The sequence below is a fragment of the Chlorocebus sabaeus genome, chromosome 6 (assembly GCF_047675955.1).
Source record: "Chlorocebus sabaeus isolate Y175 chromosome 6, mChlSab1.0.hap1, whole genome shotgun sequence".
NCBI classification, from domain to species: domain Eukaryota; kingdom Metazoa; phylum Chordata; class Mammalia; order Primates; family Cercopithecidae; genus Chlorocebus; species Chlorocebus sabaeus.
The window spans coordinates 49006834-49139058 of NC_132909.1; the positions used below are offsets into that span (position 1 = coordinate 49006834).

Here is a 132225-nt window from a genome sequence, read left to right on the forward strand (position 1 = left end):
GGGATGACAGGCAGGAGCCACCGCTCCCGGCCACATTATAGATATATATCTTTATACCTATCTATCTGCTTATCACGTTTGTTTCTCCCATAGATGCTGGTCCCAAAAGTACAGGGATTTTTTTTTCTTCTGTTTTGTTCTTTTCTGTGTCCCCAAATGCCCGGAACAGAGCCTGACATACATACAGCAGACACTCAATGTTTGTAGAATGAACAAAAGGGTATGTGTGTGTGTGCGCGCGTGCACGCGCATGTGTGCAGGTGCCATGCCATTTGACCAGTTGACCTGGTCTCACCTTCACCCTGTCCCTTCACCACTCCCTCACCTGCTGTGCCCTGGGTAAACCAGCAGTCTCAGGACTGGGACCTGTGGAAATAAATGTCAAGGGACCCAGAGGGAGAGGTGGGGGCTCTGGGAGGACCCTCTGAGCCTGGGCTGAGGGATACTAGTGAACCGGGGTGTGATTCAAGCCATAGGCAACAGAACAGTGAAAATTAGATCAGAAAAAATCTGGGAAGAGGTATCCCCAGAGGCCATTGAGCTGTTCTCCCTGAATGTGAATTGGACTGATGACGGGAGAGGCAATGTCTGGATGGAAGGCCTTATTATGGGGTGAAGGGAATTCCGGAGGGGCAATGTGGATAGGGAGGAGGTAGAGATCTGAGGTTTGTTTGTCATTGTAATTTGGTCACTTTCTACTTTTGCAATGACAAGTTTGTCTGTGTGTGTGTGTCCCCTAGAGGGAGACTCCCCCCACCCCACCCCCGACCCCAGGCCCGCCCTGGAAATGCCATTCTTGTGTGTAGCTGCTCAGAAGCTCATGTGGTAAGCTGCTCCCACCTTCTGTGCCCCGCCCTGAGTTGGGGAATTCTGTGCCACCCCAAATCTTCCCCTGGGGCCCCACTAGGCGGCTCTGCCCCTCCTGCCCCAACCTGTCAGATCCTGCATCCTGGGCCAGCCTGCCCCTTGGGCCCCACAGAGAAGAAAAGACCCTAGAGCCCGCAGGGCTGGGCCCCACGGGATGGTAGCTGGGTGTGGCTCCTAAGTCCCTCTCCCCAGTTCCACCAGGTACCAAGGTGAGAGCCAGCTGAGCTGATGGAATGGGGGACCCTGGAGGAATTCTGGAGTGCAAGGTGACACAGAAGCGTCCAACCAGCCCCTCCAGTCCCTTGGAGGGCCTGGCCTGCTGCTGGGTACCCCAGCGCCCCCACCCCCAGAGTTACTCAAAAGGGGAGGCTGCTCTGTCACCACCCAAGACGTGGATGAAGAATTGCATCCCTAGCCCCAAGGATGACACCTCAAAAATATTGGGGGCTGAGTGGGAAACGTCCCCCAAAGCAATGCCCACCCCGGTCTGGGAAGGGTCCTGCGGGTTCCAGACCCCCGCTGTGACACGACGGTGGTTGTGGGTTGTGGATAGGGGTCCATCGGCCTGGAGAGGGCAGATGGCAGCCGGACATGCCCAAGGAGATTGGTGTGGTTGCAGAGGGCACCCTGCCTCTTGATCTCAGAGTTTTGTTCCTGGCCCCCCACCTGGGCACTGGGCCAGGCCCCCAGGCAGGGCCTCGTCCTGAGGAACAATGCAGCCGTGTTCCTCCCTGTGGAGGCTGGAGGATGGAGCGGGAAAGACAGGCACACCGGGAAAGAGGGAGGGATTCAGGGAGGGCCTTGCTCCCAGGGCTACTCTGGGAGCCCGGGGAGTTTCCCAGAGGTCCCAGTGTATGGGGGAGGGTGCCAGGAAGCCTAGCGGGAGGGGACCCAGACCCTGGGGCTGCATGGCCTGGGACCAGAAAGTCTTTTCGATGGCAGCAGGAGAAGGTTAGGTAGGATAAGAGGAGGAACTTCCTAAGGCTGGAGAAGGCGCTGTGGAAGTCGAGGAAGTGTGGGTTCCTGTTTGGCGGCATCCCAGGGCAATACCCAGACCTAGGACCCCCTCCCCGGGTGGGGTCTGCAGTGGCCAGTGTGCCCTGGGTCTGGGACCGAGCCCACCCCGCAAAACCGCCCCTCACCAATCTCCATTCCCAGGGGCCCAGGGCCTCCTGGGTTGCCTCTTCCTGGGCAGGGGCAGGCCTTAGACCAACAGGGGTTCCAGAGGTGAGATGGGGGGTTAGACCTTTTGCTCCCACCCTACCCCCGCAGACAGAGCCTTGGGCTTAAAACCCGGGACTGGGACCCAAGTTCAGGGGCCAGAGGGGGAAGTTGGGCTGGGTTTGCGGCCCAGGCTGATTTCGGGACAAGGAGGGAGAAAGTTGGCCTTGAGTTGGGGGACGGGACCGAGTTGGGGGACAGGACAGAGAAAGTGGGGGCGGGCCGGCTCCGGGGGCACATGACGGCGACGCCCGCTCCGCCCCGCGCCCGCCCCCTGCCCGGCCCGGGGAGGGGGGAGGAGACGAGAAGGTTTTAAAAGCGATTCGGCCCCGCGGCGGGCCGGCCAGTGAGTGGGGTGGAGCGCGGCCGGCGGCCGCCCCCGGACGGTCTCGGGCCCGCCGCCCGCCCGCCTGAGCCTCGGCCGGCCCGGCCCGGGGCGGCGGCCGGAGCCCGGAGTGCGCGCCCGGCTCCCCTCCCCCCGCGGGTAAGTAGAAGTCGGGAGGGACCCGGGAGGGAGGCTGGGAGCGATCGGCGCCTCGGCGGTAGCGGCGCCGGCAACTTTTCCGCGCCTGGCTCGTGGGCGGAGTGGGGGTGCGCCCGGCGGGTCCCCAAGAGCGTTGCGAGAAGCGGAGGGCGCCGCCCCGCGCGCCTTGAGCGCCCCGCCGCCCGGGGTGGGTCGGGGATCGGGGACAGTGCGTCTGACGGCGGCGGCGGTCACGGAGTCCCGGGGCGCCCCCTACGGAGCGGGGGAAGGGCGGCCCGGCCTCTGCTCCCTTCCCAGGCCCCCCCCCACCCCGACCCCCCAGGAGACGCATGAGAATGCGGTGGGGAGGGCGGGTGCCCGCGCGACTTGGGCAGGTCAAGGTGGACAGAGAGTTGGCAGGGTGGGAGGGCTTGTGTCCTGCTCGGACATGGGGCTTGGGTTGAGGGGCTTGGATATGTGTATGTCTCCCCCACTCCTAGCCCCCGACCTGGCCTTTGGACGGGAAGAATGGGGTGGGGGGTCTCTCAGAGTTCTTTGGATGGGGGCGGGGGTGGATACTGGTCCAAGTTCTTGACGTGTCACCCAGTGGGTAGAGGGAAGGTCTCTTGTTGGGCAGGGGCTGGTGGGAGCTGGGGGGACGTCTCCTTTCCTTTCTGCTGATCCAGGAGAGAAGCGCTCATTCAAGGTTGCATAGGAAGGGAAGCCAGGTTGGGGACCAGCCCTGTGCAGCTCGGGGTCCCCGTGCCTTTTGGCTGCAGGAGGAGGTTAAAAGGGCCTAGACTGAACCCCGACTCTTCTGTCTTAGCCCCAGACCGTTCTCTGATTTTAGCACTAGATTTGGCAGCCCCTTAAGCCCTCAGCCCTAACTGACCTTCCTGCCCTGCCCAGCTCAGCCCAGCCAGGCCCCAGACCCAGGGGCTTCTTGAATGTTTTGGCTGTGCAACTGGCTCCTTGTCACCTGCCCCTTTCCCAAGCCTCCCCAGCTGGCAGCCCGTGAATCCTGGTCTATGAGGGTGAGGCTGGGGGCTGTGGGACCCCTGGCATAAGGGGTGTCCTCTGGCAGTCCTGCCCCAGCCGGAGGGCTGTACCCAACAGGTGCCTGGGCTTAGAGGCGAGGTGATGTTGGACACACCCTGTCCGCTCGCCCACATGCCCTGCCCGGGCCAGCCTGGGTACATGTGTTCACATGCCGATGTCCTGGGAAGGCACAGGCCCTGGGGCTGGTGCTAGCTTTGTTCTCTGATCCCGTGAGGCACCCATGGCCCTCTGCCCTTGCAGCACGTCCTCTGGGAGCTCCTTCAAGACCCCAACAGGCAGGCCTTGCCCATGGACCTAGAGGGGGCCCTAAAATAGATGCCGGCCTGGCCTGGGGCTGGCACGCGGAGCACATGCGTGACAGGGCGTGTCCAGAGGGTCGGGCCTGTCTGTGCTGGCCTGGCCACTGAGCCTCCGCCGACCCTTGCTTGCTGGAGAAAGACAGCAGAGGCGGATGCTTTAGGAGGGACCCTCATGTCGTGCCCACCCTCTAACAATGCAAGTGGACGCCAGATGTTCCATGCAGACTGCAGCTGAGGGGCAGGCCCCCATCCATCTGCAATCCCAGGATAATTGGCCTGGTGGGTACACTGGGGTGACCCGCTCGCCCTGATCTAGGTGGTGCTTTGATACCTCTTAAGGCATTTTTTGGAGTTTGCCCTTCACCTTGGAAAGCTGGGTGGGGGATTCTGTCCTCCATGAATAACGGCGCCAGGAACCTTAGGCGATCTTGAGAAAACTCCTTCGTGTCCCTCTGTTTTCCATGTTGGATGTGTTTTAGGCCACAGTCAGGCCTGGCTTTTTTTTTTTTTAAGACTTATTCCGTGACCTTAAGTCCCAATCTGAATCTCTGAGCCTTAGTTATTCTAGCTGTAAATGGAAAGCATTCAGAAATGGGATGGAGAGAAGTGTACACTTCCTCCCTGGCCGCCTTCTTCCCTCCTAGTGTCCTGGGTGGACACAGAGGTGTGTCTGGGGAAGGTGTGTCTTTTAGGGCCGGTCGCCTGGGAAGGATGTTGAGCAGAGGGTAGTGGGTGTGGGTGAGAATCCTTGGGCAGAGAAGGGCGCCGCCATGCTGGGCATGGCTGAGTCACGCTCCAGCGACGCCTTGCCCCAGGGTGCTGGAGCTGGCGCCACCCTGGGTGTGGTCACTGAGCTGTGGCCCTGGGCAGAGCAGGGCTGGGTGGTCTAGGATGTGGGGACTCGGTGCCTGCGGAACTGACTTCGAAGATGCCAAGCCCCCGGGCCTCCCACCTGGCCTAGATTCTGGGGTCACCCTCCAGGACCGTGGTGGCCCACACCCTGAGAATGCCTTGGGGACCGGAGCCTTGGGCCTGGGAATTGGTGCGTTGAGGGAGGTGGATGGGGCCTAGACGCCAGTGACTGCATTCAAGGCCAGTGGACCCCCAAAGCCAGGCCCTCACTGCAAAATGTACCTATGTAGGGAGAAGACAGAGGTAGACCTGATGACGGGGTTTACTGCTCTATTAAGGGTTTCCAACATGAAGACGAGGGGCCCCTGGGAATTCTGTGATTGGTTTGGGAAAGATTAAAGTCTAAGGAGGGGTTAGAGTGGACTGGCCGGACGTAATGGGGGCTGGGATGTCACTTTCATGGTTCCCCTATTTATAACAAGTGATTCAGCCCTCACTTACTCACCCCTTCCTGAGCCTCCCCCACCCCAGCCCTGGGTGGGCAGCGGGGCCCACCCACTTGTCAGTGCCCTGACTTTCCCCACCCAGTGCCAGCCTCTGAGGGCTGCCCATTGGGGCGGTTGTTATTGTCGCAGCACTGGGATTGGGGCAGAGGGGCGGGGGGCCTGGTGGTCAGGCGGCGCTTGGCCGGGCGGCCCAGGTTGGCGGCTGGCTCGAGGCCCAGCCCACGGAGCTTCTGCTGAGAGTCTGGGCCCATTAGGCAAAGCGTTAGTGACAGGCTGGGAGGGCGGGTGGCGCGGCGGGCAGGGCGGGGCCTGCAGCCCTTGGTATTTTCCGATCCCAGCTGCTCTGTGAGGGTGGAAAGTATTTGGGGACCAGGCTTGGGGGCGGAGGTGGTGGTGGCGCCCCCGGCGGAAGCTGCCCCTGATTCATTCTTGGAGCATGGGGTTGGGGGGGGTAGCGGTGCACATACATACCCGTGTGTATCTGGTCCATGCAAACGCTGTCTGGAGGGGGTATTCAGGCATACCCACATGCATTGGCTGGCTGGAGTGTCCTGGTGCAGCCTGGGGCCTGCTTTGCTCCCCAGCCCAGGGGCCCGCCCTCTCCCTCATGCCTACAGCTGCCAGGAGCTTGGTCCCCCTCTGGACACCATCTCCCAAGAGCCTGAGAAGCGCACCGTGATTGGTAAAGGGAACCCTGGCTCCTGGGCACCTGCATGGCAGCGCCCCTTCCACTCAAGACCCAGACCTTTTGTGCCTGCGAGGATGGGGAGTGGCCTTGGCCCCGGCCCTGGGCTCTGTGCAGGGGAAACCCCACAGGAAATGAGCCTGGCCAAATGGCCGCCCTTCCCGTTCTCGTCCCTGGGACACGAATGTGCTGTCTCACTTCCGGAGGCGGCCCAGGGAGGCTGGCTGCCCTGCGGGGCCTCGCCTGCTCCCAGTTGGCGCCTCCAGACCCTAAGGGGACAGGGCTGGGCTGGGGCCTGGTGGGAAAGAGTGACTGGTATGCGTGTATGTGCGTATAGGGAGGGGACAAAACAGGACATCCCTCGCCGCCTGTCTCGAAGTGGTGAGCGCCACCAGATCGGGCGGACACTGGGGTCCTTCCTGGTGTGAGACGTCCATGTTTCCGTTATCCTTTGCCTGGCAAAGACAGTAGCAGCTCTGTCGTGATCATGTTTATCACTCCTGGGGTCCTCACCATGACTTATGAAGTCCATACTTATTATTATTATCCCTGTTTTGCAGATGGGGAAACTGAGGCCCAGAGAGGTTAAGTGACTTGCTCAGAGTCACTCAGCTCAGAAGCTGCAGAGCTGGGGTTTTCAAATCTGGGCAGACTTGGGCTCCAAAACTGGAGTCTGCTAGCCAGGTGTTGGGCTCTTATCAAAAGAGGCTCCACTTACTAAAGAATTAGGGCGGACTTCATGCATTTGTGACTCGGGCAGTCTCACGGCACCCCTGCTTGGAGGGACCCGGATGTTAGTTTAATATTGCACTGCCGAGGTCATGAAATTTTTTTTTTTATTATTTTTTTGTCTCGTCATGTTGGCCAAGCTGGTCTCAAACTCCTGGCCCCAAGCGATCTTCCTGTCTTGGTCTCCTGAAGTGCCGGGATGACCCACTGCGCTCAGCCTGAAACCATTTTCTTTTCTTTTTTTTTTGTTTTTAAAAAACTTGTTTTTGTTTATTTTAGAGATAGGGTCTTGCTCTGTCACTTAGGCTGGAGTTCAGTGGCATGATCATAGATCACGGCAGCCCCAAACTCCTGGGCTCAAGCAATCCTCCCACCTCAGCCGCCTGAGCCACTGGGGCTACAGGTGTGTACCACCTTTCCTGGCTGATATTTTAATAAACTTTTTGTGGGCCAAACACTGTGGGTCATGCCTGTAATCCCAGCACTTTGGGAGGCTGAGGCAGGCGGATTGCTTGAGCCCGGGAGTTGGAGACCAGTCTGGGCAACATGGCGAAACCCCATCTCTACAAAAAAAAAAAAGAAAAAACAAAACAAACACTAGGGCCGGGTGCAGTGGCTCACTCCTGTAATCCCAGCACTTTGGAAAGCCGAGGCAGATGGATCACCTGCGGTCAAGAGGTCGAGACCAGCCTGGCCAACATGGTGAAACCCTGTCTCTACTAAAAATCCAAAAATTAGCTGGGCGTGGTGGCGGGCGCCTGTAATCCCAGTTACTTGGGAGGCTGAAGCAGGAGAATCGCTTGAACCCGGGAGGTGGAGGTTGCAGTGAGCTGAGATTGCCCCATTGCACTCCAGCCTGGGCAACAGGGCGAGATTCTGTCTCAAAAAAAAAAAAAAAAGAAGAAGAAAGAAAAAATTAGCCAGGTGTGGTGGTGCATAGCTGTAGTCCCAGCTACCCCAGAAGCTGAGGTGGGAGGATCACTTGAACCTGGGAGGCTGAGGCTGCAGTGAGCTGTGATTGCACCCCTGCACTCTAGCTGTGGTGACAGAGTGAGACCCTGTCTCAAAAAAGAAAAAAAAAATTTTTTTTTGTAGAGATGGGGTCTTGTTATATTGCCCAGGCTGGTCTTGAACTCCTGGCCTTAGGTGACTCTCCTGCCTCGGCCTCCCAAAGTGCTGGGATTACAGGCGTGAGCTACCATGCCTGGGCTGAAATTCTTAGTTTTCAAACTAGAGGGCCATGTGTTCATTTTGCACCAGGCCCTGAAAATTCTGTATCTCACCCTGGTTCTGGGCACTTACTGAGTGACATACACACTCGGTGATATCTCACTGGGCTGTGCAAAAGAGGCTCTTGGCTCCATTTTACAGATGGAGAAACTGAGGTTTGGAGGGTCTCTGGAAAACTGTGGAGCAAGGATTTGAACTTCGGGCTGTTAGGGTGGAGAGACCTGTATCTTGGAGCTTGGATCCTGTGCTCTGGGGGGCAGGGGGTGCGTGTCTCGGAGGAGACGGGGGTGCTTTGCTGCTGGCATCCGCCCTGGTGGGTGTGGGCTAAGCCCTGACCACTGAGGAGACCGGGCCACGGGGGGAGGCCCTGGTGGTTTCCTCCTGCCCTCCAGGCTTCTAGGAAGTGGCGCCAGCTGGGGTGAGATCACTTCCTCACCCGCCTGCCTGCCCCCCCTCGGCTTCCTCTCACCATGGCCCCATTTGGCCTGCCCAGGGCTCAATGAGGGCGGGGAGCTTGGCCATGCAAGTTGCTGTAGCCTCCTTGTCCTGCCTGGGCCCTCCAGGTATCTCTGCCTCTCCAGTGCTGGGGCTGGAACGGAGGGCACAGCTAGGCTCCAGCTCCCCGTGTGGTGGCTCCTGCATATGAGAAAAGGGCTTCCCTGTGATCGAAGGAAGCGTCTGGGGACCTGGAGGGGAGGTGTCCCCAAATCTCATTACCTCCTTTGCTCTCTCTCTCTCCCCTCCAGGTGCCAGCCTCTGGCCCCGCCCGGTGTCCCCCTCACCCCTGTGCCACGGCCGGCTGGGGTTCCTGGGGATGGGATTTGCTTCCTGTCACAAATCACATTGCCAGGGATTTCCAACCGACCCTGAGCTCTGCCACCGAGGATGCCGCCCGGGGACGGGGTGGCAGAGGCCCCGAAGCCTGTGCCTGGCCTGAGGAGCAGGGCTTAGCTGCTTGTGAGCAGGGTCCACACCAAGTCGTGTTCACAGTGGCTAAGTTCCGCCCCCCAGGCCCTCACCTCCTCCGGCCTCGCCGCCTGTCCCCTGCTGCCGCCTGTCTGTCTGCCATCCTGCTGCCTGGCCTCCCTGGGCTCTGCCTCCCGTGCCTACTGAGCTGAAACACAGTTGGTTTGTGCACACTGGCTCAGTTCAGCAGGAACAGGGGTCAAGCCCCCTTGGAGCCTGCAGCCCGTGGGCTGATGCTTGAAGTAGAGATGAGGGCTCAGAATCAGACCTATGTCTGGAGGAGGGATGTGGTGGGTGGGTCTGGCTAGGCCCAAATGTCTACTGCAGGCCCTGATCCCCAACTCTGCAACTGGGGACCCCTCCATGGCCACAGCTCAGGCTGGGCTGTGGTGCCAGCATGGACAAGTGGGTGAGTGGGTGGCCCTTCCATTAAAAGGGAAGCCAGCTGTGTCCTCTCCCAGGAGGCTTGGCCCCTCCTCTCCCAAGCCTGGCAGGGGCACTGGCCTGGCCCACACCTTCCTAGCAGCCAGTTACCCAAGAGGAAGCTGCCTTGGGCCTCCAGACCGTTAAATGCCAACTCCTGGCTTCCGGTATCAGGCTGGGCTGACCAGACCTGGCCCCTTCTTGCTGGGCCCTGCAGTTTTCTAACTTGCGGGGAGGAGCAGTGACACCCACCCCACATGTAGGGCATGGAACAAGGTCCATGTGGACCCAGAAGGGACACAAAAGCGGCTCTGCTTAGTCCTGGGGCGCTGGGAACTAAGCTGGGAATAGCTGATCCTCCCTGCCTTGAGGGAATTCTCAGGGCAGGGAAGAGTTAGGACTCTGTTTTTTTTTGTTTGTTTGTTTTGTGTTTGTTTTTTGTTTTTTTTTGGGAGACAAAGTCTCGCTCTGTCTGCCAGGCTGGAGTGCCATTGCACGTCTCAGCTCACTGCAACCTCTGCCTCCTGTTGGCCAGGCTGGTCTCGAACTCCTGACCTCAGGTGATCTGCCCGCCTCAGCCTCCCAAACTGTTGGGATTACAGGCATGAACCACTGCGCCCGGCCAATTTTTTTTATGTTTTGTAGAGACAGCATTTTGCCATGTTACCCAGGCTCCTGACCTCAAGCAATCCGCTCGTCTTAGCCTCCCAAAGTGCTGGTATTACAGGGGTGAGCCACCGTGCCTGGCCTTTTTTTGTTTGTTTCTGAGACGGAGTCTCACTCTGTTGCTCAGGCTTGAAGTACAGTGGTGTGATCTTGCCTCACTGCAACCTCTGCCTCCTGGGTTCAAGCGATTCTCCTGCCTCGGCCTCACGAGTAGCTGGGCTTACAGTTGCCCGCCACCATGCCCGGCTGATCTTTGTACTTTAGTAGAGACGGGGTTTCACCATCTTGGCCAGGCTGGTGTGATCATGGCTCATTGCAACCTTGAATGCCAGGGCACAAGTGATCCTCCTGCCTTATCCTCCCCAGTAGCTGGGACTACAGGTAATGCGCCACCGCACCTGGCTAAGTTTTTAAAATTTTTTGTAGAGATGCGGGGGGACGGGTCTCACTATGTTGCCCAGGCTGTTCTGGAACTCCTGGCCACAAGCCATCCTCCCACCTTTGCCTCCCAATGCGCCGGAATTACAGGTGTGAGCCACCATGCCTGGCCTCTCTCCATTACCTTGAAATCAGATGGGAGGAGGCTTTTTTCTGGATGGGACTGAGGAGGCACAATGAAGTCCGCCAGGTCATCGGGGCTAGTCCGTTGCCCTTTTCCCCACCCTGGGTAGGCGTGGACAGAAGCTTGCTTGGGATGGGATGGAGAGGAGAGAGCGTGCTGTGTGTCATGTCTGTTGTTCAAGTAAATAAAAGTTGCCCTGACTTCATTCCTGAAGGTCTGGTCTGTGATTCACTCCTGCCTCCCATCGCTGGAGTTTCAGCTTTTGATTGGCTTGGCATGCTGGGCTCCTGCCTGCCCATTCCTACCCCACTTGCTCTGAGGACAGCAGCAGGGTGCCCCGTGCTTGGAAAGGTGACCTTGGGGGTGTCCTGGATTGTGGGGTGACCATGAGGGAAACCCTAGACCGGAGAGATTTTCACATCGCTGATCAAGGGAGGATGGAAGCTGATCTGAAGTGGTGGTGGGGTGACCCTGAGGGAAACGCTGAGCCTGAGGGGTGACATGTGGCGATAACTAGGATTTGAGGGTCTTGAGCTAGGGACATTTGGGGGCAACTTGGACCTACGGGATTACTCGGGCCTCAGGGGAAGATTTGGGGTGCCTGGTATCTGAGAATGCTGGGGGGGAACTTGGGTTTGAGGGATGTGACATGAAGGAAACCCCAGTTCTTAAGGGGGACATTTGGATGTGGCTGGGACCTGCGTGATGCCCTAGGTACATGGAAACATTCGTGGGTGAGTGACACCTGAGGGGCACAGTAAAGAGTCCCCCAGGTCCGAAGGCGGCAGGGACCACAAGGGGGTGCACTCCGGGCTCTCCACCCACCTCCATCGTCCTAGACCTCCAGGCGGCGCCACGGAGCGCGCGGGGCAGTCCCGGGTCCGCCCGCACATACCTGTGGGATTACGCGCGGCGGGGCAGGAGGTGGGGCCGTCTCCGATTGGTCCACTCGAGCGGAGGGGCGGTGCCAAAAGCCAATCCCCGTGCCCAGCGCCGCCAAAGTCCCGCCCCCGACTGTGGGCTCCGCCTTCTAGCGGCGGGCCCCGCCACTCCGGGAAGCCTCTGTCCTCTCCTGCCCCGGCTCTGACAGTGATCCAGACACAGTACTTCCATTCGTCCAAAAGAGAGGAAGGCCCCGAGGAAACTGCTTCTCGGGGAGCCAGGGACTTTACACAACCACGGGCTTTCTCGCCGTTCCTTGGATCCCTCACTCTATTTGGCGATTGGGAGCCTCTTCAGTGGTGCAAGATCCCAGACACGCCCTGGCCACGTCCCCTGGCGAGCGTCCACGCGCCGACCACGCCCACTCCGTTTTTCTTCTCTTGGCCAGCGCCCCGCCCACCGAGGTCGAGTCTAAACTCGGGGTGTCTTCCACATCCAGCTGCACCCAACACTTGCCACAGCCTCCCATGCTCAGCAATTTGGAGACAAGGACCCCCAATATTGGTGTCTGGAGCCAGGGCGCTCCCCACCCCCATCTTGACCCTTCCCAGGGGCTCAAGGGCCCTGCAGCCAGGGGTGGGAAGGGGTCAGTGGCTGCAACCAGGTCCTAAATCAAACGTCCTAGCTGGTGCCCTTTTTTTTTTTTTGAGACGGAGTCTCGCTCTGTCGCCCAGGCTGAAGTGCAGTGGCGCGATCTCGGCTCACTGCAAGCTCCGCCTCCCGGATTCATGCCATTCTCCTGCCTCAGCCTCCCGAGTAGCTGGGACTACAGGCGCCCGCCACCACGCCCGGCTAATTTTTTTTGGTATTTTTAGTAGAGACGGGGTTTCACCGTGTTAGCCAGGATGGTCTCGATCTCCTGACCTCGTGATCCGCCCGCCTTGGCTTCCCAAAGTGCTGGGATTACAGGCGTAAGCCACCACACCCAGCCGCTGGGTGCCTTTTCTTTCCACTTTGCAACCTCAGTTTTCTCATCTGTAAAATGGAAAAGATAATCCTACCAACTCATAGGGCTGTGGTGACAATTAAATGACATCGGTAACGCATTCGGCCCTGTGCTCCCTCATGGTGAGCTGTCCATCCCTGTTTTGAAATATTTACATAAGGCCTGGCGCGGTGGCCTTACGCTTGTAATCCCAGCACTTTGGGAGGCTGACGAGGGCAGATCACCTGAGGTCAGGTGTTCGAGACCAGCCTGGCCAACATGGTGAAACCCCGTCTCTACTAAAAATACAAAAATTAGCCGGGTGTGGTGGCACATGCCTGTCATCCCAGCTACTCCGGAGGCTAAGGCAGGAGAATCGCTTGAACCTGGGAGGCAGAAGGTTGGAGTGAGCCCAGATCGTGCTACTGCACTCCAGCCTGGGCAACAGAGCAAGACAATAAAAAGAGAAATATTTTACGTAAGTACCATGGAATGAAGCCAGCAGTCGCTCCCATGCCACCCCTTGCTTGACGCTGCACCCAGAAATGAGGACTTTTTTTTTTCTTTTTTTTTTTTTTTTTGTGGAGAAAACGGGGTTTGGGGTGTGAATGGCTCTGGAGACACACCCCAGTCTCAACATTAAAAAGAAAAAGCTCTGTTCAGTCTTTAAAAAAAAAAAAAAAAAAAAAAAAAGGACATATAATACACCGTTCAATAAATAGAAAAAAGTTACAAAATGATGTGATCTTTTGTCCTTAATATACAAGAAGGGAGATGTGGGGGTGACTGGGGGGGTGATGTTCTCCCTTCTCCTCCCTGGGTCAAGGTGGGGGAAAGGAAGGATGGCCAAAGAGAGACGGCGGCAGGGACTTAGGTGCAGAGAGAGAGGCAGGTAAGTGCCAGGAAAAATGAAAACAGAGTAAGATGAAGGGGCGAAGCAGAAAGACAGGAGGAGAAAGGGTGAAAAGAGAGCCAGAAAAATGCCAAGATGCAGGTCTCTTTCCTTTCCCGATCAGGGGTGGGGTCTCTGGCTCTCTCTCATTTGTGTCCCCCCACCCCAGGCTGGGAGGGGCAGTGTGAGCCTCGCTCAGTTCCTGAGTTGTACGTCCAGTGACTAGCAGGTGAGAGGGCAGCGATGACTTCCCTAACCCTGAGCCCACCCTGGGACCCTAGTGCCCAAGGAAATGGGGGTCCTGGCCACACAGGAGGATAAGGGGGTGAGGTATGAGCCTGAGGCCTGAGGCCTCTTCAATTCCTTCAGTGGGGGTGAGCCATTGGTCCGGGCTGGGCAGCCACTTTGGAGGTGGCATAACGGGGGGCCCTGAGGAGTAAGGGGTGGGGGAGGACCCCTGGCCACCCAGGGTGGGGTTGGGGGAAAATGTGCTACATTGATTTAGAGGGCTGATTTCTGGAAAGTCCTGCCTCCCAGCTTCCCTCCTGGAGCCCAAGCCAGTCTGGGTAAGGGGAGTTTCTCTATTGCTTTTGGGGGGCCCAAAGTGGGGTCATACCAGCAGCCCAAGGACACACCCCTTCTAAGCTTCTGGGTGGCAGTATGGCTTCTGCTTCTGGAGTCTTGCACACTTGCTCACACACTCCCAGGCACACACGTGGCAGGATGCCCCTTCCCCTGCCCCCCATCTCCAGCCGGGCTCCTTCCCTGACTTAATAATACTGAAATGCCACGTGGGCCTAATTGGAGAGCAAGGGTGGGGGACGCAGGGGCGAGGGGGATCCCCACTCCCACGCACCCCACTGCCCCTCAACCAAAACGCTCCCGCACCAAAAGCATGAGTTTCTTCTTGCCCTTGTAGGTCTGTTTGAGGTTCTCCAAGAACTGTGCGAACTGGAGGTGCCCATCGGGCGCCAGCAGGAAGGTTTCCCGGGCCTTGCCCAGGAATTCAATGAAGTCCCCATAGTGCCGCGGGCTGATGTGCGTGAGGCGCGAGTGGCTGGTGGTGATGTAGGCGGTGACTGCCGCATCCAGGAGCTGGCAGAGCGGCGCCCGATCAGCACCCAGTGGCTTGGTGGCCCGGCGTGCCCCTAAGGGGCCCAGGCCGGGCGCCGAGAGAGTCCAGCGGCGCAGAATATCAGACAGCATTGGGGCACAGTGGATGCTGCGGATGATGAGGGGGACGATGGCAGAGAGCTCGTGCCGGCCCAGGGAGTGGCTGAGCGAGCAGGCCCAAAGCACGTCGTTGACGGCAGGGTGGCTGTCCTGGTTGAAGGCAATGCTGAGCTGCGCCAGGGCCAGCGTCGCCAGCTTGTAGGCCCGGAGCGGCAGCCCACGGTGCTCCATATAGCGGGCCACAGTGAAGAGGTGGGCGTGGCCCAGGCCGCCGGCCGCCGCGTCCAGCACGATCTGGTAAGCCGCCTCGAAGGCCGAGTGGTTCTTCTCACACAGGGTCAGGGCAGGCAAAGCGCAGTTCTGAGGGTCCTTCATGGCGCACTGCAAGGCCAGGGTGCGGGCGCAGGCCCAGAGCTCCTCCCTCCGGGGTGTGTCCAGCTGCAGTCGTAGCAGAGTGGCGTGTGTGGTGCCAGTCACTGCTACGATGGTGGCCGCCTCCACCGGTGTGAACAGGGAATACCAGTTCTGCATGATATTCATCAGGGCTTGCGGGCCTGGTGGGAGGTGAGGGGGGAAATCCGTCAGGAGAGGGGGCAGAGACATGTCTATGTATGCGTGGGTTAACCATGACACTGTCACCTCCACTTCCACCTCCACACCATGCTGAACAGAAACTTCCTTTCCAAATCACCAGGGTGCAGCCGGACCAGGTGGGAATGACCTGTGTAGAAGGCTAAGCTTTGTCCAGCTCCATCGGCTGGCCAGCCATTCCCTCCTGGCCAAGCCCTAAGCACAGGCTGGAATCGGGGAAGAGTCTCTACTTCTTTTTTTTTTTTTTTTTTTTGAGATGGAGTCTCTTTCTGCCGCCCAGGCTGGAGTGCAGTGGCGCGATCTCAGCTCACTGCAAGCTCCGCCTCCCGGGTTTACGCCATTCTCCTGCCTCAGCCTCCCCAGTAGCTGGGACTACAGGCGCCCACCACCTCGCCCGGCTAGTTTTTTGTATGTTTTAGTAGAGATGGGGTTTCACCGTGTTAGCCAGGATGGTCTCGATCTTCTGACCTCGTGATCCGCCCGTCTCGGCCTCCCAAAGTGCTGGGATTACAGGCTCGAGCCACCGCGCCCAGCCGGGTCTACTTCTCTTTCCTTTTTTTTTTTTTTTTTTTTTGAGGTGGAGTCTCGCTCTGTTGCCCAGGCTGGAGTGCAGTGGTGCGATCTCGGCTCACTGCAAGCTCCCCCTCCCGGGTTCAAGCCATTCTCTTGCCTCAACCTCCTGAGTAGCTGGGACTACAGGCATCCGCCACCATGCCCAGCTAATTCGTTTGTATTTTTAGTAGAGACGGGGTTTCACCGTGTTAGCCAGGATGGTCTTGATCCCCTGACCTTGTGATATGCCTGTTCTGAGATGGAGTCTTGCTCTGTCACCCAGGCTGGAGTGCAGCAGCGAGTTCTTGGCTCACTGCAACCTCCGTCTCCTGGGTGCCAGAAATTCTCCTGCCTCAGCCTCCCAAGTAGCTGGTATTACAGGCACATATCACCACACCTGGCTAATTTTTGCATTTTTAGTAGAGATGGGGTTTTGCCATATTGGCCAGGCTGGTCTCGAGCTCCTGACCTCAAGTGATCCACCCGCCTCAGCCTCCTAAAGTGCTAGGATTACAGGCGTGAGCCACGGCGCCCGGCCCTCTTTACTTTTATTAAACAATTTTTTAGAGACAGGGTCTCACCCTGCCACTCAGGCTGGAGTACAGTGGCACAGTCACAGCTCACTGCAGCCTCAATCTCCTGGGCTCAAGTGATTTTCCCACCTCAGCCCCCCCAGTAGTTGGGACTATAAGTGTGTGCCACCACGCCTGGCTTGCCTCTCTATTTTTTCCCCCCAGAGGGGGATTTCCTCTGTCGCACAGGCTGGAGTGCAATGGCACAATCATGGCTAACTGTAGCGTTGATCTCCTGGGCTCAAGTGATCCTCCTGCCTCAGTCTCCCAAGCAGGTGGAACTACAGGCACGTGCCACCATGCCCAGCTAATTTTTAATTTTTTGTAGAGATGGGGTATCACTATGTTACCCAAGCTGCTCTTGAACTCCTGGGCTCAAGTGATCCTCGCGCTTTGGCCTCCCAAAGTGCTGGGATTACAGGCGTGAGCCACCGTGCCCAGCTGCTTCTCTCTTTCTTGTCTGTCTGGTTCTCTCAGTGCCCTCTGCAGAACCAGAACAGCGAGGTGGGTTGCAGGTCCCCTTAGGGGCTCTCACCAATCTCTGTGGCACAGCTGACCAGCCAGCGCACCATCTCCCTCCGCCGCCAGGTCATTATGTTCAGAGTCATCCGCATCACCTGCAGGGTAGGGGTGGGGAGAAGGGGGTTAGCCCGAGTCTTGGGCTGGTCTATGGAGGGGCATTGGGAGATGGAGGACCCCAGAAACACTTGGAGGTTAAAGCTGATCCAATGAACCTGGGTAAGTGATCTCAACTCTCCAGGCATCAGTTTCCTTACTTAGAAAATGGAGATAAAATAGTATCTGTCTCATAGGATTGTTGTTTTGCTTTTTTTGTTTTTGTTTGTTTTTTGAGATGGTTTGTTTTGTGAGATGGAATCTTGCTCTGTCACCCAGACTGGAGTGCAGTGACGCGATCTTGGCTCACTACAACCTCCACCTCCCAAGTTCAAACAATTCTCCTGCCTCAGCCTCCCAAGTAGCTGGGATTACAGGCGCCTGCCACCGTGCTTAGCTAATTTTTATACTTTTAGTAGAGACGGGGTTTCACCGTGTTAGCCAGGATGGTCTCAATCTCCTGACCTTGTGATACACCGGCGTCAGCCTCCCAAAGTGCTGGGATTGCAGGAGTGAGCCACTGCGCCTGGCCTTTTTTTTTTTTTCCTTTTTGAGACAGAGTCTTGCTCTGTCACCCAGGCTGGAGTGCAGTGGTTCGATCTTGTCTCACTGCGTGCTCTGCCTCCCAGGTTCAGGCCATTCCTCCTACCTCAGCCTCCTGAGTAGCTGGGACTACAGGCACCTGCCACCACACCCAGCTCATTTTTTGTATTTCTTTTAGTAGAGATGGGGTTTCACCGTGTTAGCCAGGGTGGTCTCGATCTTCTGACCTCGTGATCTGCCGCCTTAACCTCCCAAAGTGCTGGGATGACAGGCATGAGCCACCGCGCCCGGGTTCCTTTTTTTTTTTTTTTTTTTTGAGGGTCTCACTCTGTCACCCAGGCTGGAGTGCAGTTGTGGTCTCTCGGCTCACTGTAACCTACACCTCCTGGGTTCATGTGATTCACCTGCCTCAGCCTCCCAAGTAGCTGGAATTACAGGCGCCCACAACCACCTGCGGCTAATTTTTGGTAGAGATGGGTTTTCACTGTGTTGGCCAGGCTGGTCTTGAACTCCTGGCCTCAAGCGATCCACCTCGGCCTCCCAAAGTGCTGGGATTACAGGTTACAGGTGCGAGTCACAGCACCTGGCCCCAATTTCTTTTTTCTTTTCTGCTTTTTCTTTTAGAGTTGGGGTCTTCTTGCTCTGTAACCTGGGGGGCAGTGGTGTGATCATAGCTCACTGCTGCAGCCTCAAATTCCTGGCCTCAGGCAATCCTCCTGCCTCAGCCTCCTGAGGAGCTGGGACTACAGGGTGCACCATCACATCTGGCTAATTTTTAAAGTTTTTTTTTTGTTTTTTTGAGACGGAGTCTTGCTTGTCACCCAGGCTAGAGTGCAGTGGCGCGATCTCGGCTCACTGCAAGCTCCACCTCCTGGGTTCACGCCATTCTCCGGCCTCAGCCTCCCGAGTAGCTGGGACTACAGGCGCCCGCCACCACGCCCGGCTAATTTTTTGTATTTTTATAGAGATAGGGTTTCACCGTGTTAGCCAGGATGGTCTCTATCTCCTGACCTTGTGATCTGCCTGCCTCGGCCTCCCAAAGTGCTGGGATTACAGGCATGAGCCACCGTGCCCGGCCCTAAAGTTTTTTCTTTAGAGACAGCGGTCTCACTATGTTTTCCAGGCCAATCTCAAACTCCTGGCCCCAAGCAATCCTCCCATCTTGACCTCCCAAAATGCTGGGATTACAGGTGTGAGCCACTGTGCCCAGCCCTATTCCTTATCTTCTTAGTGAACTTCTGCCACCCTCTGAGGCCCTACCCCCACAGGTCTCTTACCTGTCTATTCCTGCAGTCTCCACCCTCCTCCAGGTCCCATGGGACCCATACCCTACGGATGACTTCTTTCCAGCAAGCTGCACCCAAGATTTGCCCTTGCAGTACCACCCTTTGTTTGGCCCCTGGGGATGACCCAGACACTCAGCTGCAGGCCCTGCATACAGGACTTTTTTTTTTTTTTTTTTTTCTTCCATGAGACAGAGTCTTGCTCTGTCCTTCAGGCTGGAGTGCAGTGGCGTGATTTCGGCTCACTCCAACCTCTGCCTTCCGGGTTCAAGCGATTCTCCTGCCTCAACCCGAGTAGCTGGGATTACAGGCACGTGCCACCACGCTTGGCTAATTTTTGTGTTTTTAGTAGAGAGGGGGTTTCATCATGTTGGCCAGGCTGGTCTTGAACTCCTGGCCTCGTGATCTGCCCGCCTCGGCCTCCCAAAGTGCTGGGATTACAGGTGTGGGCCACCACACCCTGCCGCATACAGGACTTTCAACCACAGACCCCACCCCTAGAGTTGGCTGGCGTCTCATCTTCAGGACCTTACCCAGGGCCAGCCTCTCAGTGGTGAATCCCTTTCCATAGATGGGCAATCCTCTTCAGGCCCCGCCCCCAAGGAAACTCCTTATTGGTAGGCTCTGTCCTACCCTCGGCTTCAAACCCACCCACCCATGATCTTTAACCAATAGCACATCACAATAGCACATCACTCCCAGGCCCCACCCCCAGATTTCGCTTGCTATCCATCCGCTGGCTTGCAGGCCCTGCCTCTCTGCTCCAGTGACAACTCTCCCCTAGACCTCAGTCTCCTCCATAAGTGGATTCTATTAATAATTCACAGGCTTCACCCCTAATGGGGACCCCATTCCCACACTCCCAAGTCTTACAGACCTTGCCCTTCTGTGGCTCTGCCCCCAAAGATGAGGTTGACAGTCAGGCCCCACCTGCAGAGGTGTGGCCCACATGCAGACCCCATCCCCAGAGACACGATTCATCTAATCCCCATTCCCAGGGGAGTGGCTCACTCATGCCACGCCCCCAAGGAAGTGGCCCACTCAGGCCACGCCCTCAGAGGTGTGGCTCACTCACAGCCCCCGCCCCAAGGGAGTGGCTCTCGCTCAGGCCCCACCCCTGAGGAACAGCTCCGGCAAAAGCGGGGTCCCCAGCGAAGTGGCTCACTCGCAGCCCATGGCCCCGGAGGCGCAGCTCACAATCAATCCTGGCCCCAAGGCAGCATCGCCCTCCCGCATCCACCTGGCAGCCCTCACCTGCAGCCCCAGCTCCAGGGCGATGCCCAGCAGCGTGGTGTCCGGTGGGGCGCTGACCGGGGTGGCTGTCTTGCAGGCGTCTTGCGCCAGCTTGAAGAGCAGGGCGGGAGAGTGGATGTTCTGCTGGATGGAGCCCAGTACCGCGTGTAGCCACTTGGGGTCTCCTGGGCGAAGGGAGGGACACAGGACACCGTCAGATACACCCCAGCACTAGCCTTTGACAACCACCCGACCTATTCACACAGATCCTTCCACCCAGGGACACAAGTGAGTGTAGAGGGATGTGTATTCAGACCTCAGCGCCCCCAGTCCTTGCCAATTATCTCCTCTGTGGCCCTTTCCTGTTACAGAAAGCCACCTAGGGGCAGGGCGCAGTGGCTGCTCACACCTGTAATCCCATCACTTTGGGAGGCCTAGGTGGGCGGATCACTAGGTCAAGAGTTCGAGACCAGCCTGGCCAACATGGCAAAACCCCGTGTACAAAAATAAGCTGGGTATGGTGGCGGGCGCCTGTAATCCCAGCTACTTGGGAGGCTGAGGCACGAGAATCGCTTGAACCCGGGAGGCACAGGCTGCAGTGAGCTGATATCGCACCACTGCACTCCAGCCTGGGTGACAGAGCGATATCCATCTCAAAAAAAAAAAAAAAGAAAAAAGAAAAGAAAGCCACCTAGGGATCCTGTGGACCTCTCCCTCATCGCAAGGGCATCAGGTGCACACCCAGAATGCCAGGGTTCAAATTCTGGTCCTGCCACCCACTAGCTGTGTGACCCTGAGTAAGTCACTTCACCTCTCTGTGCCCTGGCTGCCCCATCTGTAAAATGGGTAACACTCAGGCAATGGAACCCCCCTCACAGGGTGGTGGTGGGCCCATACTTGGCAAGGCCTTAACATGGCAAGGAGCTGCTCAAATGTTAGCTTTTATTATTATTTTGAGATGGAGTTTTGCTCTTGTTGTCCAGGCTAGAGTGCAATGGTGCAGTCTCGGCTCACTGCAACCTCTGTCTCCCGGGTTCATGCGATTGTCCTGCCTCAGCCTCCCAAGTAGCTGAGATTACAGGTGCCTGCCACCATGCCCAGCTAATTTTCGTATTTTTAGTAGACACAGGGTTTCACCACATTGGCCAGGCTGGTCTTGAACTCCTGACCTCAGGTGATCCCCCTGCCTTGGCCTCCCAAAGTGCTGGGATTACAGGTGTGTGCCACTGTGCCTGGCTAATTTTTGCATTTTTAGTAGAGATGGGGTTTCACCATATTGGCCAGGCTGTTCTTGAACTCCTGGCCTCAAGTGATGTGCTGGTCTCGAACTCCCGGCATCAAGTGATTTGCCTCAGCCTCCTAAAGTGCTGGGATTACAGGCATGAGCTACCGTGCTCAGCCAATAATGAGGTTTGGATGAGGTCATGAAGTTCAGGTACTCATGAGAGGGTTAGTGACCTTAGAAGAAGATACACTGGAGAAATTTAACTTTTCCTCTCGGTCTCTCCTCTCTCCCTCTTCTCTTTCTTCTCTCTCTCCTCTCTGTTACCTGACTCCTCTCTCTGTCCCCCTCCTACTATCTCTTTGTCCCTCTCTCTCTCTTCCCACCTCCTCTCTCTCACTTTCCTCTCTACTCACCCCTCCATTCCCCCCAACTCTCAACACAGCAAGAAGGCAGCCGTCTGTAAGCTGGGAAGAGAGCCCTCACCAGGAACTAGCCATACTGACGTAGTGATCTTAGACTTCTAGCCTCCAGAAATGTGAGAAAATAAATTTTTGTTGTTGAAGTCCCGCAGTCTCTGGTGTTTTGTTACGGCAGCCTGAACTAAGACACCAGCTACCTGCATGGCTCCACCTCACCTTCCAGTCTCTGCTTAAACGTTCACCTGTTTTATTCCACTCCGTGGTACTTGTTCCTGTCTCATTTACTGCATCACTTGCTTCTCCCCACTAGAATGTCATTCCACAGGGCAGGGGATCTGGGACAGTTTTGCCACCTGCTACATCCCCAGCACCTGAGACAGTGTCTGGTATATATAGGAGGCGCTCAAGGAATGTGGGTGGAATTTCGTGAAAGGATAAGAGGAAGTAGGAAAGTTAAGAGGGAAGGAAGAAGGAGATGACAGAGGAGGAAGATAAAGGAATCAGGACAGCTGCCACCCTCACCCTTGGCGGCTGTCAACATGGTGGAAGCCAGTTCACACTGGCGGGTCTCCAGGTGGCCAAGGATGAACCAGCGGGGGAAGCGGTTGCTCATGATGGAGTCCAGCGGGCTGGGATGAGGTTCTCCAGCAGGAAATGCTGTCTCCAGTACAGGCAGCCTGGGTAAGAGGAGAAGTGAGCCATGGTGAGGTGGGTCTGCTGTCCCTATTCTCTCTAGGAGACAGAGAAGCCTCCTGTCTTGGCCTCCCCACTTCAGCCAGCAGAGCCCTGACAACTCAAGATGATGGAAGATGTGTGTGCAAGATGTTCACTGCAGTGTTGTTTATAAATTGATACATTTACTTATTTTAGAGACAGGGTCTCACTCCGTCACCCAGGCTGGAGTCCTGTGGTGCAATCATAGCTCACTGCAGCCTTGAACTTCTGGGCTCAAGTGATCCTCCCATTTCAGCATCCTGAGTAGCTGGGACTACAGGCATGTGCCACCATACCTGGCTTTTTTCTTTTTGAGACCGAGTTTCGCTCTTGTTGCCCAGGCTGGAGTGCAATGGCGCGATCTCGGCTCACTGCAACCTCACCTCCCTGGTTTAAGCGATTCTGCTGCCTCAGCCTCCCGGGTAGCTGGGATTACAAGCCATGTGCCACCATGCCCGGTTAATTTTGTATTTTCAGTACAGATGGGGTTTCTCCATGTTGGTCAGGCTGGTCTTGAACTCCTGACCTCAGATGATCTGCCTGCCTCAGTCTCCTAAAGTGCTGGGATTACAGGTGTGAGCCACCAAGCCCAGCCTTTTCTTTCCCTTTCTTCTCTTCTCCTTCTCTCCTTCTTTCCTTCCTTCTTTCCTTCCTTCCTTCCTTCCTTCCTTCCTTCCTTCCTTCCTTCCTTCCTTCCTTCCTTCCTTCCTTCCTCCCTCCCTCCCTCCCTCCCTCTGTCCCTCCTCTCTCTCTTTCTCTGTCTCTCTCTCTATAAAGATGGGGTCTTGCTATGTTGCCCAGGCTGGTCTCAAACTCCTGGTCTCAGGTGCTTCTCCTGTCTCAGCCTCCTTGTAAGCTATATTGCTAAGTGGCTCACCATATATGCAGTTTTGCAAGGCCAGGCACAGTGGCTCATGCCTATAATTTTAGCACTTTGGGAGACTGAGGCAGTCAGATTGCTTGAGTCCGGGAGTTTGAGACCAGCATGGGCAACACAGCGAAACCTTGTCTCTACAAAAAATACAAAAATTAGTTGGGGGTGGTGGTGGGCTCCTGTAGTCCAAACTACTCAGAAGGCTGAGGTGGGTGGGAGGATCGCCTGAGCCTGGGAGTTCGAGGCTGCGGTGAGCTGTGACAGTGCCACTGCACTCCATCCAGCCTGGGTGACAGAAAGAGACCGTCTCAACAAAAACAACAACAGCAACAACAAAAAAAGTTATTCAAAGTTGCCCAATGGTGGGATTAACAGCATGCAAGAGGACTCAGGCTAGCCTCATTCCAAATATTACCTAAACTTCCTTGCTGTTCCTGTAGATGGAAAATGAGAGTAAACATACTTATTTTGCTAGGTTGTTTTGAAGATTATATAAGGTACTGCGTCATGGACTCAGACAAGAGGCCAGCACATTTTTTCTTCAAAGGGCTGGACCACTAATATTTTGGGCTTTGCAGGGTCTTTGGTCTGTATTTCTTTTTTTTTCCTTTTCATTTTTAGAGAGTCTCGCTCTGTCATCCAGCTGGAATGCAGTGGCGTGATCTTGCCTCACTGTAACCTCTGCCTCCCAAGTTCAAGCAATTCTCATGCCTCAGCCTCCCGAGTTGCTGGGATTACAGGTGTGCGCCATCGTGCCCCACTAACTTTTGTATTTTTGTTTTTATTTATTTATTTTTTTGAGACAGAGTTTTGGTTTTGTTGCCCAGGCTGGATTGCAGTGGCACAATCTCGGCTCACTGCAACTTCGGCCTCCCGGGTTCAAATGATTATCTTGCCTCAGCCTCCCGAATAGCTAGGATTACAGGCATGCACTACCGTGCCCAGTTCATTTTGTATTTTTAGTAGAGACGGGGTTTCTCCATGTTGGTCAGGCTGGTCTCGAACTCCCGAACTCAGGTGATCCGCCCACCTCGGCCTCCCAAAGTGCTGGAATTACAGGCGTGAACCATGGCTCCTGGCCCTAATTTTTGTATTTTTAGTAGACATGGGGTTGCATCATGTTGGCCAGGCTGGTCTTGAACTCCTGTCCTCAAGTGATCCACCCCTCTCAGCCTCCCAAAGTGCTGGGATTACGTGAGCCACCGTGCCCGGCCGCTGATCTGTATTTCAACAACTTAATTCTGTCATTGTCCTGCCAAAGAAGCCACAGACAATTCACAGATGAATGGACATGGCTGTGTGCCAATAAAGCCATTTCTGGACACTGAAATTTGAATTTCACATATTTTTCATGTGTTATAAAATATTCTTTTGATTTTTTTCAACCATTTATAAATGTAAAAACCATTCTTATCTCATGGGCTGTACGAAAACAGGTGGCAGGCCAAATTAGGCCCCATGGGCTGTATTTTGCTGAGAAAAAAATTTTTGCATAGAAAAGTCTGTTGTCTAAATCTTGGCTCTTACCTGCTGCTCTTTCTAAATATTCTGGAAAAACACTCCCAACTCTGTGTGTGTGTGTGTCTGTGTGTGTGTGTGTTTTAAAGAGACGGGCCAAGATGAGAGGGTCGCTTGAGACCAGGAATTTGAGACCAACCTGGGCAATGTAAAAAAAAATTTAAAACTAGGCCAGGCGCGGTGGCTCATGCCTGTAATCCCAGCACTTTGGGAGGCTGAGGCGGGTGGATCACGAGATCAGATCAGATCATCCTCGCTAACATGGTGAAACCTTGTCTCTACTAAAAATACAAAAAGTTAGCTGGGAGTGGTGGTGGGCACCTGTAGTCCCAGCTACTTAGGAGGCTGAGGCAGGAGAATGGCGTGAACCCGGGAGGCAGAGCTTGCAGTGAGCCGAGATCGCGCCACTGCACTCCAGCCTGGGCAATGGAGCGAGACTCCCTCTCAAAAAAAAAAAAAAAAAAAAAAAATTAAAAACTAGCCATGTGTAGTGATGAGTGCCTGTAGTCCTAGTTACTTGAAAGGCTGAGGTGGGAGGATCCTCTGAGGCCAAGTATATGAGGTTGTGAAGAGCTATGATCCTGCCATTGCATTCCAGCCTGGGCAATGGAGTGAGATTGTCTCTAAAAGGACAAAAAAAGAGAGAGATGGGGTCTTGCTCTGTTGCCTAGGCTGGAGTGCAGTGGCAATTCATAGGTGGGATCATAGATCACTACAGCCTTGAATTCCTGGCCTCAAACAATCCTCCTTCCTCAGCCTCCCAAGCAGCCGGGACCATAGATGTGTACCGCCAGGCCGGATCCCAAGTTGTTTACAGGTGTCTCTGAAGGATGGTTTCAGAAGGCGTGGAATAGGTTTCACCTTGTTGGGCATGGTTTACTATCGAGTTGGCCTTTTCTTTTCTTGAGACAGAGTCTCCCTCTGCTGCCCAGGCCGGAGTGCAGTGGAGTAATCTGGGCTCACTGCAAGCTCCGCCTCTCCAGTTCACACCATTCTCCTGCCTCAGCCTCCCTAGGACTATAGGCGCCCACCACCACACCCGGCTAATTTTTTTGTAGTTTTAGTAGCGATGGGGTTTCACAGCGTTAGCCAGGATGGTCTCGATCTCCTGACCTCGTGATCCGCCCCCCTCGGCCTCCCAGAGTGCTGGGATTACAGGCGTGAGCCATCGCGCCTGGCCCCAACTGGTTCTTTTATGACGTGTCCTTATAGTGGAAGACTACGCAGTGATTCACGTCCTGTGTGATACGACAAATCCTGTAAGATGCAAAGCTCAATGAAAAAAAAGGTGCAAAGAATAGATACAGGATGTACCACCGGTATAAAAGGAGGACCAGCGTTCAATTTCCAGATTCTGGGTTTGCAGAAACCTCAATTCTTGCAGGATAGATACGAAAGTGATAACAATGCTTGCCTCCAGAGAGATCTGGGTAGGCTGAGATAAACCTGCCTAGAAAAGATCTCAGCTTTGTGTACCTTTTCATGTATCATGTGAATATTCTCAAACTCAAAATAATATTACACATTTAGCCAGGTGCAGTGGCTCACATCTATAATCCCAGAGCTTTGGAAAGCCGAGGTGGGCAGATCACTTGAGCTCAGAAATTCGAGACCAGTCTGAGCAACGTGGTGAAACCCCGCCTCTACAAAAAATACAAAAATTAGCCCAGTGCGGTGATGTACACCTGGAGTCTCAGATATTCAGGAGGCTGAGATGGGAGGATCACTTGAGCCCAGGAGGCAGAGGTTGCACTGAGCAGAGATTGCACCACCTTACTCCAGCCTGGGTGACACAGCCAGACCCTGTCTCAAAAACAAAAAACAAAAAACTCACATTTATACTTAACAATAGAAAGCACACCTGTGCGAGGTGGCTCATGCCTGTAATCCTAGCACTTTGGGAAGCCAAGGCGGGTGGATCATGAGGTCAGGAGTTCAAGACCAGCCTAGGCAATATGGTGAAACCCCATCTCTACTAAAAATACAAAAATTAGCCGGGCGTGGTGGTGCATGCCTGTAATCCCAGCCACTTGGGAGGCTGAGGAAGGAAATTGTTTGAACCCAGGAGGTCGAGGTTGCAGTGAGCCGAGATCATGCCACTACACTCCAGCCTAGGTGGCAGAATGAAAAGCACATGGCATCATCATCAAATGCCAGGGTGAGGGAGAATCAATCAACTAGACTGTGAGTTCAGGCTGGCCGGGTGGGGCTCTGAGCTCCCCTCCCATGCCCGCCCCTCTTCCCCCCAGCTCCCCCGCCCTGGCCACCTAGCCTCACCTCATGGCTCGCAGCGCGAGGCGATAGGCCAGGTCGGGGTCATGAGGCAGCAGTGCAGTGAACAGGTAGCGGGCACAGGTGTGCATGGGCACGCTCTCCCGGAACAGCACCTCCCCGAAGCCACTGAAGGGACCCCCTGCAGGAATAGCCTGAGCTCAGTGCCCAGGTGTGGGCTTGCCTCAGCCCCTCCCCAGGTTTCATAAGACCCCAGGCTTTAAGTAGTGGGTGGGCTGGCCCCTGGGTAGAGTGGCTGTGGCTAGATGGGTCCCCAGGGGTAGGGGTTCAGGGCTGAGACTGAGACAAGCTCTGGGTAATACAAATAAAAGACAAGGCCAGGCTGGGCGCAGTGGCTCACGCCTGTAATCCCAGCACTTTGGGAAGCCGAGGCAGGCGGATCACGAGGTCAGGAGTTCGAGACCATCCTGGCTAATAAGGTGAAACCCTGTCTCTACTAAAAATACAAAAAATATTAGCCAGGTGTGGTGGCGGGCGCCTGTAGTCTCAGCTACTCGGGAGGCTGAGGCAGGAGAATGGCGTGAACCGGGGAGCAGAGGTTGCAGTGAGCTGAGATCGCGCCACTGCACTCCAGCCTGGGGGACAGAGCAAGACTCCATCTCAAAAAAAAATAAAAGAGGAGGCCGGGACCGCGGCTCATGCCTGTAATCCCAGCACTTTGGAAGGCCGAGGCGGGCGGATCACTTCAGGTCAGGAGTTTGAGACCAGCCTGGCCAACGTGGGGAAACCCCATCTCTACTAAAAATACAAAAATTAACTGGGTGTGGTAGCGCATGCCTGTAATCCCAGTTACTCGGGAGGCTGAGGCAGGAGAATCACTTGAACCCAGGAGACGGAGGTTGCAGTGAGCCGAGATCGCGCCACTAGAAAAAAGGAAAAAAAAAAAGAAGAGACTCCAGGCACACTCCCAGGTGAGGAGCAGGGCTCAGATGCAAGGTGGGGCCAGAGGGTGGAGGTGGGGCTGCACCTGCCTTGGGGAGTGGGACCAGAGGCCAAGATGAGCAAGTCCGATAGCATAAAGGGCCTGGAAGGGGCAGGGATAAGCGGCTCCCTGCGGCGCTAGGGGACGGAGTATCACAACGCACAGGCCAATAGGGCCAGGCCATGGGCGGGGCCACTGAGGAACAGGCCGGGCCAGGGGCGGTGCCTAAGTTGCAGATGAAGGTGGGACGCCCTTGCTTTAACATCAGCCACTTGGCTCATTGGCTCCCGGGAGGGAAGGGGGCGGTGCCTCAGCACAAGCAGCAGTTACTGGCTGGCAGCACGCATTAGGTGGCGGGAAGAAGAGCCGGATCTCTCCTTTTAGAAACTGCCAAGGTATGAGTGGACAGTATGACCAGGAGGCGGGGCTAGGGGCGGGGCTAAGGCGGGGCCTCCCATCTTACAGCAACCCGGCCGCTACAGGACCAGGGGCAGGACCCTACCTTTCAGGAACAGCCAGGCCTAGGGGCGGGGCCTCACCTTCCAGCAGCAGCCCCGCCTGTTTGCGCAGCACTTGCACCAACCGCTCATCCAATTCCACTTCCTCCAGCAGGGCCAGCAGCTGCTCCTCGTTGCGCACCACCTTGTCCTGGGCGTACAGCCCCTCCGGCAGGGCCCGCTGCTGCCCCAGCCCCAGCAGTGCCACCTCCAGCGCCAGCACCAAATAGGACTCTCCAGGGCTCCCGGGCACAGGCACGTGCTGGTAGGCCACCTTCCGCTTCTCGAGGCCTGAGTCTGGGGGAGACAGGGCCAGGGCTGCTGGAGACAGATCCCCTTCCCTAAGACCCCTGTAGCCCTTTACCCCAAGCATGGAGACTTGGGCACAGGGTAGGTTTTAGAGGGAGCCCAGAAGCTCCCAGCACTCACGAGGTTGGGGGAGCACGGGAGCCCCACCTTCTAGCAGCAGCTAGGCCTATGGTGGCCTCACTTTCAGGAGAAGCTAAGCCTACTGGCTCTGGGCACTGGCCAGGGGAGGTAGCCAAAGGTAGGGGCGTGGCCAAGGGTAAGAGTCTGGGAGTTACCTTATAGGGGTACTGGGCCAGGAGGCATGGCCAGCGAGGAGGGGTTGTCCCACCTCCTCCAAGAGTCCCCCATGTGAGTACCTGGGTAAAGGGTAAGTGTCTCCTCCTCCAGACGACAGGCCTCCAGGAGCGCCCTGCAGAGGCAGCCAATGGGGTCCAGGGGGTGCCCCACCCATCCTTCACTGTTGGTGATGCAGGTGGAACCCTTCTGGAGCAGCTCTGCAGGTGGAAAGATGGGGCTCAATGCCCACACACCTGCCCAAGTCTCTAGGAGGGAGGGGTATTCCTCTTCTTGACCTGCCGTCCAGTCTAGCCCCATAATGCCCACCACCTGCTCACCTGATGGTCACCTTCAACTTTTTGTTTGAGTTGGGGTCTCGCTCTATTGCCCAGGCTGGAGTGCAGTGGCCTAATCATAGCTCACTGCAGCCTCGACCTCTGGAGCTCAAGCGATCCTCCTGCTTCAGCCTCCCAGAGGGATTACAGGCATGGGCCACCATGCCTGGCCATTGGACGCTTTTTAAAACACCCAAAGTGTCATTCCCCTCCTCATTGCCCTTATTCCCTCTCCACCTCTCTGAAGATAAGGCCCCAACAGCCTTTAGGGCTCCCAAGGACCAGTATGAAGTTTTTTCATATACTGGTGACCTATCTCATCTGGAAGCCAGTCCTCCAGCCTTGTCCTCCAAGACACGTACTCTCTTCCCTCCTGGCTCCTGTTCACGGTGTTCCTTCTATTCTGAGCACTTCCTCCACCCCCTTCTCCTGGGTAACTCCTGCACATTCTTTTTTTTTTTTTTTTTTGAGACGGAGTTTCACTCTTGTTGCCCAGGTTATAGTGCAATGGCGTGATCTCAGCTCACCACAACTTCCAGGTACCTCCCAGTTCAAGCGATTCTCCTGCCTCAGCCTCCTGAGTAGCTGGGAATACAGGTACGTGCCACCAGGCCTGGCTAATGTGTTTTGGATTTTTAGTAGAGATGGGGCTTCACTATGTTGGCCAGCCTGGTTTCAAACTCATGACCTCAGGCAATCCGCCGGCCTCCGCCTCCCAAAGTGCTGGGATTACAGGCGTGAGCAACCTCGCCCGGCCATGCACATCCTTAAATACTCAGCTAATGAGCCACCTGGCTAATTTTTAAAATCTAGGTGCCTTTCACTGATGCTGCCAAGCCTGGTCAGAGCACTGCTCGGGTCCCAGGGCCCCCATGTTTCCTCCATGACACGCTTTTCTTTGTTCAATTTCCTGATAGCTGATCCATCAACCCCATCAACCAGCTCTCTCAACTGGTGGCCTCCCTCCTGTCCCCCACCCCCATATTCAGTACACAATGTGGTTTTTGGGGCTCATACAGCCTCCTTCCCTCCCTCCCTTTCTTCCTTCCTCTCTCTCCCCCAATCTCTCTCTCTCCCTCCCTAATCCCCTTTCTTCCTTCCCCTCTCTCTCCCCCCCCACCCGCTTTCTTCCTTCCCCTCTCTCTCCCCCCATCTCTCTCCCTCCCTCCCTCACCCCCTTTCTTCCTTCCCCTCTCTCTCCCCCCATCTCTCTCTCTCCCTCCCTCACCCCCTTTCTTTCTTCTTCTCTCTCTCCTCTTTTCTCTCTTAATTTTTTTATTTTTTGAGACGGAGTTTCGCTCTCTCACCCAGTCTAGAGTGCAATGGTGTAATCTTGGCTCACTGCAACCAACCTCTGCCTCCCGGATTAAAGCAATTCTCATGCTGCAGCCTCCCTAGTAGCTGGGAATACAGGTGTGCGCCACCAAGCCTGGCTAATTTTAAAAATATTTTCAGTAGGACAGGCATGGTGCCTTATGTCTGTAATCCCAGCACTTTGGGAGGCTGAGGTGGGTGGATCAAAAGGTCAGGAGTTCAAGACTAGCCTGGCCAACGTAGTGAAACCCTGTCTCTATTAAAAATAGAAAAATTAGCTGGGTGTGGTGGCGGGTGCCTGTAGTCCCAGCTACTCAGGAGGCTGAGGCAGGAGAATCGCTTGAACCAGGGAGGTGGAGGTTGCAGTAAGCTGAGCTTGCACCACTGTACTCCAGCCTGGGTGACAGAACAAGACTCTGTCTCAAAAAAACAAAAAACATTTGCCAGGCGCAGTGGCTCAAGCCTGTAATATCAGCACTTTGGGAGGCCAAGGCGGGCAGATCACCCGAGGTCGGGAGTTCGAGAACAGCCTCACCAATATGGAGAAACCCCATTTCTGCTAAAAATACAAAAAAAATTAGCCAGGCATGGTGGTGCATGCCTGTAATCCTAGCTACTTAGAAGGCTGAGGCAGCAGAATGGCTTGAACCTGGGAGGCGGAGGTTGCGGTAAGCCGAGATCGCTGTTGCACTCCAGCCTGGGCAATAAGAGCGAAACTCCATCTCAAAAAAAAAAAAAAAAAAAAAAAAAAGAGGAAAAAAAAGAGATGAGGTCTTGCTCTGTCACCCAGGCTAGAGTGCAGTGGCACAATCATATCTCACTGCACCCTTGAACTCCTGGGCTCAAGTGATCCTCCTGCCTCAGCCTCCAGAGTAGCTGGAACTACAGGTGTGAGCCACCATATCCAGTTAATTTTTTTTTTTGTAGAGACATTGTCTCACTGTGTTGCCCAGACTGATGTTGAACTCCTGGCCTCAAGCAATCCTACCGCCTTGGACTCCCAATGTGCTGGGGTCACAGGCCCGAGTCCCCGTGCCCGGCTGAGGCTGACCTTTTTTCTGCTGCTTGTAGCTCTCCAGCTGATGCCGCCGTTGCAGCCGGAGCGTGTTGATGATGGCACTGGCCAGCCGCAGGGCCTGCCGGGGGTATCCGTGGGCACGCAGGGTGTCCACACGGGCACAGGCAGTGGGGAAAGGTTCTCCCAGCCACAGTGGGCGGCCTTGGGGGTCGAAAGTCGGTTTGTCCCCACCCACGCTGCCTGTGAGGCTGGGCCCATAGGAGTCACTGGCCAGGATCCTCTGCAGGTAGGCGTCATTCCAGTGCAGCTCTCCAGCCAGCAAGGCGCGGCCAAATACCGTGTGGCGGGGACTTGTGGCTGCCACCTCTTCCTCTTCCTCCGAGCCTGCAGAGAGGCACCCAACATGGCCCAGTGAGGGGTTTCCCTATAGTAGTTGAGCTGTGGCCACTTTCCCCACCAAGTACTAATTGGGGTTTAGGCCTGGGCAAAGCTATCGGCGTACACCATCTCCCCAGTCCTTGAAGCCACCCTTCGAAGATGCCTGTGTGGGCTGGGCATGGTGGCTCACACCTGTACTCCCAGCACTTTGGGAGCCCGAGGTGGGAGGATCACAGGAGGCCAGGAGTTCGAGACCAGCCTGGCCAACAGGGCGACACCCCATCTCTACTAAAATTAACCCTGGCGTGGTGGTGCACGCCTGTAATCCCACCTACTTGGGAGGCTGAGGAATGAGAATTGCTTGAACCCGGGAGGCAGAGGTTGCAGTGAGCTGAGGTTGCGTCACTGCACTCCGGCCTGGGTGTCAGAGTGAGACTGTCTCAAAAAAAAAAAAAAAGGAAGCGTGTATGTGTTAGGAACTAGTACAGGCCCATCACACTGATGGAAAACAGGTTGAGCAACTAACTGGCTATCTGTCTTTCTCTTCCTACTTGCTATTTTTCTTTTCTTTTTTTTTGAGACAGGGTCTCACTCTGTCGCCCAGGCTAGAGTACAGTGGTGCGATCTCGGCTCACTGCAACCTCTGCCTCCCAGGCTCAAGTGATTATCCCATCTCAGCCTCCTGAGTATCTGGGATTCCAGGCATGCGTCGCCGCACCCAGCTAATTTTTGTATTTTTTGTAGAGACAAGGTCTCACCATGTTGCTCTGGCTGATCTCGAACTCCTGGCCTCAATGAATCTGCTTCCCTCAGCCTCCCAAAGTGCTGGGATTATAGGCGTAAGCCACTACACCTGGCCTGTACTTGCTATACATTTTTTTCCCTCTCTCCTCAATCTCTGTCTTCCCTCCTATCTACTCCTCTGTCTGCCTCTTCCCTCTCTCTATCCATCTCTGCCTCTCTTCACTTGTCTCTCTCTCCTCAGTATCTCACTTTCTCCTGTTTGAGTCCTCCTATCTTTTTTCCTCTCTCACCATCTCTTTGCTCCCATAACTAGTAGGAAGCCAAGCCAGACCAGCCCAGGACTGCAGGTGTTTTAAGCATTTTACTTCACTTGTCCACTTGGGCTGCCATTGCTCCTGCCCTCGGCACTCACTCTTTCCTGGCTGGACAAGTTGGGATTAGTCCTGGGAGGACAGCCAAGGACTGGGGTCCGCTTTGCTCTGCCCCACTCTCTGTCGCTCCTGGGAAGAGTACCATGATGATAAGTGGGGCCACAGTTAGTCGTGATGGTTTTGGGGGGCATGGTAAAGACCCCTCTCTCCTACCTGGGATGGGGGCCACGGTGGGCTGCAGGCTGGGGCCGTCGAAGGAGTAGTTGCCTTCTTCCAGTGGGCACACGTCGAGCTTGTCCCACCTGCTGAGCAGCTGGAGCCAGCCTGCCCTTTCCTCTGGTTTGCAGTGGGGGCTGAGGACGACGCAAACCCACAGGGCCCCTGAGGAGGCACGGGGCAGGCTCAATATTCCTGCCAACAGCGGCAGTGACACACACTTCCGCAGTGCCCACTGTGTGCCACTTGATGATATGCTAACCCCTCACCTCGACCCTTGGAAGTTGCAACCCACAGCCTTTACACCTTACAGACAAGCAAACTGAGGCACGGAGATGTAACACGGCTTGCACAGGCTCACACCGCTGGTAAGTTAGAAGTTGGGATTAGAGGGTCAGGCGCAGTGACTCACGCCTGTAATCCCAGCACTTTGGAAGGCTGTGGCGGGCGGATTACCTGAGGTTAAGAGTTTAAGAACAGCCTGGCCAACATGGTGAAACCCTGTCTCTACTAATACAAAAAAAAAAAAAAAAAAAAAAAGCCGGGCATGGTGGTGGGCGCCTGTAATCCCAGCTACTTGGGAGGCTGAGGCAGGAGAATGGCTTGAACCCGGGAGGTGGAGGCTGCAATGAGATGAGATCACACCACTGCACTCCAGCCTGGGCAAAAAGAGCAAAGCTCCATCTCAAAAAAAAAAAAAAAAAAAAAAAAAAAAAAAAAAAAAAAAAAAAAAGTTGGGATTTCAACCCAGGCCTCTGTAGTCCTAGCTACTTGGGAGGCTGAGGCGCATGAATTGCTTGAACCCAGGAGGCAGAGGTTGCAGGAAGCTGAGATCACACCACTGCCCTCCAGCCTGGGCAACAGAGTAAGACTCAATCTCAATAAATAAATAAATAAATAAATAAATACCAAACCAGGCCTCCAGACTCCTCTCAAGGTGTTTTGGGGTTTTCTGGGTAGCACTTACCACAATCTAACACAGGGGTCAGCAACGTAGCAAACCACTGCCCACGGTGAAAACTGAACCACCCTTTATTTTTGATTAGCCTGCCTGCTAAGATTTATTTTTCCATTTTTATTTGTATTTGTTTTTATTTATTTACTTTTTGAGACAGAGTCTCAGTCTGTCACCCAGGCTGGAGTGCAGTGGCGCAATCTCAGCTCACTGTAACCTCCACCTTGGGTTCAAGCGATTCTCCTGCCTTAGCCTCCCGAGTAGCTGGGATTACAGGCGTCTGCCACAATGCCCAGCTAATTTTTGTACTTTTAGTAAAGATGGGGTTTCACCATGTTGGCCAGTGATCTGCCCACCTCGGCCTCCCAAACTGCTGGGATTACAGGTGTGAACCACTGCAACCGGGCCTATTTTTCCATTTTTAAATGGTCAGGGAAACAAAACCAAAAGATTATTTTGCAACTTGTGGGAATAATATAAAATTCAAATACATTAATAAGTATCCATAAATAAAGCTGGTCTTTAAAAAACTTTTAGACAGGGTCTCACCATGTTGTCTAAACTGCACTCAAACTCCTGGGCTCAAATAATCCTCCTGCCTCAGCCTTCCAAGTAGTTGGAAGTACAGGATCCCACCACTGTGCCAAGCCCCTTTTTGTTGTTTTTGTTGTTGAGACAGGGTCTTGCTCTGTTGCCCGGGCTGGAGAGCACTGGCATGATCGTGGCTCACTGCAGCTTCAACCTCCAGGGCCCAAGTGATCCTCCTACCTCCCTGCAAAGTGCTGGGATTACAGGTGTGAGCCACTGCACCTGGCCTCCCAGCTCTTAAATAAAGTTTTATTGAAATGCCACTATGCCCGTTTGGTATATATGTCTGTGTCTGCTTTTTCTTTACTATAATGGACAGAGTTAGGTTGTCATGACAGAGATCAAATGGCCTGCAGGGCTGAATAACATTAACTCTGCGGCTCTTACAGAAAACATATGTTGGCCGGGTGCGGTGGCTCATGCCTGTAATCCCAGAACTTTGGGAGGTCGAGGTGGGTGGATCACGAAGTCAGGAATTCGAGACCAGCCTGATCCACATGGTGAAACCCCGTCTCTACAGGTGGCACACGCCTGTAATCCCAGCTACTCAGGAGGCTGAGGCAGGAGAATCACTTGAACCCAGGAGGCAGAGATTGCAGTGAGCTGAGATTGTGCCCCTGCACTCCAGCCTGGGAGACAGGGTGAGACTCTTGTCTTGAAAAGAGAAAAACAAAAAAACAAACATATGTCAGCTTGGTATGGTGGCTCATGCCTGTCATCCCAGCACTTTGAGAGGCCAAGGCCAGAGGATCACTTGAGCCCAAGAGTTTGAGGTTATGGTGAGCCATGATTGTGCCACTATACTTCAGCCTGGGCACACAGTGAGATCCTGTCTCTAACAAAAGAAAAAAAGAAAGAAAGAAAACATGTAGGCTGGGCGTGGTGGTTCATGCATGTCATCTCAGTACTTTGGGAGGCTGGGCGAGAGGACTGCTTGAGTCCAGGAGTTCAAGACCAGACTTGGCAAGATAGTGAGACCCTGTCTCTTCAAAAAATTAAAAATTAGCTGGATGTGGTGGTGTGCACCTGTAGACCCAGCTACTTGGGAGGCTGAGGTGTAGGATAACTTGAGTCTGGGAGGCAGAGGTTGCAGTCAGCCGAGATTGTGGCGCTGCATGCCCGCCTGGGCAATAGAGTGAGACCCTGTCTCAAAACAAAGAAAACATGTGTATCAACCCCTGGGCCAATGACATTTGATTGTCTGTGCCTCCTATCAGATCCACGTGAACAGGATTTTCACTCTCTTGTTCTCTGCTGACCACCAGTTCCCAGTACCATGCCTGGCACTTTGGAGGCGCTCATACATGTTTGCCAAACGAATAGAGGGCGGATTCAGGGAACAGACCCTAATCTCGGAGTGGGCCAGCCCCCATGGGAGCCGAAGCCCCAGTGTCCACCACGCACCGGGGTTCGGGCCTCACCCAGCTCATCCCAGAGCTGCCGGCACTTGTCCGTCATGCCGGCGCCCTGCTGCCGCCACAGGGCCAGGCGCGGGTCCTGCAGGAACTGCTCGGTCATGAGGATCAGCATGCGCGCCCCGTTGGAGTCCCGCATTCGCAGCATCTCCCGCACCTGTGCCGGGGACAGGGTGGTGAGGAAGGGCTGGGGCGTCCACCGGGGCCTTCTGCACCCCGTGCCCCGCCGGTCCGCACGGCACCTTGCTGAACATGGAGCGCAGCTGCTGGCTAGCCCCGTAGTAGCCGCCGTTGGACAGCAGTTGCTTCACCTGCTCCTGGATCTGCTCCTCGTCCAGGTGCCAGCAGTTGGCGTCCTCGATTCCTGCGCCAGCGGTGGGGTCTGGGGCGCCTGTGGGGAGGGAGGGAAAGGAAGCTGAGGCTGGGACTGGGGTTGGGGGTTGCGGAGAGATAGCGACTGCCCCTGCCATCTGTCTTTTTTTTTCTTTTTCTTTTTTTTTTTTGAGACGGAGTTTGGCTCTTCTTGCCCAGGCTGGAGTGCTGTAGCACGATCTTCGCTGACTGCAACCTCTGTCTCCCGGGTTCAAGTGATTCTCCTGTATCAGCCTCCCAAGTAGCTGGGATTACAGGCACACCCCACCACACCTGGCCAATTTTTTGGTTATTTTTAGTACAGGTGGGATTTCACCATGTTGGTCAGGCTGGTTTCAAACTCCTGACCTGAGGTGATCCACCCACCTTGACTTCCAAAGTGCTGGATTACAGGCATGAGCCACCGCACCTGACCCATCCATCCGTTCTTCCAAGTCACCCAACCCATTCCAAAGTTCCATCCATCCCACTTAAACCCCACCCACCCACTTGTCCATCCCACCCGAAATCTATTTATCTATTTATCCATCCATCCATCCCTCCATCAATCCATCTATCTTGTCCTAAACATGACTAGCTCATTCATCCATTTTCTCATTCATCCACTTAGTCATCTGATATGGTTTGGTTCTGTGTCTCCACCCAAATCTCATGTTGAATTATGATCCCCAGTGTTGGAAGTGGGGCCTGGAGGGAGGTGATTGGATCATGGGGATGGTTTCTAATGGCGTAGCACCATCCCTTTAGTGTTGTCTCATGATAGAGTTCTCATGAGATCTGGTTGTTTGAAAGTGTATAGCATCTCCCCCTTTGCTCTCTCTCTCCTGCCAGCCATGTGAAGATGTGCTTGCTTCTCCTTCGCCTTCTGCCATGACTGTAAGTTTCCTGAGGCCTCCCCAAATGCAGAAGCCTGTGTAGCCTGCAGAACTATGAGCCGATTAAACCTGTTTATTTTAAATTACCCCATTTCAGGTATGTCTTCATAGCAGTGTGAGAACAGAATAATACATCACCCATCCAATCCATTCATCTATCTCACCTGAAACACAACACACTCACACACCCACCCATCCATCCATCCATCCACCCATGCATCCATCCATCCATCCATGCATCCATGCATCCATCCATCCATCCATCCATCCATCCATCCGTGCATCCATCCATCCGTGCATCCATCCATGCATCCGTGCATCCATCCATCCATCTGTGCATCCATCCATCCATCCATCCATGCATCCATCCATCCGTCCATCCATGCATCCGTCCAACCATCCATCCATCCATCCATGCATCCATCCAACCATCCATCTATCCATCCATGCACGCATGCATGCATGCATCCATCCATCCATCCATCCATCCGTCCAACCATCCATGCATCCATCCATCCATCCATCCATCCATGCATCCGTGCATCCATCCATCCGTGCATCCATCCATCCATCCATCCATGCATCCATCCATCCGTCCATCCATGCATCCATCCAACCATCCATCCATCCATCCATGCATCCATCCAACCATCCATCTATCCATCCATGCATGCATCCATCCATCCATCGATCCATCCATCCATCCAACCATCCATGCATCCATCCATCCATCCATCCATCCATGTATCCATCCATCCATCCATCCATCCATCCATCCATGTATCCATCCATCCATCCATCCATCCATGCATCCATCCATCCATGTATCCATCCATGCATCCATCCATCCATGTATCCATCCATGCATCCATCCATCCATCCATCCATCCATCCATGTATCCATCCATCCATCCATGCATCCATCCATCCATCCATCCATCCATCCATCCATCCATCCATCCATCTTGTCCAAAACACCACCAGCTCATTCATCCATTTGCTCATTTACTCACTGAGTCATCCATCCAATCCATCTATCTCACCCGTAATAATATCCACCCATCCATCCATCCACCCACCCACCCAGCTATCTTGCCCAAAACACCAGGAGCTCATTCATCCATTTGTTCATTCATCCATTTACTTATCCATCCAATCCATTCATCTATCTCTCCTGAAACACTACACATCCATCCATCTACCCATCCTTACCCATTCATTTACCCATCCCACTCAAAACACCACCCACCCATCTGTTTACTCATCTGTCTAACCTGAAACACCACCCGCTCATCCACCCCCACCCGAGTCATGACAGTCTGTATCTACTTGGCCGTGTCCCCCATATTCATACCCCTTAAACAACCACCTACCCCATCAGTCCATCATCCACCCTACCCATAATTCCCACCCATCTACTCATCTTATTGATCTATCTGCCCACTCACCCCTTTTAACTTTCCAATCCACGTGAACCAACCACTCAGAATACCCACCCTCCCATTTGTCCACTGACTCACACAAGTACACTATCCACCCCACCCAATAACTATCATCCAATAACTAATCCTAGTTATCACCCAGTAACTAACCCTAACTCTCTATTCTTCCATTAAACCATCCATTCATTATCAAACCATCCATTCATATGTACCTCTCAAAACACCCACTATCCCATTCGTCCATCCATCCACCCTACACAAAGCGCCCGCCCACTCGGCCCACATACATGAATCTTCCATTCACCCATCAACTCACTCCCAATCCATGTACCCATTGGATCTTTCATTCTTTCACTGACTTCATCTGTCCACCACTATCTGTCTACCTTAAACCTACTAGTTAAAGCCCTCGCCACCCAAACACTTATCCTCACCTCCAATCACCATCAATTCCGTCCTTCCCTTCTTTTTTTTCTTTTTTTTTTTCAGTTAGGGTCTCAGTCTGTCATCAGGTTAGAATTTTAGTGGCGTGATCATAGCTGACTGCAGCCTTTACCTCCCAGGCTCATGATCCTCCCATCTCAGCTTCCTAAGTATCTACAGGCGTGCATTTGCCATCACACCCAGCTACTTCTGTTTTTTTTTTGTAGCTCACTATTTTGCCCAGGCTGGTCTTGAACTGCTGGTCTCAAGTGATCCTCCTTCCTCAGCCTCCCAAAATGCTGGGATTATATGTATGAGCCACCACACTCGGCTTCCAATTCCCATTCACCTAACGGCATTCTTAATATCCCGTCCAGGCCAGGCATGGTGGCTCACGCCTGTAATCCCAGGACTTTGGGAGGCTGAGGCAGGTGGATCACCTGAGGTCAGGAGTTCAAGACCAGCCTGGCCAACATGGTGAAACCCCCATCTCTACAAAAATACAAAAATTAGCCGGGCATCATGGTGTGTGTCTGTAATCCCAGCTACTCGGGAGGCTGAGACAGGAGAATTGTTTGAACCCAGGAGGCAGAGGTTGCAGCGAGCTGAGACTGCACCACTGCACTCCAGCTTGGGTGACAGAGGAAGACTCGATCTCAAAAAAAAAAAAAAAAAAAAAAAAAAATCCCCCACCCACCCATTCGTTTTTCCACACCATCAGTTGCCCCCAGCGCCTGATCATGAACACTTTTTTCTTTTTGGAGACAGGGTGTCACTTTTTCCAGGCTGGAGTGTAGTGGTGTGATCTCAGCTCACTGCAACCTCCGCCTCCTGGGTTCAAGCAATTCTCCCACCTCAGCCTCCTGAGCGGCTGGGACTACAGGCACCCGCCACCACGCCTGGCTAATTTTTGTATTTTGGTAGAGATGGGGTTTTGCCATGTTGTCCAGGCTGGTCTCGAACTCCTGACCTCAACTGATCCACCCGCCTCGGCCTCCCAAAGTGCTGGGATTACAGGTGTGAGCCCCTGTGCCTGGCCAATCATGAACACTTTCTGTGCTCACCCAGCACCTCCCTCGGTCATCCATCCATGCCTCCACCTTCTACTCATCTTCCCCATCCTAGCTAGGCAGCCCAAGCCCCTCAGAACACCCCCAAACCCTCTCAGCCCTCACCACACCTCCTGGTGTATCCCCTCACCCATAACGCCTCTGACACCCACAAATGTCCCACATTCCCTTCACGTCCCCCTCCTCTCCTCCCACACCCAGGATGCTCCATCGATTGACACCCTCAGCCCTGGGGCCAGACCTCCCACTTGCCCTCTAACGCAGGCTCTCCCCTCCTGCCCTCACCCTCTGCCCATAGGCTGATTTGCAACTACTCATCCGTCCGTCCTGTGGCCAGATGATATCTGGGATCTGCCACTCACCAGGTGGATGACCTCAGATGGTGCAGGCCATGGCGCGTTTTCCGCCCCCTGCCCCCACAACTTCCTGTCAGTAAGTGACCAGTGCTGGGCACACAGCAAGTGGCGTGGCTGTGCGCTTGGGCATCCTCTCCCCACCAGACCCCCGGGGTGCCCTTACCATGCACCAAGTTGATCTCAGAGCCCAGCAGGAGGATCTCATCAGCCAAGCGCTGAGCAGTGGGCAGGACCTCAGTGTGGTGGGCGCTGATGAGGTACTGCACGAACTTCTGCAGCTGGTCCCGGTTCATCTGGGAGAGCGTCTCGGAGATGGGCAGCCGTAGCTCCACCTGGCGGGCGTGCCGAATGCGGTACAGGGACAGGGCCACGACGTGGGCACAGTAGAAGAGGTCGCGGTTGTCACAGCCGCAGCTCACCGACGTGATCTTGCAGCGATCAAAGCTGATGGAGACGTGGTAGAGGCGCTCGGGCTCTCCAGGACCGCCCGGCTCGTGGATGTTTCCACTCAAATGGAATCCTAAGATCAAAGCCAAACTGTCCCATCTGTGTCATCCCAGAGACAGGCGGTGTTTGTGACGCACAGCAAGACCCAGTTGCAAAGCTCAGCCAAGTCACTTCACTCTCTTTGTTTTTTTTTTTTTTTTGAGACAAAGTCTCGCTCTGTGGCTCAGGCTGGAGGGCAGTGCTGCAACCTGGGCTCACGGCAACCTCTGCCTCCCAGGTTCAAGTGATTCTCCTGCTTCAGCCTCCCGAGTAACTGGGATTACAGACGCACACCACCACGCCAGGCTGATTTTTTTTTCTTTTTTGAGACAGAGTTTTGCTCTTGTTGCCCAGGCTGGAGTGCAATGGCACAAACTCGGCTCACCACAACCTCCACCTCCCAGGTTCAAGCGATTCTCCTACCTCAGCCTCCTGAGTAGCTGGGATTACAGGCATGTGCCACCACACCCGGCTAATTTTTGTATTTTTAGTAGAGATGGGGTTTCGCCATGTTGGTCAGGTTGGTCTTGAACTCCTGACCTAGTGATCTGCCTGCCTCGGCCTCCCACAGTGTTGGGATTACAGGTGTGAGCTCCCAAGCCCAGCCCAACACTTGCTTTTAATTATGAATAATAGTATCATAGCCATGTCATTGAAGGTGGTTTCCTGAATCCTTGGGTTACAATGAATACGGCCAGGGCTTCAGGAGCCCCTCAATTTCCTGAGACGATGCCAAAGGCCTGTGGCGTTCGGGGCGAGGGGCTGATGAAGTAAGCCAGGGACCAGGTCTCCCCTTCACTTCCCCTGCCCCTCCCTGGGCAGCCTAGGTGCCAGGCTCATCTGACTGGTTCGGCAGCTCAGGCCCAGCCTGGGTCATGCAGGGAGATGGTTTCCTCATACCAGCTGGAGGTGGCAAGGAGCCTGTGGTCAGCCGGACCATGTCCCAGCAAAGCGGCTCCAAGTCAAAGCCCATGGAGGGTCATCTCAGCCCAGCCTCGGCCTCCAGCTGGGAGAAATGGCCTGCTGCTGCCGGAGATCTGGAGTCCCAGGCCTCACTTGTTTTCTGGCTCAGCCTCTATTGGTCCCATTCTGAGTCCAGCTGCCTGAGGTCTAAGGCCCTTCCACTGTTCTCATTACATCTCCCCCAGTCTCTGCAGCCCTTTTGTTTTCTTAGCTTGAGGTCTGAGCCCACCCCTCACAGCTGATCCTAAACTGCTACTTGGCCGGGCATGGTGGGGCACGCCTGTAATCCCAGTACTTTGGGAGGCTGTGGCAAGAGGATCTCTTGAGCCCAGGAGTTGGAGACCAGCCTGGGCAACAGAGTGAGTCCAGGTCTCTACAAAAAACTTAAAAACTAGTCGAGTGTGGTGGTCTGTGCCTGTGATCCCAACTACTCAGGAGGCTGAGGTGGGAGGATCACTGGAGCTCAGATGTTTGCGGCTGCAGTGAGCTATTATCACACCACTGCACTCCAGTCTAGGCAACAGAGTGAGACCCTACCTCTCTCTTTTTTTTTTTTCCTTTTGAGACAGAGTCTCTCCCTGTTGCCCAGGTTGGAGTGCAATGGCGTGATCTTGGCTCACTGCAACCTCTGCCTCCCAGGTTCAACTGATTCTCCTGCCTCAGCCTCCCAAGTAGCTGGGATTACAGGCATGCACCACCACACCTGGCTAGTTTTTGTATTTTTAGTAGAGACGGGGTTTTACCATGTTGACCAGGCTGGTCTTGAACTCCTGACCTCAGGTGATCCACCCGCCCAGGCCCCACAAAGTGCTGGGATTACAGGTATGAGCCACGGTGCCCGGCTGAGACCCTATCTCTTAAAAAAAAAAAAAAATTTGGCCAGGCGTGGTGGCTCACGCCTGTAATCCCAACACTTTGGGAGGCTGAGGCAAGCAGATCACGAGGTCAGGAGATTGAGACCATCCTGGCTAACACAGTGAAACCCCGTCTCTACTAAAAAATGGAAAAAATTAGCTGGGCGTGGTGGTGGGCACCTGTAGTCTCAGCTACTCGGAAGGCTGAGACAGGAGAATGGCGTGAACCTGGGAGGCAGAGCTTGCAGTGAGCCAAGCTTGTGCCACTGCACTCCAGCCAGGGCGACAGAGCGAGACACCATCTCAAAAAAAAAAGAAAAAAAAAAAATTCTAGGCCAGGCATGGTGGCTCACACCTGTAATCCCAGCACTTTGGGAGGCTGAGGTGGGTGGATCACCTGAGGTCAGAAGTTCAAGACCAGCCCGGCCAACATGGTGAAACTCCATCTCTACAAAAATACAAAAATTAGCCAGGCATGATGGCAGATGCCTGTAGTCCCAGCTACTCGGGAGGCTGAAGCAGGAGAACTGCTTGAACCCGGGAGGCGAGGTTGCAGCAAGCCGAGATTGTGCCACTGCACCCCAGCCTGGGCAACAGAGTGAGACTCCATCTTGAAAAAAAAAAAAAAGAATTCTAAACTTCTACTCTACATTCCCACATCAGCCCTGTCGCCTTAGGTCTAAGACCATTGCCCAAAAATAGCTCTAATCCTGTGAAATCCCAACCTCTCTGCCTGAGGTCTAAGACTCTCACCTCTGGCTCTAAAGCTTTGTGTCCAACTCCCACCTGGGCCCCGCTGCCTGAGGTCTAGGATCATTCTTACCTCTGGCTCTAAAGCCCTGACCCAAAGCATCACTGGGTCCCTCAGCCCAAGGTCTGGAGCCTCCTCTCACTTCTGGCTGACAGCTGCTCCTCTGATCCTCACCTGGGACCTGCTCTTCTCCCCGTCTCACTACTTCATTCCCCGTTCCCCAGCTCAGCAGCCTGAGGTCTAGGACTCTAGAAGCACTTTCTACCTTCAGCTCATAATCCCGAACCCAACCCCATCTGGGCCTGAAGCCTGAGGTCTGGCACCTTCACCACCGTGTCTCAACCTCTATCCTCGTCCATAGAGTGGCCCTCACCCATCTTCCTTTTTTTTTTTTTCTTTTTTGTCTTTGAGGCAGGGTCTCACTCTGTAACCCAGGCTGGAGTACAGTGGTATAATCAAGCTTACTGCAGACTCGAACTCTCGGGCAAAAGTGATCCTCTTGCCTTGGCCTCCCATGTAGATGTGACCACAAGCACCCGCCACCATACCCAGCTCATTTTTTTATTTTTTTGGGGGCAGACAAGGTCTCACTGTGTTGCCCAGGCTGGTCTTGAACTCTCGGCCTCAAGCCATCTTCCTGCCTTGGCCTCCCAAAGTATTGAGATCACAGGTGTGAACCACCACATCTGCCCTCACCCCTCCTTTACATAGGCTCTGCTGCCTAAGTTCTGGGATCTCCCCTCCCCTGATTTCTGGTTCACCATCCTCTCCCCCACCCCCTTGTCTAAACCCTGCTGTCTGGGTTCTAGGGTGATCCTTGAGCTTTTGCTCAAAACATCTTGTACAGGCTGGGCGTGGTGGCTCATGCCTGTAATCCCAACACTTTGGGAGGCCGATGCAGGCGGATCACAAGGTCAGGAGTTCGAGTCCAGCCTGGCAAACATGGTAAAACCCTGTCTCTACTAAAAATACAAAAATTAGCCGGGTGTGGGGGTGCACGCCTGTAATCCCAGCTACTCAGGAGGATGAGGCAGGAGAATCGTTTGAAGCTGGGAGGCAGAGGTTGCAGTAAGCCAAGATTGCATCACTGCACTCCAGCCTAAGCAACAGAGCAAGACCATCTCAAAAAAAAAAATCTTGTACAATCCTACCTGGGCCTCAAAGCCTGAGGTCTGTAACCTCCCTTCCCCTGGCCCCAGGCCTCCCTCCAACTCCCCCATTTCCAGGCCTGGTATGGACCGCCTGTCCTCCCCGGCAGGAGCGGGGGACAAAGACTCACCCACTTGCAACACGCGGTCCACGGCCCCGCTCTGGAGCAGGTGCAGCCCTCGGGTAAAGGGCACCCGGGCGTCGTGCTCGCCCTCTGGGGGCGGGTAACCCAGCGACGAGTACATACATATTTCCCGTTCACTGCGTGGAAACGACCAAAACACGATGCGCTTCTGGACCGGCTCAGGCACCCGGGAGAACCGCTCCTCCACCTGTAGGAAGGGCCACTGGGTTAGGAGCCTGGGGTTGATGTAATCTCAGCGCTTTGGGAAGCTGAGGTGGGAGGATCGCTTGAGGCCAGGAGTTCGAGACCAGCCTGGGCAACATAGAGAGGCTCCCGTGTTTATAAAAAAAACTGGCCGGGACGATGGCTCACGCCTGTAATCCCAGCACTTTGGGATGCTGATGCAGGCAGATAACCTGAGGTCAGGAGTTCAAGACCAGCCCGGCCAACATGATGAAACCCTGTCTCTATTAAAAATACAAAAGTTAGCCGGGTGTGGTGGTGCACGCCTGTAGTCCCAGCTACTCGGGAGGCTGAGGCGGGAAAATCGCTGGAACCTGGGAGGCAGAGGCTACAGTGAGCTGAGATCCCACCACTGCACTCCAGCCTAGGCGACAGAGGGAGACTCCATCTCTTAAAAAAAAAACAAAAAAACCTAAAAAAACCCACAAAAAATTAGCCAGGCATGGTGGCATGCATCTGGAATCCCAGCTATTTGGGAGGGTGGGGCAGGAGGGTCACTTGAGGCCATGAGTTTGAGGCTGCAGTGAGCTATGATTGCACCAGCTGCACTCCAGCCTGGGCAACAGAGCAAGATCCTGTCTCAAAAAAAAAAGTCAGGGCAGTGGCTCATGCCTGTAATTCCAGCACTTTGGGAGGCCAAGGCAGGTGGAGCCCTGGAGTTCAGGAATTGGAGAGCAAGCTGGCCAACATGGCAAAACCCAAAAATACAAAAATTAGCCAGGCGTGGTGGCATGCACCTATAATCTCAGCTACTCGGGAGGCTGAGGCACGAGAATCACTTGCACCCAGGAGGTGGAGGTTGCAGTGAGCCAAGATCGCGCCACTGCACTCCAGTCCGGGCCACAGAGCGAGACTCCGTCTCAAATAAATACATAAATAAATAAATACATACATACATACATAAAAATGAAAACAGAGAGAAACCAGGCCTGAATCCTAGTTTTGCTATTTAGGAGCACTGTGACCCCAGGAAGTCACTTGGCCTCAGTGTTCTCAGGTGTAAAATGGGGAGGTCCACGGCACCAACCTCTTGAGAATTGTGGAGAGTAAATATGCATTATGGTTGTAAAGAGCTCACAATAACACCTGGCCCATAGTTAGCATTCTGGAACTTTCTTGCAGTTTCCCTCCTGGATCCTCCTGGCTGCAGGGTCCTGGGATTCTGGTGTAAGATCTTCCCACCCACCAGGTTTTGATGGAGCAGGAAGAAGTTAGGAAAAAGGGATAGGCCGGGCGCGGTGGCTCACGCCTGTAATCCCAGCACTTTCGGAGGCTGAGGTGGGCAGATCACGAGGTCAGGAAATCGAGACCGTCCTGGCTAACACGGTGAAAACCCATCTCTACTAAAAATACAAAAAAATTAGGCAGGTGTAGTGGTGGGCGCCTGTAGTCCCACCTACTCGGGAGGCTGAGGCAGGAGAATGGCGTGAACCCGGGAGGCAGAGCTTGCAGTGAGCCGAGATTGCGCCACTGCACTCCAGCCTGGGCGACAGAGCGAGACTCGTTTCAAAAAAACAAAAAAGAAAAGAAAAAAGTGACAATAATGATTAAGGTGCCCATCTTGACTGGACACCTGTAATCTCAGCACTTTGGGAGGCTGAGGCGGCAGCATCGCTTGAGCTCAGGCGTTCCAGACCAACGTGGGCAACATAGCCAGACCCCATGTCTACACACACGCACAAAATTAAAAATTAGCCAGGTGTGGTGGTGCGCGTCTGGAATCCCAGCTACTCAAGAGGCTGAGGCAGGAGGACTGCTTGAGCCCAGGAGTTTGAGGCTGCAGTGAGTTATGACTGCGTCACTGCGCTCCAGCCTGGGTGACTGAGCAAGACCCTGCCTCAAAAAAAAAAAAAAAAAAGAAAAGAAAAGAAAAGAAAAGAATGCACACAGTGTGCTGAATGCTTTGTGTATGTAATTTCCAAATTCTCACAGCCACCTAGTGTGAGCTTGTCCAACCCACGTCCCACGGCCCTGGCCCATGATGACTTTGAATGCAGGCCAACACAAATTCGTAAGCTTCTTAAAACATTATGAGATACGGCCGGGTGTGGTGGTTCATGCCTGTAATTCCAGCACTTTGGGAGGGAGGCTGAGGTGGGCAGATCACTTGAGGTCAGGAGTTTGAAACCAGCCTGGCCAACATGGTGAAACCCCATCTCTACTAAACATACAAAAATTAGCTGGGCACGGCGGCCCACACCTGTAGTCCCAGGTACTCAGGAGGCTGAGGCGGGAGAATTGCTTGAACCCAGGAGGTGGAGGCTGCAGTGAGATGAGATGGTGTCACTTGCACTCCAGCCTTGGCAACAGACTGAGAGTCTGTCTCAAAAAAAAAAAAAAAAAAAAAAATTAAGCTCATCAGCTATTGTGTTAGTGTATTTTATATGTGGCCAATGATAGTTCTTCCAGTGTGGCCTAGGGAAGCTAAACGATTGGACACTCTTGATGGTGCATTGATACTAAATCATGACCTTGTTTTATAGCTGGGAGAATCTGAGACTCAGTGGGGTGAATTCAATTGTTCAAGGTCTCAGAGCTGTGAGTTCTTTCAACTCCTAAGACAGACTCTGTCGTTCCTCAGTTTCCCTTCCATGCCCCATCCCTGGGAAGGGGCCCCAGGAGGGGAGGGGGTGTCCTGGCCACTGCTGTGGGCTCTGGGCAATGCAATGAGCTGGCTGAGCCTGCCTTCCAATCTGGACTTGCTATTCCCTGGCTGGGTGACCTTGGGCAAGTTTCTCAACTTCTCTGTGCCCCAGTTTCCTCAAAGTGGGAACAAGAACAACTCCCAAAGGATTGCAGAGGATTCCATGAGCTTCTGTGGGCTCGGCTTGGCCAGGGCAGGTTTGTGGGAGACTTGGAGATGGTTTTCAGATTATTCTGTGTTTCTTACATGCAATGAAGGGGCAGCGGACCTCCTTAGCCCCCACTCCCACCTGGGTTTCTAGGGGAAGTGGGAGAGGCAATGACCAGCCCAGGCCTCAGGGACAGTTGGCAGATGACTAAGGAGGGATTTTCCAGTCCATGAATCAGAGCCTGCCCGTCCACACTTGGCCCAAACCCATCTGTCCAGGCCGACTTCCTAACTCCAGAGAGACCGGGCAGGAAAGAACGCCCTCTGAAGCTGGACAGAGGATAGAGCCCGTGTGTGCTTCCTGTTCAGGTCTGGGCCATGTCTCCAGCTCCTTGGGGGCCCACACTGAAGCTGAAAAAGGGGACTTAAAGGGCCCCAGCTCTGGGACATTCTGGCAGTGCCCCCAGAAGCCAAAGAAGAGAGGTTCTAGGTGCACCTGTCCCGGGACCACCACCCAGGCTCCGCCCCTGCTGTTTTCCTCTGGGAAGGGATAGGATAGGAAGGGAGGATGAGTGGGGGAGGAGGAGGGACCCTGGCACTTGAGTAATCCCTGCTGCAAGCCAGAAGCTGGGCAGCCCTGAGAGAGGAATCTGGAGGAGTAGAGAGGGGTCCCCAAGGAACAGGTGGAATCTGGAGGCCTGAGGGCAGGAATGAATGGGGAAAAAAGGGGTGTCTTGAGCTGGAATCTGGAGAGATGGGGGAGTTATTTACTTGGGGTGTAGGATAGGGAGCTGGAGAGCAGGAATGGGGTAGTGTGAGTCTCTAGGGGCTATGATGGAGGGAGACAGGGTGTCCCCAAGCGGGGGGCTGAAGACTGAATGGGGTGCCCTGATTGGAGAATAAATATGCGGTAGGAAAAGAGGGGTACCATTGGGGGATGAGGTGCGAAAAGAGGGGTGCCTGGCGTTGTAGGCGGACCATGGGGGCCGGATCTCAGACATCTGGGGTTGGTAGGAGAAGAAGGAAGTGTCCTGACTTGGGATGTGGGGCGCTGAGGGGCGGAGATGGCAGAGAAGGGATGGGGATGGGTTATTGGGTTTGAAGGACAGAAATAGGAGGATGAAGGGGTATTTCCGGGCAGGGTTAAGGGTCCTGGGGGTGGAATCTAAGGGGGTGTCTCTGATTGGGGTAGCTCTGGAGTCTGGGGATCGGGGAGGAGAAGATAGGCAGGGAAGGCGTTGGGGGTGCGTCCCTGTCCCTGCCCCCGCCCCCTTCCCCCGCGGTCACCTGCTCGAAGGCCCAGCTCTCGGCTACCCGCTTGGCGCTGAGGTCCAGCAGCGCCTCGGGCCGGCCCTGGCCACGCGCGGCCCCAGCCCCAGCATCGCGCTCGTCGGGTTCCGCGGGGCAGCCCCGGCTCCGCTTGGCCGCGGGGGGTTCCATCCGGCCGGGCCGGGGCCGGGGCCGGGGCCGGGGCGGGGCCTCTCTGGGGGGGTCGGTCCGATGCCCGTTCCGCTTCGTCGGCTCCCGCGCCCCCTGCCCGCCTTTCCGTCCGTCCTCTGCTCTTGGCCGGCCCGGGACCCCTGCCGCACCCACCCCCGACCCGCGCCGGGCCGGCCGGGTGATGCGGCCCCTTTAAGACTCTTCACAACAATGAAGCTGCTTCGGCCGCCGCTTTAGCTCCGCCGTCGTCCCGCCCCCGCCGCCGGTCCCCATTGGCACCCCCCTCGGCCTCCGCGGCTCTCCCCCGCCATTGGCTGCGCCGCCAGACCCCTCTCCAAGCCTCGCTGTTCACTCGATGACTGCGATGCCAGTCTTTTCGTGTTTACCCAACCAGAGAGCGAAGCGAGGGAAGCTGTCAATCACGGGGCACCAGAGGCCAATCAGAGCGGGAGTACCCCCGCGGCCCAGGCCTTATGCGGAGTTTCGGGGCGGGCCCGGGGTTCATTCACAACATTCCTCCCCCGCCTCCCTTGGGCTGGACTGCGCGCCCCGGGCTGCTGGAGCTGCGCCCACACACGGCTTTGTTTACTGAGGGTCGCTTCCGGGCGCCGCGAGGGGACAATCAACATAGCCCGGCCGGTGAGCGAGACGGAGCAGCGGGATCCCTTGGCAGTGGCTCAGCCCCTCGTCCCTCCGAGCTGTGCGACCTGAGAAACTCACTCAACCTCTCTGGGCACTGGCTCAAGTTTTGGGTCTGTTGGGGGCGGAGGGGTCGCAGGCTCATTGAGGGAGCTCATGCGGGCCGCGGACCCCCTCTCCAGAAACAGAGCTCGGTTATGGGGTTCATGGGTCATCCCTTGAGCCTCAAAACTAGTACCCCGCCCCTCCTTTCCATGCCCTAGATACTACCTTGGGTCATGTGAAATTGCTAATTTTGTTACCATTTTTGGCCTGTTAAAATGGCAATTCCATGAGGTTCCGTCTAACACTTATCAAACCCCAGCACCTCTGAGCATTTTTTCTGACTCAGCTTGTCTAGGCCACCATCTCTGGCCTGGAAGCCGGCCATGGCTTCCATCACCCGTCCGGTCCCGGCTCCTTGCCAGTGTCCTCAGAGAACCCTGCATTTTCCCTTCCTCATACTTCTCACCGTTACCATTTATTTATCTGTTTTGGCGTTTTGTTTTTTTTTTGAGACCGCCCAGGCTGGGGTGCAGTGGTGCAATCTCGGCTCACTGCAACCTCCGCCTCCCGGGTTCAAGTGATTCTCCTGCCTCAGCCTCCCAAATAGCTGAAATTACAGGCCCCGACCACCACGCCCGGCTAATTTTTCTGTTTTTGGTAAAGACGGAGTTTTGCCATGTTGGCCAGGCTGGTCTCGAACTCCTGACCTCAAGTGATCCGCCTTTGGTGGTTGCTTAATTTCGATCTCTCCCTCTCCACGCTGAGCCTCAGGAGGCAGGAGTTTGTCTCATCTGTGCTTTACTGTACTGACAGCACCTGGAAGGTAGGCGCTCAGCCTAGCTGGTTGAATGCACCAACCAACTCATGCTTTGCCTCCATTCAGTTAAATGATAGGCACAGCAGAAAAAAAAACCCAAAAAACAAAAAAACAGTGATTATCCGCCCATCCATATGGAAGCCCTCACTTTTTCCTGGAGAAACTTGAGTCTTACAGCTGCCCCTCTGGCCAGTCTTCACCCACTTCCCCCGCCACCCCCTCAATTAATTGAACTCCCCTGTAGACCTGCACTGTCCAGTATGGTCACCAATGGTCTCTGAGCCCTTGAAATGGGACTGGCTGGAATTAGGTTGTGCTGGAAAGGTAAAATACAGAGTGGATTTTGGAGACATAGCAGGAAGGGAACGAGGAAAAATGTTCCTTTTTTTTTTTTGAGACGGAGTGATTTCGGTTCACTGCAACCTCTGCCTCCTGCGTTCAAGCGATTCTTCTGCCTCAGCCTCCTAATTAGCTGGGACTACAGGCACCCACCACCACGCCCAGCTAACTTTTGCATTTTTAGTAGAGTTGGGGTTTCACAATATTGGCCAGGCTGGTCTCGAACTCCTGACCTTCTGATCCGCCTGCCTTGGCTTCCCAAAGTGCTGGGATTCCAGGCATGAGCCACCACACCCGGCCTAAAATGTTTCATTAAGAATGTTTGGCCAGGCGCGGTGGTTCACGCCTGGAATCCCAGCACTTTGGGATGGTGAGGTAGGAGGATCACTTGAGCCCAGGAGTTTGAGACCAGCCTGGGCAACATGGCGAAAACACATCTCTATTTAAAAAATAAGAAAATTAGCTGGGCGTGGTGGCACAAACCAGTAGTCCCAGCTACTCTGGAGGCTGAGGCAGGAGGATCTCTTGAGCCCAGGGGGTCCGGGCTACAGTGAGATATGATTTTATCACTGTGCTCAAGCCTGGGTGACAGAGTGTGACCATCTCAGAAAAAACAAAAAACAAAAAACAAAAAAAAACGAGGCCAGGCAAAGTGTCTCACGCCTGTAATCCCAGCACTTTCAAAGGCTGAGGCAGGCGGATCACCTCAGGTCTGGAGTTCAAGACCAGCCTGGCCAACATGGTGAAACCCCATCTCTACCAAAAATACAAAAATTAGGGCCTGGCACAGTGGCTCACGCCTGTAATCCCAACACTTTGGGAGGCCAAGGCGGGCGGATCATGATGTCAGGAGATTGAGACCATCCTGGCTAACACGGTGAAACCCCGTCTTTACTAAAAATACAAAAAAATTAGCCGGGCATGGGGGTGGGCGCCTGTAGTCCCAGCTACTTGGGAGGCTGAGGCAGGAGAATGGCGTGAACCCGAGAGACAGAGCTTGCAGTGAGCTGAGATTGTGCCACTGCACTCCAGCCTGGGAATAGAGCAAGACTTGGTCTCAAAAAACAAAACAACAAAATTAGCCAGCCGGGCGTGGTGGCGGGCGCCTGTAATCCCAGCTGCTTGGGAGGCTGAGACAGGAGAATCACTTGAACCCGGGAGGCAGAGTTTGCAGTGAGCCAAGATTGCACCACGGCACTCCAGCCTGGGCAACAGACTGAGACTCTGTCTCAAAAAAAAAAAAAAAAAAGAGAACAAAATAAAACAAATGTTTAGTGTTATTAACATGTTGAAATTATATTTTAGACAAGTTTGGTTTAATAAAATACATTATTAAAATTGATTTCATACATTTCCTTTTACATAGTATCAGGACATTTAAATTACATACGTAAGCTGGGCAAGGTGGCTCTGGGCTGTAATCCCAGCACTTTGGAAGGCCAAGGCGGGCAGATTATCTGAGGTCACGAGTTTAAGACCAGCTTGGCCAACATGGTGAAACCTGTCTCTACTAAAAATACAAAAAATTAGCCAGGCATGGTGGTGCACGCCTGTAATCCCAGCTACTTGGGAGGCTGAGGGAGGAGAATCGCTTGAACCTGGGAGGCGGACCTTGCAGTGAGCCGAGATCACACCAAGGTACTCCAGCCTGGGCAAAAGAGTGAGACTCCACCTCAAAAAATAATAATAAACAAAATAAAGTAAAATAAAATAAAATAAAATAAAATAACGTGACAGGGCACAGTGGTTGGTGCCTGTAAACCTAGCACTTTGGGAGGCTGAGGGGGGAGCAGTACTTGAGCCCAGGAGTTCGTGACCAGGCTGGGTAACACAGTGAGATGCTATCTCAAAAATAACTAACTAACTAAATAAATAAAAGTATATATGTGTCTCGAGTTGTATTTCTTTTTTTTTTTTTTTTTGAGACAGAGTCTCGCTCTGTCACCAGGCTAGGGTGCAGTGACACGATCTCGGCTCATTGCAACCTCCACGTCTTGGGCTCAAGCAAGTCTCCTGCCTCAGTCTCCCAAGTAGCTGGGACTATAGGTGTGTGCCACCACACCCGGCTACTTTTTGCATTTTTAATAGAGGTGGGGTTTTGCCATGTTGGCCAGGCTTGTCTCGAACTCTTGACCTCAAGTGATCTGCCTGCCTTGGCCTTCCAAAGTCCTGTGATTACAGGTGTGAGCCACCATCCCTGGTTAATTTTTTTTTTTTTTTTTTTTTTTTTGAGGTGGAGTTGCACTTTTGTTGCCCAGGCTGGAGTGCAATGGCACGATCTTGGCTCACCGCACCCTCCATATCCCGGGTTCAAGCGATTCTCCTGCCTCAGTGTCCGGAGTAGCTGGGATTACAGGTGCCTGCCGCCGTGCCCTTCTAATTTTTGTATTTTTAGTAGAGACAGGGTTTCTCCATGTTGATCAGGCTAGTCTCGAACTCCCAACCTCAGGTGATTCGCCTGCTTCTGCCTCCCAAAGTGTGAGGATTACAGGTGTGAGACAGCACGCTTGGCCAATTTTTTTGAATTTTAATAGAGAAGAAGTCTTGTTATGTTGCCCATGGTCTTGAATTCCTGAGCTCAAGCAATCCTCCCGCCTCGGCCTCCCAAATTGCTAGGATTACAGGTGTGAGCCACCACATCCGGTTTGAGTTGTATTTCTGTTAGACAGTGCCCGTCTTGAGAAACCACAGCCTGCCACAGTGACAGCAACAGAAACAGCAATAATAGTAACGTGCTGAGTGCTCATGCAATGCCCGCAGCTATGGAGATATACGCTGACGTGTAAGCCCTCAGTGTTGCAAAGTGGGGATTGTCACTTCCTTTTCTTAGAGGAGGAAACTGAGGCTTGGAGAGGCTGAGCCACTTGCTTGAGGTCACCCAGCAGTAGGAGCTGGACTAGTGGAAGTCAACTGGGGGCTGCTTTGGAGCCCTAGACTTACAGGGGTATCTCCTTGCAAAGGATTTGGGGCAATGATAGACCTATGGGGAAGGAGTAACTGGGGTCAGAGGACACACAGGGAGGAGTTCAAGCAAAGGATGGCCAGGTGCAGTGGCTCACACCTGTAATCCCAGCACTTGGGGAAGCTGAAGTGGGAGGATTGCTTGAGTCCAGGAGTTCAAGACCAGGCTGGGCAATACAGCGAGACCCCCCCCCATTTCTAAACATTTTTTTGATGTTTATTTATTTATTTATTGTATTTATCTTTTATTCTTTGAGGTAGAGTCTTACTGTGTAGTCCAGGCTGGAGTGCAGTGGTGTGATCTCGGTTCACTGCAACCTCTGCCTCCCGGGTTTAAGTGATTCTCCTGCTTCAGCTTCCCGAGTAGCTGGGGTTACAGGTGTGTACCACCACACCCGGCTAATTTTTTTGTATTTTTAGTAGAAACGGGGTTTCACTGTGTTAGCCAGGGTAGTCTCGAACTCCTGACCTTATGATCCGCCCACCTCGGCCTCCCAAAGTGCTGGGATTACAGGTGTGAGCCACTGCACCCAGCCTATTTATTTATTTTGAAATGGAGTCTTGCTCTGTTGCCCAGGCTGGAGTGCAGTGGTGAGATCTCAGCTCACTGCAAGCTCCACCTCCCGGGGTCAAGCAATTCTCCTGCGTCAGCCTCCCGAGTAACTGGGACTACAGGCGAGTGCCACCAAACCCAGCTAATTTTTGTATTTTTACTAGAGACGAGGTTTCACCACGTTAGCCAGGCTGGTCTCAAACTCCTGACTCGGCCTCCCAAAGTGCTGAGATTACAGGTGTGAGCCACTGTGCCTGGCCTAAATTTTTTTTTTTTTTTTTTTTTTAATTAACCGGGTGTGGTGGTGCGCATCTGTAGTCCCAGCTACTCAGGAAGCTGCGTGGGAGGATTGCTTGAGCCCAGAAGGTTGAGGCTGCAATGAACCGTGATTTCACCACTGCACTCCAGTCTGGGTGACAGAGCCAGACCCTGTCTCAAGAAAAAACAAAAATGAAAAGCATCTCTTTCTGGTGCTCCTCTTGCAAACAGGACCTCGGGGCTGGCTTTTCCCAGCAGCCCTCTTCAGCGTCTGATATGTAGCTATGTCAGCTAAATCTAGCCTTGAAAGGGCTCCAGTGTATGTCCTGCAATGCTGAATCAGAGAAGTCACTCTAGGCCACTGGGTAGACTTTAGGGGGAACAGAGAATGGGGTATCAGAGGGTGAGAATGTCTCATTTAATTCTCTAACAACAGATACTAATATATATATACGTGTGTGTGTGTGTGTGTATATATATATAGAGAGAGAGAGAGAGAGAGAGTCTTGCTCTGTTGCTCAGGCTGGAGTGTAGTGGAGCGATCTCGGCTCACTACAGCCTCCGCCTCCCGGGTTTAAGCTGTTCTCCTGCCTTAGCCTCCTGAGTAGCTGGGATCACAGGCCACACTCGGCTAATTTTTTTATTTTTAGTAGAGACAGAGTTTCACCATGTTGGCCAGGCTGGTCTCCAACTCCTGACATCAGGTGATCCACCCACCTCCGCCTCCCAAAGTGCTGGGATTACAGGCGTGAGCCGCCAGGGCGCCGGGCCTCTAATATTTAACATCAAGCCTGTCTCTCAGGTGAGAAGACTAAGGCATGGAACGGTCATGCACCTTGCTCAAGGTCCACAGCTGGAAAGGGTAGGGTCTGCACATTATTTGGAAAGCAAGAATATTCTACTCACCTCCTCTGATTTTACAAGCAAGGGAAATGAGGTCAAGAGGGGTTGGAAAGCTGCCCAAGGCCACCCAGTGGTCCTGGGACAATGTGGTAGGTTGGGGCTGTCCTCAGGATGAAATCTCCAGGTTTATTGCCTGCCTCCACTTCCTAGCAATTTTTAGGAAGGGAGAACTGGGCATGATGGTGCGTGCCTATAGTTCCATCTATGTGTTTTTTTTTTTTTTTCTTTTTTTCTTTTTTTTGAGACAGAGTCTCACTGTGTTGCCCAGGCTGGAGTGCAGTGGCTCGATCTCGGCTCACTGCAAGCTCTGCCTCCCGGGTTCACGCCATTCTCCTGCCTCAGCCTCCTGAGTAGCTGGGACTATAGGCACCTGTCACGACATCCAGCTAATTTTTTGTATTTTTAGTAGAGATGGGGTTTCACCGTGTTAGCCAGGATGGTCTGGATCTCCTGACCTTGTGATTCGCTCACCTTGGCCTCCCAAAGTGCTGGACTTACAGGCGTGAGCCACCGCGCCTGGCCTTCTTTTTGGTTTTGTTTTGTTTTGAGACAGGGTCTCGCTCTTTTGTCTGGCTTGAATTGCAATAGTGTGATCATGACTCGCTGTAGCTTCAACCTCCCAGACACAAGCGGTCCACCCGCCTCAGCCTCGTGAGTAGCTGAGAATACAGGCGTGTAGCACTATGCCTGGCTAATTTTTTAAAACAATTTTTTTTTTTTTTTTTTTTTTTGAGGCAGAGTCTCGCTCTGTCGTCCAGGCTGGAGTGCAGTGGCCAGATCTCGGCTCACTGCAAGCTCCGCCTCCCGGGTTCCCACCATTCTCCTGCCTCAGCCTCCCGAGTAGCTGGGACTACAGGCGCCCGCCACCGCGCCCAGCTAGTTTTTTGTATTTTTTAGTAGAGACGGGGTTTCACTGTGTTAGCCAGGATGGTCTCGATCTCCTGACCTCGTGATCCGCCCGTCTCGGCCTCCCAAAGTGCTGGGATTACAGGCTTGAGCCACCGCGCCCGGCCAAAACAATTTTTTTTAGAAGAGATGGGGTCTCACTATGTTGGCCAGGCTGATCTTGAGCTCCTGGGCTCAAGTGATGGATCCTTCCACCTTGGCTTCCCAAAGTGCTGGGATTACAGGTGTGAGGCACTGTCCCCAGCCAGTCCCATCTACCTGAAAGGCAGAGGAGGTAGGATCGCTTATGCCTCGGAGTTCAAGACCAGCCTGGACAATATAGCAAGACCCTGTCTCAAAAAAAAATAAATAAATAAATAAAGGGAAAAAAAGGAGTTTGATGGGGGTAGTTCCAACCACTTGCGTCCTTCCTTCTCAGTAAAGCCAGCAAGCTTGGGCTTTAGGGAAATGGAAGCCACATTGATCCTGCCTGCGCCCAGCGTGAGCTCACTGTCTAGGCATGTACAGTTCCTGACCCCAAACCACGTGTGCTCTCAACCTGTGGGAGATGGGGCTACCCCGGGGGCTCAGATGAAGGCGGAGACAAGGACCCCCAGCTCTGTGGATGTCTCCACCCCAGCTTTCTGAGGGTCCCTCCCTTCTGCCAGCCCCCTGCAGCACCCCAAGCCCCCGTTGACTCAGGCAGGAAACCAGCTGGGTAAGCTTCGCTTGCTTCCCGGTCGTGACGACGCAGCCCCTGCGGCATGCCCAGCTGGCAAGATTTCCTTCTTGCATTTCTTTTCTTTCTTTTTGAAACAGAAGTTCATGGGCAAAGTGTCAGGTCCCTGCCAGGAGAAGTGGGCGTGCCAGGTCGAGGTGGGGGAAGGTGGAGGCAGGAGAGAAAGGCTTAGGCAAGAATAACTGTATCCTTTTTTTTTTTTTTTTTTTTGAGACAGAGTTTCGCTCTTATTGCCCAGGCTAGAGTGCAATAGTGCGATCTCGGCTCACTGCAACCTCCACCTCCCAGGTTCAAGTGATTCTCCTGCCTCAGCCTCCTGAGTAGCTGGGACTACAGGTGCCCGCCACCACGCCTGGCTAATTTTTGTATTTTTAGTAGAGACGGGGTATCACCATATTGGCCAGGCTGGTCTTGAACTCCTGACCTCAGGTGATCCACCCACCTTGGCCTGCCAAAGTGCTGGGATTACAGGCATGAGCCACAACGCCCGGCCCATAACTGTCTTGAAAAGCCACATTTAACGACCCCCCTGTCCCTGGGAGAGGGGAGCTTAGGGAGGGACAGAGAGGACGGGGGATGGCAGGACTTGGGTTCCCACCCGCCCTGCCCCCAGCACACAAGCGCAGCTCCTAGTCACATTGCTATGTCCTGCCGGGTGGGGTGACTCACGCCTGTAATCCCACCACTTTGGGAGGTGGAGGCGGGCGGATCATGAGGTCAGGAGCTAGAGGCCATCCTGGCGAACACGGTGAAACCCCATCTCTACTAAAAAATACAAAAAAATTAGCCAGGTGTGGTGGTGGGCGCCTGTGGTCCCAGCTGCTCGGGAGGCTGAGGCAGGAGAATGGCGTGAACCCGGGAGGCAGAGCTTGCAGTGAGCCAAGATCGCGCCACTGCACTCCAGCCTCGGCGACTAGCGAGACTCCATCTCAAAAATAAAACAAAACAAAACATAAAAACAAAATTTAAAAAACTGGTATGTCCCTTATCCTTAGGCTCCTGAATTCACACTGAGGGGGAGTGGGGGGATCCTAATGTAATAGAGAAACTGAGGCTCAGAAAGGTTTTAATTTTTTTTTTTTTTTTGAGACAGAGTCTCACTCTGTCGCCCAGGCTGGGGTGCAGTGATGTGATCTTGGCTCACTACAACCTTCGCCTCCCAGGTTCTCCTGCCTCAGCTTCCTGAGTAGCTGGGACTACAGGCGCCCGCCACCACACCCGGCTAATTTTTGTACTTTTGGTAGAGACGAGGTTTCTTCATGTTGGCCAGGCTGGTGTTGAACTCCTGACCTCAAGTGATATGCCGGCCTCAGCCTCCCAAAGTGCTGCGATTACAGGCGTGAGCCACAGCCCCAGGCTGAGGCTCAGAAAGGTGAAGGGACTTGAAGCTCACACAGCCAAAATGTGGCAGAACCTGGCAAAGAACTCAAGGTGTGGGTTCTTCCGGAGTCTGGGGCTCCTGGCTCCAGCACTCACGAGGGCTGGGGGGAGTGCAGGAGGGAAAGGTCACCCAGGAAAGTGAAGGGGAAAATGAGGCTGTTTGGGGAGGCCCGAGGGGAGAGGTGAAGGGAGAATGGGTGAGTGGACATTCCAGACCCCATACCTGTAGTGCCTGAAAGCCCTTCCTTGCCCCTGGGGTCCTTCTCGAAGGGGCTGGCGTCAGAGGCACAAAGGGAGCCAAATTGCAGGATTCCTGGGCTGGTCAGGACGCCACCACCCTGTGGGTGGGCTTAGCCCCGGTTAGAGGCGCCTCCTGGTGTCCAACTCCGGTGCCAGATGGCATCCAGAGCCACCCCGTCCTGGCCCTTGCCTTTCTGATTCCAGGAAGCTAATTTTTCGAAGACGGTGAAATCACCACTCCCTTAACATACAAAGATGAATGGGTGCTAAAATGTTTATTTCTTCCTGTTCACCAGGTCAGAAATGTTTTTTACTTTGTTTCTTCTTTTTGTGTTTTTTTTTTGTTTCTTCTTCTTCTTTTTTTTTTTTTTTTTTTTTTTTTTGAGACGGAGTCTTGCTCTGTCACCCAGGCTGGAGTGCTGTGGCCGGATCTCAGCTCACTGCAAGCTCCGCCTCCCGGGTTCCCGCCATTCTCCTGCCTCAGCCTCCTGAGTAGCTGGGACTACAGGCGCGCGCCACCTCGCCCGGCTAGTTTTTTGTATTTTTTAGTAGAGACGGGGTTTCACTGTGTTAGCCAGGATGGTCTCGATCTCCTGACCTCATGATCCGCCCGTCTCGGCCTCCCAAAGTGCTGGGATTACAGGCTTGAGCCACCGCGCCCGGCCTCTTCATTTTTTTTTGAGACAGAGCTTGCTCTGTTGCCCAGGCTGGAGTGCAGTGCAGCGATCTTGGCTCACTGCAACTTTCGTCTCCCGGGTTCAAGCAATTCTCCTGCCTCAGCCTCTTGAGTAGCTGGGACTATAGGAGCGTGCCACCACGCCCGGATAATTTCTTTATTTTTAGTAGAGACGGGGTTTCACCGTGTTGGCCAGGTTGGTCTCGAACTCCTGGCCTCAGGTGATCTGCCTGCCTTGACTTCCCAAAGTGCTGGGATTATAGGTGTGAGCCACTGCCCCTAGCCTTGTTTTTTTCTTAATTTCACTGATGTGGGGAACAGGCAGATGTTATGTTCAAGTCTGAAAAATATACTTTTTTTTTTTTGAGATGGGGCCTCGCTGCATTACCCAAGCTGGAGTGCAGTGGTGCGATCTTGGCTCACTGCAGCCTCAACCTCCTATGCTCAAGTGATCTTCCCAGTTCAATCTCCAGCGTAGCTGGGGCTCCAGGCATGCCCCACCACACCCAGCTAATTTTTAAAAATGTTTTGCAGAGATAAGGTCTTGCTGTGTTACCCAGGCTGGTCTTGAACTTCTGGCCTCAAGTGATCCACCTACCTCAGCCTCCCAAAGTGCTGGGATTAGGCCGGGCGCAGTGGCTTACACCTATAATCCCAGCACTTTGAGAAGCCAAGGTAGGCAGATTACTTGAGGTCAGGAGTTCGAGACCAGCCTGGGCAACATGGTGAAGCCCCATCTCTACTAAAAATACAAAAATTAGGCGGGTGTGGTGGCGCGCGCCTGTAGTCCCAGCTACTCGGGAGGCTGAGGCGGGAAAATCGCCTGAATCCGGGAGGGGGAGGTTGCACTGAGTAGAGATCATGCCATTGCACTCCAGCCTGGGTGACAGAGGGAGACTATCTTAAACAGCAACAACAACAAAATCCACACACAAACACACACAAGGTGCTGGGATTGCAGCTGTGAGCCAAGGTGCCTGACCTTGAAAAAGACACTTTGCCAGTCAGGCTATTCATGCAAAGGTGTGAATGGAGGCAAACTGGGTTTTCCACAGGGGAATAAGGGTTGTCAACTGAACCTCTAGGCTGGACAGGATGTGACATTTGCATGTCTGTAGATAAGACCTATTTTGTATTGCTAGCAGTTCTCACAACTTAGAGAGTTGTAAAATAGTTCAAAGACAATGATATGAATCAGGTATTCCGGAAGGGTGTGGTGTTTATAGCTAACAGGCTGAATGAACTATTGAATAATCATAACTCATTCACTGAAACAAAAGGTTTTAGAAGGAACCGTTCCTTCATTCAATAAACACCTGCTCACCGAGTGCCTATTGTGAGCTGTTCTAGGTGCTTGAGATACAGCCCTGAACAGAGTCGGGGCCCTTGAGAAGCAAGGTAGAAACAGAGGAAAGTCGCAGAAAGTGACCCTGGCTAAGAAGACAAACAGGCCACTTCTGGGGGCAGGGGGACAAGGAAGGCTTCTCTGAGGCGACGTCTCGGGGGGAAGGAACTGTGGGCGCAAAGGGAAGGAGGACGGTGGCCTGGATAGAAAGGGGATACAAACTTGGTGGTGTCCCTTTTATCTGTTGTCACAAGAATGTCAGGTTTTTTTTTTTTTTTTTTTTTTTTTTTTTTTGAGACGGAGTCTCGCTTTGTCGCCCAGGCTGGAGTGCAGTGGCGCGATCTCGGCTCACTGCAAGCTCCACCTCCCGGGTTCACGCCATTCTCCTGCCTCAGCCTCCGAGTAGCTGGGACTACAGGCGCCCGCCACCTCGCCCGGCTAATTTTTTGTATTTTTAGTAGAGACGGGGTTTCACCGTGTTAGCCAGGTTGGTCTCAATCTCCCGACCTCGTGATCCACCCGCCTCGGCCTCCCAAAGTGCTGGGATTACAGGCGTGAGCCACCGCGCCCGGCCGAATGTCAGGTTTTTTTTGTTTTGTTTTTTTAGACAGAGTCTCGCTCTGCCACCCAGGTGGAGTGCAGTGGCACCATCTCAGCTTACTGCGACCTCTGCCTCCTGGGTTCAAGCGATTCTCCTGCCTCAACCACGTTGGCCACGCTGGTCTTGAAGTCCTGACTTCAAGTGACCAACCTGCCTCAGCCTCCCAAAGTGCTGGGATTACAGGCATGAACCATCACGCCTGGCCTGAATGTTAGTTCTTAGTTCTGCCTAGAACAGAGGTTGGCATGAAGTAGTCACAATAGCTGGGTGTGGTGGCTCATATCTATAATCCCAGCAGTTTGGGGAGCTGAAGTGGGAGGATGGCTTCAGGCCAAAATCGGTCCGGGGAACATAGGGAAACCCTGTCTCTACGGAAAATAAAAAAATTAGCTGGGCGTGGTGGTGGTGCATGCCTGTGGTTCCAATTACTTGGGAGGCTGAGGTGGGAGGATCACTTGAGTCTGGGAGTTTGAGTTTGCGGTGACTTATGATCACATCACTGCAGTCGCGACACACCAAGATGCTGTCTCTGAAAAAAAATAAAAGTAATCACAATAAATACTGAACGAGGAGAACTTCATTTCTCAAGTTACCCATCTGGCCCTCTTCCAAGTTATACTTTCCTTCTTTCCTTATTGTTTTAAAGCTTTTTAATAAACTTTTTTATTCTGCTCTGAAAAAAAAAAAAACAAAAACTGAATGAGCCAAGTGGCCCTACCTGAGAGGCCTTAAGTCAGCTGGGTGTTGTTGGTGACTCATGCCTGTAATCCCAGCACTTTGGGAGGCCAAGGCAGGAAGATTGCTTGAGGTAGAAGTGTTTGAGACCAGCCTGGACAACACAGTGAGACCCCATCTCAACAAAACAAAACAAACAACAACAACAAAAAAAAAACAGGCCAGGCACAGTGGCTCACACCTGTAATCCCAGCACTTTGGGAGGCCAAGGTGGATGGATCACCAGAGGTCAGGAGTTCGAGACCAGCCTGGCTGAAACCACATCTCTGCTAAAAAAAAAGTAGCTGGGTGTGGTGGTGGGTGCCTGTAGTCCCAGCTACTCGGGATTGCTGAGGCAGAATAGCTTGAACCTGGAGGTGGAGGTTGTAGTGAGCCCAGATCGCGCCACTGCACTCCAGTCTGGGTGACAGAGGGAGACTCCATCTCAAAAAAAAAAACAAACAAAAATAAAACAAAACCAAGGGCAGAAGTCAATTAGTGCCTTAGGTGGGCAAATGGCCAGAGAAACCAGGTTCCCTGGGTGGGGCTCAAGGATGTGTGCCCTGGGAGCTGGCACAGCCAATCCCCGGCCCTAAACAGAGGCCGGGATTGGCTGTGAAAGGGAAGCCCAGAAAATAAAGAGCTACCCTTATACCCTCAGTCTGGGATCTGGGCCTCATTCATCCTCCAGCCCCTCCCTGCCCCGCCAGAAACAATGAGGGCGGGGCCTTCCTGGCAGCTTGGGAAATGCCAGACTACTCAGTCTTTCCATCTGAGGCTGCCTCCACTGCCGCAATTCCTGCTTTTACAAGATGCTAAGTTAGGACTTTTTAATGGAATTTCTCTCTGCATGTTTGGGTGGGGCGGGGTGGTGGTGGTAAAATTCATCATTTTAATTATTTTTTGAGACCATGTCTCACTCTGTTGCCCAGGCTGGTATGCAGTGGCACCATCTTGGCTCACTGCAACCTTCGCCTCCCAGGTTCAAGTGATTCTCCTGCCTCAGCCTCCCAAGTGGCTGGGATTACAGGCACCCACCACCATGCCCGGCTAATTTTTGTATTTTTAGTAGAGTTGGGGTTTTGCCATATTGACCATGCTGGTCTCAAACTCCTGGACTCAAGTGATCCACTGGCCTTGGCCCCGCAAAGTGCTGGGATTACAGGCGTGGGCCGCCACGCCCGGCCTAATGCGCCATTTTAAAGTGTACAGTTCAGTATAATCACAATGTTGTACAATCACTTCTGACTCCAGGACATTTTCATCCCCCCTGAAAAGAAACCCCATTCCCGCTCCCTCAGCCCCTGGCAATCACTTATCTGCTTTCTCCTCCCATGGATTTGCCTGTTTGGGACATTTCATGTTAAGTGGGATGATTCAAAATACAGCCTTTTTTTTTTTTTGTCTGGCTTTGTTCACTTAAGTTTATTTTCAGGCTCATTCTGGTAGTTTTCTGTATCAGTGCTTCATCCCTTTTTAAGACTCGGGATCTGGCTTCGTCACTCAGGCTGGAGTAGAGCAGTGAGATCATAGCTCACTGTAGCCTTCAACTCCCAGGCTCAAGTGATGCTCCTGCCTCAGCCTCCTAAATAGTTAGGATGACAGGTGTGAGTCACTGCACTTGGCCTTCCTCCCTAAGGGTGACTCTTCTATTGAAGGATAGACCTCAGGTGATCCCTTCATCTGGAGATGGACATGTGGGCTGTGTCCACTTTTTTTTTTTTTTTTTTTGGAGATGGAGTCTCACTCTATCACTCAGGCTGGAGTGCAATGGCACATTTTCCGCTCACTGCAACCTCGGCCTCCTGGGTTCAAGCGATTCTCCTGCCTCAGCCTCCTGAGTAGCTGGTATTACAGGTGTGTACCACCACGCCTGGCTAATTTTTGTATTTCTTTTTTGAGACGGAGTTTTGCTCTTGTTGCCCAGGCTGGAGTGCAATGGTGCAATCTTGGCTCACCACAACCTCCACCTCCCAGGTTCAAGCGATTCTCCTGCCTCAGCCTTCCCAAGTAGCTGGGATTACAGGCATGCACCACCAAGTCCAGCTAAGTTTGTATTTTTAGTAGAGATGGGGTTTCTCTGTGTGGGTCAGGCTGGTCTTGAACTCCTGACCTCAGGTGATCTGCCCACCTAGGCCTCCCAAAGTGCTGGGATTACAGGTGTGAACCACCGTGCCCAGCCTAGTTTTTGTATTTTTAATAGAGACGGGGTTTCACCCTGTTGGTCAGGCAGGTCTTGAACTCCTGACCTCATGATCTGCCTGCCTCAGGCTCCCAAAGTGCTGGGATTACAGGTGTGAGCCACTGCACCTGGTCTGGTCTGTGTCCATCTTTTAGCTATTGTGAGTAGTGCTGCTATTTACATGGATATGCAAATCTACAAGTGAACACACCTGTCTTCCATTCTTCTGGGAATACACCTAGGAGCGGAATTGCTGGGTCATATGGTAACTCCAGAATGAATTTACTGAAGAACCACTGAACTGTTTTTCCCCTTTAAATAAAAAAATAGCCTGTAATCCCAGCACTTTGGGAGGCTGTGGTGTGTGGGTCACTTGAGGTCAAGAGTTGAGACCAGGCCGGGCGCGGTGGCTCAAGCCTGTAATCCCAGCACTTTGGGAGGCCGAGACGGGCGGATCACGAGGTCAGGAGATCGAGACCATCCTGGCTAACACGGTGAAACCCCATCTCTACTACAAAATACAAAAAACTAGCTGAGCGAGGTGGCGGGCGCCTGTAGTCCCAGCTACTCGGGAGGCTGAGGCAGGAGAATGGCGTGAACCCGGGAGGCGGATCTTGCAGTGAGCTGAGATCTGGCCACTGCACTCCAGCCTGGGCGACAGAGCGAGACTCCGTCTCAAAAAAAAAAAAAAAAAAAGAGTTGAGACCAGTCTGGCCAACATTGGTGAAACCCCACGTCTACTAAAAATACAAAAATTAGCTGGGCGTGGTGGCGCATGCCTATAATCCCGGCCACTCAGGAGGCTGAGGTGTGAGGATCGCTTGAGTCTGGGAGGTGGGGGTAGCAGTGAGCCAAGATCATGCCACTGCACTCCAGCCTGGACTACACAGAGCAAGGCTGTCTTAAAACAAACAAACAAACAAAAACAAGCAAAAAAAACCATTGTCAGTCTTGACTGTCACTGTGTGGAACCCAGAAAACACACTTGGGATGGGGTTTGGGGGCAGCTGCTGGTGACCCAGCACCTCTGTCTCCTTGGTAGGTGAGGTGGCCAGGAGAGGGTAAGATACTAGGGAACCAGTTACCCTGCCCCGTCTCAGGGTAGAAGCTGACTGTATGCACAGGTACCACTCCCCAAAGACAGCAGTTCAGTATCACCCTGATGACAGCCCATCTTTTCCCTGTGCTATGACCTTGACCTGGATCCAGCAGAGGGAGAAAAGGTCATCAGACCAGAGATCCCAGAATATTCCATACGTACTGTGTGGAACAACAGGCTCAAACAATTTGGAGGTGGAGGAACCCCAGGATGGGCAGAAGTGAATTCTGCTCTTGTGACAGTGACAGGTAGCAGAGGGCCAGCTGAGAGCATGGATCGGGACTCTGCCAACTACAGGTTTAATTCTACTCTGGAATGTTATGCAGGACCTACACAGGGCATCCTGCTAGATGACATGTATAAAGCATTAGAACTGGTGGGGCGTGGTAGATCACACCTGTAATCTCAGCACTCCGGGAGGCCGAGGCAGAAGGATCACTGGAGGCCATGAGGTTGAGACCAGCCTGGGCAACTTAGCAAGACCCCACCACTACAAAAAGCAATAAATCAGCTGGGCGTGGTAGTGCATGCCTGTAGTTCCAACTACTCGGGAGGCTGAGGTGGGAAGATCACTTGAGCCTGGGAGATGGAGGCTGCAGCGAGCTATGATTGTGCCACTGCACTCCAGCCTGGGCGACAGTGCGGCCTGGCTGACAGGTAGTGCTACCGCTGGCTGTCCTGACTCCCTTACAGTTGGCACTTTTTTTTTTTTGAGACGGAGTCTCATGTCACCCAGGCTAGAGTGCAGTGGCCGGATCTCAGCTCACTGCAAGCTCCACCTCCCGGGTTTACACCATTCTCCTGCCTCAGCCTCCCGAGTAGCTGGGACTACAGGTGCCCACCACCTCGCCCGGCTAGTTTTTTGTAATTTTTTTTAAGTAGAGATGGGGTTTCACTGTGTTTGCCAGGATGGTCTCCATCTCCCGACCTCGTGATCTGCCCGTCTCAGCCTCCCAAGTGCTGGCATTACAGGGTTGAGCTACCGCGCCCGGCCAGTTGGCACTCTTTATCCAGGTAGCACCACGTGGTTTCCAAATGCATTCCGGTTTAATCAGCACCTTGGTCCTGTGAGGTGGCATCTGACCTACTGATGTCCAGCTTGACTCTGGTTGTGTCCCCAGGGCTGAGGACTGGCCAGGAGGAGGGAGTGAGTCACCCGGGGGTTAAATGGAGGAAAGACTCTTTCCCGGCTCTCAGGCTCAGGGCTGGGGGTGCAGAAGCCCAGTTGTCCCCTGGGCATGTGACTGCTAAAGGCGGTGGCGTGGGGTGGGGCACGCCGGGCCACGTCACTCATGGAGACTTGTGGGCTCACCTGGCCTGCTCACCGGAACACAGGACTGCAAGAGGGATGACAAAGCCAGGTTTATTGTTCTGGGTTAAACCTATAGAAGCAGGACCTGGGAAGGGGCATGGAGACAGATGAAGTTGGTGACTGTATCTTCCTGGTCACTGCTGGGTTCTCAGCACCCTTGGCCCCCACTCAAGTTCTAGGTGAAGCCCAGTGCTGGAGGACGGGGTCCTCTTCCTGACAGTGCAGCCTGTGGGATCACTTGTAAGATCCCACATGGAGGTAGGGGGTGGGATGTTGGCCTGCGCTGGGGCCAGCGTCCTCAGGAAGGTGTCTTGGAGGAGGTGGCGGCAGCCGCCCCTTTCTTCTTGGCCGGGGCCTTCAGCAGGGCCAGCTTCTTGGGCAGGCTGCTGCTGGCTTTCATCACCACGTCATGTTCGATCTTCTTCCGGATCCCGACTTCTAGGTTCTGAGGGACACGCACAGGGCAGTCAGACTGTGACCTGGGGCTGAGAGAGGGCCTGACCAGCCACCCTCTTCCCGGCTACAGCTCGCAGGCAGTGAGATCAGCAACTGTCCCCTCGAACTGCCCCTGACTGTGGGTCTGGTGGCTGGGGTTTAAGTCCTGCATTCTCCGGGGCCTCCACACACACACACATCCTCACCTCTGCACCTTGACTTCTAAACCTCTGCTCATGCCCGTTTTACGGATGGGGACAGTCTGCTGCAGCCAGGAGGCACTGCTTGCCCAGGTCCCTAAACCGGATGGGATCCAGCGCGCCCACAGCCTCTGGTCCCAGTTAGGTGGGCGCCTCCTCTGCCCCAGGTCATCTCTGCTTTGCAGACAGCAAGCTGAGGATCTGAGGGGTGGGCAAGGCAGCTGGCAAGTAAGGCACAGGCATGGGACAAAACCAGCAGTGTGAACCCCAAACTGGTGGCTCAGTCGCCTTTCCCAGACTGCCCCTGCCCTGCCGCTATGAGTTCCAACGGGCTGGGTGTGGTGGCTCAAGCTTGTAATCCCAGCACTTTTCGAGGCCGAGGCAGGAAGATCACTTGAGCCCAGGAACTTGAGACCAGCCTGGGCAACATAGCGAGACCACATCTGTACTAAAATAAAAAATTAGCACAGTGTGGTGGTGCGTGCCTGTTGTCTCAGCTATTTGGGTGGTTGAGTCCAGGAGGTCCAGGCCGCAGTGAGCTATGATCGTTCCACTACACTGCAGACTGGGGACCAGCGTTAAGACCCTGTCTCAAAGAAAAAAAAAAGTTCCGGCTGGGTGCAGTGGCTGTAATCCCAGTACCCTGGGAGGCCACGGCGGGTGGATCACCTGAGGTCACGAGCTTGAGACCAGGCTGGCCGACACGGCGAAACCCAATCTCTACTAAAACACAAAAAGTACCCAGGTGTGGTGGCAGGCGCCTGTAATCCCAGCTACTCGGGGGGCTGAGGCAGGAGAATTGCTTGAACCCAGGAGGCAGAGGTTGCAGTGAGCCCAGACCGCAGCACCAAACTCCAGCCTGGGAGATAAGAGCAAAACTCCATCTCAAGAAAAAAAAAAAAAAAAAAAAAAGTTCCAATGACCACAATCACCAGCACTGGGACAGCTAACCAGGTACCTGGGCGCAGGGGTCATGGAGCCGGAAGTCAGTGCGTGTACCGGGACAATGTAAGTGTCAGTGGCGTAATACGTTACACTGTTAAAGGATGGTAAGTGCTGCTTTGACAAAAAGGAAACAGGAGTGAGGAGGAATGGGTACAGGTCACCATCAAGGCAGAACTCTCTGAAGTGAGCTGGAAGAAGGCAGCAGTGTGGATTATTGGGAGAGGAATCCAGGCAGACGAAACAGTCAGTGCAAAAGTTCTGAGGTGGGACAAGGAGCCCAGCAAGGGCTCCGGGAGGGAGGAGCCAGGGGCCAGTAAGGCTAGAGGGAGTGAGCAGAGAGGGTGGAAGGAGACGAGGGCAGATTCTGCAGGGCTTTGGGGCTGAGTGAGGACTGGGCCTTTTTCCTGGGTGAGGTGGAAGCCATGGAGGATTCTGAGCCAAGGAGGGAAGGAGCCGACTCAGGTGCTCATGGGCACTCTCTGGCTTCTGTGAGAGGACAAGGTAGGATCCAGGAGACCCAGAGATCCAGACAAGGTGGGATCCAGGAGATCCAGAGAGAAGGTAGCTGCACTGGTCCAAGTGGGAAATGATGTGGGTGGGACCAGGTAGGGGCCAAGGAGGTGGGAGGCAGGTGGATTCTGGATTGATTCTAAGGGCAAAATAGGGGCGAGCCCAGTGGCTCATGCCTGTAATCCCAGCACTTTGGGAGGCTGAGGCGGGCAGATCATGAGGTCAGGAGTTCGAGACCAGCCTGGCCAACATGGTGAAATCCCGTCTCTACTAAAAATACAAAATAAATAAATAAAATAAATAAAATAAAAATAAATTAGCCGGGCATGGTGGCGCACGCCTGTAATCCCAGTTACTCCAGAGGCTGAGGCAGGAGAATCGCTTGAACCCAGGAGGCAAAGGTTGCACTAAGCCAAGATTACACCACTGCACTCCAGCCTGGGCGACAGACCGAGACTCCATCTCAAACAAAACAACAAAACAAAACAAAAACTAAGGGCAAAATGGATGGGATGAGACCGGGATGTGAGAGAGAGGAGGGATTCAAGGATGATCTATGGCATTTGGAAGGAAGTGATCACAGGTGGAGGAGGGCAGAATGGGAAGGGACGATCAGGAACTTGGTTTTGGACATGCTGAGTATGAGGTTCTCCACCCCATGGAGGTAAGCGGGCCGCTGGGTACCCAGCTCTGAGGAAACCGACACTCTGGGGAGACGAAACAATTTGCTCAAGATCACTGGGCGGTTTCAAACCAGTTTGAGTACAATTCAAACCCAGGTTTGACTCCCACCAAAACCAGTTTTAAATCTCTTTCCAACTTCTTTACAAGTTCAACCTCACCCATCTACACATAAATGTTACACTTAAAAACCACCACAGGGTGGCTCACGCCTGTAATCCCAGCACTTTGGGAGGCAGAGGCAGGAGGATGGCTTGAGGCCAGGAGTTCAAGACCAGCCTGAGCAGCACAGTGAAACCTGTCTCCACCAAAAATACAAAACAAAATTAGCCGTGTATTGGCGCGCACCTGCAATCCTACCTACTCGGGAGGCTGAGACGGAAAGATTGCTTGAGTCCAGGAGGCTGAGGCTGCAGTGAGATATAAAGGGGCCACTGCACTCCAGCCTGTACAACAGTGAGATCCTGACTCAAAAAAAATTACGATAACCAACGCACCTCACACTTCTTTGAGCCCTCTGCTGTTCTTGGAAGTTTACAAAGCTGGGCTTTCAATTCCCTTCCCATGTCACCTCGCTCCCTTCCTGAGTTCCATTAAAGAAAACAGTAAGAGCAAGAGGCTGACGTTATTGGAACACGTTTTGCGCCGCAGGTCTTGCTTCTACGAGGCCCTGTTGAAATGGTAAGTGGTTTTCCTGCACCCCTTGCACAAGCAAGAAAAGGGAGGCTCACAGAGCTGGGAGTCCTCCAGGTTTCATCCCTCGTCCCTAGCACGTCCCCCAACCCCTATCCCTCGCCAGCTTCCACCTCTTGCCCCTCTGCGCCCCGGGCTCCATCCTCCGCTCCTAACGCGGCCCCTGGCTCTATCCCTCGCTCCTAGCTCGTCCCCGGGATTCATCCTCTTTCCTCACCGACCCCCGGGCTCCACCCCTCGCCCCTCGCCGTCGTCCGGGTTCCACCCTTCGCCCCTCGCCGTCCTCCGGGCTCCACCCCTCGCTGCTCGCCGCCCTCCCGGATCCATCTCTCGCCCCCGCACACCTTCTTGAGCTTTTGCTGCTGCACGACGCGCGCCTTCTTGGGAGCGATAACACGACCTGGGGAAAGATGAGCTCACGTGAGGCCTGGAAGCCGCGGGTCCACCTCGCCCGCAAGTCCCCGGGCCGCTCCTTACCGCCTTTTCTTGGGCCCCGATTCTTTTCGGAGGTCGCCGCTGCCGTCTTGCTCTTTGCGGGCTTGTGCGCCTGGAACTTGCGCTGCCCCTGCGCCATGATCCGGTACGCAACGGAAGAGGCGTGGCTGTAAGCGGTAGTAGCCGGAAGGCACAGGGAACCATGGGATACAGCGGGGCGGAAAAACGCAAGAACTCACGGGATACAATGTGGCACAGAGTTAAAGAGACAGTATCCCGTAAGCGTAGTGGATCACAGCCAGTTTTCAAACGTTACGAACAAAAAGGTGACAATGATAAAGCTAACGTTTATTGAGTGCTTATGTGTTTTAGAAAACTTACAACGTTTTATGATCTTTACACATAAAAACTCAGACTAGGTTTAGGGTGCGGCACTCACCTCTGGTGCAGAATTTAAGAAGGTCCAAAAACTTTGATAATTGTAAACAATATTTTCAAGACTTAAAAAATATCTTAATATCCAAAATAATCGAATTGTCAAACTACATCCTGCAGACCGGCAGCATAATTTTGTAAGTAAAATTAGAGTGGAACCAGGGTGTTGAGGTCAGTAAGCTCAAGGCACAAGTGCAAGGTTCCAGCCTCTTCAAATATTTATTTAGGCCGGGCTTGGTGGCTCATGCTTGTAATCCCAGCACTTTGGGAAGCCGCGGTGCGCGAATCACCTGAGGTCAGGAGTTCGAGACCAGCCATGACTAGCATGGTGAACCCGTCTCTAATAAAAATACAAAAATTAGCCAGGCATAGTGCCGGACTGTGTAATCCCAGCTACTAGGCAGGCTGAGGCAGGAGAATCGCTTGAACCCAGGAGGCGGAGGTTGCAGTCAACCGAGATGGTGCCACTATACTCCAGCCTGGGCAACAGAGCGAGACCCTGTCTCAAAAAAATATTTTTTTTTGTTTTGTTCATCATGGATTTTTCTTTTTTTTTTTTTTTTGAGACGGAGTCTCGCTCTGTCGCCCAGGCTGGAGTGCAGTGGCGCAATCTCGGCTCACTGCAAGCTCCGCCTCCCGGGTTCACGCCATTCTCCTGCCTCAGCCTCCCGAGTAGCTGGGACTACAGGCGCCCGCCACTGCGCCCGGCTAATTTTTTTCTATTTTTAGTAGAGACGGGGTTTCACCATGGTCTCGATCTCCTGACCTTGTGATCCGCCCGCCTCGGCCTCCCAAAGTGCTGGGATTACAGGCGTGAGCCACCGCGCCCGGCCCAATTTTTCTTTTTTTTCAAAGAGATGGGGTCTCACTCTGTTGCCTAGAGTGAAGTGCGGTAGTGCAATCAAAGCACACTGCATCCTTGAACTCCTGGGCTCAAGCCATCCTCCCACCTCAGTCTGAGTAGCTGGGGCTAGAGGTGTGAGCCACCATGCCCAGCTCATTTTTTAAAAATTTTGTTTGTAGAGACAAGGTCTTGCTATGTTACCCAAACTGGTCTCAAACACCTGGGCTTAAGCGAGCCTCCCACGTTGGCCTCCCAAAGTGCTGGAATTACAGGCATGAGTCACCAAGCCTAGCCTCATCATGGATTTTTACATTAATTTTGATTTTTAAAAAATACTGCTATAAGGCCAGGCGCAGTGGCTCATGCCTGTAGTCCCAGCACTTTAGGAGGCTGAGGTGCGAGGGATCATTTGAGGTCAGGAGTTCGAGACCAGCCTGGCCAACATGGTTAAATCATGTCTCTACTAAAAATAAAAAAATTAGCTAGGCATGGTGGCGCATGCCTGTAATCCCAGCTACTCAGGAGGCTGAGGCACGAGCATCGCTTGAACCGGGAAGGCACAGGTTGCAATGAGCTGAGATCACGCCACTGCACTCCAGCCTGGGCGACAGAGTGATACTCTGTCTCAAGAAAAAAAAAACCACCCAAAACAAAATATTACTTTAAAATATTTTTTATCTTGGTTGCTGAGCTTTTTTGATGTCCTCTTAAAATTCTGCCTTGGAGGTGTCACCCTAGCTCCAGCCCTGACCTTAAGAGGGAGGTACTAGTATTATCCACATTTATTATTTTTTAAATTAATTAATTAATTAATTTTTTTTTTTTGAGACGGAGTCTCACTCTGTCACCCAGGCTGGAGTGCAGTGGCACGATCTTGGCTCACTGCAAACTTCACCTCCCAGGTTCATGCCATTCTCCTGCCTCAGCCTCCCAAGTAGCTGGGACTACAGGCACCTGCCACCACGCCCGGCTAATTTTTTGTATTTTTAGTAGAGACGGGGTTTCACCGTGTTTGCCAGGATGGTCTCGATGTCCTGACCTCGTGATCCGCCTGCCTCGGCCTCCCAAAGTGCTGGGATTACAGGCGTGAGCCACTGCGCCCAGCCTGTTATCGACATTTTATAAATGAGGAAACCAAGGCACAGAGAGGCGAAGTGACTTGCCCAAGATCATACAGTGGAAAAGGTGGCGGAGTCAGGATTTGAATCTGGGCAGCCTGGCTCTAGATGCTGGGCTTTAGATGGAAGGCCCTGTTTGAGCTCCCTGCACTAGGAACAAGTGTGGTCAGGGGCAAGAAGGTCAGCTTTTGGGTAGCCGTTCAAGAAATGTATTAAAAAACCTAGAGAGGCAGGCTAGGGAGAGCTGTGTTGGTTACATCTGGGGTCCATCTAGGGTTCCATTCCTGGAAGAGATGGTGGTGGTTAGGGCTGCCCGGAGCTCCTCAGGGGCAAAGACCCCCAGTTCTGTGATGATGCCGCCAGTGATGAGGTCATGGGGGGTGACATCGAAGGCAGGATTCCAAACTCCAATCCCTGCAGGGGAGAGAGGGGAAGCAAGGAGGCAGGAATTTGCTTCTGTGACAGTTCTCAGGTTGTGGTCACCTGTTTCTATCACAGTGGTTCTTGGCATTAGGGAGTCCTTGAGAACCTAAGGATTCTCACCTCAAAAGTACATGCAGGCATGGACATTGTATGCAATAGTAAGTTTAGATTCACCACCGCTCTTAGACTGTCACTCCCCAAGGAGAATTCACAGTCCTATACACATCTATCCCACTTATTTTTTTATTTTTTGTGAGATGTAGTTTTGCTCTTGTTGCCCAGGCTGGAGTGCACTGGCGCAATCTCGGCTCACCACAACCTCTACCTTCTGGGCGCAAGCGATTCTCCTGCCTCAGCCTCTTGAGTAGCTGGGATTACATGCATGCACCACTATGCCCGGCCACTATTTTTAGTAGAGATGAGGTTTTTCCATGTTGGTCAGGCTGGTCTCGAACTCTCGACCTCAGGTGATCTGCCCGCCTCAGCCTCTCAAAGTGCTGGGATTATAGGATACACCATGCTTGGCCTATCCCACTTATTTTTTTAGTTTTATTTTTAATTATTATTATTTTTTGAGACAGAGTCTCGTTCTGTCACCCAGGCTGGAGTACAGTGGTGTGATCTTGCCCTAGTGCAACCTCTGCCTCCTGGGTTCAGGCGATTCTCCTGTCGCAGCCTCCTGAGCAGCTGGGACCACAGACGTGCACCACCATGCCTGGCTGTTTTTTTGTTTTTTGTTTTTTTGAGATGGAGTTTTGCCGTTGTCACCTAGGCTGGAGTGCAGTGACATGATCTCAACTCACTGCAACCTGTGTCTCCCACGTTCAAGATATTCTCCTGCCTCAGCCTTCTAGGTAGTTGGGATTACAGGTTCTTGCCATCTCGCCCGGCTAATGTTTTTTGTATTTTTAGTAGAGACGGGGTTTTACCACATTGGCCAGGCTGGTCTCGAACCCCTGACCTCAGGTGATCCGCCCACCTTAGCCTCCCAAAGTGTTGGGATTACAGGCGTGAGCCACTGTGCCCGGCCTTTTTTCTTTGTTTTTTTTTTTGTGAGACAGAGTCTTCCTCTGTCGCCCAGGCTGGAGTGCAGTGGTGCAATCTCGGCTCACTGCAAGCTTTCTTGGTTTTTCTTTACCAACACATGGCCAGGCAGATATTCTTATTTCCTCTTAAGAAAACCTAAGTGGAGCCGGGCGCGGTGGCTCACGCCTGTAATCCCAGCACTTTGGGAGGCCAAGGCGGGTGGATCACGAGGTCAGGAGATCGAGATCATACTGGCTAACACGGTGAAACGCTGTCTCTATTAAAAATACAAAAAAATTAGCTGGGCGTGGTGTTGCGCACCTGTAGTCCCAGCTACTGGGAGGCTGAGGCAGAAGAATGGTGTGAACTGGGGAGGCAGAGCTTGCAGTGAGCCGAGATGCACCACTGCACTCCAGCCTGGGCGACAAAGCAAGACTCTGTCTCAAAAAAAAAAAAAAAAAAAAAGAAAACCTAAGTGGAGAATAGCAAGACAGTTGTTCAAGACCATTCATATAACTGGTTAGTTGTAAATTCTGATGTTGGATCTGACCTCCAGGATGCATCTGTTAGAAGAGGCGGCTTGGGCCAGGCATGGTGGCTCACACCTGTAGTCCTAGCGCTGTGGGAGGCAGAAGCAGGCTGATTGCTTGAGGTCAGTAGTTTATAACTAGCCTGATCAACATGTTGAAATCCCATCTCTACAAAAAATACGAAAATTAACCGGGTGTGGTGGCGCCCACTTGTAGTCCCAGCTACTCAGGAGGCTGAGGCAGGAGAATTGCTTGAACCTGGGAGGTGGAGGTTGCAGTGAGCTGAGATCACACCACTGCACTCTAGCCTGAGGGACAGAGCAAGACTCCATCTCAAAAAAAAAAAAAAAAGAAGAAAAAGTGGCTTGTAGGAGCTGTCTATGTTCCAGAAGGATGACAAGTCCCTGCATATCATCTGCCTCCATGAAGTGCCCAGAAGCTGGGGTGTCGCCTTTCTGAGGGGGCGGCTTACCAGGTGCTGCAATCCGGACCCCGTTAACATCAGTCAGCTCCTGGGCTGGTCGCTCTTCAATAATGATCTCCTTGCCGGTCTCCAGACGGAGGTCACATGAGGAGCTGGGGGCAGCCACGTAGAAGGGAATGCCGTGGTGCTTGGCGACAATGGCCAGCTGGTAGGTGCCCACCTTGTTAGCTGTGTCGCCGTTGGCAACCACGCGGTCAGCTCCCACGACGACGGCTGGGGAGGGGGTGCATGAGAAGTTGGGGGTCATTACCTGGCCCCATACCCCAGAGCCCCGCCCCCAGGGCTTACCCTCCAGGACTTACTGTCTGCTTACCTGACACGCCCCTATGGGCCATGGCGGCAGCCACCATGCTGTCGGCGATAAGGGTGGCGGGGATCTGCTCATAGACCAGCTCAAAGGCTGTCAGCCGGGCTCCCTGGTTGTAGGGCCGGGTCTCCGTGCAGAAGGCGTGCTCCAGGCGGCCCAGGCTGTGCAGTGAGCGGATCACACCTTCGGGTCCCCGCACACCAGGAAAAGGCCCCGGGGAGGGGCAAACAGACAAAGTGGTCCATTGGTTAGGGGTGCAGGCTCCTAGACTGGGTGTGGATTGCCCAAGGCTTACCAAGCACAGTCCCACCCAGGGGCCTTCGCAGTGGCAGTTCTCTCTGCCTGGTACGCTCTTCCCAATGCTCGCATACCTCTGTTTCACGTCTGTTTAAAGGACACCTTCTCGGTGAAGCGTTCTCTGATCTCTTAGTTTTGCATAGCAATCCCCACACTTCCAGTGTCCTGCTCTCTGTCCTTAGCATTTATCACTTTTTTTTTTTTGAGATGGAGTCTCACTTTGTCACCCGGGCTGGAGTGCAGTGGCACAATCTCTGCTCACTGCAAGCTCTGCCTCCCGGGTTCACACCATTCTCCTGCCTCAGCCTCCCTAGTAGCTGGGACTACAGGCGCCCGCCACCATGCTGAGCTAATGTTTTGCATTTTTAGTAGAGATGGGGTTTCACCATGTTAGCCAGGATGGTCTTGATCTCCTGACCTCGTGATCCACCCGGCCTCCCAAAGTGCCGGGATTACAGGCTTGAGCCACCGCGCGTGGCCCCAGCATTTACCACCTTCTAACACCTCATGTGTACAGGCAGTCCCCCTTTTCTGTGGGTTCTCCATCCATGGACTCAACTACGTGGACTGAAAATATTTGAAAAGAATCGCTGGAACCCAGGAAGCAGAGGTTACAGTGAGCCGAGGTCGTGCCATGGCACTCCAGCCTGGGTGACAGAGCAAGACTCTGTCTCCAAAATAAATAAATAAATAAAAAGCAATCCTCCCATCTCAGCCCCCTCCCAAATAGCTGGGACCACAGGTACATACCATTACATCTAGCTAATTTTGGTATTTTTTGTAGAGATGGGGTTTTGCCATGATGCCCAGGCTGGTTTTGAACCCCTAAGCTCAAGTGATCTGCCTGCCTTGGCCTCCCAAAGTGTTGGCATTACAGGCTTAAAAATAGAGATGGGGTCTTGCTATGTTGCCAAGGCTGGTCTAGAACTTCTGAGTTCAAGCAATCCTCCCACCCCAGCCTCCCGATTACAGGCCTGCACCGCCACTACGCCTAGCCAATAACAACAATATACATAGTATTTACATGGTACTAGCTATGATATACAATCTAGACATGTTTTAAAATATAGGGGTGGGCTGGGCGTGGTGACTCATGCCTGTAATCCCAGCACTTTGGGAGGCCGAGGCTGGCGGATTACCTAAGGTCAGAAGTTCGAGACCAGCCTGGCCAACATGGTGAAACCCCGTCCCTACTAAAAATATAAAAATTAGCTGGGTGTAGTGGCTCACGCCCGTAATCCCAGACACTCAGGAGGCTGAGGCATGAGAATCTCTTGAACCTGGGAGGCAGAGGTTGTAGTGAGCTGAGATCATGCCACTGTACCAGCCTGGGCGACAGAGCAAGACTGTCTAAAAAAAAAACCAAAACCAAACAAACAAAAAATATATATATGGATGTGCATAGGTTATGCAAATATGATGGCATTTTATATTATGGACTCGAGCATCCATGGATTTTGGTATCTGTGGGAGGTCCTGGAACCAGTCCCCCATGGATATTGAAGGATGACTGTATTTATCTTGCCTGTTGACTGTTCCTGCTGCTTGCCTGGGACCCCTGAAAGCAGAGGTTTTGTCTGTTTTGTTCACTGCTGCGTCCCCAGCAAATGGAAGTGTCTGAGCACAGCAGGTGCTTACTAAATGCTGTGTGAGTGAATGAATCAAAGGCAGAGGTCTTGCCATCAAGGCCTCGGTTCCCAGGGATGAAGGTGGGACTCAGGCAGGTAGGGAAATTTCCTGGGGGATTTAGGGTCAAGTGGAATCTGCTGCCTTGGCCCCCTACAGCCCACTCCCCCTGTCTCCTGGTCACAGCTACCTGATCTTTCTCTGCTCACTCCCTTCTCCCCAGTTCCTCTTGGAGTCCATGTCCTGCCCTGGCTCTAGGCATATGGCTCAGGCAGCGCCCATCGAATGACTGCTCTGGGATGGGCAGTTGGCCCTAGTGGACCCCTGAGATACTTTTCTAGTACAGGAGGCTCTTTTCCTCCTGATTTGAACCCTAACACCCCCCTGCCAGCCCATGGAACCTGAAGATGAAGGAGGGCAGAGCTGAAGAACAGCGATAGACAGGTCCTGATGCTACTGGTTGAGCCCCTTGATCTAGCCATACCTGAAGCCAACCGTATAAGTGTTTCTGTACTAGAACTAATACCTTCACATTTTTTTGTGGAGAAAGTGGTTGGGGTTTGGGATTCTTTCTCTTGTATCCAAAAAAGGTCCTAGAAGGCCCTCCCCTACCCCCTGAGGAGGCCCTCTCACCTAGGGCTGTACCATAGCCAGCAGTGGCCAGAGCACCGGTGTTACAGTGGGTCAGCACAGTCACCTTGCCACCGCTGGGGGCCACCCGCTCCAGGAGGTGGCGGGCTCCCAGGTCCCCAATGCTTCGGTTGTCTCTGAGGTCTTTCTCCAGCATGTCCTCGGCGCAGCGGATCACTCTGGGGCCGACAAGGAGTTTTCAGCACCAGCCACCAGGCCCCGGGGCCCAGGCCAACCCCTCCTCTCTGCCCAGCGCTGCTGTCCTGGAACCCTCCTGCTCAAAGCCTCTCATTGCTGTGGGGCCTGGACCCTTCCGCCACGGCCACCGAAGTGTCACTCCATTCATTCATCCAAACACATGTTTACCGAGCAGTTCCAGTGTGACTCGGCAGTAAACACGACAAAAAAATCTCTATGGAGTTGACACTGGGGTGAGGGAACCAGTTGATGAATAATAAAATGAAGGAAAAGACGGTGGAATTACGCAGAAAGCAGTGGCTGCAGAGAGCAGTGGGTGAGCTGGATCATATTGGATGGTGGAGGAGGGCGCTATGGATACCTGGCCTACACCAATGGCACGTGCGAAGGCTGTAAGGCAGGACTGAGCTTCGTGGGGTAAAGTGACATTGCAGGGAGGGGCTGGAGCAGAAGGGAAGTGGGGGGGAAAAGATGGCAGGAAGGGGACCAGGACAGGAAAAAAGGTTCCTCAAAAGCAGAAACCAAGAGGACAAGGTGACACTAAAAAGGGCTTCCAAGGGCGGATAAGGGGTTGGGCGTATTCAGGGGAGGCACGATTAAGGAGTTGGGTTTCCGGGCCAGGCTGACCAGGCTAGACTCCGGGCCCCATCTCTGGGGCCCTGGACAAAGGACTTAAGGGCGCCGTGCCTCAGTTTCCCCATCTGTATAATGGGTCACTGTACTTAAAAAGAGTCAATATGATTCCTGCTCAGCACAGTGCCTGGTACCAGATCCCCGTACCTCTCCCGGACCGCCTCCTCCGTAGCGCCCTCCCGCTCGGCCTCCCGGGCTGCAGCGTCAGCCAGGTCGCGGGCGGCGCGGGCCATGTTGACAGCGGTGGGCCGGGCGGTGACGAGGAAGCTCAGCTTGTCGCGCACGAAGGCCACGAGTGCGGCGAGTCCTGGACCCCCGGCGCCCGCCTGCAGCTCCACGGCGAGACTGAGACAGCCCACCAGGGCTATGGCCGGGGCGCCCCGCACCTGCGGGGAGGGATTCAGGCGTCGGAGGCTGCAGGCGCTGGCGCATTCCCACCTCCAGCCCCGCCGCCCCGCCGTCCCGCCGCACCTTCATGGCGCGGATGGCTTCCCAGGCCTGGCGCACCGAGCCCACCGCCTCGTAGCGGCTCTGCTGGGGCAGCAGCAGCTGGTCTAGGATCTGCAGGGAGCCCCGCGAGTAGCGGATCGCCTCCAGCGTCATGGTGCAGTAACTAAGCCCAGCACAACTCACGAGGAGTGGGAGTTCTGCGCGCACTTGAGGGGGCGGGGCCTCCCCCGGAAAAAGGGACATGCGCATGCGCATCCAACCCGATCCCACAGGTTCCCAGGACTCGCCGTCCACGTGGCCGAACCCACTGCACGTCTCCCGCCAAAGGCGGACGGAGTAAGCCTCCTCCTCGGGACCACAAAAGTGGCAGCATTTATGGGACGCCTACTGGATACCAGGCCCTGTGTTTAGCATCCTGCAGTCTAGAGTTACCGGGGTGTATCCCCAGTGGCAAGGTAACATCAAGTGTTCAAATGAAAGAATTTGTTAAATGATCTTCCTTCTCCAAGGTTGAGGGGGAGGCAGTGGGGGGTCGTGTGCCCCTTGATGGATGCACGGCTGTTTCTGGGCCATTTTCTGCTCGGTTTCATTCAAAAGTAACATGCAGGATGGGCGCTGAGGCTCACGCCTGGAATCCCAGCACTTTGGGAGGCCGAGTCCGGTGGATCACTCGAGGTCGGGAGTTCGAAACCAGCCTGGCCAACATGGTGAAACGCCGTCTCTACTAAAAATACAAAAAATTAGCCAGGCGTGGTGGCAGGCACCCGTAGTCCCAGCTACTTGGGAGGCTGAGGCCGAAGAATCACTTGAACCCAGGAGGCAGAGGTTGCAGCGAGCCGAGATTGCGCCACTGCACTCCAGCCCGGGTGAGAGCGAGACTCAGTTTCAAAAACAAAACAAACAAAAATACCCCCAAAAGTAACACGCATGGGGGGCTTTTCCATGGGCCACCCCTGGGCTGGGGATAATAAAAACCTCACACCTGTGGGCTCCAGCCCCCACTGCATGTGGCACAGATCCTGGGTACCCCGTGTGCCTTGTCCCTGGCCTTGTGTGTGTGGTTCCTGGCCCCCTTTTCACCCTTCACACTTGGCCCATGCCACCTCCTCTAGGAAGTCTGTCCTGATTCCTGGCCAACCTGAACCACCACCTTGAGACCCTTGTCACTGTGGGAGGGGACCACGTCCATGGTCACAGCTATGACCCTATACCAGAATTTGCTGATGAGAGGTCCGTCAAGCGTGGTCAACTTGGGGCTTGTGGGGGGAAGCCCCAGGGCCCAGCTAACAACCCAAGACAGGGAAGAGGAGACAGGTCTTTAATGTACGGAGTCTCACAAGGCACAAACACCCTCACCAAGACCAAATAAATAATTCCACGGTTGCAGGAAGGCGAGGTCTGGGGAGGGGGTGGCATCTGAGCTCTCCCAGGGCTGGTGGGCGAGCGGGGGTCTGCAGTCTGTGAGGGGCCTCCTGGGTGTGTCCGGGCCTCTGGAGCGGGGTCAGTCCTCAGGATGGGGGCTGCTCACTCACTCTCCGAGTCAGAGTAGTCCGCCACGAGGGAGGAGCCGAGGCTGCAGGGGTGCCGCGTGTCTGCGGGGTCGGGGTCAGCTGCCTCCTGGGAGGAGCCTGCTAGTGACAGGGGCTTGTCCTGATGGCTCCCTTCCTGCCCCCTCGGCCTGCTGCACTTGGGGGTCTCAGCTGTTTCTGGAGGACAGTCTCCGGGAGACATGGGCCGGTCCTGGGCAGCCTCCTCTGGGACCCGCGGTTCCCCAGACTTGCGGGTGTCAGCCGCATACTGGGGGCTCTCCGGGACATCCCGAGACCTCCGCCGCACGATGCCCAGGTCCCCCACGGTGATGGGGGAGGTGGCAAGCGCGGTTCTGCGGCTCTGGGCCAGCTTCTTCAGGACGCCGCTGACCTTGCTGCTGGAGGCGGATCCGGGGGCGGAGGGGAACCAGGAGCGGCTGATGATCTCGGTTCGCTTCAGTTTCTGCTTGTCCTCGCAGGCTGGAGGAGAGGAGAGGACATTTCAGGGGCGGCAGAGGAGGGGGTCCAGAACTGCCCTACAGTAGACTAGAGTCCACTCAAGACTGAGGACCCCCCCATCTCCAAGCAACTCTGAGCCTCCCTGCCCCCTTTTCCCCCTGGCTTTCTACGCACAGTCCAGGGTGTGGAACTTCAGCAGGGCCGCCAGCCTGCGGTCATCTTCCGTCTCGGGCACCAGCGGGATGGTCAGGCTCGCCTTGGTCTGCAAGGCCTGATCTCGCTCCTCCTCCTCCTGGATGGCTTTTTTCTTTTCCTGTGTCGGAGGGCCAAGAACACCAGAGACAGGGGGTGTATGTCAAAGCCCTGTCTCTTCTGTGTGCTAGGGGGCACTGCTGCAACTCTCGGGGTCTCAATTTACTCTTCTTTTTTGAGAAAGAGTCTCATTCTGTCACCCAGGCTGGAGCGCAGTGGCACAATCATAGCTCACTGCAGCCTCCAACTCCTGGGCTCAGGCGATTCTCTCATCTCAGCCTCCCAAGGATCCAGTTCTACAGGTGTGCACCACCATGCCCAGCTACTTAAAACATGTATTTTTGTAAAGGCTGGGCCTGGTAGCTCATGTCTGCAATCCCAGCACTTTGGGAGGCCAAGGCAGGTGGATCCCTTGAGGCCAGTAGTTTGAGACCAGCCTGGACATCATGGCGAAACCCTGTCTCTATTAAAAATACAAAAATTAGCCAGGCGTGGTGGCATGTGCCTGTGATCCCAGCTACTCAGGAGGCTGAGGCATGAGAATCACTTCAATCTGGGAGGTGGAGGTTGCGGTGGGCTGAGATTGTGTCACTGCACTCCAGCCTGGGCGCAAGAAGGAGACAGTCTCAAAAAAAAAATAATAAAAATTTTTTTTTGTAGAGATGGGGTCTCACTATGTTGCCCAGTCTGGTCTCCAACTCATAGCCTCAAACAATCCTCCCACCTGAGCCTCCCAAAACACTGGGATAACACGTGTGAGCCACCACATACAGCCTCATCCCACAAATATTTCTGGGATACGCACCTTGTGCTAGGATTTGTTCTAGACACTGGGGATGCAGCAGCAGGCAGGGAAAAACCCTTGCCCTCGTGGAGCTGGCCTCTAGTGGTGAGAGAGTGATAAGGAGAAAAAAAAAAATGCAGGACAGGTGGGTAGGGGATGGGCTGGGAGGTTCCATTTAAAATGTGGTGGCCAGGTCGGGTGCAGTGGCTCACGCCTGTAACCGCAGCACTTTGGGAGGTTGAGGCGAGTGGATCACATGAGGCCAGGAGTTAGAGACCAGCCTGGCCAACATGGTGAAACTCAGTCTCTACTAAAAATACAAATATTAGCCAGGCATGGTGGTGGGCACCTGTAATCCCAGCTACTTGGGAGGCTGAGGCAGGAGAATCGCTTGAACCCAGGAGGCGGAGATTGCAGTGAGCCGAGATCACATCATTGCACTCCAGCCTGGACAATAAGAGCGAAACTCGGTCTCAAAAAAAAAAAAAACAGAAGGCCTGGCACGGTGGCTTACGCCTGTAATCTCAGCACTTTGGGAGGCCGAGGTGGACGGATCAAAAGGTCAGGAGATCGAGACCACGGTGAAACCCCGTCTCTACTAACAATACAAAAAAATTAGCCAGGCGTGGTGGCGGGCGCCTGTAGTCCCAGCTACTCGGGAGGCTGAGGCAGAAGAATGCCGTGAACCTGGGAGGAGGAGTTTGCAGTGAGCCGAGATCGCGCCACTGCACTCCAGCCTGGGTGACAGAGGGAGACTCCGTCTCAAACAAACAAACAAAAAAGACAGGGCATGATCACCATGTAGCAGACGGGGAAACTGAGGCTCAGAGGGTCCAGTGGCCTGCTCACAGCTAAGATGTGGTGCAGTGAGGGCTGGACCTGGGCCTTGGCCCACCAAGCATCCTCTCTGACGCTGGGCTGGAGCCCCCCTCACCCGGAACCTTCTCCGCAGCATGCTGTTGAGGGCGAAGTCGTCCTTCCAGGCGCTCTGGGCCTCCTGGATGTGGCTCAGGGTGGGCAGTGCCTTCTTGAGCGTGCTCCGGTCAGCCTCGCCATGCTCCAGCCGGAACATGGCGTCCGTCTCCAGCTTCTGCTTCTTCTCATGCTCTGCAACGACCAGAGCTTGGCTGGGCTTTGGGGAGCCCAGCGCAGACTCGGGGCCAGGGACCCCAGGCAGGTAAGTGAGTGGCGCTCACCTGTGGTCAGCACCTGCTCATTGTCCGCCATGTCCCAGCGCTCCTCCTTGCGCTGGGCGCCACTCACGATCACGTAGTCGCAGTTGGCGGGGTCCGTCTGCATCTCGATGTAGTTGACACAGAGGTGGCATTTCATCCGGAACCTGGCAGCGGTGGGCAGGAATCAGGAGGCTGTGGCTGTGCCCCAGGACAGCCCTGTCACCTCTGCCTGCTTCTTTCCACCCAATGGTGTCATTTGACAAAAATTCACTGAGCACCCACTGTGTGCTGTGTAGAACCATGGGCAAAACGGGCACACCCGGGCACCCAGAACAGACCTTCTGTCAGTGGGGCTGCAGTTGGCTTCTTCATTTGTTCATTCAGCTGTTTGTTCATTCATTCATTGACTCATCCGTTTTTTTGGTTCATTTATTCATTAATTCATTTGTTCATTCACCTGTTTGTTCCATCCATTCATTCACTCATCCGGTTTTTTGGTTCATTTATTCATTAATTCATTTGTTCATTCAGCTGTTTGTTCATTCATTCATTCACTCATCTTTTGGTTCATTTATTCATTAATTCATTTGTTCATTCAGCTGTTGGTTCATTCATTCATTCACTCATTCTTTTTTGGTTCATTTATTCATTAATTCATTTGTTCATGCAGCTGTTTGTTCATTCATTCACTCATCCTTTTTTAGTTCATTTATTCATTAATTCATTTGTTCATTCAGCAATTTGTTCATTCACTCATCTGTTTTTTGGTTCATTTATTCACAAATTCATTTGTTCATTCAGCTGTTTGTTCATTCACTCATCCTTTTTTTGGTTAATTTATTCATTAATTCATTTGTTCATTCAGCTGTTTGTTCATTCATTCATTCACTCATCCTTTTTTTTGGTTCATTTATTAATTAATTCATTTGTTCATTCATTAGTGCATGTTTGTTGGTTCCCTGATTCATTTGTTAAATTAATTCATACGTTCATTTGCTTATCCATCCATTTGTCCATTCATTCATCATCTGTTCATTCACTCCTTTGTTCATTCATTCATTCATTCATTCATTCATTCATTCATTCGTCCATTAGTTCATTTATTCCACAAATCCACCCAAGACAGGCTGCTCTGTGGCAGGCTCAGTGCCAGCTGCTAGGGACATTGCTGAGTAGTGGAAAAGCCAACCTGCTCGTGGCAAGGCTGACGTCCCAGCAGGGGCCACCTTGATAGCAAGGGCACAAGCAACCAGTGTCGAGTCTCACTTTAGAAAAGGTGTCTCTGAGGGGTGGTGTTTGAGCAGAAACCCTGGGTGAGGGAGGAGCCTTGGAGCTACCTGGAGAAGAGCATTCCAGGTGGAAGCACAGAGGTGGGTGTGTCCCTGGGGTGTGTGAGGGACAATGAAGAGGCCAGGGAGGGGGACAGCAGGAGGAGGTTAGGGTGAAGAAAGGACAGGCAGAGTGTGTGGGGCCTTGTGAGCCGGGGGAGGGCTTGGGCTTTTCCTGAGAAAGGTGGGAGCCATGGAGGGTTGGGGGTGGGGTGGGGGCAGGGCGTGCCCTGATTCACCAACCAGGGCGGTTTCCAGGAGAGTCCTGCAGGGAATGGGTTCCCTCCCACTCAGGCTCTTTGTAGTCCCCTTGCCCTGTGGCCACCCCACCTGTTCCCAAGACGCCACCAAGCCGCCCTTACCTGTAGATTGGGGTTGTGTAGTAATTGCCCACCTTCTTCTTTTCTGCGTTGTAACGAACACCTGAAGGGGGTCAGACGTGGGTGGTTATTTCATTGCCATCTGAATTTTGCAGATGGGTAAACTGAGGTACAAAGAGGCTCACTGTCACTTGCTGAGGGTTCCCCAACTGGGAGGAGTTAGAGATGGGACTGGAAGCCAGAGCTTGGCTTCCTAATCCCTCTGCCAAGGAGCTTCCATGGCCAGCCAGTCACTCGGGTGCCCCTCCCACCCACCCCCGGCAGCACCCAGCAGTTAGGAGGTCTGGTGTTTGCGGGACTGGATGGAGGGCGGAGGCTCACCCATGCCGATGTGGTTCTTGCAGCCGTCGCACCAGATGTTATACGGCATTTCGAATCTGCAGAGACACACAGCATCTTACTTGCTCTTGTCTACTTGGACACTCCCTGGGCTCCACACCTGTGACTGGCTGCGGTTGTGATTTGAGGGGTGGGGCATTAGACTGCCCCCTCTGAACGGGAGTTGCTGCTGTCACATTACACAGGAAATGGATACATAGAAGAAAAAGAATCACAACCATTGTAACTGAGCAGGAACTTCCTGCCTGCTCGAAATTAGACTGACCAGGTCCAGGGACAGCTGCCTTTGGGTGCTACTGAGACTTTTTTTTTTGAGACAGTCTTTCTCTGTCTCCGACGCTGGAGTGCAGTGGCGTGATCCCGGCTCACTGCAACCTCTGCCTCCTAGGTTCAAGCAATTCTTATGCCTCAGTCTCCCAAGTAGCTGGGATTATAGGTGTGCACCACCACATCCAGCTAATTTTTTTTTTTTTTGAGACAGAGTCTCGCTCTGTTGCCAGGCTGGAGTGCAGTGGCACGATCTTGGCTGACTGCAACCCCCGACTCCCTGGTTCAAGCGATTCTCCTGCCTCAGCCTCCCAAGTAGCTGGGATTACAGGCGTGAGCCACTGTACCCAGCCTAATTTTCTCTATTTTTAGTAGAGACAGGGTTTCACTGTGTTGGCCAGGCTGCTCTTGAACTCCTGGCCTCAAGTGATCCACTCGCTTCACCCTCCCACAGTGCTGGGATTACAGTCGTGAGCCACTGCGCCCAGCCACAATCACTGTATTTTTTGAGTCCTGTGTGATCAAGTCCAGGTTGACCTACCACAGATGAGCTACAACACAGAGCAGAGCCCAGTTGTACAGGTCAAGGCCCCGCTAGACCAGCCAGTCCCCAGCCAGCCAACTCAGAAACACATGGGAGCCCAGCCCAGATCAGGCCAGCCTAGCCCAACCCAGCCAAGCCCAACAGAGGTATTTTGCTGAGCTGCAGACATGTGAGCAATAATAAATGCTTATTGTTTTGTTACACGGCAATAACTGACTGATACAGTGACTTTCTGCTTTATGGACTGAAGACCCTGCAGCACTGGGCCAATGAGGGCACTGAACTCTCCTTGAGACTGAAGGACAGGGGCAGGACGGTGGGGTCCTCAGGTGATGCCGAGCCTTACCGGATGATGAGGATGCCCTGTGACAGCTTCCAAGCCCGCTCCCGAAGCGGGTGGCTGTTGTGGTATCGGTTGAGAGAGCCATGCTGTGTGGAGAGGATGAGGGAGCGGATTAGTGCTGCGGAGCTGGGGGAGCTCACCCGCTTCTCTGCCACCCTTATTGCTTTGCGACAAGTGCCTCACGGGTGGGAGTGGCCTTGATTCTTATGTCCTGCGGGACAAGGTGTTCACAGCAATATGGGAGGCATCCAGGTCTTACTGGAACACATAGGCTTGGAACCAGGAATGTGAGTTTGAACAGTCCCTCTCCTATTTATTTATTTTTTGAGATGGAGTTTTGCTCTTCTCGCCCAGGCTGGAGTGCAATGGCACGACCTTGGCTCACTGCAACCTCTGCCTCCCGGGTTCAAGCGATTCTCCTTCTTCAGGCTCCGGAGCAGCTGGGATTCCAGGCACCTGCCACCACGCCCGACTAATTTTTTTGTATTTGTAGTAGAGACGGGGTTTCACCATGTCACCCAGGCTGGTCTTGAACTTCTGACCTCAGGTGATCCATTCACCTTGGCCTCCCAAAGTGCTGGAATTACAGGTGTTAGCCACTGTGCCCAGCCCCATTCCCATTTATGAGCTGAAAGAGCCAGGGGACCCTGGGCAAGTGACCTCACGTTTTGTCTTCCTGAGCCTCAGTTTCCCCTGTCTGTCAACTATGTATAATGGTCATTATTACTTCCAGGTTTTATGGGGAGGATGAGGTGCAGTGACAAGACTGGCAAACATTCGCTGGGGACTGCATGTGCATCACCTCATTTTTTTTGAGACAGAGTCTCGCTCTGTCACTAGGCTGGAGTGCAGTGGCGTGATCTCAGCTCACTGCAGCCTCTGCCTTCTGGGTTCAAGTGAGTCTCCTGCCTCAGCCTCCCGAGTAGCTGGGACTACAGGCGTGGGCCACTGTGCCCAGCTAATTTTTTTTATTTTTAGTAGTGATCAGGTTTACCATGTTGGCCAGGGTGGTCTTGAACTCCTGACCTTGTGATCTGCCTGTCACGGCCTCCCAAAGCACTGAGATTGCAGGCGTGAGCCACCACGCCTGGTTTTTTTTGTTTTTGTTTTTTTTTTTGAGGCAGGGTCTGGCTCTGTAGCCCAGACCGGGATGCAGTGGCATGATTATGGCTCACTGCAGTCTCCACCTCCTGGGCTCAAGCAATCCTCCCACCCCAGCCTCCCGAGTAGCCAGGATTTATCCCTCAATGATTCTGTAAGGTCAGCTCAATTTATTTCCACCTTCTGACATATGGAGAAACTTTGGCATAGAGAGGCTAAATCCTATACTCAGGACGAGGCAGCTGGGACACTCGGGCCCTTACTGAGCACCTACTGTGTGAGGACACAGCCATAAATAAGACAGACGAACATCCCTGCCCTCCTGGAGAGAATGTTCTAGTGGGGGAGATGGACAAGACACCAATAAATGAGTAAGTGAGGGAGTTATAAGGGCTATGAGGTTATATAAAGTGCTCAGCAATGCAACAGAGAATGAGACAGCGGTCAGGGAGGACCTCTGAGAGAAAAGCACTTAAGGAAGTGAGAGTATGGTCAAATGGGGGAAGAGATTCCAGGCAGAGGGGACAATCAGGATGCCAGAGGTGCTGGAGCTGGGGAAGCCAGGGGATCTGACCCTTCATCCGTGCACTCTGCCTTATCCTGGGGCCCCCGCCATAAACACACTATACTCTACGCTGGACATGGAGTTACAGGTCCCTGAGGAGTACAGGTCCACAGTTACCATCCAAAAGTGAAGATAGCCTCGAGACTCAGGTGACGAGCAGAAGACAAAAAGACCTCGGAGGCCTCCCATCCTTCTATAGCAGTGACCCCAACCCCAGGAGGGGATGATGTGGGTCTTTCTGCTACTGTGGACCCGGAGCGGGGAGCCTGCTCCTTACCTTCTCAGGGTTGAAGTCCGGAGGATAGTACTTGTTGACCCCTTTCCTTTCACCCTGCAAAGCAGAACAGAGACATGACTCAGAGAGAGGCTGATATGGTTTGGCTGTGTCCTTACCCAAATCTCATTCAAAACAATTTTTTAACATTTCTTATTTTACTATTAATTTTTAGAGACGGAGTCTTGCTCCATCACCCAGGCTGGAGTGCAGTGGTGCGATCTCGGCTCACTGTAACCTCCGCCTCCCAGGTTCAGGTGGTTCTCCTGCCTCAGCCTCCCGAGTAGCTGGGATTACAGGCATGCACTACCATGCCCAGCTAATTTGTGTATTTTTAGTAGAGATGGGGTTTCACTGTGTTGGCCAGGCTGGTCTCAAACTCCTGACATCAAGTGATGCGCCCACCTCGGCCTCCCAAAGTGCTGGGATTATAGGCCAAATCTCATCTTGAATTGTAGTTCCCATAATCCCCACATGTCATGGAAGGGACCCGGTGGGAGGTAACCGAATCGAATCATGGGGGCGGTTATCCCCATGCTGTTCTCGTGATAGTGAATGAGTTCTCGAGAGACCTCATGGTTTTACAAGGAGCTTTTCCTCCTTGCTCATTCTTCTCCTTGCTGCCGCCATGTGAAGAAGGACGTGTTTGCTTCCCCTTCCACCATGATTGTAAGTTTCCTGAGGCCTCCCCAGCCATGTTGAACTGTGAGTCAATTAAACCTCATTCCTTTATAAATTACCCAGTCTTGGGTATGTCATTTTTTTTTTTTTTTTTTTTCCAGATGGAGTTTCACTCTTGTTGCCCAGGCTGGAGTGCAATGGCACGATCTTGGCTCACTGCAACCTCCACCTCCCGGATTCAAGCAATCTTCCTGCCTCAGCCTCCCGAGTAGCTAGGATTACAGGCATGTGCCACCACGCCCGGCTAATTTTTTTGTATTTTTAGTAGAGACGGGGTTTCACCATATTGACCAGACTGGTCTCGAACTCCTGACCTTGTGATCCACCCACCTCGACCTCCCAAAGTGCTGGGATTACAGGCGTGAGCCACCGCGCCTGGCCCTTGGGTGTGTCTTTATTAGCAGCATGAGAATGGACTAATACACAGGCTCCCTCCAAGAAACCTACTTATGCAGCCTCAGGGGGCAGGACGTGGATAAGGGAGACTCGGGGACATTGTAGAGGACAGTGCTGGGCTCAGTGTCTGATTGGGGAAAGGCTACTTGGGCAAAAAACCCATTGTCATTGCTTTGGAAAATTCCATGAGGTTCAGATGCTCCTACGGTGGCTTTCATACTCTTCTGGGGACTGTGATTGACAGTAAGAAATATTGAACATTGTCACTGGGCAGACACACAGGTAGTACAGTTGAACACAGGTCTCAAGAAAGAACACTGAGCCTGGCTGAAGAGGAGTCACTCTTGTTTTCTATTTTTTTTTTTTGAGACAGAGTCTCGCTCTGTCACCCAGGCTGGAGTGCAGTGGCGTGATCTCAGCTCACTGCAAGCTCCGCCTCCCAGGTTCACGCCATTCTCCTGCCTCAGCCTCCCGAGTAGCTGGTTGGGACTATAGGCGCCCGCCACCACGCCTGACTAATTTTTTGTATTTTTAGTGGAGACGGGGTTTCACCGTGTTAGACAGGATGGTCTCGATCTCCTGACCTTGTGATCCGCTCGCCTTGGCCTCCCAAAGTGCTGGGATTACAAGTGTGAGCCACCGCGCCAAGCCCTTTTTTTTTTTTTTTTTGAGACAGAGTCTTCCTCTGTCACGCAGGCTTGGGTGCAGTGGTGCAATCTTGGCTCACTGCAACCTCTGCCTCCTGAGTTCCAGCGATCCTTGTGCCTTAGCCTCCTGAGTAGCTGGGACTACAGGAATGTGCTACCACATCCAACTAATTTTTGTATTTTTTTTTTTTTTTTGAGACGGAGTTTCGCTTTTGTTGCCCAGACTGGAGTGTGGTGGCATGGTCTCAGCTCACTGCAACCTCCATCTCCTGGGTTCAAGCGATTCTCCTACCTCAGCCTCCCGAGTAGCTAGGACTATGGCCTCCCGCCACCACACCTGGCTAATTTTTGTATTTTTAGTAGAGATGGGGTTTCACCATGTTGGCCAGATCACCTGACCTCAGGTGATCTGCCCAGCTTGGCTTCCCAAAGTGCTGGGATAACAGGCGTGAGCCACCGTGCCCAGCCTAATTTTTGTGTTTGTAGTAGAGACAGGGTTTCGCCATGTTGGCCAGGCTGTTCTCAAACTCCTGATCTCAAATGATTTGCCTGCCCTGACATCCCAAACTGCTGGGATTACAGGTGTGAGTCACTGCGCCCAGCCTCGCAATGGTTAATTTTATGTTATAGGAATTTCACCTTCTTAAAAAAAATGAAAGAAAGAAAGAGAAAGGAAGGGAAAAGGGAGGGGGAGGGGGAAGGGGGAAGGGGAAATTTAGGTTGAGTGTAGCGGATCATTTGAGGTCAGGAGTTTGAGACCAGCCTGGGCAACATGCTGAAACCCCGTCTCTACTAAAAATACAAAAATTAGTGGGATATGCTCGCTTGAACCCAGAAGGCGGAGGTTGCAGTGAGCTGAGAGCGTGCCACTGCACTCCAGCCTGGGCGACAAAGTGAGACTGTCTCAAAAACAAAAGAAAACCAAACAAAAAAACATTGAAAAAGTGCCCCTGGGTGATGTTAGCGCACAGCCACATTTCAGACCCACTGCACCAAAAGATGATGATCCAGAGATTGAAATCATCATCTTAGAGCTCTGGGAGGGGAGGAGGGGCTGTTTTCGGGGTCCTACAAAGACTGGGAGAGAAACCCAGGCACACAAGGCTGTCTACTCACCATCTTGGGAACTGCCTACTGGTCCTCGCCCTCAGGGCGGACAATCAGAAACTGGCCTTGTGAACACACTGTCCTGCCTGGCAGAGGGTCCACAGGCTTCCCTGAGAAGATGCTGTGGGCCGTGTGGTGGTGCAGGCTCAGACAAGACTCCCGCCAGGCATAGGAGGCATCCAAAGAGCGGCGTGTCTGTTTAGAAAGAGAGAGTCCTGTCCACTCTACAGCCAATATACACATCACATCTGACACTTTCTTCCCTCTGTGGCCCCCCGGGTCCAGCACCCATCATCACTCACGTGGGCCAGCACAGTCTTCTCCTCTCTCCTAACTCTGCCCTTGACACTTGCTCACCCCAAGCTGCCCGAGGGATCTTTTTTTTTTTTTTGAGACGGAGTCTCGCTCCGTCACCAGGCTGGAGTGCAGTGGCGTGATCTCTGCTCACTGCAACCTCTGCCTCCTGGGTTCAAGTGATTCTCCTGCCTCAGCCTCCCGAGTAGCTGGGATTGCAAGCGTGTACCACCCCACCCAGCTAATTTTGTATTTTTAGTAGAGGCGGGGCTTCATCATGTTGGCCAGGATGGTCTCGATCTCTTGACCTCATGATCCACCTGCCTCAGCCACCCAAAGTGCTGGGATTACAGGCATAAGCCACCACGCCTGGCTGGCATCTTTTTTTTTTTTTTGAGGAGTCTCGCTCTGTTGCCCAGGCTGGAGTCCAGTGGCGCAATTTTGGCTCACTGCAAGCTCTGCCTCCCGGGTTCACGTCATTCTCCTGCCTCAATCTCCCGAGTAGCTGGGACTACAGGTGCCCACCACCAAGCCCGGCTAATTTTTTTGTATTTTTAGTAGAGACGGGGTTTCACCGTGTTAGCCAGGATGGTCTTGATCTCTTGACCTTGGTCTCGATTTCTTGACCTGGTGATCCACCCACCTCGGCCTCCCAAAGTGCTGGCATTACAGGCGTGAGCCACCGCGCCCGGCTGGGATCTTTTAAAATATGAACAAACATGTCACTCTCCTGCTTAAACCCCTCCCATGATTCATATTGTTTTTAGAATCAAGTCAAACCCCTTCCCAAGGACTGTGGGGCCCCTGCCTGCATCTCCAAGCCCAACTCTTATCCCTTTATCTCTCGCTCACTCTGTTCCAGCAACACTGGCTTCCTGGCTGTCTTCAAAGGCCACGTGCAGCTGGCCTGCACCTGCTGTTCCTCAGGTTTGCGAGCTCTTTGTTACAGGTTGTTTTTTTTTCTGTGAGACGGAATCTCACTGTATCACTCAGGCTGGAGTGGGGTGGCATGATCTTGGCTCACTACCTCTGCCTCCCGGGTTTAAGTGATTCTCATGCCTCAGCCTCCTGAGTAGCGAGGATTACAGGTATCCGCCACCAAGCCTAGTTAATTTTTTGTATTTTTAGTAGAGACAGGGTTTCACTGTGTTGGTCAGGCCAGTCTAGAACTCCTGGCCTGAGGTGATCCACCCACCTAGGGCCTCCCAAAGTGCTGGGATCACAGGCGCAAGCCATTGCACCCAGCCCCTTGTCACAGGTCTTGACCTACATATCATATCCATCAAAGACCTCATCCGACCAGGTGCAGTGCCTCACACCTGTAATCCCAGCGGTTTGGGAGACTGAGGCAGGTGGATCCCCTGAGGTCAGGAGTTCAAGACCAGCCTGGCCAACATAGTGAAACCGCATCTCTACTAAAAATACAAAATTTAGCCAGGCATGGTAGCAGATGCCTGTAATCCCAGCTACTTGGGAAGCTGAGGCAGGAGAATGGCTTGAACCGGGAGGCGGAGGTTGCAGTGATCCAAGATGGCGCCACTGCACCCCAGCTACAAAGTGAGACTATGTCTCAAAACAAAACAAAAAACAAAAAACGACCTCATCCGACCACCCAATCCATAGTCACTTGTTCCTGGAATTCTGATCACATCACCCTGTGTCTCCCCGGGCAGGTCACACTGTGCCATATTCCCAACACCTAGGACAGTGCCAGGCCGAGATAAATGTCAACTGGGTAAATGACTGAGATAACTGAATGAGGCTCCATAAGGGTCACCGTCAGTGCAGGTGACACAAGTGGAAATACAGGGGCTCCTCAAACTAGAGGTGGTGAGACCCCCTCCCATGTTTAGAAGGGAAACTTTTAGGTCACATAGAAGGAATTTCTTAACGCCTGTAATCCCAGCACTTTGGGAGGCCAAGGCAAGCGGATCATGAGGTCAGGAGATCGAGACTATCCTGGCTAACACGGTGAAACCCCCTATCTACTAAAAAATACAAAAAATTAGCTGGGCGTGGTGGTGGGCACCTGTAGTCTCAGCTACTCGGGAGGCTGAGGCAGGCAGGAGAATGGCGTGAACCCGGGAGGCGGAGCTTGCAGTGAGCAGAGATTGCGCCACCGCACTCCAGCCTGGGCGACAGAGCGAGACTCGTCTCAAAAAAAAAAAAAAAAAAAAAAAAGGAAGTTCTAGTTTACACTAATGAGAGACTCTGCGAGGCAGTGAAGCGTATTCTAGAACACAGATTGGCAAAGTTTCTCTGTCGAGGGCCAGAGAGTAAATATTTCTGGCTTTTTAGGCCAGATTATCTTTGCCCCAACAACTCAGTTCTGCCTTCATAGCTAGAAATCAGCACCAAACAATATATAAATGAACGGGCGTAGCTGCATGCCAATATAAATTTTATTGATGGACACAGAAATTTGAATTTCACATAATCGTCATCTATCACAAAGCATTATTATTCTGATTTTTCCCCAACCACTAAAAACTTTAAAACCATTCTTGGGGGCCGGATGCGGTGGCTCACACCTGTAATCCCAGCACTTTGGGAGGCTGAGGCAGGTGGATCACTTGAGGTTAGGAGTTCGAGGCCAGCCTGGCCAACATGGTGAAACCCCATCTCTACTAAAAATACAAAAATTGGCCAGGCCTGGTGGTGTACGCCTGTAATCTATAATCCCAGCTACTGGAGAGGCTAAGGCAGGAGAATAGCTTGAACCCGGGAGCCGGAGGTTGCAGTGAACCAAGATGGTGCCACTGCACTCCAGCCAAGGTGACAAGAGTGAGATTCTGTCTCAAAAAAAAAAAAAAAAGAAAGAAGCTGATGGAAGAGCTTCTGATGGAGTGGGGGTGGTGTAGTGAGGTGGTGAGGCCGTGGTGCAAAGTCCCGGATATAAACTGTTCCACCCTCACCTTAGTCTTGGATGCTCCAACTATAAAGTGTGCCCCTTAGATTGGATTATTTCAAGGTCCGTTCCAACCTAAAACTACTTTTGCCAACAAAATAGCTAAGTGCCCCTTGAGGTGTTAGGGGTCACGGTTCCCTGGGCTTGAATCCCAGCTCCACTCCTCATCAGCTGGGTGACCTTGGTCAGTGTCTGCACTTCCCTGGGCTTGTATTTCATCACCGGTAAAGGGCAAATGATGACGAAAAGACTGACTTTCTGGGGATGCTGTGAATCAACTAACACATGGGAAGAGCCTGCAAAGAGCAAATACTCCGTTTACAGGAGCTTGAGGGTGTGTGTGTGTGTGTGTCTTACGATGGTTTTGTTGACGGGGTGGGCGTGTAGATATCTCCGGTCCTTGCTGCAAAAGTAATTACCGACCCTGTTTGTCCTGGGCGTAAAGCTTGGGCTGGGAGCTCCACCCTGCTGCTTCCTATCTGCTTGATTTGAGGCAAATTGTTTTTTAAGCCTCATTTTCCTTACGTGTAAAATGGTTGGTTAAAGCATTTAGGGCAGCGCCTGACTCCCGAGTTAAATGCTGGCAGTTTAGTCATTTCTCCTGCTCACGGTTTTACAAGAATCATTTTTATAAAATCTGGTGAGGTAGGGACTTATTGGTCCCATTTTCCCGATGCAAAAACCCAGGGCCCTTCAGGCATAATATGGATCCGGGCTAGGAAGGGACCGGGTCCCAGGCACTTGGGTCAGGGGTCTCAGCTGGGGCCTCAGGGACTTTGGTCCTGGCTGGGACTTGGGCCGGCTCCAGGCATCCAGATCGGGTCCTCAGCCCCGCGTCCCCCGACGCAGATGGGCGCGTCGGGCGGCTCCGAGGTCAGGGTGAGACGGCTGCCGGACCCCCGGCCCTCCCCGCTCCTCCGCCCGCGGGGACTTACCTGCCCTCCTCCCGACGTCACACCACGACCGTGCCCGGAAGTGCGCGCTTAGAGCGCAGTGAAGCTGGGCGCCCTCTCCGCACCACCCGGACGCTGGCGTGAGGCGGGGCGAGGCAACAGCGCCGCACTGATTGGCTGAATGCCGATTCGCCGCGCGTTCTGCCGAAGTGGGCCAATCCGGGCATGCCCCGCCCAACCGCGATGCTCCATCCTCTGTACAGAAGCCCAATCCGAGGCCCGGCTCCTGGCACCGCCCTCCGAGGAGTGCTGTCCTGCGCGCTGCAGCCAGTCTGCGAGGGTGAGCAAACTGCAGTACGCGGGTCGAAGCACGCTGTGCCCGTGTTTTTGAACGGCTAGTGAGCTAAGAATTACTTTTCCAGTTTATTTTTTATTTTTGAGACCGGGTCTCTCTCTGTCGCCCAGGCTGGAGTGCGGTGGCGCAATCATAGCTCACTGCAGCCTCGAACTCCTGGGTTCAAGCGATCCTCCCACCTCAGTCTCCCAAGTAGCTGGGACTACAGGCGCAAGCCACCGCGCCCCGCTGATTTTTGTTTGTTTTTTTTTTTTTTTGAGACGGAGTCTCGCTCTGTCGCCCAGGCTGGAGTGCAGTGGCCAGATCTCAGCTCACTGCAAGCTCCGCCTCCCGGGTTTACGCCATTCTCCTGCCTCAGCCTCCCGAGTAGCTGGGATTACAGGCGCACGCCACCTCGCCCGGCTAGTTTTTTGTATTTTTTTTAGTAGAGACGGGGTTTCACCCTGTTCGCCAGGATAGACTCGATCTCCTGACCTCGTGATCCGCCCGTCTCGGCCTCCCAAAGTGCTGGGAATACAGACTTAAGCCACCGCGCCCGGCCGATTTTTTAAATTATTTGCGGCCAAGCATGATGGCTCACGCCTCTGATCCCAGCACTTTGAGAGGCCGAGGCAGGCGGATCACTTGAGGTCAGGAGTTCAAGACCAGCCTGGCCAAAACGGTGAAACCCTGTCTCTACTAAAAAAAAGATGAAAATTACCGGCTGTGGTGGCAGGCGCCTGTAATCCCAGCTACTCGGGAGGCTGAGGCAAGAGAATCGCTTGAACCCAGGAGGCAGAGGTTGCAAGGAGCCGAGATTGTGCCATTGCACTCCAGCCTGGGCAACAAGAGCGAGACTTCGTCTCAAAAAAAAAATTATTTGCACAGGCAAGGTCTTACTGTGTTGCCCTGGCTAGTCTTGAACTCATGGGCTCAAGCAATCCTCCTGCCTCCCAAAGTGCTGGGATTACAGGTGTGAGCCACTGGGCCCAGCCTCTCTGATCCTTTTTGGAGTTTCGTATTTTGTGGGGCTCCCCTGCATAGGTACATAATTAAATATGGCTTTTGCCCTGTCTGTTTACATGTCAATTTAATTCGTAGCCCAGCCAAAGAACCTATGAAGGTGAAGGGAAGCCATTTTTCACCTACCTACAACAGCCAGGCCCATTCATTTATATATTGTCTATGGCTGCAACAGGGCTGAATTCAATGGTTGCCACAGAGTAAGAGCCCAAAGAGTCTAAAATATTTACCATCTGGCCTTTTACAGAAGAAGTGGGTGGACACTTCTCTTAGCCTGGCCCTGCCTTCTGCACAGGTGAATGGCTTTTGAATGTATTTATTTTTTTGAGACGGAGTCTCACTGTCACTCAGGCTGGAGTGCAGTGGCATGGTCTTGGCTCACTACACCCTCCGTTTCCCAAGTTCAAGTGATTCTCCTGCTTCAGCCTCCCAAGTAGCTGGGACTACAGGTGCCCACCACCACGCCTGGCTAATTTTTGTATTTTTAGTAGAGACGGAGTTTCACCATGTTGGCCAGGCTAGTCTCGAACTCCTGACCTCGACTGCCCGCCTCGGCCTCCCAAAGTGCTGGGATTACAGGTGTGAGCCACTGCGCCCAGACTGAATTTACTTTTATGCCTTGTAGGGCCTAACAGAATATATTTGTTCATTCAACAGCTGAGCTGTTCATTGGACACCTGCTATATGTCAAGTCCTGGGGATTCAGAGAGGAAAGAGCACACCGTTTTCTCAGTGATGAAGCAGACACTTCAACTGGCAACTTATCAAAGACAGGGTGAGAAGTGATGACAATATTACTACTATTCCTCCTGATGTATATATATTTTTCGAGACGGAATTTTGCTCTTGTTGCTCAGGCTGGAGTGCAAAGGTGCGATCTCGGCTCACTGCAACCTCCACCTTCCTTCCGGGTTCAAGCAAGTCTGCCTCAGCCCTGGGATTACAGGCATGCGCCACCACACCCAGCTAGTATTTTTAGCAGAGACGGGGTTTCTCCATGTTGGCCAGGTTGGTCTTGAACTCCTGACCTCAGGTGATCTGCCCACCTCGGTCTCCCAAAGTGCTGGGATTACAGGCGTGAGCCACCGCGCCCGGCCTCCTCATGCTATATTATTTGGTGCTAGGTTCCATCTCTGTTCTAAAGCCAGGCTCTAACAAGTGAATTCTTTTTTTTTTTTTTTTTTTTTGAGACGGAGTGTCGCTCTGTCGCCCAGGCTGGAGTGAGTGGTGCGATCTCAGCTCACTACAAGCTCCGCCTCCCGGGTTCCCGCCATTCTCCTGCCTCAGCCTCCCGAGTAGCTGGGACCACAGGCGCCGCCACCATGCCCGGCTAATTTTTTTTGTATTTTTAGTAGAGACGGGGTTTCACCGTGTTAGCCAGGATGGTCTCGATCTCCTGACCTCGTGATCCACCCGCCTCGGCCTCCCAAAGTGCTGGGATTACAGGCTTGAGCCACCGCGCCCAGCCACAAGTGAATTCTTATGTAATCATGGTGCTGCATACTGAGTGCTCACCACCCACTAGGCCCCACTGAGCAATGCTCGGTACTCACTTACATGCATCATCTCATAGAATGCCCCCTAGAAGGTATACTTTTCATCATTTCTGTTTTACAGATGATGAGACAGGCCTAGAGAGGTTAAGTCGCACAGTTAGTGAGGGGTGGAGGAGCTGACCTGCAACTGCTCATGCTAAACCTTGTTCCTTTATCCTCTGAGCTATTCTGTTTTGGGTTATGTGCATTCGACTTAAAGACCATGAGACGCCAGAGAAATCTTTAACGAGGGTAGGGTGTTTGGGAGTGGGCCGAAGTGAGGTCAGTGAGACCCTGAGACAGAGCAGGGATCCCCTTCCTTACAGGACCCCAAGCGTGGAAATAAAGGAAATTTCTAAGTTCCTTCAAGGGAAATTCCAGGCCCCCAGCTAGCCCTGAGAAGTACATCAGTAACTTGTTAAACAAAAAAGTCATAATGACCTAAAACAAAAGCTAAGGAAGTTAGAGTCCCAGAGATGTTTGGTTTCCCTATAGAAATTAAAGATAACATCTTCACATATGTCCCTGCATTGTCTTTCAGAGTCTTGGAAACCCCAGATAAGGGGGGAAGTGAAGACTAAACTTTAGCTATGCCCCTTTTGTTCCAAGTTTCCTCCTGAGGGGCTTAGAGAAAATTACTTCCCCTAACCAGTTGACATTTTTTCTACCAACTTGAAATTTGAAATTTTTAAATAAAGCTCTTCTTTAATCCATTGCAAATCAGAAGATGTTTAAATCTTTTTCTTTTCTTTTGAGACTAAGTCTCACTCTGTTGCCCAGGCTGGAGTGCTGTGGCATGATCTCAGCTTACTGCAACCTTCACCTCCTGGGTTCAAGTGATTCTCCTGCTTCAGCCTCCCGAGTAGCTGGGATTACAGGCACCTGCCATCATGCCCAGCTAATTTTTGTATTTTTAGTAGAGACGAGGTTTCACTATGCTGGCCGGGCTGGTCTTGAGCTTCTGACCTCGTGATCCACCCGCCTTGGCCTCCCAAAGTGTTGGGATTACAGGTGTGAGCCACTGCACCCGGCCTTTCTATATATATATATTTTTTCTTTTTTCTGAGACTGAGGCTTGCTGTCACCCAGGCTGGAATGCAGTGGCGTGATCTCGGCTCACTGCAACCTCAACCTCCCAGGTTCAAATGATTCTCCTGCCTCAGCCTCCCGAGTAGTGAGGATCACAGGCATGCGCCACCACACCTGGCTAATTTTTGTATTTTTAGTAGAGACAGGGTTTCGTCATATTGGTCAGGCTGGTCTCGAACTCCTGACCTCAGATGATCCTCCCACCTCGGCCTCCCAAAGTGTTGAGATTACAGGCGTGAGCCACCACGCCCTGCCAAGAAGATGTTCAAATCTATCTACGAACCTGTAAGCCCCCACTTTAAGATATCCTTCCTTTTTAAGTGGAAGCCAATGTGTAATCACCATGCATTGATTTATGATTTTGCTTGTAGCTTCTGGTTTCCTGAAATTTACACCTGCCTTTAACAACTCCCACCTGCAAGCCATTGGTGATTTCAGGTCTTAAGCATGAGCTGCCCCGATTCTCCTTGCATGGCGCCTGCAATAAACACCTTCCTTTCTATCACTGCAAAGACCTTAGTGTGGGTATCTGGTTTTACTGTGCTGGGTGAGCAGACCTCAGTTGGGTTCTGTAAGAACTCCTGTAAGGAGGGACCTCTGACCTGGATGAGGTGGAATGAGTCAGGTGGGGGGTGTGCAGTAGAAAGGCGTGCTCGCGGATCCCTAGGAATGGCATTTCACCCCAATAATGTCACTCAGTCCATCTGGATTTTGATTGAGCGCTTGTCTTGTACCTGAACCAAGAGGTAGTGACTGAAAAGGCACAGAATGTCATCTTCGGAGCAGTACTTCGCAGGGAGAGTGAGAAGCCTTGGCATGTAGAGTCTCACTGTTACTACTTAATGCACAGGGCAAGTGATGGAGCCTGAACATCAGCCTGGGATACAAAGAGGCTGTTCTATAAAGATGCCAAATGCAGGCCAGTTCTGGTGGGGCCAAAAGAATTGATACAGGAAGGGGAAGGCATAGGGCAAAGGGAAAACTTCCCTTTCACCTTCTGAAGTTTCACTGAAATGAACTGACAATAGACAAATTAACAAGAGAAAGGGCATAGAAATTGATGAACATGCATAATCGTGGGAGCCATATAAAATGTGAGACTTGTAATTCCAGTTACTTGGGAAGCTGAGGCAGGAGAATCGCTTGAACCTGGGAGGTGGAGGTTGCAGTGAGCCAAGAGAGATTGCACCACTGCACTCCAGCCCTGGCGACAGAGTGAGACTCCATCTCAAAAAAAAAAAAGAAAAAATTGAGACTCAAAGAAGGGCCAGATGGTTGTGGCTTAAATACTCTCTTCCTAGAGGAGAGAGAAATGGAGAATGTAGGCAGTTTTGAGGGGAAATGAATGATTTTCAGGGGAATTGTAGGAGCCTAATGAACAGACAATGGCCTGGGACAAAGTTCCTCTGAACTCTGAGGGAGGTGACAGAAAGGTGAGGGGCAGAACTTTATTGTGAATAAAAGCTGTCTTATTAAACAGATAAAGTCTCCCATGTAATCTCCAAGCTGCCCACAGAAGAGTAGATGAAGTCTATTGACAATATTTAGTCTTTTCTCTTTGCCAATGGTTAATATTTCCTGGATACTTGATGAGATTCTTAGGGAGGGGTCATCTTAAGACAACTGCATTTCTTTTGGAAGAAGTTTTCATCAGTCACATAAGGGAACTATAAAAAGAGAGCCCCTCCCCGTGCTTGGGAGATGGGGAGAAACAAGAGAAAGTTAGGAAGTCCTTGGTTCTGAGGCAGCTTATAAGGCCTTCCAATTTCCTTTATTTTATTTTTTTATTTTTGGTTTTTGCTTTCTTTGTTTTTTTTGAGACAGGGTCTCCACTGTCATCCAGGCTGAAGTGCAATAGTGCAATCACAACTCACTGTAACCTTGAACTCCCGGGTTCAAGCCATCCTCATACCTCAGCTTCCTGAGTAGCTGGGACCACAGGCATGTACCACCATGCCTAGCTAATTTTTTTTTTTTAATTTGTAGAAATGAGTTCTTCCTATGTTGCCCAGGCTACTCTTGAGCTCCTGTGCTCAAGTCATCCTCCCACCACTCCAGCCTGGGCACCATAGCAAGACCCCACCTCTTTAAAAAAAAAAATTTCTGGCCAGGCATGGTGGCTCACATCTGTAGTCCCAGCACTTTGGGAAGCCAAGGCGGGTGGATCACGAGGTCAGAGGTTCGAGACCAGCCTGACCAACACGGTGAAACCCTGTCTCTACTAAAAATACAAAAATTAGCCAGGCATGGTGGCGTGTGCCTGAAATCCCAGCTACTCAGGAGGCTGAGGCAGGAGAATCACTTGAACCCAGGAGGCAGATGTTGCAGTGAGCTGAGATCACGCCATTGCACTCCAGCCTGGGTAACAAGAGCGAAACTCCGTCTGAAAACAACAACAACAACAACAACAAAAACTCTATAAAATCCAAAAGCCTCTAGCCAGCACAAAGAAAGAAACAGACATCTGGAAAGACTCATTAAAGCCTACCTGGTTTTGACAATATGTTAGTTATCTCTGGTTGCAAAACAAATTACCCCAAAGTATAGAGGCCTAAAACATTTATTATCTCACTGTTTCTTTGGGTCAGGAGTCTGGGTGTGGCTTAGCTGAATCCTCTGCACAGGGCTGCAATTGAGGTGGTGGATGTTCTCATATAAAGAGGAGGGTAGGGCTGGGCAGACATCCCAAATGGCTTTGATCACAGCCACAAATCAAATATAAAAATGTCTAAGGCCAGGCGCGGTGGCTCATGCCTGTAATCTCAGCACATTGGGAGCCCGAGGCAGGCAGATCACAAGGTCAGGAATTGAAGACCAGCCTGACCAATGTGGTGAAACCCCATATCTACTAAAAATATAAAAATTAGCCAGGCGTGGTGGCACATGTGCTGGAACTACAGTCCCAGCTACTCAGGAGGCTGAGGCAGGAGGATTGCTTGAGCCCAGGTGTTTGAGGCTGCAGTGAGCTATGATCGCAGCACAGTACTTCAGTATGGGTGACAGGGAGACCCTGTGTCTTAAAAAAGTTAAAGACAATGGAGAGCTATATGTATTTGAGCGCAACTGATTTATATAAATAACTATAAATCCATTTATTTGTTTATTTATTTAGAGATGGAGTCTTGCTCTGTCGCCCAGGCTGGAGTGCAGTGGTGCAATCTCGGCTCACTGCAACCTCTGCCTCCCCAGTTCAAACAATTATCCTGTCTCAGCCTCCCAAGTAGCTGGGATTACAGGTGCCCACCACCATGCACAGCTAATTTTTTTTTCTTTTTTTTGAGATGGAGCTCGCTCTGTTGCCCAGGCTGGAGTACAGTAGTGGCTCGATCTCAGCTCACTGCAAGCTCCGCCTCCCGGGTTCACACCATTCTCCTGCCTCAGCCTCCCGAGTAGCTGAGACTACAGGCGCCCGCCACCATGCCTGGCTAATTTTTGTATTTTTAGTAGAGACAAGGTTTCATCGTGTTAGCCAGGATGATCTTGATCTCCTGACCTCATGATCCGCTTGCCTCGGCCTCCCAAAGTGCTGGGATTACAGGCATGAGCCACTGTGCCCGGCTTTTTTGTAGTTTTCATAGAGACGGGGTTTCACCACATTGGCCAGGCTGGTTTTGAACTCCTAATCTCAAGTGATCCTCCCGCCTTGGCCTCCCAAAGTGCTAGGCTTACAGGTGTGAGTCACCGCACCCAGCCTTATTGTGTTTTTATCTGGCAAAGGACCTTAACACAAGAAACTTCTGTTAGGTAAGCAGTCAGTCAAAAGAGTTTTAAACACATGTGAAGAAATGGGTACCAAGAACTCAGGAGAAAATGAATCCGTAACAGTGATGATCTATGATGGCAATGATGTTATGGCTGTGATGATGTCATAATGATGGATGATGCCATTCCACATGACTTTTCATCCCCTTTTCCACTTCCTCTGTTCATCCACTGAAATTTCCCGGGGGCCCAAGGCCACGATGAAGAGGAAACTTCCCAGAACAGACATGACATGGAAAAGTCGTGCTTCACTAATTAGTGGAAAGTTAGGTGTTGAGGGACAGTCCAAAAGACACCCTGAGCCTTTTCGGTTGAGGAGGAACATTTGAATTATAAGAATCAATGTGGCCAGCTTGGTCTAGAACCCAGTGGCTACTGGGATACTCAACACCAAGGGGCAGATGCCCTGTTTCGAAACAGGGAAGGCCGCCGGGCGCGGTGGCTCACGCCTGTAATCCCAGCACTTTGGGAGGCCGAGATGGGCGGATCACGAGGTCAGGAGATCAAGACCATCCTGGCTAACCCGGTGAAACCCCGTCTCTACTAAAAAATACAAAAAACTAGCCGGGCGAGGTGGCGGGTGCCTGTAGTCCCAGCTACTCGGGAGGCTGAGGCAGGAGAATGGCGTAAACCCGGGAGGCGGAGCTTGCAGTGAGCTGAGATCCGGCCACTGCACTCCAGCCTGGGCGACAGAGCGAGACTCCGTCTCAAAAAAAAAAAAAAAAGAAACAGGGAAGGCCAGAAGAGTGATCATTCTGATAGATTTGTCCATACAAAGAGCTAGCAGCACTTCGTTGGCATTCCTGAAGCTTATTTACCTTTGGAAAACTGTCTCATTTATATTATTTCCCAAGGGCATGGAATATGCTCTAGAACGGTCCAACAGGAGAATCACCAGCTACATATGGCTACTTAAATTTATTTATTTATTTTTTGAGATGGAGTCTTGCTCTGTTGCTCAGGCTGGAGTGCAGTGGCACGATCTCGACTCACTGCAACCTCCATCTCCCGGGTTCCAGCGATTCCCCTGCCTCAGTCTCCTGAGTAGCTGGTATTACAGGCACTTGCCGCCTTGCCTGGCTAATTTTTGTATTTTTAGTAGAGATGGGGTTTCCCCATGTTGCCAGGCTGGTCTTGAACTCCTGACCCCAGGTGATCTGCCTGCCTCAGCCTCTCAAAGTGCTGGGATTACAGGTGTAAGCCACCGTGTCCCGCCAGCATCCACCTGCTTTTTTTTTTTTGAGGCGGAGTCTCGCTCTGTCGCCCAGGCTGGAGTGCAGTGGCGTGATCTCGACTCACTGCAACCTCCACCTCCTGGGTTCAAGCGATTCTCCTGTCTTGGCCTCCTGAGTAGCTGGGATTACAGGTACGCGCCACCACGCCCAGCTAATTTTTGTATTTTTAAGTAGAGACAGGATTTCGCTATATTGGTCAGGCTAGTCTTGAACTCCTGACCTCGTGATACACCTGCCTCAGCCTCCCAAAGTGCTGGGATTACAGATAATGAGCCACCGTGCCCGGCCCCACCTGCTTTTCTATGTACTCTGCAGTTGCTGGATTGGGACAAAGGGCCAGAAGTTTCTATGAACTACCTGGGAAGAGCAGGAACTTGAATAATTGGGATCCTTCTCCTAGAAAATGGTCTGACCAGTATCATCCACACTGAAGACACTAGAACAAAAGCTGAAGAAAGCAAAGAAGTGGCCAGGCATGGTGGATCATGCCTGTAATCCCAGCATTTTTGGGAGGCTGCAGTGGGAGGATCCCTTGAGCCCAGGGGTTCAAGACCAGCCTGTGAAACCTAGCGAGATGCTCTCTCTTCAAAAAAAAGTTTAAAAACTAGGCTGGGTGTTGTCATGTGCTCGTAGTCACAGATACTGTGGAGATTGAGGCAGGAGGATCACTTGAGCCCTGGAGTTCGAGGCAGCAGTGAGCTATGACCGTGCCACTGCACTCCAGCATGGGTGACAGAGCGAGACCCTCTCTCTCTCTCTCTCTCTTTTTTTTTTTTTTAGAAAGAGTCTTGCTCTGTCGTTCAGGCTGGAGCACAGCGGCGCGATCTCAGCTCACTGCAACCTCCGCCTCCTAGGTTCAAGCAATTCTCCCGCCTTAGCCTTCCGAGTAGCTAGGATTACAGGTGGCCACCACCTGGCTAATTTTTGTATTTTTAGTAGGGACAGGATTTCACCTTGTTGGCCAGGCTGGTCTCAAACTCCTGACCTCAGGTGATCCACTCGCCTCGGCCTCCCAAAGTGCTGGGACTACGGGCGTGAGCCACCACGTCTGGCCGAGACCCTGTCTCTTAAAAAAATGGAAAAAAAGAGCAAAGACTGCCTATTTTGTTTATCACTGCATCCCCAACATTTAGAGCTATGTAGTAGCACTCAGTAAATACACTCAATGAATGAATTGATAAATGAATGAGGGAGTACTTAGAAGATTTGGGTAAGTACGAAATAAAATTAGGCTGGGTGTGGTGGCTCACGCCTGTAATCCCAGCACTTTGGGAGGCCGAGGCAGGTGGATCACTTGAGGTCCGGAGTTCAAGACCAGCCTGGCCAACATGGTGAAACCCTGTCTCTACTAAAAAATACAAAAATTAGCCGGGCTTGGTGGCAGGTGCCTGTAATCCCAGCTACTTGGGAGGTTGAGGCAGGAGAATCGCTTGAACCCGGGAGACAGAGGCTGCAGTGAGCCGAGATTGCGCCACTGCACACCAGCCTGAGCGACAGAGTGAAACTCCGTCTCAAAAAAAAAAAAAAAAAAAAAGGCAGGTGGAGGCTCTAGAGAATTAATAAAAGGGAGGAGCTATGGCTTTTTGTATGCATATTAGCCAGGTCAGAAGAACTAATGATAATGGTATATCCTATAATTTACTTGGATATTCCTATATTCCAGACTTGGGATATTCCTAAAATACGCACCGCAACATAGAGCAAGAGGCCAGTTTTAAATTTTATTTTTCCTCAGGCAAAGCCCAGGGTGTCTTGTGCTTAAACACCATAATTTCCCACAAAGGAGCCCCTGCCACTGCTGTGTTAACCACCACCATAATTTACTCGTTAGCATCAGGAATAACACTGAGTTTGTCTGAGTGGTAACAACAGCTTGGAAGAGCTGACTCCAAAAGATGTGTTTACGGAACCGGGCTGGGGGCTGGAGAAAAAGAAAAAAAAGACAGGACACTGGGGCAGCTGGGTGGCTTAAACAACTTCTGGTGGGGGACAGGGAGGGAGCATCCTGTCAGAATCTGGGTGTTTATAAGTCCTTAGAAATCACCTCAGCTGGGCGTGATGGCTCACGCCTGTAATCCCACCACTTTGGGAGGCCAAAGCAGGCAGATCACTTGAGCCCAGGAGTTCAAGACCAGCCTGGGCAAACATGGTGAAACCCTGTCTCTACTAAAAATACAAAAATAGCCGGACGTGGTGGTGCATCCCTGTAATCCCAGCTACTTAGGAGGGTGAGGCAGGAGAATTACTTGAACCCAGTGGCAGAGGTTGCAGTGAGTGAAGATCGTGCCATTGCACTCCAGCCTGGGCGACAGAACGAGACTCCATCTCAAAAAAAAAAAAAAGAATCTATAGTGACAGAATTAATATAGTATATACTTTCTGGTAGAGGACAATGGTTAAAGAATGCAAGACCAGGAGTGCTGGCTCACGCCTATAATCTCAACAATTTGGGAGACAGAGGTGAGAGGATCTCTTGAGGCCAAGAGTTTGAGACTAGCCTGGGCAACATAGTGAGACCCTGTCTCTACAAAGGATACAAAAATTAGCCAAGCAGGGTGGTGCATGCCTATAGTCCCAGCTACTAGGGAGGCTGACGTGGGAGGATCCCTTGAGCTCAGGACTTGGAGGCTACAGTGAGTCATGATTGCGCCACTGTACTCCAGCCTGGGGGACAGAGTGAGATCCTGCCTCTCAAAATAAAATAAAACAAAAACAATAAAATAAAGAATTCAAATCTATTTAGTGAAAACTAACAGATTTCTCCCTTTTAATTCTTGGCTCGTGGCCAGTGTTTCTCAACAGGCGCCCTCTTCACCCCTCCAGGGGCAACATCTGGAGACATTTTTGGTTACGACAAATTGGGTTGGGAGGGAGTGTTCATGGCATCTAATATTTGTTTTTGTTTTTTGAGAAGGAGTTTCGCTCTTGTTGCCCAGGTTGGAGTGCAATGGCACAATCTCGGCTCACTAGGACCTCCGCCTCCTGGGTTCAAGCGATTCTCCTGCCTCAGCCTCCTGCGTAGCCCAGATTAGAGGTACACACCACCACGCCTGGCTACTTTTGTATTTTTAGTAGAGATGGGGTTTCTCTACGTTGGTCAGGCTGGTCTTGAACTCCTGACCTCAGGTGATCTGCCCACCTTGGCCTCCCAAAGTGCTGGGATTGCAGACATCAGCCACCGTGCCTGGCCATGGCGTCTAATGAGTAGAGGTTGGATATGCTGCTCAACTTCTCACAGTGCACAGGGCAGCCTTTGCACTACAAAGAATGATCCAGCCCCAAATGCCAGTAGTGCCAAGGTTAACAAACTCAGAAATCAAAATAGGAGCTCAGTTTGAACAGGAAGTTGGTGGGCCGTTTGACTAAGATGGAGATGCCAGGTGGGTTTAAGAATTTTCCAGCAAAGGTACTGTTTCAAAAAGTATGCATTTTTTAGGCCGGGTGCAGTTGCTCATGCCTGTAATCCCAGCACTTTGGGAGGAAAAGGCGGGTGGATCACTTGAGGTCAGGAGTTTGAGACCAGCCTGGCCAACACGGTGAAACCGGTCTCTGCTGAAAATACAAAAATTAGCTGAGTGTGGTGGCGCGTGCCTGTAGTCCCACCTACTGGGAGGCTAAGGCAGGAGAGCTGCTTGAACCCGGAAGGCGAAGGTTGCAGTGAGCCGAGATCATGCCACTGTACTCCAGCCTGACAGAGCGAGACTCTGTCTCAAAAAAAAAAAGTATGCACTTTTTTTTTTTTTTTTTTTTTTTTAAAGGAGACAAGGATCTCACTCTGTTGCCCAGGATGGATTGGCACTCCTGGGCTACGGCGATCCTCCTGCCTCAGCCTTCCAAGTAGCTGGGACTACAGACTTGGGCCACCAGGCCTGTGAAGGTTAGCATCTTTGAGCTCCTAAGTCCAACACTATCGCCATCACTTTTATGGTCCGGATGGCGTTAGGGGCATTTTGGGCATTCTATTTCTTGCCTTCATTCCTTCTCCTCACTCATAATATTTAAATATTATCCGCCTCCCTCTGCTGAGATAGGTACAAAGCTCATCCCACCTCTGGATTCTCCAGTGAGGGTTACTCCAGGGGGGGCCCCTTCCCCTTCACGTCCTGCCAGGCGATCCCCTTGGGGCGAATCATAACTTTTCTGGACCTCAGTTTCCTTCCCTGTAAAATAAGAACAATAATAATACGTCCTCGGGCTGTTGTCGGGACTCTTCAGCCCAGCACTTCCAGCCCGAAGTCCTACCCAGCGCTCACCACAAAGCCTACCCTCTTCTGAGTTTTCTGAATCCTCAAAGCCTCCTCTGAGGTAGAGGCTGGGAACCCCTTTCCTACTAATGGGGAAACTGAGGCTGGGAGACGCGAGAACTGGACCATGATCTCAAACTTTTGAGGGAAGGAGCTACCCTGGAAGGCGATGGTCTTCTCCAGAGCCCTCCCAAGGGCGCTCATTACCAAGTGGGCACCCAGACAAGTTTTCTTATCCCTCCTAGACCCTTCGGATCTTAATTCTCCGCTCGGCGAGGCTCCCGGAGGCGGGTTCAGCCTTCGCTGGTTGACGCCAGTTCCGAGGCGCAAGCGCAAGTGAGCGCGCGCGGTGGCCTGTGGGAGGCTGACTGTGAGCCTGAAGCTCAGCCCAGACGCCGGCGCTGTTGTCAGGGCGACCGGGGTGGGGCGGGGCCAGAACGTGGCCACGCCTTTATTTGCTCTTCAATGGCCCCTTGCTTTCACTGGGCCAACCTTCTCTTAATTGTTCTTTGTTGTCAGTTCGTTCCCTCCCCAGTTGGACAGAAGCTGACTTGTAGCGTGTGTCGACCGAAGGACAAGCACAAGCAGGAGGATCTCGGCTGTGATTAAGCGCCGGTGGAGACCTCTGTGTCAATTCTGTTCATACACACGTGTCATTTTTTTTTTCTTTCCTCTTTTGCCTTTGAGTACTCTTAATTTATTAGCGACATCTGTAATTTATCTACTTCTTCGGCCAGATCGTGCTTAGGCAAAACCGCAAACCTGAAGTTTGCAGAAATGACTCAGTGGTGACTAATTCCATTAGGAAAGCATTCTTCACAAAAGAGTTCACAGCAGGATTTCTTTAAATAGAAAACTTCCTCAGTGCACTGAAAACGATTCATTTTATATAAAACACATTTGGATACCGAATCCTTTTTCACTTTTTTTTTTTTTTTTTTGAGACTGAATCTTGCTCTGTTGCCTAGGCTGGAGTGTAGTGGTGCGGTCTCGGCTCACTGCAACCTCTGCCTCCCTGGTTCAAGCGATTCTCCTGCCTCAGCCTCCTGAATAGCTGGGACTACAGGTGCCCGCCACCATGCCCGGCTAATTTTTGTACTTTTAGTAGCGACGGGGTTTCACCATATTGGCCAGGCTATTTTCGAACTCCTGATCTTCTGATCCGCCTGCTTTGGCCCCCCAAAGTACTGGGATTACAGGCGTGAGCCACTGCGCCCGGCCTATTGTTGTTGTTGTTGTTTTTCTTTTTTCTTTTTTTTTGGGACGGAGTCTTGCTCTGTCACCCAGGCTGGAGTGCAGTGGCCAGATCTCGGCTCACTGCAAGCTCCGCCTCCCGGGTTCATGCCATTTTCCTGCCTCAGCCTTCCGAGTAGCTGGGACTACAGGCGCCCGCCACCTCGCCCGGCTAGTTTTTTGTATTTTTTAGTAGAGACGGGGTTTCACCGTGTTAGCCAGGATGGTCTCGATCTCCTGACCTCATGATCCGCCCGTCTCGGCCTCCCAAAGTGCAGGGATTACAGGCTTGAGCCACCGCGCCCGGCCTATTGTTGTTTTTGTAGTTGCATACAGACATAGTCAGGGCCACTGTATACGGTTGTGCACGTTGTGCCCTGAACAAGTGTGCCTGGCTAAGAGCATGAGAATGGGGCTGAAGCCCAGCCTAGGCTGTGTTCTCCAAGTTGGAGGATAGGACACCTACTTCTAATTTGTCTTTTAGACAGGGTACTTTATTCTATTTGCATGAAGTTTCCGTGTGTGCCAGCTGTCTTCCTGCATACGGTACTTTCAGTGTCAAAAATGTAATCAGGCCGGCCGGGCGCGGTGGCACTCCAACCTGGGCGATAGAGGGAGACTCCGTCTCAAAAAAAAAAAAAAAAGTAATCAGGCCTGACGCGGTGATTTTATATATATATATATAATCAGATACAGTTAGAAAAAATTTAAAAGTTCTTTGTCATACAGCAAGTACATGTCTTGATCCAGGAGATGTCAAATCAAGTGGTAAGTTCTCTTACAAAAGTTAGGGCAAGTTTATAAGGCAAAAAGGAAGAAGTATTTTGAGCTTTTTTTTGTGATTGGCTGTTTTACATTAACTTCTTTTTAAGGCAAATAGAGCCGTTTAAGCTCATTTGTCTACAGCGGATTGGTTTAATTTCACTGAATCATGCTGACGAGGATGTAAAACTTACATTTTCGTGTTTCATTTATGATTAGAGCTAGCGTTGCAGGGGAATCAGGATGACAAACTTTGATTGTGTGGTTATGGGTGGTTGGCCTTGGGTGGGGGGGATGAATCTAAACTACAGCCTTCATTTTAATGTTTCATTTTGTTTGTTTTGTTTTTTTTTTGAGACTGAGTCTCACTCTGTCTCCCAGGCTGGAGTGCAGTGGTGTGATCTCAGCTCACTATAACCTCCTCTTCCCAGGTTCAAGTGATTCTTGTACCTCAGCCTCCCCAGTAGCTGGGATTACAGGTGTGCGCCACCAAGCCTGGCCCACAATATGCTCTTAATTCCACGAAGTGGCACAAAAATACATAGCCGAGGGGAAACGAGGCTAAAGTGTTGAAATGTCCCCATCTCATTGCTATTAAAAAAGTATGTTGAAACCATGCCTATCATTTATCCTCTTGTGAGCAAGAGACTTAATTTAATTTATTTTATTTTACTATTGTTGTTATTATTTATTTATTTATTTTTCTTTTTGAGATGGAGTCTCGCTCTGTTGCCCACGCTGGAGTGCAGTGGCACGATCTCAGCTCCCTGCAACCTCTGCCTCCTGGGTTCAAGTGATTCTTCTGCCTCAGCCTCCCAAGTAGCTGGGAGTACAGGCACACGCCACCATGCTCGGTTAATTTTTGTATTTTTAGCAGAGATGGGGGTTTCACCATATTGGCCAGGCTGGTCTCAAACTCCTGACCTCATGATCTGCCCGCCTTGGCCTCCCAAAGTGTTTGGATTACAGGCGGGAGCCACCATTCCCTGCCCTTAATTTTATTTTTTAAAAATTTATTATTATTTTTTTCCCTAAGATGGAGTCTTGCTCTGTCACCTAGACTGGAGTGCAATGGCACGATCTTGGCTCACTGTGACCTCTGCCTCCCGGGTTCAAGTGATTCTCCTGTCTCAGCCTCCAGAGTAGCTGGGCTTAAAGGCTCGAGCCACCATGCCCAGCTAATTTTTGTATTTTTAATAGAGATGGCATTTCACCGTGTTGGCCAGGCTGGTCTCGAACTGACCTCAAGTGATCTGCCCGCCTCGGCTTCCCAAAGTGTTGGGATTACAGACGTGAACCACCGGGCCTGGGCAAAAAAGACAGTGATATTGAATGAAGTCTACTTAATAGTATTGTACCAATGTTAATTTCATAGTTTTGACAAATGTGGCATGGTTATGTAAGACACTCAGATTAGGGGAAGCCGGCATTGTCCAAAATTTGCTTGGTTGCTTTCCTTCCTTCCCTTCCTTCCTTTCCTTCCTTCCCTCCCTCCCTCCCTCCCTCCCTTCCTTCCTTCCTTCCTCTTTCTCCCTCCCTCTTTCTTTCCTTCCTTCCTTCCTTCCTTCCTTCCTTCCTTCCTTCCTTCCTTCCTTCCTTCCTTCCTTCCTTCCTTTTCTTTTCTTTTCTTTTCTTTCTTTTCTTTCTTTCTTTCTGACAGAGTTTCACTCTTGTTGCCCAGGCTGGAGTGCAATGGAATGGCACGATCTCGGCTCACTGCAATCTGTGCCTCCTGGGTTCAAGTGATTCTCCTGCCTTAGCCTCCCGAGTAGCTGGGATTACAGGTGCATGCCACCACGCCCTTTGTATTTTTAGTAGAGATGGGGTTTCTCCATGTTGGTCAGGCTGGTTTGAAGCTACTGACCTCGTGATCTGCCCGCCTCGGCCTCCCAAAGTGCTGGGATTACAGGTGTGAGCCACAGTGCCTGGCCCAAAATTTGCTTTCTTTTGCTGCCATAGCAGTGGTGGTGTTTCTGCTTGGTGGCCCAGTTAAGGGGTCACTTGTCCCAGCCTTCATGGCAGCCAGGTGTAGCCATGGAGGGCACCGTCTGTTCAGTGAAAAATGAATAGTGATGAGGCATGGCATTTCCAGGTATGGGCCTTCAAACACCTAGTGTGGGCTATTCTCTGCTCTTTGTCCTCCGTGGAGTGGAAACAGGGACATTCCTCCAACCCAGCGCCAACCCTGCAGTGGGGACAGTGCTCGAGGTGATGGCTGTTAGGAGTTACCTTGTGTCCCCTCAAAGATACGTCAAAATCTTAACCCTCAGTGTCTGTGAATGAGACCTGATTTGGAAATCTATTTGCAGATATTACCAAGTTAAATGATGTCAGTAAGGTGGGCCCCAGTCCAAAATGACTTCATGCTTGGATATTCTTGAAATTGCTACATTCTTGGGTCTCCATTATATAACAGCTTATTTTTTATTTGTTTATTATTTTTATCTTTTGAGATGGAGTCTCACTCTGTTGCCCAGGCTGGAGTGCAATGGTGCAATCTTGGCTCACTGCAACCTCCGCCTCCTGGGTTCAAGCGATTCTCCTGCCTTAGCCTTCCGAATAGCTGGGACTACAGGCGCCTGCCACCATGTCTGGCTAATGTTTGTATTTTTAGTAGAGACAGGGTTTCACCATGTTGGCCAGGCTGGTCTTGAACTCCTCAAGTGTTCCTCTCGCCTTGGCATCCCAAAGTGCTGAGATTACAGGCGTGAGCCACCTCGTCCAGCCATAGCTTAGTGTTTCTGTTTATTTGTTTTTGGAAATACTGGACTAGTGTCTTATTATTATTATTATTATTATTATTTGTTTGGAGACAGAGTCTCGCACTGTCGCCCAGGCCGGGGTGCAATGGCGCTATCTCGGCTCACTGCAACCTCCACCTCCCGGGTTCACACAATTCTGCCTCAGCCTCCTGAGTAACTAGGATTACAGGTGCCTGCCACCATGCCCAGCTAATTTTTTGTAATTTTTAGTAGAGACGGGGTTTCACTGTGTTGGCCAGACTGGTCTCGAACTCCTGACCTCGTGATCCACCTGCCTCATCCTCCCAAAGTGCTGGGATTACAGGCGTGAGCCACCGCACCTGGCCTTATTATTATTATTATTTTTAAAGAGACAGGGTTTCCCTCCTGTTGCCCAGGTTGGAGTGCAGTGGCATGATCATGCCTTACTGAAGTCTAACTCCTGGGCTCCAGTGATCCTCCTGCTTCAGCCTCCCAAATAGCTGGGACTACAGATGCATACTACTATGCCTGGCTAATTTTTTATTTTTGGTAGAGACAGGGTATCACTATGTTGCTCAGGTTGGTCTTGAACTCCTGGCCTCAAGCTAGGATCCTCCTACCTTGGCCTCCGAAAGTGCCGGGGTTACAGGTGCCATCCACCATGCCTGACCTGACTAGTGGCCACTTTACAAGAAGAGGAGATGACAGAGAGAGATAAAGGGAAGATGGCCATGTGAAGATGGAGGCAGAGATTAGAGTGATACAACCGCAAGCCAAGGAATACCAGGGGCTACTAGATGCCGGAAGAGGCAAGAAAGAGTCTTCAGAGGAAACGTGGCCCTGCCGACACCTTGATTTCTGACTTCTAGCTACTTCATAGTTTTGACAAATGTAGCATGGTTATGTAAGACACTCAGATTAGGGGAAGCCGGCATCGTCCAAAGAACTGTAAGCAAATACATTTCTGTTGTGTTAAACCACCCAGTTTGTGACACTGTTATGGCAGCCCTTGGCAATGAAAACCTTGGTGGAACAAGAAATATCAAGAAGCTACGTCCCAAGTGACCTAACAGAAAGACGCTCTTGGCCGGGTGAGGTGGCTCATGCCTATATTCCCAGCACTTTGGGAGGCCGAGGAGGGTGAATTGCTTTGGCTCAGGAGTTCGAGACCAACCTGGGCAACATGGTGAAATTCTGTCTCTACTAAAAATACAAAAATTAGCTGGGGCCGGGCGTGGTGGCTCATGCCTGTAATCCCAGCAGTGTGGGAGGCTAACGCGGGTGCATCACCTGAGGTCAGGAGTTTGAGATCAGCCTGACCAACATGTTGAAACCCCGTCTTTACTAAAAATACAAAAGTTAGCTGGGCATGGTGGCGGGCGCCTGTAATCCCAGCTACTCGGGAGGCTGAGGCAGGAGAATCACTTGAACCCGGGAGGCAGAGGTTGCAGTGAGCCGAGATTGTGCCACTGCACTCCAGCACGGGCAACAGAGTGAGACTCTGTCTCAAAGAAAAAGAAATAAAAGAGAAGCTTTCATGCCCTTTGGTACCACTTACCTCAAGGTAGTTACCCGCGAAAGAGTCAAGCTTGGATGTTCTCCAAAATGCTCCCTTTTAGAGTCTCTGTTACAGCAGCTTTGTTTAGTTTAGGTTAGTTTTTTTTTTCTTTTTTTTTTAAAGACAGGGTCTTCTTCCTCAGTTACCCATACTGGAGTGCAGTGGCACGATCATGGCTCACTGCAGCCTCAACCTCCAGGGCTCAAGCGATCCTCCTGCCTCAGTTTCCCAAATAGCTGGGACCACAGGCATGCACCACCATGCCTGGGTAGTTTAAAGAAATTTTTTTTCGTAGAGATAGGCGTCTTGTCATATTTCCCAGGTTTGTCTTGAACTGGTTTCACGCAATCCTCCTGCCTAGGTCTCCCAAAGTGCTAAGATTACAGATGTGAGCCACCGTGCCCAGTCAGCTTTATTATTATTATTATTATCATTGTTTTCTTTTGAGATGGAGTTTTGCTCTTGTTGCCCAGGCTGGAGTGCAATGGCGCGATCTTGGCTCACCGCAACCTCCGCCTCCGAGGTTCAAGAGATTCTCTTGCCTCAGCCTCCCGAGTAGCTGGGATTACAGGAACCCACCACCACACCCAGTTAATTTTTGTATTTTTAGTAGAGACAGGGTTTCGCCATGTTGGTCAGGTTGGTCTCGAACTCCTGACCTCAGGTGATCCGCCCGCCTCAGCCTCCCAAAGTGCTGGGATTACAGTCGTGAGCCACTGCGCCTGGCCTATTTTTTTTTTTTTTTTTTTAATACTCTACTAATAGACTTTGTGACATTGAACACTAATGTGTCTTTCTCCCGGAAGCTCCTCCTTCATTTTCCTTCTTCTTCCTTTTTGGCTCTTTCCATCTGTTTTGGGAAAGTTAACTTTCTCCTGTCTTGGAACATCCCTCGTTGAGCACCCTATCTTTGTGACTGTCTGCTTTTGAGTACTGCTTTCGAGAGAGAATAGTAGAAGTTGTAAGAGACGTATGTGACAAATTTGGCATCCTGGAACACCAAGAGGATTACCAGTTTTTTAGAAAGCAGCATGAATCAACCTCAATTATTCGTAAGTAAAATTAGAGTAGTTTCAAGCTGTCACTTCTTTCTGTCCTACACACGTTATTCAAATAAGTTGGTGGAAGAATGTTGTTTGGGTTTACAATAGGGAATTATGGGGACATAAATCTGGGTCTAAATTAGTGAAATTTAAAATGGGAAGTTGCTTAACTGTTAGAGGCAGCAGACTGGAATGATTGAGAGGGTAGACTGTGACACTGGGTTGTCTGGTTGGAGCCTTACCTCTGCCATTTCTTGGCTGTGTGACCTTGGGAGAGCTCCTTAACTTCTCTGGTCCTGATATGGTTTGGATCTGTGTCCTCTCCAAATCTCATGTCAGAGTGTAGTCCCCAGTGTTGGAGGTGGGTCCTGGTGGGAGGTGATCGGATCATGGGGGTGATGTCCTCATGGTTTAGTGCCATCCCCCCGGTGCTATATAGTGTGTGGGTTATCATGAGATCTGGTTGTTTGGAAGCGTGTAGCACCTCCTACCTCATTCTCTCTTCTCCTTCTTTGGCCATGTAAGATGTACCTGCTTCCCCTTCCCCTTCTGCCATGATTGTAAGTTTCCTGAGGTCTTCCCAGAAGCCAAGTAGATGCCAGTATCATGCTCCCTGTACAGCCTGTGGAACCATGGTTGTACTGCGGGTAAAAAAGCCAATGAAACCTCTTTTCTTTATAAATTACCTAGTCTCAGGTATTCTTTATAGCAACATGAGAATGGACTAATACAGGGCCTCATCTCCTCATCTGTTACATGGGCTTGTCTTAGGTCTTGGCCCACTGCATCCTCCGCCTCCTGGGTTCAAGGAATTCTCATGCCTCAGCCTCCGGAATAGCGGGGATTCCAGGCATGTGCCACCATGCCTGGCTAATTTTTTTTTTTTTTTTCTTGAGGCAGAGTCTCGCTCTGTTACCTGAGCTGGAGTGCAGTGGCACGATCTCGGCTCACTGCAACCTCCGCCTTCTGGGTTCAAGCGATTCTCCTGCCTCAGTCTCCTGAGTAGCTGGGACAACAGGTGCATGGCACCACACGCGACTAATTTTTTGTATTTTTAGTAGAGATGGGGTTTCACCGTGTTAGCCAGGATGGTCTCAATCTCCTGACCTCAGGTGATCTGCCTGCCTTGGCCTCCCAAAGTGCTGGGATTACAGGCGTGAGCCACCATGCCTGGCCGAACAATTCTCTCTCTTTCTAACTGTGGCAAAATACACACAATATAAAATGTACCATCTTAACTTTTTTTTTTTTTTTTTTTGGAGATGGGGTCTCACTATTGGGAGATGGGGTTGCCCACAGTGGTCTCAAACTCCTGGCCTCAAAAAGCCTTGACCTTCTAGAGCACTGGGATTACAGGCATGAACCATCGCCTCCAGCCCGTGTTAACAATTTTTAAGTGCACAGTTCAGTGACATTAAGTACATCACATTGTTGTGCAACCATCACCACTATCCTTCTCCAGGATGTTTTCATCTTTCCAAACTGAAGCTCTGTAGCCACTGAGCAATAATTTCCTACTCCCTGCTTCCTCGCAGTCCCTGGAAAGCACTATTCTACCTTTTGGTCACTGTGGATTTGACTACTCTGCATATGAGGTTATGCATTTCTGGCAGGAATTCCACAGAAATGATGCGTCCTTTTGTGTATAGCCTATCAGGGCACGTGTGATACGATGTGCTGATATTAACTGTGATCAATTACACCCTGGGTTTTTTTTCTTTTTTTTTTTTTTTTTTTTTGAGACAGGGTCTCTGTTGCCCAGGGTGAAATGCAGTGGTGTGATCATAGCTCATTGCAGCCTTGATCTTCCACCTCAGCCCCTGAGTAGCTGGGACTACAGGTGCATGCTACCATGCCTGACTTTTTACAATTTGTATTTTTAGTAAAGACAAAGGCCGGGCGCGGTGGCTCAACCCTGTAATCCCAGCACTTTGGGAGGCCGAGATGGGCGGATCACGAGGTCATGAGATCGAGACCATCCTGGCTAACATGGAGAAACCCTGTCTCTACTAAAAATACAAAAAACTAGCCGGGCGAGGTGGCGGGCACCTGTAGTCCCAGCTACTTGGGAGGCTGAGGCAGGAGAATGGTGTGAAGCCGGGAGGTGGAGCTTACAGTGAGCTGAGATCCGGCCACTGCACTCCAGCCTGGGCGACAGAGCAAGACTCTGTCTCAAAAAAAAAAAAAAAAAAAAAAAAAAAGACAAGGTCTGCCTATGTTACCCAGGCTGATCTTGAACCCCTAGGCTCAAGTGATCCTCCTGCCTCAGCCTCCCAAAATGCTGGGATTACAGTCATGAGCTACCATGTCCAGCTCACCCTGGGGTCTTTAGTCCCAAACTTTTGGGCTGCCTTGAGGGGTTGGAGAAGGCTGAAGAAAGCCAAAAGATGTGTGGTCCATGCTTGAGGTGGGACAGGTAAGTCAGGTCTCTCAGGGAATTGTCTCCTGCAGATGCAGAGAGGGGACCTGAGGCATCAGAGGGACCGCTGCATAGGCGGTGATAAAACAGCCCATCAGGCCAGGCACGGTGGCTCACGCCTGTCATCCCAGCACTTTGGGAGGTCGAGGCGGGCGGATCACCTGAGGTCAGGAGTTCGAGACCAGCCTGGTCAACATGGTGAAATCCCATCTCTACTAAAAATACAAAAATTAGCCGGGCATGGTAGTGCATGCCTGTAATCCCAGCTACTCCGGAGGCTGAAGAAGGAGAATTGCTTGAACCTGAGAGATGGAGGCTGCAGTGAGCCAATATCGCGCCACTGTACTCCATCCTGGGTGAGAGAGCGAGACTCCGTATCAAAACAACAACAAGAACAACAACACAACCCCAGCCCATCAGCCCACAGGGCTATTGTCAGGATTAAATACATTAATGCAGTGCTTGGGATGTAGCAAGTGTGCAGTGGCTGTTAGCCCGTTCTACAAGATTTCCAACAGCTGGCGATATCATGCTGACACTATCAAATTGCTCACCACTCCAGCTTGCCTGGTAATAGTACCTTTATTTCTTGGCATTTCTCAAGACTGGAGAAATTCAGCAGCCCTGCTGGCACTAAGACCGAACATTCTGTGTCCCTCAAGAAATATTTCATAAATAGGACAGGGCAGGGTGGCTCATGCCTGTAATCTCAACACTTTGGGAGGCCAAGGTGGGAGGATCGCTTGAGCCCAGGAGTGTGAGACCAGCCTGAGCAACATAGCGAAACCCTGTCTCTGAAAAAAAAAAAAAAAAAATTAGCCAGGCATGATGGCACACATCTGTGGTCCCAGCAACTTAGGAGGCTGATGTGGGAGGATCACTTGAGCTTGGGAAGTAGAGGCTGCAGTGAACTATGATTGCACCACTGCACTCCAGCCTGGGTGGCAGAGGGAGACCTTTTCTCAAAAAAAAAAAAGAGAAATATTTTTTATTTTTGAGACAGAGTCTAGCTCTGTTGCCAGGCTGGAGTGCCGTGGTGTGATCTCAGCTCACTGCAACCTCCATCTCCTGGGTTCAAGCGATTCTTCCGCCTCAGCCTCCCAAGCAGCTGGGACTATAGGCATGTGCCACCACTCCCAGCTAATTTTTATATTTTTAGTATACACAGGATTTCACCATGTTGACCAGGATGGTCTGGAACTCCCGACCTCGTGGACCTCGTGATTCACCTGCCTTGACCTCCCAAAGTGCTGAGATTACAGGCGTGAGCCACCACACCCGGGTGAGAAATATTTCATAAATCATAGAACTAAGGAAAGTATAATAACTGAAGTTCAAGAACTGAGGTACACCCTACAGCTTTCTCACGACCATCACAATCCACTTCTGCCTCATGGTGTGGTCTATTCTCCACACTGCAGCCAGAGGGAGCCTTTGTTTTTCCTTTTTAGCAAAAGTTTTCACATTTATATATCAGTTTTTTTCTTTTAGAAATTGAACCAGGCAGGGTGGCTCTTTCCTATCATTTCAGCACTTTGGGAGGCCAAGGCAGTAGGATCACTTGAGACTGGGAGTTTGATACCAGCCTGGAAAACACAGTGAGACCTCATCTCTACAAAAAATACCAAATATTAGCTGGGAGTGGAGGTCGTGCCTGTAATCATGGCTGCTCAGGAGGCCGAGGTGGGAGGATGACTTGTGCCCAGGAGTTCGAGGCTGTAGTAAGCCGAGATCACGCCACTGCACTCCAGTCCACTGCACTCCAGCCTGGGTGACAGAGAGAGACCCTGTCTCAATAAACAAACAAAGTTGAACTGAAATTCACAAAACATAAAATTAAGCTTTAGGCCAGGTGTGGTGGCTCACGCCTGTAATCCCAGCACTTTAGGAGGCTGAGGCGGGTGGATCACCTGAGGTCAGGAGTTCGAGACCAGCCCGGCTGACATGGTGAAACCCTGTCTCTACTAAAAATACAAAAAATTAGCCGGGCGTAGTGGCGGGTGCCTGTAATCCCAGCTACTCGGGAGGTTGAGGCAGGAGAATTGCCTGAACCTGGGAGACAGAGGTCGCAGTGAGCCAAGATCGTGCTACTATACTCCAGCCTGGGCGACAAGAGCGAAACTCTGTCTCAAAAAAAAGAAAATAAATTAAGTTTAAAAGAAACAGTTCAGTGGCAGTACGTTTGCAATGTTATGCAACTGCTACAACATGAAAAAAAAAACCAAAAAAACCCACACACACACACACACACACACAATGAGACATGTTCTCACTATGGTTCCAAGGCTGATCTCAAATTCCTGGGCTCCAGTGATCCTCCCGCCTTGGCCTCCCAAGTAGCTGAGATCACAGGCAGCTGACCACCTCTAGTTTCAGAATATTTTCATCATCACCAAAGCAAACCTGATGTCAGTAAACTTGTGTTGAAGGCCATGGCCAGAATCCCTATAGTATGGGGGTTTCCGGGGAGGTGTTCTATGCATGATGTTGTGGGGGCATCCTTTGCTGTGCCCTCATATTATTCTACTTAGCTTTCCCCCTCTTCCCATTTAGGTCTGAGCTGGGTAAACAATTAATTGAATCACTCATTGATTTGTTCATGGATGGTCATTTATTTTGTGTCAGGCGTTAGACCAGATGGTAAGGCTACCAGGATGGAATCACTTGCCCTTGCACTCAAGGTAGTTTCATTTGATAGAAGAGATGAAACAACACGCTATTATATATGGTATAGGTCAGGCATGGTAGCCCATGCCTGTAATCCCAGTGCTTTGGGAGCCTGAGGTTGAAAGATTACTGAAAGCCAGGAATTTGAGACCAACCTGGGCAATATAGTGAGACCCCTGTCTCTGCAAAAAAATAAAATAAAATAAAATAAAATAAAAATAAGTTGGGTATGGTGGTACGTGCTTATAGTCCCAGCTACTGGGGAGGCTGAGGTAGGAGGATCCCTTGAGCCCAGGAAGTTGGGGCTGCAGTGAGCTATGATCATGCCACCCCAGCCTGGGCGACAGAGCAAGATCCTGTCTCAAAAAAAAAAAAAAAAAAAAAAAGGGGTATATATTAGAGGCCAGCAAAGTATTGCCTGAGCGCCACATCTGGCCCCCTGTGTTTCCTTGTAAATAAAGTTTTATTGGCACAGAGCTGTCAGAGGTGTTTGAACCAGAGCAACTCCATCTTGAATAGGGGCTGGGTAAAATAAGGCTGAGACCTACTGGGCTGCATTCCCAGGAGGCTGAGGCATTCTAAGTCACAGGATGAGATAGGAGGTTGGCACAAATCCAGGTCATAAAGACCTTGCTGATAAAACAAGTTGCAGTAAAGAAGCCGCCAAAATCCACCAAAACCAAGAGGGCGACAAGAGTGACCTCTGGTTGTCCTCACTGCTGCACTCCCACTGGCACCCTGACAGTTTACAAATGCCATGGCAACGTCAAGAAGTTACCCTATACGTTCTAAAAAGGGGAGGTATGGGCCGGGCGCAGTGGCTTACACCTGCAATCCCAGCACTTTGGGAGGCCGAGGCGGGCGGATCACCTGAGGTCGGGAGTTGGAGACCAGCCTGACCAACATGGAGAAACCTCATTTCTACTAAAAATACAAAATTAGCCAGGCATGGTAGTGCATGCCTGTCATCCCAGCTACTCGGGAGGCTGAGGCAGGAGAATTGCTTGAATCTGGAAGGCAGAGGTCGCGGCGAACCGAGATCGCGCCATTGCACTCCAGCCTGGGCAACAAAAGCGAAATTCATCTCAAAAAAAAAAAAAAAAAAAAAAAAAAAAAAGGAGAGGTATGAATAATGCACCCCTTGTTTAGCATATAATCAAGAAATAACCGTAAAAATGGGCAACCAGCAGTCCTCAAGGCTGCTTTGTCTACAAAGTAGCCATTCTTTTATTCCTTCTCTTTCCTAATAAACTTGCTTTCACTTTACTCCATGGACTCGCCCTGAATTCTTTCTTGCTCGGGATCCAAGAACCCTTTCTGGGGAGTCTGGATCCGGACCGCTTTCCGGTAACAGCCCTGAGCATTTGTTTACGTGTTGTGTATGGCGGCTTTCACGCTGCTGTGGCAGAGTTGAGTTGCTGGGGAAGAGACCATCTGGCCTGCAAAACTAAAAATACTTACTACCTGGCCCTTTAAGGAAAAAGGTTTGCTAACCCCTGGTATATATAATTAGGGCAAATTTAATTTTTTTTTTTTTTTTGAGATGGAGTCTCACTCTGTCACCCAGGCTGGAGTGCAGTGGCGTGATCTCGGCTCAATGCAACCTCTGCCTCCTGGGTTCAAGTGATTCTCCTGTCTCAGCCTCCTGAGTAGCTGGGATTACAGGCGCGTGCCACCACACCCAGCTAATTTTCGTATTTTTAGTAGATACCAGGCTTCACCATGTTGGTTCGGCTGGTCTCGAACTCCTGACCTCGTGATCCACCCACCTTGGCCTCCCAAAGTGCTGGGATTACAGGCGTGAGCCACCGTGCCCAGCCTAATTAGGGCAAATTTAAAGTGTGGATGGAAAGCCTTGGAGACTGAGAGGGTCCATTAATAGCTGGGGTTGGGGAAGTTTGCAAGGGTAGAAAAGTTTTGCTGGTGCTAAAACTTAGGTAAATAAATGCATAAACCTTAAGCCTATGACTTGACGAGTTTTTTTTGCATATGTATATGCCATGTAACCACCACCAGTATCAAGAGATAAGACATTTTGGCCAGGTGAGGTGACTCATGCTTGTAATCCCAGCACTTTGGGAGGTTGAGGCAGGAGGATCACTTGAGGCCCAGGAGATAGAGACAGCCTGGGCAACACAGTGGGGTCCAGTCCCTAGCAAAAAAAAAAGAAAAGAAAAAGAATTAGCTAGTTGCAGTGATGTGCGCTTGTAGTCCCAGCTACCTGGGTGGCTGAGTGGGGAGGATTGCTTGAGCCCGGAAGGTCGAGGCTGCAGTGAGCCATGGTTGTGCCACTGCACTCCAGCCTGGGTGACAGAGCGAGACTCCATCTCAAAAAGAAAAATAAATAAATAAAATAATCATAATAATTTATAAATAAATAAATAAATAGATAAATAGATAAATAAATAAAATGAGACAGGGCATTTTCAGCCCTAGAAGTCTCTCGGAATTATTTGTTTAACGCACACTGTGCTGTCATTTGAGTGCTACATCCAACCTTTTTCTTTTCCTTTTTTTTTTTTTTTTGAGACAGAGTTTCGCTCTGTCGCCCGGGTTGGAGCGCAGCAGTGCAATCTCAGCTCACTGCAACCTCCGTCTCCTGGGTTCAAGCGAATCTCCTGCCTCAGCCTCTCGAGTAGCTGGGATTACAGGTGCCTGCCACCACGCCCAGCTCAGTTTTGTACTTTTAATAGAGACGGGGTTTCACCATGTTGGCCAGGCTGGTTTCCAACTTCTGACCTCAGGTGATCGGCCCGATTCGGCCTCCCAAAGTGCTAGATTACAGGTGTGAGTCACCACGCCCGGCCACCATCTCTATTTGTTTAATACAAAATGAAAATAAATTTTAAAAAACACATTTAATGTATTCCTTCTATCTTACTGTATATTTGTACCCTTTAACCCACTTCCCTTCATCCTCCTCCCACCCTTGCCAGTTTCTGTTATCAATTTTTGCAGGGAATACATTTTTGAGATCTCACAGCATGGTGACTACAGTTAATAATAACATATATTTCAAAATTGCTAAGAGAGTAAATTTCAAATGTTGTTACCACACACACACACACACACACACACAAGAGTACGTGAGGTGACGGATATGTTAACTAGCTTGGTTTAATTATTCCACAATGTATACATCTATCAAAACATCACCTGGCATCCCACCCATATATATTATTGCAATTATTTTTTAGGTCTGGGTTGGGTAAACAATTAATTAAATCACTCATTGATTTGTTTATGGATGGTCATTTATTTTGTGTCAGGCATTAGACCAGATGGTAAGGCTATAAGGATGGAATCACTTGCCCTTACACTCAAGGCAGTTTCATTTGATAGAAGAGGAAAAAAAGAAGGCTGGGCATGGTGGCTCACGCTTGTAATCCCAGCACTTTGGGAGGTTGAGGCGGGTGGATCTCCTGAGGTCAGGAGTTCGAGACCAGTCTGGTCAACATGGTGAAACCCCATCTCTACTAAAAATACAAAAATTAGCTGGGTGTGGTGGTGCATGCCTATAATCTCAACTACTCGGGAGGCTGAGGCTGGAGAATTGCTTGAAGCCGGGAGGCGTAGGTTGCAGTGAGCGGAGATTGCACCATTGCACTCCAGCCTGGGCGACAGAGTGAGACTCTGTCTCAAAAAAATAAAATAAAGTTGTCGGCTGTGTTGTCCAGGCTGGTCTTGAACTCCTGGGCTCAAGTGATTTTTACGCTTTGGCTTCCTAAAGGTAAAAGGCAAAGTAATCCTTGCCTGCTATGGTTACGGGCACGATCCACGGTGCCCGGCCATATTCCATGTTTAATAGCAGAGTAGAATGACTATACTTAAAAAAATGTATTGTACTTAGGGGATGACTACCCTGGATACCCTAAATACCTTGATTTAATCACTATGTATTATATACAAGTAAAAGATTTCTCATGTACGCCATAATTTGCACAAATAAAAAAAGTATTCCTTCTCGGCCAGACGCGGTGACTCATGCCTGTAATCCCAGCACTTTGGGAGGCTGGAGGGGCGGATCACTTGAGGTCAGGACTTCGAGACCAGCCTGGCCAACATGGTGAAACCCTGTCGCTACTAAAAATACCTGTCAGTACTAAAAATACAAAAATTAGCCAGGTGTGGTGGCACGTGCTTGTAGTCCCAGCTACTTGGGAGGCTGAGGCACGAGAATTGCTTGAACCTGGGAGGCGGAGGTTGCAGTGAGCTGAGATCACACCACTGCACTCCAGCCTGCATGACAGTGAGACTCAGGTGATGGATATCCTAAATACCCTGATTTAATCACTATGTATTATATACATGTAAAACATTTCTCATGTACACCATAATTTGCACAAATAAAGTATTCCTCCTGTCTAACTGCAACTTTATACTCAGACAAAAATCTCTCCACTTGCCACTACTTCCCATTCAGCCCCTGGTAACCATCATTCTTCTCTCCACATCTTTGAGTTCAACTTCGTTAGAACTCAAAAAGCAGTGAGATCATGGTCTTTCTGGGCCTGGCTTTTGCACTTAGCATAACACCCTCCAGCATTTTGCTTGCATGCTAATGCTGGCCTTGGGGCCTGGAATTCCACTGATGGATGCATGCTTGTGTCTGACAAGCTTCTCCCAGCTGCGCTGAGAGCTGCTCTCCTGATCTGAGGCATGATGCCCACGGGAGGGCACAAGAGCTCCGTCATCACATCTAGGTTTTAGGGTCACCTCAAGGGGAGTTTTTTTTTTTTTTTTTTTTTGAGATGGAGTCTTGCTCTGTTGCCCCAGGCTAGAGTCCAGGGGTGCGATCTCGGCTCACTGCAACCTCCACCTCCCGGGTTCAAGTGATTCTTCTGCCTCAGCATCCCAAGTAGCCGGGACTTCGGGTGTGTACCACCATGTCAGGCTAATTATTTTTATTTTTTGTAGAGATGAGGTCTTGCTATGCTGCCCAGGCTGGCCTTGAACTCCTGGACTCAAGTGATCTTCCCCTCTTGGTGTCCCAAAGTTTTGGGATGACAGGTGTGAGCCATCACACCCGATCCCACCTGGATTTTTTTTAGAAGATAAATTGTATGTTTAGTCTTTGCCTTAGAATGGGTACAGGTGGGACTGGCTGGCTCTCTAGGCATTAACTCACATAAGGATGATTTCCTATGGGTTTTCATGTCCTTAGCAACTTTGTTTTCTTTAATAGCTTCAATAACCCCACTCATGAGTTGGGAGGACAGAAATTAGGCAGAGATAAATGGGAACATGTTGATTTGCTTTCACTGTAAATTTTAATTAACACAGAAACTATTTTTAGAAAAATCACTGAACCAATCACTTCTCCAATTACTTCTCCTTTTGTCCTGAAAGTAGTTAATGATTTGAAATGGCTTTTCCCAAGTCTCAATTCTTTTTTTCCCCCCGGCCTCTGTCTCACTCTGTTATTCATGAGCTGTCTGCTTTTATTTGACATCATGTGCTCTCCTGGTCTTTCCAAGTGTTCTCTTTTTTTTTTTTTTTTTTTCTGAGAAAGAGTCTTGCCCTGTCCCCCAGGCTGGAGTGCAGTGGCATGATCTCGGCTCACTGCAACCTCCGCCTCCTGGGTTCAAGCAATTCTCCTGCCTCAGCATCCTGAGTAGCTGGGATTACAGGCGTGCGCCACCATGCCTGGCTAATTTTTGTATTTTTAGTAGAGACGGGGTTTCACCATGTTGGCCAGGCTTGTCTTGAACTCTTGATCTTGTGATCTGCCTGCCTCAGCCTCCCAAAGTGCTGGGATTACAGGCGTGACCCACTGCGCCCAGCCCCAAGTGTTTTCTTCGATTGCGTCTTCATTTTGCTTTTCTGATAGTTTATTTGGAAAATGGCTTCAGGAAGCAGTAACAGGGATATTGGGAGAGGCAGACAGGTTAGGAGGAAAAGCCAATAAAGCGTGCATTATTGAGCTACTCCTGCAAGTAAATAGTGCAGAAAAAACGTCAGAATGGTGCCTCTAGCGGATGAGGGTGGGGAGTGACACATTCATTTATTGACTCTCATTCTGCACTGGTTGAGAGTTACCTCCTGGGGGCTTTATCTCTTCTTAACTTCTGGCAGCATCTGCACGCAGGCAGCCTTCAATAGCTGCAAAAAAGCTCCAAGGCAGAAAAATGAGTTACTGTGGCTAATACTTGAGGTGGGAGGCAGTCTGGGTGCATGGAACTTTTGCCACTTCTACAGGCATGAGCCACCTCACCCGGCCCAGGGCAGGGATTTTTCCCTGTTGTGTTTACTGACACATTCGCATTGCCTTAGACAAAATCTGAGGACTTAACACAATAAATCCTAAAGAAATGCTTGATGGGCCGGGCGCGGTGGCTCAAGCCTGTAATCCCAGCACTTTGGGAGGCCGAGATGGGCGGATCACGAGGTCAGGAGATCGAGACCATCCTGGCGAACACGGTGAAACCCCGTCTCTACTAAAAATACAAAAAATTAGCCGGGCGTGGTGGCGGGCGCCTGTAGTCCCAGCTACTCGGGAGGCTGAGGCAGGAGAATGGCGTAAACCCGGGAGGCGGAGCTTGCAGTGAGCTGAGATCCGGCCACTGCAGTCCAGCCCGGGATACAGAGCAAGACTCCGTCTCAAAAAAAAAAAAAAAAAAAAAAAGAAATGCTTGATGGATCCTAACTGCGAATGCTTTAGTTCAAGTCTTCGTGACTCATCTGGATGCTGTCGAAGAGACAGAGCTGGACACCAGTTAAAAGTGGTAAAGATAGTTTTATTCAGTACTATTGTAATAGGGGAAAAGAGACTTCAGCAGAGAAATGAGCTCAATTTCCAAAACAGCAAAGACAGATTGGCATTTACAGCCGATGAGCAGAGTGAGGGGTTTAGTGGATGAAAAATGACTAAGAGGAAGTATCAAGCATAGGGGGATTCTTTTTTATTTTTAATAGACACAGGGTCTTACTATGTTGCCCAGACTGGTCTTGAACTCCTGGCCTCCAGCAATCTTTCTGCTTCTCCCTCCCAAAGTGCTGGGATTGCAGGCATGAGCCACTGCACTCGGCAGATAGGGGGATTCTTGCCAAACCGATTGCTGTAGACAATGTTTGTGTCTCCTTCAAATTCATGGATTGTTTTTGTTGTTGTTGTTGTTTTTGTTTTTTTGTTTTTAATTTTATGGAGTCTTGCTCTGTTGCCCAGGCTGGAGTGCAGTGGCATGATTCTTGGCTCACTGCAACCTCTACCTCCCGGGTTCAAGTGATTCTCCTGCCTCAGCCTCCCAAGTAGCTGGAATTACAGGCACATGTCACCACGCCTGGCTAATTTTTGTATTTTTAGTAGAGACAGGGTTTTTCCACGTTGGCCAGGTTGGTCTTGAACTCTTGACCTCAGGTGAGCCACCTACCTTGGCCTCCCAAAATGCTGAGATTACAGGCGTGAGCCACTGCGCCCCGGCCCAAATTCATGTGTTGAAACCTAATCTGCAATGTGATGGTGTTAGAGGAAGGGCCTTTGGGAGGTGATAAAGTTATGGGACTGGAGCCCTCAAGAATGGGTTTAGTGCCTCTATCAAAGAGACCCCAGAGAGGTCCCTCAACCTTTCCACCATGTGAGGAGACAGTGAAAAAATGGCCATCTATGAACCAAGAAGCAGATTCTCAGCAGGCACTGAATATGCTGGTGCCTTGCTCTTGGACTTCTCAGCCTCCAGAATTGTGGGAAATGAATTTCTGTTGCTTTTAAACCACTCAGTCTATGTTATTTTGTTAGAGTAGCCCAAATGGATTACGATGCTAACTTAAAAGGTTTCTTGCTGAAGGCTGGCCAGGGTGATAAAATACTAAGGGTTGGGGTGTAATTTAGCAGGATTCTTTGCCAAGACTGACAGAAGCAGGCTAAGGACACGACCCAAGAATGATGCCTAGTTGAAAAAAGGGGTCAGGCACGGTGGCTCATGCCTGCAGTCCTAGCACTTGGGGAGGCTAATGTGAGGCTTGCTTGAGCCCAGGAGTTCAAGACCAGCCTAGGCAACATAGAGAGTCCCCATCTTTACAAAAAAAATTTAAAAAATTAGGCGGGCATAGTAGTGCATGCCTGTGGTCCCAGCTACCCAAGAGGCTGAGCCAAGAGGATCGCTTCAACTCTGGTGGTTGAGGTTACAGTGAGCTGTGATCACCGCTGCACTCTAGCCTGGGTGACAGAGCGAGACCTTGTTTCCAAAAAAAACAAAAGAAGAAGAAGAAGAAAAAGAGTCTATCAATGCTTTCATGGCCTCTTTTTTTTTTTTTTTTTTTTTTTTTTTAGATGGAGTCTGGCTCTGTCACCCAGGCTGGAGTGCAGTGGCATGATCTCCGCTCACTGCAAGCTCCGTCTTCCAGGTTCATGCCATTCTCCTGCCTCAACCTCCTGAGTAGCTGGGACTACAGGTGCCCGCCACCATGCCTGGCTGATTGTTTTGTATTTTTACTAGAGACAGGGTTTTACCATGTTAGCCAGGATGGTTTCGATCTCCTGACCTCGTGATCCACCCGCCTCGGCCTCCCAAAGTGCTGTGATTACGGGGATGAGCCACTAATCCCTACCTTTTTTTTTTGAGACAAGGTCTCACTTTGTTGCCCAGGCTGGAGTGCAGTGGCACAATCTCACCTCACTGCAACCTCTGCCTCTCAGGTTCAAGTAATTCTCCTGCCTCAGCCTCCCAAGTAGCTGGGACTACAGGTGTGCACCACCATACCCAGCTAATTTTTGTATTTTTAGTAGAGATGGGGTTTCATCATGTTGGCCAGGCTGGTCTCAAACTCCTGACCTCAAGTGATCCACCTATCTCAGCCCTTGAAAGTGCTGGTATTATAGGTGTAAGCCACAGTGCCCAGCCCTTTCATGGCCTCTTAACTGGAATTTTTGTGTTGTATCTCCCTTCCAATCTTCCACATACTACAGATGGATCTTCCTGAGGTGCAAATATAATCAGATCATCTCCCTCTTTAGCCAGGCTTGAATCAGATCTGCATTACGTCTTCATTCTCATTTTTTGACACAACTCATGCTCACTGTATGGGCCGGCCACACTGAACTATGGGCTATGTCATTCATGCCCATGGGCTTCTGCATAACCTTTCCAACAGCCTTCACTTTCTCTTAACTGTCAGGTCAAGCATCACTTCTTTCTGGAAGTGTTTTCCAATCCTCACAGTTAGGTCCACCCACTTCTGTGAATTAATAGCATTTATCACAATGTCGTGATCTTTAGGCTTCTCCTCTAGGAGAAGTATAGCACGGTGCTGAGAGCCTAACTCCGGAGTCAATCTGGATTTGAATTCTGACTTTACTCCTTACTGGCTATTCCATAACCTGTGTGGTTCTGTTTACTTGGGTCTGCCACATAGTGAATGCAATATAAATGCTACTTATCATAGCCATCAGCTATTGCTGCACAAGAAAAGAGACCCCAAAACTCAGCATCTGAAATAACAATACCTTAAGCTTTTTTTCATTTTTCATATAGGCATTCAAAGCTATGCCTTTCCCTCTCAGCACTGCTTTAGCTGCATCCCACAACATTTTTTCAGGTATGTTCATTAGCACTTGGTTCAAAATATTTTCTAATTTCCACTGTGATTTTTTTTTTCTCTGACCTAGGAGTTATTTAGAGATGTGTGGTTAAATCTCCAAACAATCGTAAATCTCGAGTTATCTTTTTTGTTGTTGACTTCTAGTTTAATTCCACTGTGCTCATACTTTGTAGGATCTTTCTTCAAAATTTGTTGAGACTTGCTTGACAGCCTAGCATATGGGCTATTGTGGTGGCTATTCCAAAAGTAGCAATCATTTATTTTTGCCCACATGTCTGAGGACTTGGCTGATGTGGGTGGGGACCAGCTGAACAGTTTTGATGCATGCTTTGGCCTCTCTCTGCAGGTTGGGTTTAGATCAATTCTGCAAGTATTCATTCTTTTTTTTTTTTTTTTGAGACATAGTCTCACTCTGCTGCCCAGGCTGGAGTGCAGTGGTGTGATCTCGGCTGACTGCAACCTCCGCCTCCCGGATTCAAGGGATTCTCCCGCCTCAGCCTCCTGAGTAGCTGGGATTACAGGCACTTGCCACCACACCCGACTTTTTTTTTTTTTTTTTTTTGTATAGATGAGATTTCTCCATGTTGGCCAGGCTGGTCTCGCACTCCTGACCTCAGGCGATCTGCCTGCCTCGGCCTC

The 132225-nt window shown here is 51.9% G+C and overlaps 4 protein-coding genes and 1 long non-coding RNA gene across 10 annotated transcripts; 1 reads left to right on the forward strand and 4 right to left on the reverse strand.

Moving 5' to 3' along the window:
• The first annotated feature begins 2399 nt into the window (after positions 1–2399).
• LOC140711901 (uncharacterized) lies at positions 2400–10733 on the forward strand. Its single transcript, XR_012093237.1, has 2 exons — positions 2400–2572; positions 8658–10733. It is a non-coding gene; the product is annotated as an uncharacterized lncRNA (long non-coding RNA).
• Positions 10734–12978: 2245 nt separating this feature from the next.
• ZSWIM4 (zinc finger SWIM-type containing 4) lies at positions 12979–49812 on the reverse strand. Of its 3 annotated transcripts, none has more exons than XM_037992369.2 (14): positions 49416–49811; positions 45101–45302; positions 40931–41287; positions 36472–36620; positions 36236–36386; positions 33269–33436; positions 31596–31946; positions 28976–29113; positions 28353–28607; positions 26877–27012; positions 22016–22170; positions 19871–20034; positions 16711–16792; positions 12979–15014 (listed from the first exon to the last, which is right to left on the reverse strand). In XM_037992369.2, the coding sequence occupies exons 1-14, from the start codon at positions 49566–49568 to the stop codon at positions 14155–14157; spliced, it is 3321 nt and encodes a 1106-aa protein (XP_037848297.2). In that variant the 5' UTR covers positions 49569–49811; the 3' UTR covers positions 12979–14154. The 3 variants fall into 3 exon arrangements, with proteins under 3 accessions (XP_037848297.2, XP_037848299.2, XP_037848298.2); XM_037992371.2 differs by having other exon boundaries at positions 40931–41304; positions 49416–49523; XM_037992370.2 differs by lacking the exon at positions 33269–33436 and having other exon boundaries at positions 49416–49812.
• Positions 49813–67289: 17477 nt separating this feature from the next.
• Positions 67290–72034, reverse strand: C6H19orf53 (chromosome 6 C19orf53 homolog). Its single transcript, XM_007995482.3, has 3 exons — positions 71198–72034; positions 71065–71120; positions 67290–67701 (listed from the first exon to the last, which is right to left on the reverse strand). The coding sequence occupies exons 1-3, from the start codon at positions 71292–71294 to the stop codon at positions 67555–67557; spliced, it is 300 nt and encodes a 99-aa protein (XP_007993673.1). The 5' UTR covers positions 71295–72034; the 3' UTR covers positions 67290–67554.
• Positions 71483–80405, reverse strand: MRI1 (methylthioribose-1-phosphate isomerase 1). Of its 2 annotated transcripts, none has more exons than XM_037992373.2 (6): positions 80178–80405; positions 79854–80092; positions 76618–76706; positions 76329–76505; positions 76004–76228; positions 71483–73966 (listed from the first exon to the last, which is right to left on the reverse strand). In XM_037992373.2, exons 1-6 carry the CDS (start codon positions 80403–80405, stop codon positions 73806–73808), a joined length of 1119 nt encoding a protein of 372 aa, XP_037848301.2. In that variant the 3' UTR covers positions 71483–73805. The 2 variants fall into 2 exon arrangements, with proteins under 2 accessions (XP_037848301.2, XP_007993674.3); XM_007995483.3 differs by lacking the exon at positions 76618–76706 and adding an exon at positions 78879–79054 and having other exon boundaries at positions 80178–80401.
• Positions 80406–81458: 1053 nt separating this feature from the next.
• Positions 81459–96577, reverse strand: YJU2B (YJU2 splicing factor homolog B). Of its 3 annotated transcripts, XM_073016876.1 has the most exons (11): positions 96465–96565; positions 93265–93320; positions 92337–92522; positions 89500–89553; positions 87560–87642; positions 86385–86440; positions 86046–86106; positions 84377–84519; positions 84115–84287; positions 82319–82457; positions 81459–82165 (listed from the first exon to the last, which is right to left on the reverse strand). In XM_073016876.1, exons 3-11 carry the CDS (start codon positions 92337–92339, stop codon positions 81681–81683), a joined length of 1197 nt encoding a protein of 398 aa, XP_072872977.1. In that variant the 5' UTR covers positions 92340–92522; positions 93265–93320; positions 96465–96565; the 3' UTR covers positions 81459–81680. The 3 variants fall into 3 exon arrangements, with proteins under 3 accessions (XP_072872977.1, XP_037848302.2, XP_037848303.2); XM_037992374.2 differs by lacking the exon at positions 93265–93320 and having other exon boundaries at positions 96465–96577; XM_037992375.2 differs by lacking the exon at positions 96465–96565 and having other exon boundaries at positions 93197–93320.
• Positions 96578–132225: the final 35648 nt, after the last annotated feature.

Coding starts and splice junctions, on each gene's coding strand:
- ZSWIM4 (XM_037992369.2), bottom strand. CDS start 49,568: ATGGAACCCCCCGCGGCCAAGCGGAGCCGGGGCTGCCCCGCGGAACCC. Junction 20,035..22,015: donor CATGTTGACAGCCGCCAAGG/GTGAGGGTGGCA, acceptor CCCTTCGCCCAG/GAGACCCCAAGTGGCTACAC. Junction 16,793..19,870: donor CCCTGGAGCTGGGGCTGCAG/GTGAGGGCTGCC, acceptor CCTACCCTGCAG/GTGATGCGGATGACTCTGAA.
- C6H19orf53 (XM_007995482.3), bottom strand. CDS start 71,294: ATGGCGCAGGGGCAGCGCAAGTTCCAGGCGCACAAGCCCGCAAAGAGC. Junction 71,121..71,197: donor TCGGGGCCCAAGAAAAGGCG/GTAAGGAGCGGC, acceptor ATCTTTCCCCAG/GTCGTGTTATCGCTCCCAAG. Junction 67,702..71,064: donor AGCAGCAAAAGCTCAAGAAG/GTGTGCGGGGGC, acceptor CGTGTCCCTCAG/AACCTAGAAGTCGGGATCCG.
- MRI1 (XM_007995483.3), bottom strand. CDS start 80,399: ATGTCCCTTTTTCCGGGGGAGGCCCCGCCCCCTCAAGTGCGCGCAGAA. Junction 80,093..80,177: donor AAGCCATCCGCGCCATGAAG/GTGCGGCGGGAC, acceptor CCCTCCCCGCAG/GTGCGGGGCGCCCCGGCCAT. Junction 76,506..78,878: donor TGGCTATGGTACAGCCCTAG/GTGAGAGGGCCT, acceptor GGGGACCCGAAG/GTGTGATCCGCTCACTGCAC.
- YJU2B (XM_037992374.2), bottom strand. Junction 87,643..89,499: donor CGGACTTCAACCCTGAGAAG/GTAAGGAGCAGG, acceptor CTCTCCACACAG/CATGGCTCTCTCAACCGATA. Junction 82,166..82,318: donor GAAGTTCCACACCCTGGACT/GTGCGTAGAAAG, acceptor CCTCTCCTCCAG/CCTGCGAGGACAAGCAGAAA.